Here is a 119,128-nt window from a genome sequence, read left to right on the forward strand (position 1 = left end):
TTATCTCTGGCCTGTGGGCTTGGAAGGCAGACATTGCTTTCACCCATCACTGCCTTTCATAGATACTATATCTGGCTATATTATATATATTGAGACTATATGCAGCTACAAGTTACCTGGTAATATTATTCCCCATCTCTTCTAACCTACTCGTTTCAAATTCATCCTCTTCTTGAATCACTTTCTTTTCAACTGTGGCTATATCCTGCCAATGGAATCCAGATCATTTCCAGTCTAACACCAATTTTATCACGTGAGAGGATGAGAAAGCATAATCACAAAACACCAAGTCCCTAAGTAAAATTCTTGTGCACTGAAAGAATAATAAAGCAGGGTACATGGAATGTTCCTGGAAAACCACTAGGTGAGCTGCAAGGATTTGAATCCAGTGATAGCTCCTTTTCATAGCAGTGACATTTGAAAAAAGTCTGTGATTAATTCCTTCTTTTAATCAATAATTTTTGAATACCTCCAGATGTAAAGGTCATATTTTAAGGCCATTTAAACACACACCAATACTTCAACACGGCATTATTTTCTTTATACTTATGTTTCAGTATTTTTATTAATAAAAATCTAACTGTATCTATTAAGATTGAGTTAATCCATAATTAACAACAACTACAACTATGAAAAATGACTTCAGGACTTAAACAAGCTGAGAGGTATATTTTTCTTGTGTAATAGGATGGCTGGAGGTAGGCAATCCAGGCTGGAGCAACTTCTCAAAGATGTCAGGAAATCAGGCTCAGTTTGTATTCATGTTCTGCCATTCATAGTCACATCCAAATGACCACAGCATGGCTACTGTGCACCCAGGAAAGAAGAAGTGGGGAAGGAAAACAGGATTTCTTTAACACAGTCTCTATTCCAGAAGGGACATCCTTCATAGAGACTTGTGCCTATATTTCATTGACCAGAACAGTATCACATGGCCTCCCCTAGCTGCAAGGGAGTCTGGGAAGGTAATTACTTTCCAACTTCTGTAATAGAGGCCAGCAAAGGAAAAGTGGGTAGGATTAGGTGTCCAATGAGAAAACCTACAATGCCTGATGTGGAGACTTCTCATATATATATATATATATATATATATATATATATATATATATATATATATATATATATATATAAAACAATGAATGCAACTTACAGCTGCATTATTTTCCTGCAGTCTGCTAGATGGCTTCACAATAATTTACAAAGATTATAAAAGCAAAATGTTTTCTAAATTATAAAATGCTTTGTGAATGTTATCTTGAGGTATATTCAAATGATTAATTGAATTTTCAACTTCAAAGGAATTTTATGAAAACATGGTTTATCTCTTACTTTGATTCCATACTTGGTATATCAAAAATATATACTCCTAACCAATACAATAGCATTATTTTCTCTTTTCTGTAGTCATTCTTAATAATTGTAGGCACTTGTTATGGGTCACCTTGGGTGAACGTTTCCCTTTCTATCTGTAGCTATTCTGTTGTCCTCACATTTATCTCTTTGTATCTGGGAGTAGGAGCTGTACCTGAATTATAAATAGGAGGGAACTGCCAATTCACCAGCTGGCTGTGTATTCTTCTTCCTTTATCTACTGCAAATTTTGTCCTAGTGCTGATTTATTGCATTGAGTAATTGCATCCAGACAGCTACATGCCAATCATGTGTACCCTGATTACTCATTATGAGCCTCAGGATACCATACAAACTCACTAATGAGCACATTATAATGTTGGCCAGAGCCAATTAGATGATAATCATGTGCACTGCTTTATTTACAGTCCATCCATTTAAATTAATTGGGCATTTAATTGAACACAGTGTGAAAGAAATTGGAATTGGGTTTCAAAGTTTGTTTAAGTTACTTTCATCTGCCATCTCTTATAGGTAGGTGAGATTATTCACTTGATCTGAAAATTTAAAGCAAATGCAAATAGATATAATACTTATTTTATAATGGCACACACGCACATGTAAATTTATCTCAAAATGTGTTTGGAAACAGCAACCTAATTTGCAAGTTTTTAATCTCTACTAACCTCCTTATGTGACCTAATTACAGAGAGATTCTAAATGCATAAGAAATATTAATAAATCCAACACTTAGTTGGAAATATGAGGTGGAATCCTAAACCAACATGATGAAAATATTCTGATACCTTCTTAGGGTAGGAAACTTACGTTGAATTCATGAATAAATATGTGGCAAACTATACCTAATTTTGATCCCATGTATTTTTCTCTTTCAGGACACAGTATCAAAATATTCCAGGATCTACATTTTTAAATGAGCATATAATTGCCAAAAACTATATGCATGAAAATATTACTAAATTCAAAGTGTCTTTTCATTGAAATTATTTCCTAAAAGCACATGTAGAGTAGACATCAAGTAACTATATGAAAAAGAATTTCTAAACGAAAGAATCTAGAAGCCAGCTTTTCTTTTTTTTTTTTTCCTCAAATAGTAGTAGCATTTCTGGTTTATGGGCATATCCTTCCATGCAATTTTGAGATGCACCAAATGACTGAAGTTCTCTTCTCAAAATAAGTTAGAAAATGTGCTATTCCAATAATTCATAAGAATTGTTTATAGAAGAAAACCATAAATGATTCTTATAAATTAATTGGAACTAAACTTACTTTGGAAAGAGGACCTCAGGGGAATTAGATAATATGACAGCTTTTAAAGTTACATTGTGTTACACTAAACAATCTTAGGTTTTTCCCTTCTGGCCACTCAACTCAACCAGGTGAATCAAATAAAATGAAAGACGTAAAGAATTTTAACCACTCTAATAAGGGCCAATATGATTCTATTTGTAACTTCTGACACCATGATATCTGATTCTACCCAGGTCTCTTATTAGTCCAAATGGGCACCATGATCTTTGCCTAAACAAGTTTTCCAAAGTTTCTGAGTATCGTATAGGGACACATTTGAAGATTCGAAGCATAAAGGAACTGAGGCTCAGACCAGGAAATGCGTGAACCCGGATACTCTAACCCTGTCTGTCTGAGAGAGCAGCCTCTAGTCACATGTGGCTACTGTGAACTTGATGTGTGGCTCGTCTGAATTAAGATATGCAGTAAGTATAAATACACATCAGTGTTTGAATGTTTAATATGAACAAGTAATTTAAAATATTATTTTATGTTGATCACATGTGGTGACAATATTTTGAATACATCGGGTTAAATAAAATATATTATTAACATTACTTTCACCTTTTTCTTTTCCTCTCTTTAGTGAAACTAGAAAATTTTAAATTACGTATGTGGCTCACATTAGTGGCTCATATTATATTTCAATCAGGAGGCACTGCTCTAGCCTAATGGGAAGAATGGATGTTTCCCACTTTGATTGTCTTGGGGCTGACAAATTATGGGTTCAAGAATGAAAAAAAGAACAAAACTCCTCTGCCCTTGACGAGTTCAAAGTCTCATTTACTCCAGCACTTCTTGCTAATTGCCATGTAGTAATGGGGACTGGGCCTTGCATGGAGAAAGCACTGAGTGGTGCCTAAGCAGCTGCTAGACATTGGCTTTTCACACACACTAGATCAGGTTTGCTTCATTTTCTATCTACAGACATTTAAAACTAAATTATTTTGAAGATCAATAGAAATTAGTTTGGATCCCAATGTATGACAATGTGTGTAAAAGTAAAATATCATCATTTCTCCTAAAAGGAAAAAACAAAATAACCCATGGCCCTCCTGTAATTGGTGCATCATCTGTTCATGAAGTTCTTGAATCAGGTCAACTGATGGGGGCTCCTGTGGTGACTAGTTTGTAGTAGGCTCCTTTCTGGGCCATCAATTCTTTATGGGTCCCCTTTTCAATCACTCTCCCCTGTGATACGACTGCAATGATATTTGAGTTTTGGATGGTGGACAGACGATGGGCAATGACAATGCAGGTCCGACCTTCTCTGGCTTTGTCCAAGGCAACCTGCACCGTCTGCAAAGAAAAGATGGGAAGTTGATGCAAAGACATATGCTTGTTCCCTGGCCCACCACTGCCAAGAGCTCTGTTTAATACCACCGGAGTAACACTGCTATACTCAGGGGTTAAACCCGAAGGCTTCACATGAAAGAAACAAATATTTGCTGAATGCAATGTATCAGTGGTTTGAATCGCAGTCCACAGGCTGAGAAATTTCAGTGAAGCAAGAACAAAGCAAACTATGAGGTCGTTATGCAATTTTAAAATACTTGATGGTCTGGTTTGCTAAAGTGAAACCAAGGCAAGGTAACAATCATTGGTCATTCCTGATCTTCTTCATTGAGGACATTGTCACTCTTTCCAAAATGGAATCCTGATTTTTAAGGAGTTAATAAATGATAAATATCATAATTGTGTTTTGCTCAGTTGCATTTCCTTTCATGCAAACTGCACATCAGATACCACCTCTTACTCTCTATTGCATGCTGCCCATCTGCTTTGCCACATATCTTTAGAATTTTAAAATATGAAATGCCCAACAAATGACCTGGGTTATTTTGCTCTACTTAAGAAAGCTAATTATTTGCCCTTGAAAAAAAATGTCACCAAGCCTAGAGAATCTTAAAAACAATTTTTATTTTAAAGTTATTTTTTTTAAGCAATCCTACTTTAAATCACTTTCTCCACATTATTGTTGTTTGGCTCCACAATGTGTTGGCAATTTCTACTGTTAATGAATCAGAAAATTGAAAATAGTGCCATTTTATAAGAATAAATACTACAGCAAAGGAGTCATTTATAATGATCTAAGACTTTGGAAAATCAATACATACCTTTTCACTTTCTGTATCTAAGGCAGAAGTAGCTTCATCCAGTAGCAAAATTTTAGGATCTCGTACGATGGCCCGGGCAATAGCAATACGTTGTTTCTCTCCTCGAGAGAGCTGAGACCCCTGGGACCCAACATTAGTTTCGTATTTCTGGAAAAAGTATAGTAAGTTTGAAAACCAGAAGGTCCTATGCTATATGGAGCCCACATCAACGACACCTCTGTGAATTTAAACAATTGGCTTAAATTTAATTGGGACTAGTGAATGAGTCCTTTTATATAGGATGTCAAATACATTTAAGAAAATATAAGAAAATAATATATATTTCTTATGTAAGAAATATAAGAAAAACATGGAGTTTGTGACCTTTTGCGTTGGGAAACAAGGAAACTTTATATCTTCTTTCCTGCATCTCTTTTAGGTTTGTATTTCAGATCTCTTTCTCCCTGTACATGAGATCCTCCCCGATTTCCAAACTCTTATGTGGAAGATCTTTCCAAGACAGAAAAATCCTGGGAATGAAAGGGTCTCTTGAGAGGTCTAGTCCAGTCCCCTGTTGGGGAGGCACCATTCCAGAACACAAGCCTGGATTTAGATCTCCACGCTGCTACTTAAGTACTAGCTCTGTCATCGTGGGCTAATTATTTAAATTTCTTTGAGGTACAAACCTGTCTGAAAGATGCAGATATTAATATGAGTTTTAGATGAAATTAGGAAGGACAATTCCTAGCTAGATGCCTGTCATGACTACATAAAAAATAGTTAACATTCCTGGAATATTTCCTATGTGTCAGGTATTGTGTCAACTATTCTAGTCAGATTATTATTTAATATTCACAGACATCATTCTCTCACTATTTTACAGATTACAAAACCTAGGCACAGACAGGTAAGAAAATTGTGTAAAGACAAATAAACAGCAGTGATGACAAAATCTAAATCCAGGTGTATCTGGTTTCTGAGCCCTTGCCATTAACCACTCCTCTGCCTGCCTTCCACAATGGGGTCTGCCTCTGTCTGCCTTACCTCCTGCAAACGCTCAGCCAAGCAAGTGAGACTCGTAATAGCCTACTTTGTCCTTGTGAAGAAAAAATGTTCAGTGAAAAGTATTACAGGTAAGTCTGTATGAGAAAGAGGCAATAAACCTACCCTAAGCCAGTGTCTCCCACAAAATGAGCAGGCGCTCAACAAAGATTTGTGGAAGAAAGGAATCTTCTAGGGGACAGACAAGCTTTGCTTTTCATTTAGGATACAGCAAACAGTAATGTCCACATGCTTGTGGCTTAGGCTACTAAGTTAGAATGAGACCAAGAGCCTAAGATTTAGGAGCCTTTGTGAAAAGAACAAAGAAAAAACAACAACAACAACAACAACACACAAACACCACAAAATTTATAAACGTAATCACTTACAAAGAAAAGCTATTTCCCAGTGGTATTTCAAAGAAAGAAGTGGGAAAGTTTAAATGTAGGATTTGGCTCTTAAAATTCAGTTTCCATGTGTTAATTTTTGAGGGGAATCAACTACCAAGAGAGACTCTTGGTAGATGGAAAAATTCAGAGTTGATACTGTGCTAAGTTCAAACTTGGTTCTGGAAAAGTGAGATACACTGAGACAGATGCAACTTTCCCTACTACCTATGGTATATGCTACCAAGTAATGAAATTGTGATGATGACAACAATAGGAGCAGCAGCTTTCTTTGTATGGCTATTATGTATATTCTTTCATTTTAATGTTAGTTTTTGCAAATGACCAAGTCTCAGAAAAGAAAAGTAATTGTCTCAAAGTTACACAGCTAGTAAGTGACAGAGCTTGGATTCAAACTGAGGCCTGCTCCAAATCTCAGCATTTTTTCACTATGCTAAGCTGGTGCTCAATGTACTACTGCTTTATGTATTACAAATTCTATAGCTTCCTTTGCATTGGATAATATAATACTTTCCAAAACTAAAGTGTATGGCTGTGCTTAAAAGACTGAGATAATCCGCCGGCACTGGGAAATAAATTGTATTGCTTTTGATGTTCTCCTTGAGCCCAAATCGTAATACTTTTTGGTCATTCTACCTTTCCCCATCCCTGTCTCACATAGGGAACCACTCTGACTTGGTACTCACCTCTGGGAGTGCCATGACAAAATCATGCAGCTGAGCCTGCTTTGCGGCTTTTATGACTTTTTCCATGGGAATTTCTTTGGCGTTGTCCCCATACTTGATATTGTCCATTATGCTACAGGCAAACAACACTGGTTCCTGGGAAACAATTCCAATGTTTGAGCGGAGAAACTCGACATTTACCTTTTTGCTGTCATGCCCATCTATCATCTGCAAACAGAGGTGACAACCAAGATGTCGTTTCAGAATTCCAGCAGCAAGGAAAATTCATATTCTATCATTAGTGTTATGCAGGGCATTTGCTTTGCTTAAGAGACAACAATCCCAGGACTCTTGGAAATAAATCATGTTGCCTTTGACCTCTGGAGGTGGTGTCTGTCAGAAATGGTGTCAAAGTTACGATCAAACTATGGTTTTGTGTGTTTGTTTTCCAAACTCTAGCTCCACGGGTGGTACAAATGAGAAAAGCACTCAGGACAGTAAGTAGTGAAAACAATTTTTTTTGCCCTTATACTTTGGTACAGCACATCCTCTACAAGTTTGCAGAATTGCTCAATTTTCAGGCTCCGCGGGTTACGAAATGGGTTTTTCTAGGTAAATATATTAGACAACATCAGAATTAACACTGTTTCCTTGATTTTACTGACACTGCCCTCTGAATAACTGAGATCACAGACTCAAGTAAGAAAGTACATTTATTCATTTAATTAATCAACAAACATATGGAATTACTTGCCACAAAGCACCATGGTAGGTAGTCTTTCGTCTACTACATAAAGAAAACATAATCTCTGTTTTCTAGGAACTCACAGCCTAGGTAGGCATTAAATACAGGAACTCATGTATCCACCATTTGAGCTGGTTCACTTAAAAGCCCGAGAATAATAAAGGTACAGTATGTCTAACATATTACTGTAAAGTATTTGGCCCTATAAGCTCACAAAAATATTATATTAAATAATGTGAGAGATTATATTTTAGATAATTTCTTGGCAATGAAAAAAGCATGTAAGAGAAACTATAATGCATTCCTCAAAATTAGCCTCTATCATCTTCCCCAACTCATTTTCCATAGTATTTACAGTCTGCAGAGCACAATTTAATACTTAAATACAAAGGTGTGAGTATTGTAAGCGCCTAGAAGACAGAAGATATGCTTCACACTCCTTAGAACCTCCCATGGGGCCCAGGGCAGTACTGCATATCATAGGTATCCAATTAGATATTGAAAAAGCTAAATGCCTGCATTTGGTAGCTTCCTTAAAAGCACAGAGGATTTTTTAAAATTGCATAAAAGGTTGCTGTTTTTTTTTTTCCTACTTAAAAATGTTTGTAGAAGTGTTTTACAAGGATATAACAAAATATAGTGTGTCTGTGAAATGAAAAGAATCATACTGATTTCTTCATGGACATTGCTTTCTGCCTCTGACCAGAACTTTCACTGAACACATTCAGAGAAATATACTTAATATATGTGTCAATATTAGAGAATCAAACATGAAGGATTCAGGTCTCTGTATGTCATGCCGTTCACAATTGACCTCGGTGATAGACATGGTAGATGTGATATTTTGGGAAACTGGACCCTCTCCTTTGCATAGAACAGACCCCAAGTGCAATATGCTTTCTGGGTTCATCAGTCACCTAATACTATCAAAAAATTAAAATCTTTATACCTAAAATTAATAACAGAAGTGATTATAAATTATAAAAAATCAACTCTTACTCCTTATTTTCATAATTTTCTGGATTCTACCAATATCTACTTATTTCCTTGCTTCACTTTATGCAAGGGAATCTTTAGCAGCCTCTTCTGAGTTTCTCTCAGTATTTCTCTTCATAATGTTGTCAATTCTCATTGCAATGAAGATTCTATTATTCAGGGAAATCAGAAAAGCCTTTTTCAAAATATTAATATTGAACAATCAGTGAAGTATAAAGAAGAATAAAACATTTTCAGAACCATGCCTCAATCATTTCCTAGAAAACTACTTGCATATGCACTCCAATATAATGAAAGTGAAAACCAAGAAAGAGGAAGATATGGGAATTAGGAAATAATGGATCTAATCTAAAAAAAATTGCTGGAAATTCACAGGGTGATCATTGTTCAGCAAGTACACTTCTAATGAGTTCAGGCAATGGCAGAAATGAGAGAAAGAAGCAGGTGCTCCAGTATAGGTAGCAGGATAGAGATATTGGAGTAACATAAGGATTTTATAAAGGCAAAGAATGCAAAAAAAAGATAGCCTTTCAGGAAAACAATCAAGAAAGAAAATGTAATGCTAATGTACCTCATTATTTGACTATTGAATAAACAATATTTGCCTAATTATAATAAAAGTTGTTAATTGATTTTCAAATTTTAAATCAGCATAGAGTGCAAGCATGAAAGATAACAAATGTTATAAACAGAATGTAAGCATTTTGTATGCTTGATCATATAAAAGTGTGGGTATTAGGACTTGATAGGTAAAAGGAGGGAGGAAGAGATGAAAATAAAAGAATTGCTAATAGTCCCATCTTACAAAGGGATAATTCTAGAGATGTTATCTACAGGTGATGGAAAAGAAACAGAAGCGTATTAGTTAAATTAACAAATAGAGGAACTTTTTAAAGTAATTTATCTATTAGGCTGGTGCAAAAGTAATTGTGGTTTAAAGGTTAAAAATAATTGCAAATACTGCAATTACTTTTGCACCAACTTAATATATTGGGTAAAAGTGGGTAGAAGGAGGGGGAGTGGGTAGGGTAAGCTAAATTTCCATCTCTTGAGAATAAGTCAACAGAGTCTAAATTTGTTAAATCATGAAACAGCAGCATAAGCATAATATTTAGAGACACTGATGTAATCACTGGGAAATCTAAACACATCAGTGGTTAAAAATAGTTGCCTTAGAGAAGAGAAATGGGGGGGTAGTGAAAAGGGTAAAATAAAAAGTTGCTTTTTATTACAAGTATTTCTTATTTTATTTTGTACTCCTCTACATATGTTATTTGGAAAGAAAAACAAGGAGAGAAAAGAGAAAGAAATGCTATTGAAAACAAGCAACAAGGCAATCTACCAATTTTTCAAATATCCTTGCAAAAGCTTTATAGCACATGACTATTAATTTGAGTTCTTTATATTATTTAGACGTAAGTGTCTTGAACCAGGATTGTCTCAGATTTTTTCAGACTAAATCCCATTTCTTGCTCATTTATCATTGTGTTCGTTATCACCCCAGCCTTTTCCATTCCCAGTCATTAGTCTCCTGATTAGTTTGTACTTTCTGCTCCATTTACAGGTAAGTGAATGTTTCTGTTAAACACACTCATCTCTAGCTTTGCAGTGTGCCCAATTTTCTTTGCCTAACTTGTCAGCAGGCCATCTGGAACTGGGAAGAATATGATATTAGAAATTGTGAGGTAGAATCAGGTCAACCAAGAAATGACCGGTACTTTCCATAGGAGTGAGTCTAAGGAAAGAGCTTTAGAGTGAGTCTGGCAAGGCACAATCTTGAAGACCACATTTTAGGGGTTGGAGATATTCTGCAGAAAGCAAAATTCTCAAAAGCATTTGCATTGCTTACCACTTTCCCTTGGTCAGGGTCATAGAAACGTTCCAACAGCTGAATACTGGTGCTTTTGCCACATCCACTACTTCCAACAAATGCCAGTGTTTGTCCTGGCCTAACCGACACTGAGAGACCATTTAGAACTTGTATATCAGGTCGAGAAGGATATGTAAATTTACAGTCAACAAAGTCAATCTGCCCCTGGAAGTTGTCCTATGGATGGAAAGGTTAGAATTATATATACTCCTACTAGAATCTAGAATATTGAAAATGCACCTACATCTGAAATTTAAATCCCTGCTTAAGACACCTTCAACTCCAATGTGGCCGAAGTGTGAAATATAAAGACAGCAACTTAATGAAATGGCATTCTATTCTCTATTTTAGCAGGTATAGAGAAAAGGGAGATTTAAGCAGTTGAATTAAAAATATTTGGTTTCTTATTCTCATTCTAACCTAAGGGGATTTACTTGTCATCCATTAATAGATGTTCTGGAAGAATGTCAAATGGAAGAGAATAGCTAGAAGATATGATTATAACACAGAAGCCAGTAACTCTCCAAACCCCTACAGATCTATTTCCCCAAAGATTAAAATAATAGCATTACACTTGAAATGACAGAGAGACAGTTACTTGAGCCCCGTATTGCAAAGGTGAATAACTTCAGTTGTACTATTCAAATTATGAATTCTAGAAATGGATATTTAATACACCACATAGAGACTTTACTTTTATTGAGCTGACAAAGAAACAGGTCATTTGACCAATTTAAAAAGATTTCTGAGTTTGGTTTATCTTTACTAATGTTTAGGTTTGTTTTGCTATCTTGAAAATACTCAGATATTAAAAATTAGGCAGGGAAGATTAAAAAACACCTGTGGGGACTTGCTCATTTATCATTTATCAGTTAGAAAAAAAGATATTTTATTATAATCAAATTAATTTTCTGGGAGTCCATATGAGCTAAAACTTGAACCCAGATAAACATGAATCAAATCAATATTATTGAACAGGAAGAACTGATTTTGCTACATTCCATGCCCGAACAACAATGGAACCCATGGTGGTTGGATAGCTTTATTACTCTGGAACTAAGTGTGTTTTATATTACACATAATGTAGCATTCACTGGATATCGTTCCCTTCTTCAAATGCCCACTTTATGAATAGTTTTTAATGCTAATTTACTTTATTTCTTTATATTTATAAATCTACTGCCCATTCTGAGTACATATAAATGAATCTATATACTACAGGAATTTAGAAGCTAAGTGGTGGTGTATGACCAGCCCCAGTAGCTGTTCTGTACACACACACACACACACACACACACACACACACAATCCTCCCCCACCGCCTCCATACCCCCATCTCAGTACTTACCCATTTTTCACCTGCACTACTGTATACATTGATTGGGGGTCGTCGATCCAACAGTTGAAAAAAGCGTGCAGCTGATATTTTAGCTTTGGCATAACTTGGGGTGTAAGAGTAGGCTCTTCCAAGAGCAGTTGCACTCAGTACAACTGAGGAGATCACCCTACAATTGAACAGACACTGTGGTTAGTGCAGTGACCTAAGAGGCAGGAGTTGGGGGGGCTAGCCCTGGTTCTCCTGGGAAAGAACTGAGCAGCCTTAGGCAGGTCACTTTAGACCTGTTCAGGAATGTGGGGTTGGAGATTTTAACAGTTTTTCAAATTGTGTTCTATGAAAAAAGGGTGAGAGGAGGACTGAACAAAATGGGGCTCAGACTTCCAAACCCTGTTTCAATTGTACTAGCTGAAGACTTCTTGTTGGGTGGGGGGGAAATGGGGCCTTGAAAAATCACCAGATTGTGTTGATATTTTTATAATGCCAACATTCTTTGAATCTATCATAAGTGAGTAAAAGAGAATGATTGTTGATATAAGCACCAATGTGTACCAAGCATGCATGTAATTAATTCATGCTTCTTAACAGTATGAGAAAGAGACAATTGCCTGTATCCTTCTACCTGGCCCAACTTCTAACTATATTCAATATGTGTGTAATTAATGAGCAAATGACTGAATGAATAAATGAATGACAAACATGGTGAGAGATAGCTCTGTCGTGTATAGACTATGATGCCAGGGGCCCCCTCCAAGTAGTCCACCTGCACTGCCAGGCACAGAGGGCCGGCCTTGGTGGTGGTGGTGGTGGTGGTGGCGGGGGGCAGTGTCTTTGTGTGTTTTACTGTTCAGTTCATAAGCAGGCATTGTTTTAGGCCAGGCTTGCAAACCCAAACATCTCCAGTCCAAAGCTTAAAGCCATGAAAAGCAACTGGAATAAAATGGGAAATGGTGGAAGGTGATCTTTCAGTTTTTAAAGAGAAGCCAGAAATTGAGAACTTTCTGTATTCTCTGAATTTTCACATGCTGGCAAATAATTCTTTAAAAATTGTACTTAAACTAAACAAATCAACAGTTTGTGATTTCTGATTTAAGTTAGTAGCTCTAAATGTGCAAAAATTTAGAAAAGACGTTTTCCTAGTTGGGACAGGTGTACTAGGGCAGGAGAAAAATTTTCTTCTATATTTCTGGGAGAAAGATCAAAGGTGAGAGAAGACCAAACTCACGACTTAAGTGAGAATGAACTCCCCAAAACAGATTTCTATTGGTATCATTTTTCCTAAAGCCCTCCAAGAACTTTCTCAGACCATCTCCTCTCACCCCTCCAATGTACTCCACCCCACCACCCCACCCCACCACACCCATCCATATACATGAACACCCAGTCCCTTGGTGCCCTGACACACTTAGGCTCTCACCTCTGGAAATGTGAGAAACTGAACTCAAAGTTAATCTTATTAGTACAGCAGATCTGGCTATAAGAAAGGAACATAATCCCCCTGAACTGGTCTTTGCTGTCTCTACTAGGAGAAGTCAGCTGGAAACATGCGTTCTTTGCAAGTAGAGTGCAAATAAGATAGTGAGCCACCTTGAATAGGCCTCTAGATTTTCTGAGCAGTAACCACTATGGTAAGTTGGTTAATCCATTACTCTGTATGCACCCTTTTGGTGTCTGTGATATTGTGCTTTATAATAAGAAACATTTATTTGGTCTTTGCCCAGTTCCTGGCACAGAGCTCCTAAACTCTTGAAATTTCCTAAATCTGGAGAGTGATCAAGGTCTTTGTTATGTTAATTAAGTGACTTTTGGAAAGCCCTTACTTAACTAAGGATGGGGGCTGGTTCCTAGGGGAAGCAACCATGTTATTAGAGGGGTGGAACTTTCAGTCTTATCCCGCCACTTCACCTCCAGTGAAAGGCAGGGTGCCTGAGGGACCTGGGCAGTCTTGTAGGACTGAGCAATTAAACTGTGGAATCTGACCCTATCTCCAGGCAGATGGTATCAGAATGAAGTTGAGTTGTAGGACATCCATCAAGTGTCAGAAGTGTGATGAGTGTGATAGTAGTGTGAGAGTAAAGGAGAAACACAGATTGGATCCGTTTATCAAAAAGTGGATTCCATTACTCTATTCTATGAATCTGGACGTGATTGTATGACTTTCTTTGGCCAAAGAGATGTTAGAAAATATGATGCAAGCAGAGACTTGAATGCACATTGGGGCTTGTTCTCATTTGTTGTGTTTGGAATTTTGAGACCGTAATGTGAAGAAAACAAGCTCACCTGCTAGAGAGGCCCCATGGAGACAGAAACCCACTCAGAAGCCTGACTAAGTTGGCCCAGTTAAAAAGAACCACCCCGACAATCCACCAAATCTTGAGAAATGATAAATCTCATCTACTTAAGACACCAAGTTTGGGATGGTTTGTTAAGTAGCAAAAGCTAACTGGTAGAACTAGGCTATTCTTCCCAGTGTTTATCTTTTATGACCTTGGCCAATAGTCCTCACCTGAAAACGTAGCTGAAATGGAGCCCCTCATTGGGGATTAAGTAACCTCCATATCTGTAGGAAGCAGAATTAGCAACAAACACTATGCATTGAGAAAAACCGAAGCACAATCCATAAACATTTGCTTTTCGAATGGCTGTCTTGAATGGCTTCTCCAGCTCCCTCTCAAATGCTTCAATAAACTGCCTCTCCTTCCCAATTCCAGCAACAGTGCGGATATTACTGAGGGCTTCATTTGTAATCTGAAGAATGAAAAAGAATCTTAGGAATAAAAGAACAGAAACAACTACTTTTCTGACATTTCAGCTGCTTCATGGATTAGATCTGGTGGAAATGGCAGAACGTGGTATAAGTCAGAGATGAAGGCATCATCTTGGAACACAAAGAAGTTTCTGGAGACTAACTCAACTGGACCATGAGACATGCTGTCAGGTAAACTCAAGTTCTACTTAATATTAGCATGGCTTTGGTGCCTCCACTTGCTGTGGAAGGGGGAAGCTTTTAGCTTCTTTCTTAATTTACTTAAAATGTCAAACATGGTACCTTTAGATGTCTTCTGAGACAGAAGATTATTTAATAATATAAATTTAAAATATTAGCTTCTATTTTCTTAAAAAATTAATCTGACCAAATGTTATTTAAGATAAATAAAAATTAAATATAAAGTTTATCTTTTAGTCTATACTATGAATTTGTATTTGTTTCAATCCATACTCTAGGGTGAATAATTACTGTTTCTGAATTAGGATCCTGTTCTAAAAAAGACATAAAGGTGGACTACTTTCGAACTTTGGCACACAAAATCCTTTTGGCTTCTGCCTACTTGGACAGTGTGCCCATTCCTTCTCTTAAAATATACGAAACCTAGATTATAGTGCATTGGTTAAAAGAGTAAGAATGTGTATATGTGTGTGTGAGTGATTTCTTATACCAGATAAATGTCTATGCCACAATTTCCTCATTTACCCCTGACAACCAGTGTTAATTAGAACATACTTTTGAAAGTGCATAGCTAAAACCTCAGTGTATTTGAAACCTACCTGTACCTCATGGTTCTATTTAGCAAAGACATTTACCACAAGTCTAGCAGACACTGAAGTGTGAAAATTAAAATTGTGTGCCATTAAAAAGATGAGCTCTCCTCTGTGTGTGGGCCGCATGCCCCCACTATTTGCCCACACCTCCTCAAACTCCCGCGGAGCTGTACTGTCACAGCCTTTGGGCAGAGGCACAGTTGAAAAAGGGCTAGGGGGAGCTTGTTAACCATGAATGTTTGTAGGCTAACAGCTTCCTTAAGTGTCTTTGTACTACAGACTCATTTTTCACAGTGTGTGTGACTGCCACTCAGTCATGAGCAGTCTGAAAATGGGTCTGTAAGATTACCTGTCCCTTGTGGCTGAGCTGCCCCCTCCACAACTAGATTGAAGGACAACGACTTGACTTGGAGCTTATGGGTCCTGGAGAAACACATTGTTTCCCAATATTCCCCAATTTTTAAAAAAAACAAAAAACAAAAAACAAAGCTCACCTGTCCCGCGACCTCCAGAGCCTCCTTGTCTTGAGAAGCAAATCCTGTCAACATTCGGGCCTGTGCGGCTCCCGACAAAGCCAAGAAAGGGAGGAAGCACACAATGACCAGGCTGAGCTTCCAGCTGAAGAGGAAGGCAATGATCATGGCCACTGTGATATTGGTGAAGGAATTGACCATCATCCCGATTTGAGAGCCAGCAGCCTGCGAACCAAAAGCAACCAACCAACCAACCTCAGACACACAATCTCTTTTACCAAATATCATTATGTAAAAAGACTATTTTATGCCAAAAAGATAGGTTTTTAAAAATTATTATGGTAAAATATATATCACAAAAGTTTATTATTTTAGCTGTTCACAAGTGTATAACTCAGTGGCATTAAATGCATTCACAGTGGTGTGTAACCATCACTACATTTATACCCAAAACCTTTTCATCACCCCCAACAAAAACTCTGTACCGACAAAATAATCCCCCTTCCTCCTTCTCCCCAGACCCTGATAGCTTCTATTCTACTTTCTGTTCTAGATACTTCTAACGTATCTATTCTAGATACTTCGTATAAGTAGAATCATACAGTTCTGGGTAGAGATAGTGGTGATGGTCACATAACAATGTGAATATACTTAATGCCACAGAATTGTACATAAAAATTATTAAAACAGTAAATTTTATGTTATGGATATTTTGCTACAATTTTTAAAAAGAACTTCTGGTTAGTAAAGACTATCAGGCATGATAGAGTATTTGAAAACAGCTGTGCGGTTTTTCTTTGGGATATTATGATTTTTTTTCCTTTTACATTTTATTCAATTGACACTTTAAACAATTAAAAAAGTAGTCATACAGCCTAAGACACTTTATATATATATATATATATATATATATATATATATATATATATATATATATAAAACAATATACATATATATTTATTTTTACAAAAAAGGGTCATACTCTACATATTACTTTGCACTTTGATTTTTTTTCACTTAGTATAACTTACCCACCCCTCCAGATCATTACACATAACACTTTGCAAAATAGCTGCCTAATATTTTTTGGTACAGATATATAATAATTTGCTCAACCGTTTTCCTACTGGTAGATATTCAGGTAGTTTCCAGGATATTTTATTAAGTTTTTGGTTAACATAAAAAATATCCTTGAATGCACATTGTCACACAATAGGAAAGAATTTACTCATATATGAATTTTGGTCAGAGGGTTTACCTACCTGATTACTCTCTAAAAAATGTTGAAAAAATTCATGCTGTGAACGATATTGTATAAGAGTGTCAGTTTCTCCTTATCTTCTCAAATATAGGAAGTTATCATTCGTGATAGTTTTTATTGAGCTGATAGAAAATGGTATCTCATTGTTTTATTAGCATTGCTCTATTAATAAATTTGAATAATTCTTCATTTGTTAATTTTTCTCTTACATTTCCTTTTTGGGGGGAGGGGTTGTCTGTGTATATACCCGTTTTTTAACCAGTTTTATTAGTTGATTTTTGTTCTCTTATCAAGTTTAAGAGTACTACACATGAGTTATTAGGTATATTAATCTTTGTTATAAATATTTTTTTCTAGTTTGCATTTGTTTACTCAAGAGTTAAAATTTTTTTTGTAGCCTGACAAGTGCACTTTATGCTTAACAGAATTTTGCTTAAGAGAATCTCCTCTACTCTCTCTTATTACTACTCTTGCTCAACAGTGTTTGAAAATTCTAGTAATGAAATGAAACAAGAAAACAAAATAATCGGTATAAATATTGAAAAAGAAAATAAGAGATAAAATTATCTTTTTGCATATAATTTGATCATATACCTAGAAAATCTGAGACTACATTAATTTTTTAAATTACAATTAATAGGAGAATTTGAAAAAGTGGATGGTTATAAGATAAATATACAAAAAGTAATAGTGTTCATCTCAACCTACATCATTTAAAAATAAAATTGAGCAAAATATCCTATTCAAAATAGTGAAAATATTAACAAGATAGATACAGGAATGTAGGCGTGAATCTTGCTAAAAACTAGAGTCTTGTTTGTATGTCTTTCTTGGGAACTTTTAGTATCTCTACAAATCAATCTGTGTGTGTGTGTGTGTGTGTGTGTGTGTGTGTGTGTGTGTATTTAATCAGAATAAAAATGAAATGTTTGAAGAAGTCAAGATAGCTTTAAAGTACATTTGAATAATTAATGTCCAGGAATAGATAAGGGGAAATTTTGAAAAAGAAAATAATTATTGTGCAGGGATCTGCTTTACCAGATAATAAAACTTATCATAAAGTTATAATAATTAAAACAGTAAGATTCTGGTACAGAATAAATAAAATTGATCAATGGAGGAGAATTAAGAATCCCCAAATAGTAGTTCTAAGTGTACATGGAAAGTTGATGTTCACAATGGGCAGAAGGATTCCAAAACAAGGGAAAATTGAATCTGTATTAAATATTTTTGGAATATTTTCTATCCAACTTGAAGGGGAGAAAAAGCCAAATTTCGACCTTCCACCAATATTAAAATAAATTTGACCTGGGCTAATAATCTCATTTTTAAATTAAGTATTAGAAAAACTCTAAGAAACCATTTTTTAAAAAGGGATAAGTAAAATTTTTGTGAAATGATTAGCTGCTACTCTGATTTCTAGTGAGAATGAATAACCTTTAAAAGTCCTTTGTAGATCGAAGGACACAAAAGTAGAAGAGAAAAGATTATGGTTCGTTTATTTAACCTAAGTTCACGAGTAAGGTGAACTAGACACTAGAATGCTCAGATGATGAGAGTGAAATTGGTACAGACTTTCTGTAAGCAGCAAGACAATGTATAAAAAACCTTTCAAAATGATTATAATAATCCAATGATTACACTTTGAGAAATAAAAAAAATAATGAAGGATGTGCCAAGCTTGATGTAAAATGATATAAATTGCTTATACGGGGGCAGGGGGGTATAGGGGGAAAATCTAAATAGGGAGTTCTTTAAGAAATGATGATACATTAAAATGATGAATTATGCAGTCACTAAAAACATATTGTAGCAGAATATATAATGACCACAAATATGCTCCTCTCGGATTGGTTTACAGGGAAAACAAAAGACTACAAATTAATATCTAGAGTGACCCAAAGTCTGTGGGAAACACATGTACTTGCTCGTATACATAGGAAAAGCCTAAAAGAATCAAAAGGAATTTTCGTCTGAGTAAGAGAATTCCATGTTCCTTTGAAATTCTCCCATATCATTGTCCATATTTTTGATTGAATTGTTGGGGAGTCAAGAAATACAGTACTGCACTATCAATCCAGGAAGTTTTTTCTTCCAAGAGCATTACAAACAAATCATGCTAAAAGCTTTTTCTTTTCATTTTCCATTCTCATAGAAAGTGAGTAGAGGTGTTGTGCAGCAAACTTGACTCTCTTCACTTTAATCCCTGGTTTTATAACAGTGTACTTGTACACATGTGTCACTTCCCTGAACAAGGCTGCAGGTTCTGGGGTTTAGAAACCACAGCTTAGCCTCCCTGTCAAATAGACAGCTCTTTGAAAGCTTCGGGATTCTAGGTAATGATCATTTATTTCTTTTCCTCATTTTCCTTACTGGGCTGCTCAAAAGCAGCTTCTCTTTTCCTAAGACTAACTGCACCCTGGGCAACTAGGTAAGGAGGTTTTTTTTATCACACACTCTTTGCTTCCACCCTTTGGGGGGTGTTATTAAGCCTTGTGGATCTGAACCCCTGGGCCTAAAAATGATGAGAAAGGAGTCTCAGGGAAGTTCTCAATTGCTAGACTCAGAGGAAATCCAAAACCCCGATGTACTTCGACTCATGCCATAAAACTGATTCTGGGCACTGCCCAGGAGACACTGCTTTTTAGCTGCTGTTTGTCAGCATTGGAAATGGGAAGACATGAGGCTCTGGTCTATCCCAATCCCAAGAGGTCCTATTCCATAGGAAATACACAGGTGATTATCTGAAGGCTCAAAAAAAAAAAAAAGAAAAAGAAAAAGAAAAGAAGAAACTATTCCAGTTACTTCAGCCCTAGTACACAAACCCCACAGCCCCACTACACCCCCACCCCGCCCATAGCTTACCCCTTGAACTTGGGAAGCATCTGTAGCAAGCCTTGTTGTCAGTGCTCCAGGGCTATTTCTGAGGTCATCAAACCAGCCAATGTTTTGTCCTAATATTGCTCTGAAACCAAATTTACGCAGCCTTTTTGTGAGGAGTTCTCCAGATTTAGCAAAAGCGTATCCCTAAAACATAAAGGCGGCTTTAGTGATATTTTAACATGGAAAGCAGGGAAACAGCTAAATCACTTATTTAAAAATGAAATTCCTTACCTGCAGAAATTGAGTGAAAAGGGATACACAGCCCATTGCTACAAACAGCAGGCACACACCATCGATCTGTGACCTTTGTTCTTCTTTATCAAGAAGTGAAAAAGTCTTTGCAAGACAGTAAGCAAAGAAATAACTTTATTACAAACAATAGAAAATAAAATCAAATACGTCCAAAAGAAATTCCTTTTAAGCATTAGATTAAAAACGGTTTCACTTTAAACATACTGGTAGTTAAACCAAAGTTAACTCTGAATATGTATACAATAATTGCCTGTGGGGAAGAAAGCCCAGAGAATGGAATCCAATGGTTATGATTTACAGAACTGTCTTTTGTTGTTGTTGTTGTTTTTAATTTAAACATTTTTTCAGTTATAGTTGACATGCAATATTATATTAGTTTCAGGTGTGCAATATAGTGACCAGACATTCATACAGAATTTTTGTCTTGTTTCTTTGCCTATTATAGGTAATTGTGTTGGCGTTCCTTTGACACAGAGAAAAATGTGATGAAATGCATCAAATTATTTATGTAATAAGGCAAAGAAGAAAAAGGAAGGAAGGAAGGAAGTTGAAAATATGAGAATGTTATCTGGGACAAAACTCAAAGTACTATGACCTCTGTCTTTCTCCAATAACAGGTGCAATAAAGATGATTTTCCCACTTAGGTACCTTCCCTGTTATTAGTTTTATAGAATAGAAATATACATATATATATACATGTATATAAATATACATATATAAACATACATATATATTTATGTATATATACATATACTTATGTATATATACGTATATTTATGTGTGTATATATACATATATTTATGTATGTATACATATAAATATATGTATATATACAAATAATATCATTAAAAAAGCAACTACCATGTTTCCCTGAAAATAAGATGTATCCCGAAAATAAGACCTACCCTGAAAATAAGCCCCAGTTAAGATCGTCAGCCAGACAGATGCATTCGTAATGACAATGTTCCAGAAAAAATAACATGACTGTATTTGAATAAATGTAGATTGTTATACATGAAAAAATAAGAACATCCCCTGAAAAATGTGCCCTAATGCGTCTTTTGGAGCAAAAATTAATATAAGACTCAGTCTTATTTTCAGGGAAATACGGTAGCTATTAAGGCACTGACTTAGGAGAGAAAAAAATTTCCATCCATCTGAGGCTGAGGTTGTTCCCTTTAAATTACCAGAAGCTGAAAACATTCCCCTCAAAAAACTATGGAAATTCTGAGTGGTTTTTTTTAGTCTATAATAAGTAGTAAACTATACTCATAAGTATATTCTGAACCTACAAACATATGCTCAAGTAACTGATTGGGGACCAAGCTGTTGCAGTAAGAAAACAGAACAGCTGCATAATCTAATGACATTGCCCTACAATGAAATGGATTTTAGGTAAAACAAAACCTTTCTAATTGAGACTAAATGAGGGAACTGTGAGAGTTCAGAAAAAAGCATATGTTATAGAGCTGCACAATACATCCTTATTTATTGTTCTGAGTTAATCTGGGTAACTAGAACAATGCCAACAAGCAGTTGCTCCAAGGAAACTATTTATTCAATAAATATTTATTGAGTGTCTGGTATATGCCAAATAAATCTCCTGAGAATAACATATACTACTCCATTAACAGGTCCTTTTTTTGCAAAGCAGAAGTAACCCATTGGAATTTTCACAAATGCCAAAGTGGGAGGGGTTCTAGATTAATGAGAGTTACTGTTTCTAAGACAGACTTTCTGTAGCCATTATGGTTCTTATATAGGTAAAAGTGTGTTCAGAAGTTACTTCAGGTATTATTCTCAGCATAGGATAACTCACATTTTTACTTTACAGAGTTTAAAAATTCAGGGATTTAAAGATATTTTTCAGTTTGGTTTTCAAAAGCACACTACAAATCCTCTGTAACCCCAAACTGTGATGCCACAGTTACCATTCCTCCCTAAGGTCATCTATTATAATATAATCACAGACAATAGAACTGCAGGTTAGCCCGTTTAACTTTTATAGATGGAAAACCAAAGCCCAAAACATCAAGTCTTGTCCAAGTTCATGTAGCTAGTGGTTATTAATTATTTAAAAGATTTCCAGCATAAAGATTTTACATAACTGGAAATTTAATTTACCAGATTCCCTGTGTTTCCAATTTTCTGTCTGAAAGAAACATGTTTTCCTCACTTACCACAGGGGCAGTATGATAATTGAAGCCTCACTGGGGCTCCCCCTATACAATTCACTTGGATTTTGTTTGTGGACTCTCCAGGTTTTTCTGTACAACTCATGCCTGTGGGGATATTTTTTTGGTCAGGACCTCTGGGAGATGAGAGAGGGCAGAGAAACTAAAACTTAGGACTCTTACTAAGCTCTGACAGTGTGGTGTGCCTGTAAATCCTTTAGGCTTAGACTTCAGAATGGCTGGATTCTAGTCCTGGCCCTACCGCCTGATACCTGTGTCACCCTGAACAAATTAATAAAGTTCTCTAGATGCTAGGTTTGCCTCCCTGTCGACCTCACAGAATGTGTGTGTGAATTTCAACTAAGAAAACTTAATAGTATTTTGATAAATAATTTTGCAATGATACGGTTTAGTAAGCACCTGACTCTAGTCACACTGTCTGGATTTGAATCCCAGATCCATGCCTTCCGAAGTTCTCTATGCCTTGGTTTGCTCTTTTGTAAAATGGGAAAAATAAAAATACCTACCCCAGATGGTTATTAGGAAAGTTTAGAGAGCTATTATATATAAAGTGCTTAGATAGAGTCTAATTCAAGTTTGCAGTTATTATTATTTATTATTGCAATGAAGTCAGATGGAGACTATCAAAACTCCTAGGAAGTAAAAAATTGAAAATAACATTATTTTTCCCATGCCTTATTTTACTTCTCTCTTCCTTTTCCATTTCTTCTTCACCTCCCCATTTCAATGGTGCAACCAGCAAGAGAGCAGAAAATTATGCAACATGCACTAACACCTGCTATTTTAAATCAAACTTTGTACCTCAGCTGTTTATCAAAACCAAAATAGCCCTAAACCCTTTTGTATTATTCAAAACACCTGCTTTCCACTCCGATTTGTTTTGCATATAGGCAAATTGCCCTCTTCTAACACTAAGTGTGCAGCCCTAGTGCAGTTTTCTCACAGACATGACAACTGTAGGAGTGTCCTGCTGGCCCAAATGGCCCTGCTCAGCTTTGCCTTCTTACCTTCTGTGTGATGGAGACTCGAGGCATGTTTAATCCTTTAGTGATGCGGGGAGAAAAGCTAAATACATTCAAATAAAGAGCCAACTGATCAAAAATCACAATATCTACTGACAGAAGAATAAAAGGTGAGAAAAATAAAGCTATCCTCCTGTTTGCTTACCCCAAGAATCTGGCTGAATAGAAAGGCATAGAGGGGTGTGACTGCCCCGTTCACAGCAGCACCCACAGCCCCCACCATCATGTAAGGCCATTCTGGAGCATTGAATTTCAGAATCCTTCTAACTGGAGCAGGTTCAATTTCTTCTTCCACAGGTATGTTCTTGTCCTTGAGACAATAGACAGTTATATTAATCATCCAAATACACACACAGAGACACTTTTGCATATACTATTTTTGCATACAGCAGACCCTTTGGCTTTCACACATGTAAGAATCCAGGTTTGATTGGTTATGAGTGACCTCAAAGATCTATGAAATGTGGTGATTAGTAATTTTGTGTGGAATGGTTTTGAATTTCTTGAGACCCTGTTATCACTGGAAGGGTGGAGCGTAGAGGGATTACCCATCTGAAAGCGAGCTTATAGTTCTCATTTCATGATTGCATATGTATTAACGCTTGAGAAGTAATAAATATGGTAGATTTTTGAGAAAAATAAACCCCTGATTTAATTAATCTTTTTGTGTTATAGTGGTATTTACATATTTGAGGACTTATGAAATTTTGAAGGTATGTTCTTCATAAATGACAAATTTCTATAATCTAGTAACTGGTCAAAACTCTAAGACAAGCCAGCGTACCTGAAATGAGACAAAAGCATTTTTAAAATTTTTAAGTGGTGTCGACAGTTATCATTTACATGTTTTCTGTAAGGTTTTCCTTAATTAGTGCCCTAAAGTAAATTGTACTCCATCTGGATTTCTAAATTCCACACTTTCTTCACAAGGAGTGAAAATTAATTCAATATTTCCCTATTTTGAACTTTTTATTTGCCATTAATGTATCAGAGATAGCAAATTTTTATCCTCATGAAGGCAAACATATTTAGAACCTCATCATTTTTCCTTTCTATAGATATTACTTGGGGCATAGTCTTAGGACCAGTTATTCAATAATTTGTTAAATTTATTATCCACTTTGTTTGAAAAAGGATTTTAGGTGGCTTATACAAATCTGAATTATTATTTTTTTTACTTTTTCTATTAAAATGTACTAAAAATATCTGTAGCAAATTGACTGCAAAACTATTATTTAGCATTCTCTTTCATTAATATGTAGTAATTCACCCTTTAGGTAGTTGAATGTCAGGTATATGCAACAGCAAGGAACTTCAAATACTTTCCTTTGCTTACGAAGTCAAAGACCACATTACCAATTCAATATAAATATAAGCCTGGTGTCATGTCTGTGTCATTATATTGGGAAGCCAAATAGGATGGAGGAAGGCAGCTCAGCTGGAGATGACTGTGTTATTGCCTCCATTTCAAGTTTTCTTTTGGCCTGCCCTCAACACCTGCACTGGCCATTACTATTCACTCATGCAGCAAACCCTTCTATTCAATGCTTTTATCTCTGACTGTTTACTAACTCGAGGGATCAATGCCAGAGAAGAAGAAAGAAACCTAGGAAAGCATAAGTGGAACAGGTGTAGAAAGGATGGGGCTCATGGATGAGCCCCACCCAGCCACCAATAGAATATATCACCAAACATTTTAGCTCTTTGGGTCTTAGTTACCTGGTTCTCAAAATGAGAGAATTGGGCTAAGTTGCTTTGGGGAGACAATTCTCTATGGGACTCTCGTGTTTCTTCACATCTTGTGAACAGAGGCATTAACTACCTTTGTTCAGACTATTTTGTCAAGGATGTTTATATAGAAAACAGCCTTGGAGAACACAGATGGTGTCTCCATTCCAAGAAAAGGCCAGATGTTCTTACCGCCCATCGTAAAAGAGTCAGGCTCCTCATGCCTGGGATTCCTCTCCTGCAATACATACCTCTTCATTTACTGGCATCATCTGGCCCTCTTTGCATCAATGTATAGGAAATGGGGGTTGGGTTGGGGAAACAGTGTAAATGCAATGCTATGCTATTACTATGGCTGTGAGCTACAAAGTCTTTTGTCTCTGAATCAGGGTTGTCATGGATTCTGCCAGCATCCCTGAAATTCTGTCAGGCAAACTTGATAACTTGTAACAGAGCAAAATATCAGATCTTTATACTTCTAGACAGTGGTTAGTGTCCAGATCTGGATGCATCCTAGATTTATGTGGGTCTATGATTAACAACTCAGCTGGGTTCCATCATCTAGAAATTATAATTTAGTGAGCTTAAGTGTGAATCTGTGTTTAAAAAAATACTCCTCAAGCAATTCTGGTGACAAAGCCCATTTTGTGAGATCCTCATCCATACTGTTTAGCTCTCCAAGATCCCTTCCAGCACTAAATATCTAGGATTCCATGATTATACATTTTGAAAGTGTCAGCTGTACCATCTAGGAGGACCATTAAACGTCAACATTTTCTGGAACTACTGCCCCACAGGAAGATCCACCCATGGACTTAATATGATGGAAAATTCCTTGGCCTTCTGATACCTGAACGTATCCCTAACCCTAAATAACAATACCTAAGACATTTAAAAGCAATGTAAATTTAACTTTTGTCTAGTAGCTCTCATTCTAAGGTAAACTAACAAGAAGCAAAATTTAATTAATTTGAATAATTTTCTTTTGCGTGTTTTTACTAAAAGTTTGACTTTAAAGGAAGCTCTTCCCTAACTATAAAAAAGATGTGTCTATAAAGACTGAATGATGCAAAAACTAGGAAATGCATCCCTGAGTAGACTTTTGATTGACTTTCATTTGATATAGCTAAAAGAACAGTGGAAGAATAAAAGAAAAAATATATAATTAAAGTCATTATGTACAAAACATTTTTCCCTCTGATTTTGCAAAGTTAAATACAAATGTATTCATCGAAGAAAAGCTAAAGATGAATTAAGATGAATAAAGATGAATAAATTCACAGCAAATCAGTAACTCAGAGAGATAAAATTATAAAAATTTACATGTATTTCTTCACTGTAGAGTTCCTGCCACTATTGTAGCAATGTAAAGTTGCACAGTGCTTATTTGTTTATCATACGTAAAAAAAATATCCTGCCAGCAGCTCCAGTCAATAGAGAAGGACAGTGTCTCTCATTCATCTTTGGATCTCTAACACAATACCTGGCACATAACAGGTATTCAATCAATGTTTATTAGATAAAAGAATAAATTAAGTTTTTAAGCCCATGGTGCATACATGCAGTAAAACATTTACTGTAAAAAGTACTAATTGCTTACCTACTATATAGATAGTTCAGTGCTAGACACTGGGTTTTCCCAGTTTCCTTCCTTCCATCTCCTTGTGTAGATTAGGTGAACATATAACTTCCTACTAAAATTTTGTGTCTTGCTTTCTAATTCTGTTACACCAGTCCCTGCATGTCAATCCACAGGGGTCTCCTGCCTTGATGATGACTTTAAGATTTGATGATAAGAAATGGTAACCATGACAAAAGAGCAGAGATTCTTCAAAAGAATAAATACTGATAGTCATTTTTATGGCTGCTATCTCTGTCCTTTTTTTTTTTTTTTTCCAATTGCCTAATCCTTATCTTATAAGTCAGCTATGGTGAAGTGATTGGTTTCTAATATTTGACATTTTAGTGAAGCAGGATTTTACCAGCCCAAAATATGTCTCTTTTGTATGAGGATTGTTTTAGGCTGATTATTTTTAATAAAAACAACAAGACTCAGGAGTGGCTTTTTATCTCCCCCTTAACTGCCTAAAAGAATTTATGTACAGGGAGTTATCACTAGACATAACTACAAAGAATATGAGCTAGGTGTGGTAGACTGGGGGAATTTAGCAAGGCCTGCTGATTCAAACTTCTCCCTGTGTCCCTTTGTCTCTCCATGGCATGGCAAACATCTGCTTTTCCCAACTTCCTGTAAATTGCTTTCCTGCCTTTTGAAGTCCCAGGCCCCTGTCCCTTTCCCCTTAGTTCTGTACAACATATAAGCCTCAATTGCCGGAATGTCTTTGGGCCTCATATTTTTATGGAGGCTCCATATGTATGAAATTAAATTTGATTTTCCCCTGCTAATCTGTCTCATGTCAATTGAATTCGTAGGCCAGCCTAAACAACCAAGAGAGGGGGGAAGAAATGTTCCCTCCCCAACAGTTGGTGTAGTTAGCGGAAACTTCACTGGCTGAAAACTGCTTGCTCCTGGGACTGCTACAGCTGAGAGATCCTGGGACCTTTGACAAGAGCCAGCAGAATATAAGCATTCTTACCACATCAGCCTCCAGGTCTTTGTTGTGACATCTGGAAGAAGTGAAAGGAATGAGTCCTTTTTCTTTGACCAGCCAAAAGTACCAACCTTGACTTGATTTTATACATAGATAGTCTACTTTGTTTTCTAGTTTCCCTGAAAGAGATGCCTAGATATCAGAGACTGAAACCTCTAGCCTGCAAGTTTTCCCTGATCCTAAACTGAATTTTATCAGCATTATTAGATCCCATTTGTAGGATCCAAAAGTGCAGCCCAGAGAATGAGAAGAAATGGGCTGTCACCAGCCAACTATGAGACCTTGAGTCAGATGTGCCACTTAAGAGTTTGGAAGCACAGACTTCTTATGAACCCATCTCTTCTAGTTTTCAGAGTCAAAACTCTGAGAGACCACAAGATGGAGATAACTCCTTTATGTAAATAAACCTTTTGCATTGCGACATAAGATGGAACATTTCCCAATGAACAGAAGGTAAGTCTAGAGCTTCTACCTTCTAGAAAAAAAGAACAATTTCACCAGTGCTTGGGCTTGCAAAATTTAGTTAAATACTAACTATTAAAATACTTCAAAATTAATATTAGAAATTCCATAAGTTAAAATTTATTAACCATAATTCTACTGTTTCTTTTTAAAAAATACTTCATTCTTTAAATCTAGAAGACTCTAATATAATTATCATACAAGCAAGCACTGTTAATACAAACATAAGATCTTTTCCTTTTGGAGCTTTAACAAAGCCATGCTGGCTTCCCTATCATTTTCTTCCTCCGTTTTCCTTTCTCTCCCTTAACTAGAAAGAGAATATAAATTGGCATCTTTATAAATTACACTGTTTAACATTTAATTAAGTTTAACTGTTCCATTCTAATTTACAAAGCTAATGATTGGAATATCATATGGAGCATTTGTATTTCTCTAAAACTAATCTCTATATTTCATTTAGGTTTCCTTTTATTTAAATGACTCCCTTCTAAGATTCCCCTGCATCACAAGAACTCCCTGGGAACCTGATCTCCAGATCTCTGGGAAATCTGTAACTGACCATCTACCGGTTACAACAATAACAACAAAATCAGATTTTCTTCCCTTTCTTCCTAACTCTCTTGATTTTATTATCAAATGTTTACCCAGAAACTAGAAAAAAAACCCTATAAAAATGCAAAAATTGAATATAATTGGTGCTGCTATATTTGAAATGTCAATGCAGTGTTTGGCTCTTTTTCCCTTGCAGCTCTATTAAACTCCTTACATATTGTTTCTTGTATTTAGTAGTGGCAGGATCATGAACATAAATGAAATACCTATTTCTAGAATTAAAAGAAGACTTGAGTCCTTACTGGCAAAAGCAGTAAGCAGTCATGCTTGCTAAATGTCTTCTCTCACTGTGATTCATCCTGCTGATCCTAAGAAAAAGTGTTCTTTTCACCTTAAATGACTGTATTAGATGGTAGGACCTCTATTTATTCATTATTAATACATTGAAATCAAAAGAGAGCCTTAATTATTCTTCTACCTTGGTCATAAGATCGTAAGTAGTACTTTATTCCAAATTTGTCATTGTGAACCAATATTTGTTATTACTTCCAAAATGGATTCTCATGTTGAAATTTTTTAAGACAATTTGAAATTACATTGTGCATAATAAATGTGCTTGTAATTAAAATATTCTCCGACTTATTTGCTTTGATAAATATTGTAGTTTAGACTTTATTGTATAAATTCAATTTTTCATACTAATTTTAAAATCTGATATTCTACTAGGTGCAGAACACTGGGCTAGGTGCCCAAGTTGATACAAACACAAATAATATATAGTCACTAACTTTAAGAAGCTTATAATTTATAAGGGTGTGAGACAATATGACCCCAAATACAGATCAATAAGAAAATTGTCATGAAAAGATTCAGGTGAAGAGTAATGGGGGAGGGAAAATGGGGTCAGATATATGGTGATGGAAGGAGAACTGACTCTTAGTGGTGAACACACAATGCAATATATAGATGATATATTACAGAAAATATACTTGAAACCTATATAATTTTACTAACCAGCGTCACCCCAATAAATTTAATAAAACTTTTTAAAAAAAAGAGTAATAGGGGATCAAAAGTAAGTATATCAGGGCTGAAGAATAAAGTGCAACGATTAAGAAATTGAGCTTTGAGGAAGAGGATGGTCACATGTGAAAGTTAAACTGTGCCCACAACAGCTTTGGATACTTGCATCCTGATGAAGAAATTTTGTATTGCTCTATGTGTTGATTCCTCTCCTACCTCTTTCATTGTTGTGTCGCTTTAAATTATGTTAAACTTAATAGTGTTGATTAGTTACCACAGATGGTAACTAGACTTATTGTAGAGATCATTTTGTAAGGTATATATATATATCAAATCACTGTTATGTACCTCAGAAAGTAATAGGCTGTTGAATGTCAATTATATGTCAATTTTTTAAAATTTGTGATTACTTATATAAGGCTAGCCTTATCAAATACCTTTTGTTGATCATACACTTTTGCCAAGGTTATTACAATTTAAGAAAGAGATTTAAAATTTGGGGAAAAATGTTTTCAGATATTCTTAAAAACTTTAAAAGGATACCTACAGAATCAAATAATCTGCTAAGGACATATAATTTGCCTGTGCTTATTAGAATGGTATATGTCTAAGAACTACTAATTAATGCCTAATAGTCCAGTTTGAGTTACTATCTATTCTTAGTAATTAATCTTTAAAAGTATTGTATAAAATTTAGAGTTTCCATCAAGTCCTAATATGTTCTTCCATTTAGTCTAATTTAGTGAAATATTACTAAATATAGGCCCTGAAAACTCATATTCTAGGTGTAACGAGCATACAATATTCCCCAGGAGAGACTTCTTCCATTCCCCTATGAGTGATTGGTGCCTGACCTTTCTGTCTTCTTCGTAAGTAGATTTATGATCTACAACAGCTAATGGAGGTTCATGTACCAGGTAAGAAAGCTGAGACTTGGAGCGTTGCCGGATGGAAGCTCTGTAAATAAACAAAAAGATGAAAGAGTCTGTAGATTGTGGGCAGGTTGGAACAGGACACAACTGGTATCCAAATTTATAACACATGTGTAAAATAAACAGAAATGTTCACCAGGTCACGTGGTAACCAGATAAGAGGGCTTCCTAGTTAGACTTTACAGAGCTAATCTTAAGGCAGAACTAATCGGCTTGGCTGCTCCGGTTCCCAGGCTATACTCTGGTTCAGAGTGTAGCCCAGGAGGGAGAAAGAGAAGAGGGGAAAAGTTGTCCCACTAGTTAAAAGATGTAAGACTCAAATCCATTCCAAACCCACATGGTTCTGGTAATTGCTATAATGGCAAACGTTCATTGTCTTTACCTCCCTTCTGGTTGTAGGTTGTAGTTTTGATCTCTCTCTCTCTCTCTTTCTCTCTCTCTCTCTCTCTCTCTCTCTCTCTCTCTCCCTCTCTCCCTATGTGATGTTTACTTTAACATCATGCTGTCTGGATACAGATGGGCTAGTAGAAGGAAATAGGGCCCCTAGTGAGATTTTCTTCATGCTATGTATTGCCCCTAAGGATGCATTTAGTCAACAAATATCTTATTGAAATATAATTTAGCTTGATGTACTCATTCATTCATTCATTCTTCAACAGAGGTTTATTGGGCACCTACAATACACAAACCAATGCCAGTTGCTACGGGGAATATAAAGACTGGCCAACTATAGACTTCTCCCTCAAGGAGCTTGAATACTATAGAAGAACAACATACCAGAGGTGCCAAAAAGTGTATACATATGACTTGTATTCATCTTTGTTATCGGTATATATTGAGTATTACACCTTTAATACAGTTTTTTCCTTTCTTAAAATGTGTATACATTTTGTTGGCACGTTCTGTCTGTACCCAATTCTGATTTAAGGAAGAATGTGCTAAAGGTCATAAGGCAGATTTGAATAAAAAGAGTATGGAAGTTTAAGGGGAAAAGAAATGTATGATGTGTGTTATCATGAAAGGCTTCGTGAAAGAGGTGGCTAAGGTAAGATTTAGGTTTTTCTAGGCCAGAGGGAAAAGCATTTCTAATTGAGAGAACAGTGCAAACGGAAGTATGGAGTGAGGAGAGAACCAGGAGCAATCACTACATATACTTAATATAAGTCAAATATAGGAAGTGATTGGTTCAGGTTGTTTTGTGTTGTTTTTCTGAGCTTTCTGGGAAGGAGACTCCTACTCTAGGTTAAACTTCAAAGTATGTAACACTGGGAGCTGCTGACAATTATGTTGAAACTCTTCAGGAAAGAAGCTTCTTGAAAAATGAAGCCAATACTAAAGAAAAAAAGTAGAACTGACAAGGGAAGAACAAGAAACTTGGACAAATCATTGAAGTCCCAGACTTGCCTGAAGCCAAATCCTCCTCCTCTGACTATTTAGTTATATAAATTGATTTCTCTCCCATTAAAGGTTAAACCAGGTTGAGTTAGGTTTTCATTTATTTGCAAATAGAGTCTGACATGATAAAGAGAATGCTGAAGACTTGAGAAAATTTACCTTATCAAGTACTTAATCTGAAATAATATGGTGTAAAAAGAGAGATGTTAAAGAGAGGAGACCTGCATCAACTATTTCAGTTCAATCTAGATGGAACCATTCAAAAGTCTCTCATCATTTGGATCCTGTTGAAATTAAACTAAAACAAATATCAGGGTGGTGACTGCCTACTATATACTTGTCTGCTCATCTAGCCTTCTTGAGAAGGCAGTAATACATCAACTTAATTACTGTAATTTGTTCCCCATTCTGTTAATGGTACCACTAGCCTCTTAGTCACCCAGGTTCAACAACGCACATTTATCGCAAGTACTTCCTCTTTCTTGCTTTTGCACAAAGTCTTGCCAAACCTCATTATGACCAAGCATGAAATCACTTCTCACACTTACTCCTTGCTAACCAAACTGGCCTCTGGGACACCCTAATTCCCTCCCACCTGGCCTGAAGCTGTACAGCAATAGAGTCATTTCTTTGGGTACTATGATCAAGCTGTCTTCTCCAGAAGGTGTGAGGACTAGCCATGTGTCACTTGGAGAGAGCAGAGTGTAGACAGGGCCAAGACTTAAGGTCATGGGGCTAAAATGAAACTCAGAGCATCGGAAGCCATAATAGAAGTTTGTGGAGAGGAGAAGGTGTCAGAATACTGACTACCTCTCAGTTCTGAGCATGGGAAGACCTATATCCTTGTCCCCCTCAGATTTCTACTATTTTAATCTAATATTTCTTAAGTCTCTATCTCTCTCTCTTCCTTCACCAAAGCATTCCACCTTTCTAGCACAGGCTGTCCCAGTGAGACAACTGGACACCCTATCTGCCACCCAGCTCCTTCTCTGGTCTACCATAAACAACAGAGTTAAAATTCTATCACATCCCTTTTCAGAAACCTACAACATCTGCCACTCCCTTTCTCAGAAGTTTTGTTACCACACCTCACTGCAAATAAAAAACAGTTAATTTGAGGGACAAATACTCTCTTGAGCTCTCTCTCAACATTATTATTTAGGAAATTAATTACTGTTATCCATTAAAATGATCTTGAACCTAAAATATATTACTAAAGAGGGACTTAGTCTTCAGAAAGACTGAAGCAAGGAAATAAGATACAAATTAACATGTCATTTAGTCATCTTTCAGAAAAAAAAAAAAATCTGTCATCATACACAATGAGATATTTTTAACCAGCCTTCTTATTCAACCTTATAAATATTTCTCTGTCGGAAGTTAATAGCGTCTTTCTGTGTATAGATTATATTTCTGGATTTCTCATTCTAATCACCAAAATGTAGAATTTGTTTGTGAGAACTAATAGTCAAATAGGAAATGTTTGTATTAAAAATGGTTACCTGGTCCTAATAGTAAACTTCAAGTAAACTACTTAGAATAGGTAGAATCTGATTTATCTGAAAAGTTAAGAAAATATTCATTTTCTTGTTGACATGACAATGAGATGCACCTCCTCTTTTCAACCTTTAACCTAGTGATCAAAATGGATGCCTACTCATTTTCTGTGTTTAAGAAGTTAGTAGCTTCAGGTTGCGATTCTAATGACCTTTATAATTTACTTTGTTCTCCCAAAAATTGCCTAATAATTTTGGCAATTTTTATAGCTTTTATTTTATAAAGTAACTTGAAGCTATTGTTTTATTTTCCAAATTTAATAAAACTAACAATTCATGAAATTTTTCTGAATAGTCTTGTTCTCAAAAGGAAAAATAAAAAACTCTAAGCGTAAACTTAGTGAACTATTCTTTGAATATTAAAAATAAATAAATATGTGTTTGAACAACTTGGAGTTGTTACCTGAATGTTTTGCTTTAAGCCTCTTTAATCATTTTTAAATAAACCATTAGCTATCTTGAATGAGCAAGTCCTATAACTGAGCCGTTGCGCAGAGCTCTACCCTGAATTAAATACCCTAGAAATGGTAGAGTCATGGCAGAGAGGCTGTGAGCCTATAGCCTACTAATAGTCTCCTAACTTAAGAAAAAAAAAATTGTTGAATAACATTTTCATAAATGTAGACAAATATTCCTGGGCAGAATTCTTCTTAATACACAGACTTTTAACTTTAAAGGAGCTATTTTATTAAAACTTTTAAACCAAGGTGATAAAATTTACAGTATTGCTAATAACATACTCCAAAAATATGTTTTGAAAGTGAACACCCATATAGTCATTCACAGAAAAATAAATAGCTGCTGTTTGGGAAAATCCTCTTTAAACATTAGAAAGTGCATTTCTTATTTCATCTAGTTAAGGCATGATTTGACTTCAGATGGATTACTCTGGAAGCAGAATATTTGAATTCAATTGCAATTCAGTAGGTTAAAGAGTGGAGCTAAAGGAATGAATTTGACCTCCATAAAAGATGGTACTTCACACTACAGTTAGTTTTGGAGGAAAAGACCAAACAGTGATTTTTAAATTCCCTTTCTAAACTCAATAAACAACATTTTAACTATAGAGCATCTCTATCATGACCCTGCCCCAATAAGATGAGAAGCCAAAGTTAAATAAAAAAGCCCCATGAATTGGAAACAGAAATGTCAATATAGCAACCAAGGATTCATTTGCACGTTCATATTACACAGACCTGGGGTTATGCTTAGGGCTGTTCTGGTAGCACCTGAGATATTGTCTAAGGACCAGAGGGCTTCTAAGAATATTTGAAAACCTTAAAATGTATCCCATGGCTTGAGCTTACCTTAAACTAGCCTGGTAGCTCCCTCTACTAAAGGTCTGTTTGCTCTCAAGTAAGGCATCTTCTGTTTCATCTTTTCCTATTCAACACAACATGAGGGATTCCTTAGTGTATACAATAAGTAGAATCATGTCAGAATAAAGGTATTTACTATGTTTGCCTAGCATATCATTACTATGTCTGATGTTAAAACATTCTATTAACTTTATTGTGATAAATAAAACAGCATTTGTCCAGTTCATTCTAACAAAAATTTCAAAACACTCAGCAAGTTTGTACTTTTTGAACTGTATGATAGAGTATGTGTTATCACCACACAAATAGATATCCTATCGCATGAATTACAAAAAATTTAGGGGAAGCCCATGAGAAGTGGAGAAAAAAATGATAGAGTCACCAATTTAAAAAAATAATCCTTTCAAAATAAGTCACATGTGTTAAATGTATACCATTATGAAGTTACACCTAGTCAGTTATAGACTATACGGTTATACCCAGTGGAGGGCAAAAATCAAGAAGTGATGTGGTAGTGAAAATTTGGAGTGGTTAATTAATACAGATTAGAATAAACCACCAAAGCTGAAAATTCAGATAGAAAAAGAGAAGGTGTCTCAAATATCTACACTCCCCCAGGCAAAAAAAAAAAAAAAAAAAAAAAAAAAAAATATATATATATATGTGAAAATAAACATAAAACATTTTAGTCATTGATTAATTCATTCAAGCAATAAGCATATAGTGTCCTGCACACAGCGGTCCTCTCCTATAGTGTCCTGCACACAGAAGTCCTTTCTCTAAAGTGTGAGGGAAAAGAGGGGGATGGAGTTGAAAGTTCTTCCACAGAAGATGTGGGTTTTAGCTCTATGACTTGAGCAAGTAATTGAACGTCCTTAGCTTCTGTTCTTTCCTTTATCATCTATCTATACAATGCCTCAAAGGGCTTTTAGGAGAACAAATAAGACAGTATATACTAAAATGCATATAAACACACAAACCCTATATACGTTAACTATTCAATGTAATGTATAAGCGTAATGAAAAAGGCACTTGCCCTTTATGTCCTCTTCATTAAGGGCTTTATCTCCTTGACTTTGCAAAGTCACTAGAGTGAAGTACACTCCTTTCCTTTCCAACAGTTCTTCATGAGTGCCTCTTTCCACTGCTGTACCATGTTCAAAACCAATAATGACATCTGCAGCTCTGACCGTGGATAGGCGATGAGCAACTGAAATGATTGTATGTCCGTGTTGAATCTGTAAGAATGTATAATGCACCATTAAATGAGACTGGAAGACAGAGCTGAACTCGATCTTTGGATCATCTCAGAATCTACAAGTAAGTCAGAGCCTCAGTCCCTGGGAAAACCATTAAATAGGCTGTGCAGACATTAGAAAAGGCCAGTACACTTTCTCACAGCCATAAACACCATCACATGTTGGTCCAGTTGCTGGTATTACTTAACAGCTAAAAACCAAAAGGAAAATTTTAAAAATCACATATTATGTTATACTTAAAAAGATTTAAAATTTCACACGTGTAACTTTTGGAAGTTAAAAAAAAAACAAACAGTAAAATATGTAACTGTTTTCTGTTCAATTGGAGGAACATAGTCAGCCAATATTTTCTAAGACTGGATACACTGACCTATGCAGTCTCTCTCTCTCTCTCTCTCCAAGCAGCCTTCCTACAGCAGTGCAGGCATTTCCACATAAAATTAACTTAGACTGTCCACAAACCTTGCTCAGTGCCTCTTGTACCATGGCTTCACTCTCATTGTCCAGCGCTGAGGTGGCCATGTCCAAAAGCAAGATCTTGGGGTTTCGGACAAGGGCTCTAGCAATGGCCACTCTTTGTTTCTGGCCGCCACTCATCTGGCCTCCTCCTTCTCCAACAAGAGTGTCAAATTGCTAGGAAGAGGAGGGGGGGTGATAGATGAGGGTAAAGGGGATCAAATATGTGGTGATGGAAAGAGAATTGACTCTGGGTGGTGAACACACAATGTGATTTATAGATGATGTAATACAGAAGTGTACACCTGAAACCTATGTAACTTTACTAACCATTGTCACCCCAATAAACTTTAATTAAAGAAAAAATTGGTAGGAAGAAAGTGACATCAGTAGGGAAGAGGAAGAATTTGATGAGTCCTGAAGGAGATCCCTCAGGAGGTCCTTTCTACCTTCCTCCTCAAGCATGAATTTTCATTGGTCCAACTTTTGCTGAAAAAAAAATACCCTTTCCTGAAATAGGTTATTGTCTCATCAATATTTGTATGCGAGATACATAAATTGATTTATTCTTTCATTCCCAGTTTCACTGGGCTGTGCAAATGTTTCTTTCTCTTTAGCTCAACTTCAAATAAAATGTTTCCACCAAAGTAAAAACTGATCAGTTCCCAAAAATCCATTTTAGAGGATTAAAGCACATATTAAATCCTTGTCTCTTTTCTCTATCTATACAACACAGAAAAACACAATGCTAAAGCTGTCTTTATATTGTGAATGAAAGACCAAACCAGCTTTAAAATCATTACGATCAACAGCAAATAGTTACTGAGCATCTTGCATTACATTGGAATCTCACAAGAAAGCATGATATCAGACTCTTATCTTGCTTATTATTGGCCAACATCTGCCATGTGTAAAGCATGGAGTTGAGCTCTTTACACATACCATCTCATTTAGTACTCACAGATGCCCCATGAGGTAGGTATTGCTCTTCTCAATTGATGGATAAGGAAATTCTGGGGTATGAGGGGAAAAGTGGCTTGCCCAGTTCATAAAGCTTGCAAGTGGAGAAGCTGGGCTTTGTATGGAGGCAGTCTGGTGCTAAAGCTTTATACTCTTTAACCACTAGGTTATATCATACTCAGGGCTGCAATCCTACTCATACAGGTAATTTAGAAGGCTGAATAGGAAGTGTTCTGGAGCACAGACTGCGGAGCCAGACAGCCTGGGTGTGAACCTTGTCTCTCCTGCCTTCAGCACGTTATTTGACCTCACAGAACCTCAGTTCTCCATCTGTAGACGGGGAGAATAATAGCAGCTGCCTGAAAGGATGATTGTGAGGGTTAAAGGACTTAATAGGTGTAAAGTGTTTAGAACATTGCCTGGTTTGTAGTAAGCCCTATATATGTGTTAATTAGTAATAATAACTCTTTGTTAACTTAGCTGAGTTACTGGCTAAAAAATCCATATAAGTATAATAATACAGAATTGGTTTTTGGTATTGTTTAAAATGAAGATACATGAGGAATTTTTTAATATGTTGGGTACAGTACTGAGGACACAATATTAGCTGCCTAAGCACAAGAAAATTAAAGAAAAATGACAATGGTAGATATCAAAAGAACATTATGCAAGTTACTGCCACATGACAAATTCACTATCTGGTTAGACAAATGCTTAATAGATGGAATAATTAAATTGTTTTTATGTCAAAGGGAGCTTTTAAAAGCAAGTTTCTCTGTTTGGTAGACTTTTAACATGTTAACAACTACATGTTTTCAGACAAAAGGAAAAACTCATGGTACATTTCAAGGTATTAAACTAAAACATATTAAGAATTTAATGACAGGATTCAAAGGAAAAAAAATGCATATTATCATATAACTTTTTTTCCTTCTACCACTTCTGGGTTTCCCCCTGGAATGAGTGGCTAGGGGTACCTGTGGCAGGTCCATGATGAAGTTGTAGGCGTTGGCTTCCTTAGCAGCTTGGACTATATCTTCCATTGTTGCATCTTCTCTGCCATAGCGAATATTGTCTGCAATGGTGGTGGAGAACAGAACGGGCTCTTGCTCCACTATCCCAATCTGAGATCTAAGCCACTGAATGTTAAGAGAGCGAATGTCATGGCCATCCAAAGTCACCTAGAGAACATGAGCACATCACATCTCTTGGAATCTTTTAGGGTTCTTAATCATAATACTATGTTGTCCTTAACATGGGAAGAAAAAATGGAGACCTATAACATTGTAACAGAAATAGTTCCTCTTATAATATGGTTGTTCATATAAGGATGACAATATATAATTGAAATCAAGTATACCTGTAGGACAATTCATTGTAGAAACACCAATGATGCAAAGGTCACTTGGTTTAATATGATTGGCCCAGGAATGGAAAAGTTTTAATTCCTTAATAAAGAGTAGAGTCAGTTATTCACAGCACTTTAAATATTTTTATTATATTTTGACTTGTGACCTAAAATGGACTTCAAAAAATATAATGAAAATAAGCAATGATCCCTATCGTGTGTATATGTTTGATAGTAAATCTTACTTTGTGGTCAGATCCACCATATAGCATTTTGCTGTTCAAAAGCTATTAAAACTGTTAGTGGGATGAAAAAATAAAAATTACTATTAACAAAACTGTAAAAATCTTACAGCAAGAAACCATGATTTGTATGTGTTCAGAGTATAGTTATGCTGGTATACAGGAAAAAAATACCCAGTCAGAAAATGAACTGTCTATGACAAAGGAAAATTCTGGAATGTTTGCCATGTTAGTGTAACAGTGCATGCATTACAGAGAACTCATTGCACTGAAGCCATTGAATATGTAGTCAAATGATTCTATATCAAGGCATCAAGGAGATGTTGGCAAGAATGATTCTGAGTGACAAAGGCATAGCTTTGGTACCCAGGAGACCTGGGTTCAAATCTGAGGCAAGTCTCAATCTCCCTGACACTTTTTGCCTCATTTGTCAAATGGGCATGTGTACCTTTGGCAATCATTGTGGAAACAAGTAATCATTTTTATAAAGTACTTGAATTATAATATGTGCTAAATACATAGCAATTAGTATATTTATTTTTTAGGTTCTGTCTACATTTATGAAAAATAAACAAAAGAAATAAAAGACTAACTAGATTGTCAAATTGTATAAATTTTTTTTAACCTAACTTCTTGAAGCAGTAATCAAAAGCTGTTCTCTGTTCATTCTGGTTGTGTACACTTTTCTATTCTTAGCGTCTGGAGAAACTCAGGAAAACAATAATGATGTTGTTACTATCAATACAAAGAAAGAAATGAAAACCTTAGTTCACTGAAGAGTCAGCAATATCATTTTGAATGTGTCTGCACATTCCGTTCCATTACTGAGCGAATGGACTGGTTATTCAGCAAATACAGTCACCATGTAGGCAACTGGTACAGTCAATTCAGTCAAAATCATTAAGTCAGCTATGAGTGTGTCACAATGGCCTCAGTGTATGCTAGGCCTTTGTGTTTGACCAATGTGTCACCATTTGCACCCTCCCATCCCCTATAGTGAGAAATCTCTGAAAGACACACACCATGCCTTCACTGGGATCGTAGAATCGCTGAATGAGCTGCAGGGCTGTACTTTTCCCAGCTCCACTGGATCCGACCATAGCTGTCATTTCCCCTGATTTAATGACCATGTTGAGGTTATTTAAAATCTGCAGAGAAAAGAGAAGAACAATGTTCAGATTGTCAGCAATTAGGCCACATGTTAGGATGCTTTGTGAAGATACAGTGCTGTGTTTACTTATGCTCCATAAGCAATCAACATCCATGACATCCATCAATAAGAACCCAATTCATAAACAATACCTAGGATGAGGTTTTAGCATTTAGCATATTACTTATTATTTAACTTGTAGCTGTGGCCAAAAAATAAAATGATGTGTGGTAACACTTGAAGTTGAACTAAATCAGCCAGGCCAACTTTTAAAAATATGTTCCAGAATCTAATTTAAAACATTTCTGACATACTGGCATACCTCAAGAAGACTGTCCCAATTAGTTAAGAGAAGAAAACCATAAAGTTAGAAATATAATTCTAATTTACTGATCACGGATTAATAATAAGCCAATTTGCAAAGTCTAAGCTGTCGTTGTATTGTGTGCGGACATGTTATTTGAATACCTTTACCTAACAAATATAGATGGTGTGTTTGCTAGGTACAAAGCTCTGTTCAAGGTAGAGACTGAATGCTAGGAAGCCTAGAAAGGGAAGAACAGAAAGCTAATTCAAAACCATCTGTTGGGTATTTTCACCAATTCAGTGGTGATTTTTGTACTTATTATGTAAAAGTGATTTTGGGTCCTCTGTGTGACAAAATCTCACGTGTCTTTCATTTCACACTAGAAAGTCAGGCTTGCATACATTTTCACTTACTGGACTGTATTAGACTATAATCTTCCCCCAAGGCAGGCAGGTATCCAATGTGCTTTCTTTTAAATCATTATCCCAGCACAATGTAGCACCCAGTAAGGCTAATTACATATGAGTGGTATGAATGAAGAATATTTACATGTCTAAGTAAGACAATTTTATTAAAATAAACTATTGGTATTGGTAATAGAAGATAAAACAAAAATGAAATAAATATCCTTCAATTCAACCAGTACTTGTTAAACAGTTATTATGAGCTGGTTCTGAACAGATATAAAGGAAGCTTTTAGTCACCCATTCAAAAATTTTTACAGAGTGAGCACTACCTTATGATTTATATTTCACAAAGTACTTTTACTAGGTATGACATTTAGTGTGTACATACATATGTAATACATAACATTAATTAAAAATATACTTCATAAATACAATCAGAATATATATGCACTTATGTTTTATATAAACATACAATGAATGTATGTATGTACTCGTGTGTGTGTATATATATTTATGTACATGTGGTATCAGAATTTAGTTGCATAGGATTTAGTTCTGTGGGAAAACAGAAATATTATTAAAAATGGGCGGCTAGAGATACTCTGTTAAAAATGAGGATTAAGTCTCTTTCAAAGCCAGTTCATTCAAGGTGAGTAGATTCTAATTTTCCTGTAGAGTAAATTGCCTTTAAAGATACTCAAGAGGTAAAGGAAAACTAAATTTTCTTCACCAAATGCCCTGGACAATCACTTAGTACAAGACCTATGAGCATATCACAAGATTACTTTCCTCCAAGGACTGATCTAGTGGCCCAGGTGAACTTACAGATAGGAAGTAAAAAACTGCAAAGACAGCGTCTTTCCTTTACCACTTGGTACCCTAGCCTCTTTGAGTGTCCCGCCTCTAAGGAGGTGGTACTTCTTAATTGTTCTGGTTGCCTTGCAATTTATCTAACTTAACGATTACAATGACAGGACCTGCCCCTCGTTTCTATAGAATATCATACAGTTGACCTAACCAGGATGTGCTGCTGGCCTGAGTTCCTACCAGAGGGATTTGCATATTATTGTTATCACAAAAGAATGTTGTCTGTTGCCTAAGAAATGACAGGACACCCAAGGACACTTCCAGAGAAACGTGCTTCTGTTGCGTATTCCTGGAAACTGAGTCATGCTTCAGTAAAACAAGTAATGTATGGCTCTGGAAATGAATCACCAAAGAAGAAAATGCTGTTGTTCCTGGGGGAAAAGACGGGCACATACCTTCACCTCTGGTCTGGAAGGGTAGTGGAAGGTTACATTATGGAATTCAATTTCACCCTTAATTCTATCCAGCTTGTAACCGTCTTCTGACATGCAGTCAATGACGGGTTTCTGGAGTGGAATACATGAGGGATACAGCAACAAGACGTGTTAGGTGCATTTACTATCCACCTCAGTTCACATTAACACATAAAATATAATAACAACCAGGTAAAACATTGCAGAGATATACTAAAGAGAAGTTGCTTCCACATTAAATATTTATTAATAATAGTAATAATACTACCTTTTATTCAGATATTAATATGAGATACTATATTACTATATATTAGTAATATTACTGTTATGTTACATATGTAATATATTAATATATAAGCAAACATACATTAATAACTAATATATAATTAATTTTAATTTATATAAAATATGATGTCAATTAAGATGTAATAGATATGTAATACCACATTAATTTAATTTTTAAAAATTCTTTCTTTCTTTTCAGTCACAGTGGACATTCAGTATTTTATATTAGTTTCAGTGTACAGTATAGTGGTTAGACATTTATACAATTTATGCAGTGATCCCCCAATTAGTCTAGTATCCCCCTGGCACTGTATATTGTTGTTGCAACATTATTGATTATATTCCCTATGCTATACTTTACATCCCAATGACTATTTTGTAACTACTAATTTGTATTTCTTAATCCCTTCACCTTTTTCACCCAACTTCCCAACCTCCTTCCCCTCTGGCCACCATCAGTTTGTTCTCTGTATCTATGAGTCTGTTTCTGTTATATTTGTTCTTGTTTTGTTGTTGTTCTTTAGATTCCACATATAAGTGAGATCACATGGTATTTGTCTTTCTCATCTGACTTATTTCACTTAGCATAACACCCTCTAGGTCCATCCATGTTGTCATAAATGGCAAGATTTCATTCTTTTGTTATGGCTGAGTAATACTCCATTGTATATATGTACCACCTATTCCTTATCCAATTATCTATTGATGGGCACTTAGGTTACTTCCATATCTTGGCTACTATAAATAGTTCTGCAGTGTACATAGGGGGGCATATATTTTTTTGAATTAGTGTTTTGGATTTATTTGGATAAATACCCAGAAGTAGGACTGCTGTGTCATAAGATAACTCTATTTTTAATTTTTTGAGGAACCTCCATACTGTTTTCCATAGTGGCTACACCAATTTGTAATCCCACCAACAGTACAGAGGGTCCCCTTGTCTCCTCGCCAACACTTGTTTGTTGATTTATTAATGATAGCCATTCTGACAGGTGTGAGGTGATAGCTCATTGTGGTTTTAATTTGCATTTCTCTGATGATTAGTGACATTAAGCATCTTTTCATATGCCTATTGGCCATCTGTATGGTCCTCTTGGAGAAAATGTCTATTCAGATTATTTATTGATATATTATTATGACATTATATAATAATATAATATATACTGCTGATTTATAATTAACATATTATATATAATATAATAATATTGTTATATTATTGAGATACCATGGCAGACAACCTACAGGTGTTTTAACATGCTTTCTTCATTTATGTAATTGTCACTACAATCTAACAAGACAGATGATATACTCATTTGCTCACTTGAGGAAGTAGGGGAGTCTCAGAGAGGTTAAGTATCTTGCCTAAGGCCACACAAATAGTCACCCTAGGCAGGGTCCAACAGTCCTCTACATCTGCATATCTATTATAGAGATGATGAATGTCCTCAAGTGGTGTCTTCATACTACCAACTTTCACTTGATATGCTGAATTTCACCTCTGTTGTTGTTAGTAGTGAGCCTAATCTAGAATTAAATCATTTCAATTAATCAGACAAGAGTGAGGACCATCTCCTGCTCCAGCACACTCCAGGGTCAGCTTTTTCCCTCTTCCACATTCATGAGAGAAATTCATCATGAAATCTCTATTTGGGGGTATAGTGTAATCTACTTTCTTCTTGGATCTCTAGTAAAGATAATAAACTAATTTTTAAATACCTTAAATTTTTGTAATCACTTCAGTGGGCTTTTAGATTCATCGTCTTACTTGAGCATATAACAACCCTAAGAATGAGGCAGAATTTGGATAGCTCAACATGTCTGTGTGATTTTCAACAATCTCTTTATATTGCGATATATGAAACTCCAAATATAAAACAGAAAAAGTGATGAGAAATTTTCTCAGGCAGTTTATATGCCTCATAAATAGTTATGATTTAGGGGACCCACGAAGCACCTCTGGATTTCCAGGGCTTCTGACTGCTTCGCCCAGGGCATTTTTTTTTTACAGAGGAAAAATAACATATTGCCCTCTTCCCCCTCCTGTTGTTAGATATTGACTGTTTTAGCTTGACCTCCAATGTCCTCCAATAGACTAACCAGGAAAATCCTAGCCAGATAACCAGGGCAGTTTTTCAAGATTTTTAGAGACTTTTTGTCACATTTAGGAGATAATCCAATCTTATGAACTTGGCCTTAAATTGCTGCATGATCTGGCCCCTTTCCATCCCTCTAGCCTCTCTCTATCCATTGCTGACAATGGTAGGTGACACTGACCTTGTTTTAGCTCCTTGCATTCACCACCCTTTTCCCACTTGGTGGTCTTCCTTCCATGAATACCCTCCCTGCTCTTATCTCCCATTCACTCCTCCCCCTCAGCCGACCATTGCATGGCTAACTCTCCTCCTTAGGTTCTCACCTCAAATACTACTTCCTCAGAGATGATGTCACAGTCACTCAATTTAAAGACACCTTCCCCTACCCCAATCACTGTCACATTGACCTATTTTACTTTCTTTAGTTTGTTTATCACTGTCTAATATTACCTTATCTTTGAATGTGCTTACTTAGTTATTGCCTGTTTCCCAGTATGATGTGAAAGCAGGAGCCTTATTGGTTCTATTTCACTCTTGCACTCCCAGTTCAGAATAGGGTCTGGCTCATGACAGCACTTATTATGTATTGCTGAATTAAGTCAGGGCATTGTGATAGTGCCTCAGAATTTTTAACACTGAGGGTAAATTCCTCAGGAGTTCATTCTTCTCCCCACCCCCAACCTATAAACGGCCATTACTTTTAGCGTTCACCTGGTCAATTGTCTCAAAAATGCTGGAGGCTGCTGCCCGCCCAGTTGCAAAGGCTTCCAAACAAGAAGATGCATTGCCAAGATTTAAAGCTCCTACTATGACACTGAGGAAAATCTGAAATGAGATAAACAGAGTTTTCATGTGTTTTTGTTAATTTGTAAATAGCACTATCTTTTAGGTTATCCATGTGAACTCAGAGACTTCAACCAACACAAAAAGGGTTAAAATAGTGACATAATAATTTGATTCAGTATATAAACAACCTGATAATTTTTGTTTTGTTAAAGGGTCCCTGAAACAATAAAGACACCACGATTAGCTTGATTGTCCTTGAGACTGGTACTGTTGCTACTACTCTATTACTGCTACTAGTATATGAGTTATTAGGATAACTACTGCTACTACTACTACTAGTACTCTACTACTACTAGCAATAATAACAATAATAATAAGGTATGTTTGTAAGTGCTTTACCTGTATTACTCCATTTAATCCTTACAACAGGAGGGGAAACAGAGGTATATGGAGGTTACCTAACTTACCTTATATCATAACACATATTAAGTGGTAGAGCAGTATCTGGACCCAGGTTATTGACTAACATTCTGTCTAGCTTCCAGGCTCGTTTGCTGGTGGCTGCATCATGCAGACTGGCCAGGTTCCTGTGCAGAGCTCTTCCCGTCCTTGGCTCACCAACCCAGCCATCTCATTAAGTTAGGTGGAGGCTACCTGATCATAACCAGATGTTCCTACAAAATAGCACTCTGTTTTTATCAGTGCTGTTCATAAAAAAGAAGCAATGAGGCAATTCCTTACATTGGCCTCTAGGAGCACAAGATTCCTTTGCTCCACCCTTTCAACCAAAGAATGATGGATTGCTCGTCACGTGGCTCACATGGAGGAGGTGGCCACCATTTACTGGAGACTGCAGTTATTCGCTGAGCTAACGCTTGACTCCTGCACATATGTAGTCTTTTTCAGGCAGTCAAATGATCCTAGTCTGTGGTGGTTTCCATGATCTGGATTCTTTCCGGAGTCCCTCCCCTCTTTCTTTCTTCCTTATGGCTGGACCACGGGATTTCTCAGAGCCTCCCACTGTGTCCCTCCCTCTCCAGTAAGTCCTCCATTCCACACATTTGAGAAAAAATCATACCAATCAGGCAGTGCCAAAACAAATTGTTAGAAGGGCTTCACTGATTGGAGCCAGGGGATAGATTTTATGAGGTGGAACAAAGCAAGGTAATCCTTTGATAGGCTGTAACTTAAGGCCAGCCCTCTCTTGGCTTCTCCCTGAATTCCCCACTCTGCCTGAGGACGAATATTCTTCATCTGTCCTTCTTGTTCCTTTTCCTTAATTATGTCAGGTAGTTCCTCCACGAGCAGATTACTTAATCTTTCAAGCCCCAATTTCTTTATCTGTAACACAGGGATAATGATAGTATATAGCTCATGGGATTGTTATGAGGATTAAGTGAGATAGTGCATGTAAAGGTGATTAATCCAGTTCAGACACATAAATAATAGTAATGTTGATGATGAAAGAAATGAAATTCTACACTTAGGAAGTGATAAGGTGAACAGACAAAACAGTAATTGTGTAATTTAGGTTAAGACCACCTTTATCCAAGGTCTTCCTACCTGAGCAAAGGAATCCTTCCACATGTCCTAGATTAGAAGCTGGCAAACATTTTCCGTAAAGGGCCAGATAGTAAATATTTTAGGCTTTTCAGGCCATATGGGCTCTGAAGCAATTACTGAACTCTTGCTATGTAGTACAAAAGCAGCCATAGATAATATCAAATGATTGTGGCTGCTTTCCAATAAAACTTTATTTATAAAACAGGCAGCAGGCTGGCTTTAGCTTGCAGGTCATAGTTTGCTAACCTCTGGTCTAGATTCTAGATTGACTCACTGGAGTCCTAACTGAGGTTTGGGGTCAAATCCTTGCTCAGCCAGGCTTTGCAAGCATTACTTAAACAAATGTCTCTCTCAGGGTCCTTAGGGAAAGAGTGAGTGAGACAGGACAGAGGCACGTACCTACTACCTCACAATAGCTAGCACACATTCCAACAGATCATCCCTTCTCACCCCAAATATCACTCTTTAGCCCAGTGGACACTAGTATGAGAAAAGAAAGGCGAGAGAACCACTGGGGAACAATCTACCTGTGTGTGTGCTGTGCTGGAGACAGGGGGATCTGTGGCTCCTTGGAAGACAAATGCAGGGCAGGAAAACAGTGGTTAATGGGTCAGCCTCCAGAGTCATAGAGACCTGAGTTCAAATCCCACTCTATGCCACTTGGAACACATTTCTCAACCTTATGGCTTCATTTCATTTTTAAGTGGTAGTATAATTACATCAATTACAAAATGAAGTTGTGAGTATTACATATGGTAATTTTAAATACTTCACTCAATGCTTCCCACTTTATACACAATGAATAGCATTACTCTCTAGTATTGCTATTATTTTTTATTATTGAGTCCTGAAACTTAAGAGGGGAGTGAAAAAGCAGCCTTCTGCACCATTCATTTCTCTTTCATCTTTTTTTCTAATACATCACAGAGTATGGTTTTTTTTGTCTATGTTCAAGTGATACTAATTACAGTCATTTATGTGAACTAGCTACCATTTATGGCAATTATCATGCGATTTTGTGTGTCACAAAATGTGTTAGATTAATCTAATTGTTAGTGTAGTGGATTAAAACACTCAACTCAGCTCACACATACTCAGCCTTTATAGTTTTGCTGCTCAGAAGTATGGCCAAAAAGGGCATGTACGTGAGAGAGAGAGAGAAAGAGAGAGAGAGAGAGAGAGAGAGAGAGAGAGAGAGAGAGAGAGAGAGAAACAATCAATGATTATACTCTTAAAGGTTGTCTCTCGCCTTCCCAAAGGAAAAATGTCAAGAGGGGGCTTGAAGGAAGAAGTTAGGAGTTATTGATGACTAAAATATTAGAGACATGTAGTATGTTGTGTCTGCATATAGTAAGTATTCAAGAAATATCAGTTGAAAGAATGAATTATTTACAGAAGGTCTAGAGTAGCCCACATTCCAAATGGCAGGAAACTTAAAGGTGAGAACTGTTAAATTAGTTAAACAAGGAGGCCATTAGACTGAGATGGCTTTAAATGCCTTAGTTGCCTATATAAGCAAAACAAACCCTGAAAGACTCTGGGTTAAGAAATCAAAACCTAAGGACAACCAATCATAAGCAGCTAATTAGGCTTTCCCAAATAAGGCAACAGCTTAAGGTACAGCCTATCAAAGAATTACCTTGCTTTGTTCCACCGCTATAAAATCTATCCCCTGGCTCCAATCAGTGAGGCCCTTCTAACAACTTATTTTGGCACTGCCTGATTGGTATGATTTTTTTCTCAAATAAACTAAAAATTTTGATATGCTTCAGTTTATCTTTTAACAGAATCATAAAATTGGATTCTTGCTCGAGAGAGTTACCAAGAAGTTTTTTTTAATTCAGTGTTTCTGGTTGAAACTGTGTATTATTTAATTTTCAATTTACCAATTCATTTTTCCCTGTAAACTATTATTTGTGTGCACCTCTGTCCTCTCCTTGCAGGCATGGAATGAAAGGAAGAATATCTTTTCTTAATGCATGTCCTTCTGCAGATGAGCAGATATAAACAGCTCAAGTCAACTACAGGCATCTCCAGTTTGGTAAATGTTGAAAGTTCTTAAGAGACATTAGATCAATAAAGACAAAGGACTATAGAGTCAGATTTTATAGTCAGATTTCAGACCTGCAATACTTACACAGGCTTTTTAAGTGTGCAAAACTATATTAAAATTAAGAAAGTGGGTAAATTATGATAATAGTAACACTTTCCATCTACACCATCCCTTTAAGGTTTATAAAACACTTTAACATGTATTATCATATTTAATCTTTTAAACAAAGTTCAAGTGATGCCAATTGTTGATCTTACCAAAAAAAACTGAATTTTAAAAACTCACTCTTAGTGTATTATGCTTTTCATGAAATAAAGTCAGTGGCTAGAATGATTATATGTTGACTTCTAACAATCATTTCTATTTGCAAATAAGATTCCCATTCCACTTTCCCTAGAAATATATTTATATTAAAGCAGTAAATCTCAAATTGCAGGCTTTCAGCTAGCAAATTTCTGGTACACAAGATTTTGGGTTTTTTTAATTATTTAATTGGTGTTTGTCCTACCTAGAATCTGGAACCAAAATATTTTATTTAAGAATCATATATAAAACTACTTCCCATCTCCATGCTTTTAAAATTAATATATGTAATTAAATAATTAATCGGCGAAATGAAACATATGTTTCATGTTTTACCTCCCTGACCCCATGGAGCTTACTGTGTAAGGATGGGAACAAATGTTAATAAAGACAAACATTCAATTTCATTCAAGGGCTCTGAAGAAAACTTTCAGCAAACTACACAGGAGAATAAAAGATTAGATGAGCATGGAAGGCCTGGCTGTGGGAATGCCATTCAGCCGAGAATCGAACAAGGACAAGAGTCCACCTTTAACAGGAGGGGCCCTAAGCTAAAGAGGAAAGGCCTTGGAAGAGTGAGCAGGAGAAAGAGCTTTGCCTGACCCCAACCTTACCTGGTTACCCTGCTGTTCACTGTCAAGGTTCCCTGTCCTCTGTAGCACGTTTCCATTTGTCATTATGCATTTATGTGATTATTTAGCTATTGTTTATCTTCATCACTAAACTATAAATTCCAACAGGGCAAAGATCACATTTGTTTTGCTCACTATTGAATCCCCTGAACTTTGTATGGGTCTGGTATATAATAGATGCTCAGTAACTAATTCTTGAAAAAATAACTGAAAGGATACTGAAAATGAAAGTAGCGATGTCATTAGCTATGGCATGGCTATAGCACAAGCGAGCAATAAAATGTGGTTGTATTACCCCTTCAGTTGGGGATATTATTGGACTGGTATTTTAGTAACTCATTATGTTTCACAAATACATCCATTAGCACATATCTGGTACTTTTATTAAGCTCAACTACATGAGCTGTTAATTTTTAGCTCAGACATCACTGGCTTTCAATATTCATGGCACGTTATCTTTTGGACTCAGTCAGAAAACCATTGCTTTACAGCTATAAAATCTTCATTTAATTGAAAATCATTAAATCCCTGTTCTTGACCATTCAAACGCTCTGCATCCTTTTATAATAAAATGTGTATTGCTTGTTTCTGCATCTGGATTCCATCGAATCATTGATGCTTTCCTGCCTCAGACACTGAAGGAATAAACAAAATGCTTTAACTGAGAGGTTTTTTCAGATTCCAGCAGGAAATATTACGTGTAGGTCATCAAACTCTAAGTACCTGAACAAGGGTTCCTGCTGTATATTCTCCATCATCCAGGACGAGTTTGGAGCCATACCAGAAAGCCAATGCGTAACACAAGAAGATGAGACACCACATGAATCCTGTAAAGAATCCCATCACTATCCCTTTCCTAATTCCCCAGTGCTGGGCAAACACAAGATTTTTCTCATACCTGTGAAGAGAAAACATTTGAGTCTATTTGAGCAGCAGCAGTAACAGCTCAAGTTAGAATGTTTAAAACAGACTACAATGCAGTGGCTTTCCTCAGTGATTATAAAATCACCCAAACACAGAGCAGCTTTAGGGGGGAAAAAAAACAGTAACTTCTGTGTAGTTATTTAAGGTTTGTTTCAACCTGGGAATGAAATATGTTGAAGGGATGATGCTTAACATAGCCTCCTAGTTGATTACTTCTTGGATGAGTAGTAGAGTGGGGTAACCTTGGCCCCCAAGATAAAAGAATTTTAAGCACAAATGTCTAGACAGGAAGGATCCAGTACTATTTGTGCTTGAATTGTTTTATTAAGTCACATGACATACTTTCTATCAGAAAATGATGCAACTGTTTTCCCTCAGGCTTGAAACTAGTGTTTACACCAACTCATCTACATATATTCACCCATCGTCTCTGTGACCAAAAATGCTATGCTATAACCAGACTGGTCAGGTTCACAGCCAGAGAACATGAGTAACTATGTGGAAATTCAATCCAAGCACTAAGCTTCAGTAATTCTATGATCTAGCCATTAATAGTGGACATTGTCTTAAAGTTCAGGCATTCTGTAACTGATTTCCTACCCCTCAAAAAATAAATTGACAACTTTTAACATTTTATAAGACAAAACTGAAGGTATAACTTATGTTTGTTAACCATTTTTAAAACATTTACAACTGCTTGTTTATTATTAACAGTAATAGAAAACATCATAGTGGTGGAAATACGCTACTGAATTTTTTAATGAGAAATAAGGTAACTTTATTCCACAAACCAAAAGAAGCAAAAGAAAAAAAACCAGGAAAATGGGGTAATTGGAGATTATAAATTCTATTCGCTTTTTTATTTGGTGAATTTGCTAACAATTGAGAATGACATCATCATACTGGATCTATATATAACATGTGAAATAAGAGTTTAATTAAGTTGGTGGCTATTTTATAAAGCCAGTACCTGGCACGTGGTAATCACTCAATAAATACTAGATAACGAAAGAATAAACAAAATCAATTTTTGACAACTGTGTTGTTTTGGTCATTTAGGTTTTTGTTTTCATTAAGAATTATGATGGTCTGTAATATATCAATGCTGAATTTTGTTTGATTAAATCAAAATGTTATCAGACTTAACAAAGAGTGTGTAGTACAGTAGCTGATTAAAATACATTGAATAAAAAAGTATTCAGGGCTGTCCCGTTGGCTCAGGCGGTTAGAGCTCCGTGCTCCTAACTCTGAAGACTGCTGGTTCGATTCCCACATGGGCCAGTGGGCTCTCAACCACAAGGTTGCCGTTCGACTCCTCGACTCCCGCAAGGGATGGTGGGCTGCGCCCCCTGTAACTAGCAACGGCAACTGGAATTAGAGCTGAGCTGCGCCCTCCACAACTAAGACTGAAAGGACAACTTGACTTGGAAAAAAGTTCTAGAAGTACACACTGTTTCCCAATAAAGTCCTGTTCCCCTAAAAAAAAAAGTATTCAATAAAAACATGTGGAAGTGCATTTTAGATGCTGTAGGCTTTTCCTCATTGGCACCAAATAGTGTTATAGACTGGCATGCAGTCTATAGCGTGTGTACATATACCCCATGAGACTTTGAAACAAATATCTAATCTAAGATGGCTTTCTAAAAATCATCAATTACAACATCTTCAAAAACACACAGCTAAAGGCTTAGGAGTCCTTGTAGTGCTTTGATCAATCTAATTACTCTGCTTGAACAAAATCTCCCTGAGGGTACGATAATCCAAGATGAATTTGTACAAAGTGGGGAAGCGTCAGGGTAATATGCAGATCAACAACATTCAGGAAAGTGGCAGACATTTCAATTAACCAACCTTTCAACCTCTCTTTTTTCACCACCAAAAGCAGCCACTGTTCGAATGGATGAAATGACTTCATCAGCTACTGACCCTGCTTTGGCATAGGCCTTCAGTTCACGGTCAGTAAACTTGGAAACACTCTAAAATCCAAAAGAAGAAAATAAAATGTGAAGACCAGGTAATTCGGTTAAGTCAGTCTGTCACTCAGTGATACAGTTAGGAGAGGAAACAAGTGGCATGGTTTCATGCAAGACTAGATTCTCGCTGTAACAGCATTCACTGAAGACAGAATTTGGTCCAAGTTTGATCCATGTTAAGCTTCATCCATGGGTATTTGATTGTTGACATATCAAAATGACTACATTAAAAGTCAGCCTCAAAAACCCTCTCACAGAGTAAGTCCCAACCAGGGTATTCTGTGAGACCACAGTGTTTCACTCATTACAGTAATGAAATTTTCAAGTCAAACCATATCTCACTTCATTGCTACTGGTCAAAGGCCATTGCATATTTCACAGACAAACATCAGAGGCAAAGACCAGAGGACAGTGCAGGCATCATATTGGGTAGAACGCAGGATGAGAGAGAGGTATCAATTAAAACATCTTCAAAAACACACAGCTAAAGGCTTAGGAGTCTTGGTAGTGCTTTGATCAATCTAATTACTCTGCTTGAACAAAATCTCCATGCAAAGGCCTGATGCTGCAGAGGGAACTCCATAGGAGAAAGCTTCAGATAAACATTATACTATGTTAACTCAACTATAAGGGCTCAACTACTACCTTTGCTTTTCACAAAAGGATATAAAAAGACATTGTACTTAATAATAAACAAGTTACTTTTTCTAAAAATGGACTAGGATAGAGTCCTAGTTAGAATTAACCAGCAAAAAAATCCCTGGCACAGATGAAGAAACAAGAAGGCGGAAAAAAGCAAATATTGTGGAAAATAAACTCACTCAGAAACTTACAAAATATGTAATACTTAGACTAAGAGAATTTATCTTCCAAGTTTTTCCAAACATTTAGCTGCAAAACTCTTATCAAAATGTTAAAAAGAATTCTAAGACATAAAATAAGTACAAGTAGTATTTTATTACAACATATTTATTTCATAGGTGGTCTACATTTTATAAAATGTTTGTGAATTGAAAAGGGAACAGCAAGAAAAGTGAGCCATTTTCACCAACATTAACATTTGAGTGTTATGAATGACACTGCAGTTTTTACCGCAATTCTTTTCTGATTCATTTCAGAAATATGTGCTGGCAGTACAGTAATGAGAAAATTAAGTAGTTTCGAATGTTATCAGTTTTATGATAATGGCACATTAAATAATCTCAAGATACTTCAAATTAAACTGATATAGGAGCTTAAAAGATGTAGACTGGGAAATGTCTAACAATGGCTCGTTTGTCAACGTAAGCATGAAAGACAGTCAAAGGCAAATAAAATTCCTAATAACTTCCAATATGCCATATATCTCCCCTCCTTTTTTTTCTTCTGCTTTTGAATCGAACCTAGTGAAGATGCTTTTATCGTTTTATACAAACATACACAGACTTGAATTCAAGAAGGAACCAGTGCAGAGCTACCACATTCCAAATCAGTGACGCATTTACAAGAATTTGAAATATGGGCACTGACACAAGAAAACCGTGCTCTATGCCTATTTCAAACCAAGTTAACCAGGCTATGTTGTTGGTCTCCAACATGTTAAAACGCGACACATGATCCATTTGAATGTATTACTCTATCCTGGGTTTTGAAAAAAACAGATTAAATGTATTTGGAGGAGAAAAAGCTGAATCAAATGTTTGCAGAATCCCAGAAAACCCTCTGTGGAAATTGAGGCTTCCCTGGAGGGCAACTGGAAAGCAGTCAGTAGGAAAGACTGTTGTAAAGCTTGCGTGATACAGTGGATTGGAAAACAATAAAAGCTAACATCTCTTAGAAATGAATTCTGTGCCAGATGTCGTGCTCAGTGCAAACATGGATTATGCCTTGAATCATCACAATGACGTTAAGAGGTGTTACCCTTATTTTTAAGACGAGGAAACTGAAGTTTTGACAGGTTTAAACGTACTTTTCTTGAGCCAGGTGGAAGAACCAGGTGGTGACCTAGTTAAGTGGAGTGAGCTCTTTTGCTATTGTCACCTTGTATTACCTGGGAAAACGTTGAGTAGTATAGCGAGTGGTTTGTAGAGACTATTTTGCTAGAAAAACAATCATCATGGAGATTGGTACCTGTTGCTCGTGGATATAAGCTTCCCACTTGAATGCTACTCTCATTTACAGCAAATTATTAGTGTGCCTGATCCCATGAACTGCTATCTACTATGTTTCCCCGAAAGGAAGACCTAGCCAGACAATCCGCTCTAACGCATCTTTTGGAGCAAAAATTAATATAAGATCCGGTTTTATATTACATTATATTATGTAAGACCCGGTTTTGTATTATAATAAAATAAGATCGGGTCTTATATTAATTTTTGCTCCAAAAGATGCATTAGAGCTGATTGTCCAGCTCGGTAATATGGCTGCTCCAAAAGATATAATAATTTCTCAATCCTTCAGATTGAGTTTTGTAACTTGGGTGACCCAAAATCCCTACTCCTACACTTTTTCTTGGCCTACATACCTGGAGAATGGAGACTTGACTAGGAAACTGCTTAGAATGGGACAGGTAGCCTCCCTCTGACACTGATCAATGGACTGGAGAACACAGCTGTGATTGCAGAAATCTCTTTTACGTGCTCATTACTGACCTGGATATATTTGTTGGGCCTTTCTGAGGGGAGCATCTGAGCTGGGGAGACCATGGGAAGCAATAAGCATACTGGAGAGTGGGTGGAAATTTGGAGTCAGGCTCCCCTGAATTTGATCCTGTTCTGTCACTCACTATCTGTGCAGCCTCAGACAAGTTCCTTTACCTCTCTGAACCTCTGGTTCTTTTATTTAAAATCACATTAATACTTTATAAGATTGTCATAAAAGTTAGAGATAATGTATATTAAGCATATAATGTATATGCCTCAGAGTGCCTGGCAAAATAGTAAATACTCAATACATGTAGTTGTCATTATTTGTTTTCAATTACAGTTGACAGTGAATATTATTTTATATTAGTTTCAGGTGTACAGCATAGTGGCTAGATATTTATATAATTTATGCAGTGATTTCCCCCCGATTAGTCTAGTACCCACCCGGCACTATAAATAGTTGTTGCAACATTATTGACTATATTTGCCATGCTGTACTTAACATCCCTGTGACTATTTTGTAACTACCAATTTCTATTTCTTAATCCCTTCACCTTTTTCACCAAGCTCCCCAACACCCTTCCCTTCTGACAACCATCAGTTTTTTCTCTGTATCTACGAGTCTATTTCTGTTTTGTTTGTTCACTTATTTTGTTCTTTGGATTCTACATATAAGTAAGATCATATGGTATTTGTCTTTCTCAGTCTGACTTATTTCACTTAGCATGATACCCTTTAGGTTCAACCATGGTTGTTATTATTAATACAATAATATTTGTGTTAATACATCATTAATCCCTAATCTATCAAATGTCATTTGATACTGAGGAATAATCAATCCATATATTGATACAGATATTGACTGAACACGCTGAAGACAAGGGACTCAAGCTTACATTTTTGGCTGTTTCTCAGAGCAAATGTCTTCTCATGGAGAGAAGTGAGAAGACATTCTTACCAGACCAATGATGGCTGCTCCAATCCCAATGAGAGGGCTGACAGAGATAATAACCAAGGTCAGTTTCCAACCCTGATAAAATCCCAGCAGGAACCCACCGATGCTCGTGGTCATGCGCTGAATGAAAATGGCCATTTGGTCGGCAATGGCATCATTGATTTTATTAATATCACTAGAAATAAGAGAGGCTTTGATCACTAAAACAGAATTCGGTCAATTCAAATGTCTTACTGAGAAATCTCAGTTTTTCCCTTTTAAACACTCCCATCTCTGTATGCCATCACCCTTGGGAAACATAATTGACTCTCACATCTTGGGAAATTTGCTGCAGCTTGGGAGACCATCAAGTCTGTCCTCTCATAGCCAAGTAAGTTTGTCTTTAACCCACTTCTCCCAACTAGTGTCCATTAAACATTGGCAAAGGCTTTTGGAAATCATCCTATTTGTCTCTTTCTTTTTTATAAGCAATAGCTTTGGTCTGTCCTGACGAGCCCTTCTTGCCTTCTTTATACCTGCTAAGTCCTTTCAGCCTCAAGATTCTACTCACACACCACGTAATTCATAAAAACTTGTATAATTCCCCAAGAAGTAATATTGTCCTCCCTGTGTTTCCAGAGCAATGTAATCAGTCTGTATATGGGTGTGTGTATAGGCAATTATTGCATTCTGCTTATAGAAAGTAGGGAATAGTGGTTAAGAGCACAGACTTCAGAGCCAGATTCTGAATTTAAACACCAGCTTTTCTTGGGCAAGTTCTTTAACCTTTTGTGCCTCCGTTTCCTCATCTGTAAAGTGGGTATAATGATAGACTCTACCTCAAATGGTAGTAATGAGGATTAGCTAATAATATATAAAACAGTGCCCAGGATATAGGAAGCAATCAATATGTGTCTGTTCTGATTATTTGCTTGTACCTTTTATTCTCCTACTAAGCTGTAAATTCCTTGAGATTAGGAGTTTTGTGGTTTCTCTTTATGCCTTGCAGACGCTAAGTGCTCCAGAATATTGGTTAAATATAGTTACATTAAATTCACATTCCTGGGAACATCTCTATAGTGTCTTGTCCAGATGGAACAAACTGGGTTTAGGACTTGATAGAAAAAAAGGACATTACCCAGAGATTAGAGAATTGTATTCTAGGAAAGTTATGTATCTGTCCAAGGTCACAGTAATAATAGGCAGGATGAGTGCTGGAATCTAAGGGTCCCAACATTCAGTCTGCTTTCATTTTCACTACACTACACACTCTCTTTCATCAGACTTCAAAGTTCAATTCAATAGGGTTCAACTAGTTCTAATTACTCAGGACTCACTCAGAATTACTGAGGGGGCTGTTAATGACCCAAACTAAAATTTAGGTGTAAAGTGGATTTAAATCCAGTTTTTTTAGTTTGACTCTTTCTCAAACTATTATAGATTTTTTTCTTTTTGTGTTTATGTGCAGAAATTACCTCAACAGACGAAGCACAATAATTTGTTCTAATTGTATTGTTTTTCTAATAGATACCTACATTGTGACATTCCTTCAATTTCTCTTTTTGGGGCCAAATAACCCTACTTTCTTTTAAACTCTGTTTATAATACTTCATTTCTAATATTTGAATCAAGGGCTTACTAACCATATTGTAGTATTCTGGCTTTCAGTTTACAATGATCATATTTGATAAAGCATTACCTATGAAAAAGCCATGCCACCTATAAAAGCCCAATGTAAAAGACCAAAAAAAATTTTAAAAATAACTGAAAATGTTTCCAATGCTTATTTAACTTAGAAACAAGACTTTTATTACCCCCAAAAATCACACATACATTAAAATGTTCTACCAGCCACTTACTCAGAAAATCTTGTATTTAGCTCTCCCACTGAATTGCAGTCGAACCATCCTATTTCCATTCTCATTATTTTCCTAAAGTAAAATTTTCTCATCTTCTGTACCTGACGAGCTGAGGCAATTACCCAAAAGCATATCTGTAAATGAAGCAAGGAATGTTTAGTTTTCAAATATTAAAAATAGCCATTAATTCCTTCTCTTTTCAGAAGAAAATACATTCACTACAACAGTTGAGGAAAAGAGGAAAGTAATTCACAAAAAGCGTCTTCCTAGGAGTTAAGGTGTGAGTGCTGGCATCTGCTCCTCCAAGTGGAGGTGAGCAGAGTAACTGCGAACAGGGAAGCAGAAGATTTGGATCTGAATCCAGCTCTGCTATTTTCAGACTTAACCTTATTGAGCTTCACTTTCCTTGTGTGTGAAATAAGGCTCACAGTGCCAAAAAGTAAGTTATTGCTCTTAAATCTCTATTTCTGCAGGCCAATTCTGAATGAATTATTCCCCCAAAAGCCTGCCAACAAGCATTTACGCTTTGTTTTCAAGCTGTTGGCCAATGATTATCAGAGGAAGTAAGACACAAACTATGTCATAAACAGGGACTCTTCTGAGAGTTCCCCCCAATCAAATAAAATAAGCCTGTCATTAAAATTCCCAGTGCCAGAATGGGAAAAATTGATGCAATTCCTTCTTTGTGGAATTCTTGAATGAATGGGAGGTGGATACATTAATTTTTTTCTATAGAAGGCAAAAGACGAAATATTTTTCTTCCTTAATAAACGTTAAGTAACTCAAGGCCCTTCCACGGCTTAAATCTAGAATATGCTCTAGATTCAGTCTACAGAATTTGGGTTGGAATTCAGTTTGGTGAGACTTTAGGAATGAAAGAGAAAAAGAAAATGAAATTTGCTTTCCTCCAACTCCCCATGCCCAGCTTTCTCCAAACCACTCATGTTCCCTCTACAAATACACCCATCCTGTCTATTTCTCAGTTTAAAAGAGAGGGTAAAGTGGGGAGTGCAGGGAAGAACTGGACATTGAAACTAAAAGTTTATTCTCCATCTCTCCATCAATCGTAACTGCTTGTATTCTCCTCCACAATTGAGAGAAAGAATCCTTCCTATTCTCTCATTTCCCACAAAATAAGTCTGAGGTCTTTAGGACTTCTGAATAACTTAAAAGTTAAAGAGTACACTTTGCATTTCTTTGAATGTCTTTGAACACAAATGTTGATCAAGAAATAAAGTAGAGGTGCTACTAACTTGAAAATATCCTGTGATAAGTACTGCGAAAGCGGTTCCAGCATAGTAACTGGCAAATTTGATCATTTCACTTTCAATGTCCAGCAACCTTCAAAAGAAGGGAAAAAGTGTTAAGATTCACAAGGGATCAAGCTTCCAAGAATCACATTTGTGGGTACAGAGGAATTTAAAATATATGTATATGTTTCTGTTAAATATGGGTAAGGTATTTTATCTGTGTAGAATTATAATCAATCCAACCAAATCCCTAAATAGATCTCATGGTACCAGTCACAGAAAAGAGGCCCACCCCCTTCATTTTTACAGGCAGAGATGCTATGGATGTGAAACAATCAATTGTCAGTTGCTGGAACCCAGAGGACCCTAGATGGTAACACAAGGCTCTGTTTACTGAGTTCCCTTCACTCATGCTCGTTATACGTTTTGTTTTATTGCCATCTTGCACTATTATTTAATATCTTTATTGAATATATTTATATTGAATATATTACATATAAATATATATTACATATACTTATTTTTTTTGTTTGTCTTGCTAGTAAATTAAGCTGCTTGCTCACACTGCCTGAAGCCTGGTATAATAACTTCCACAGGTATTCAATAAATGTTTCTGGAATTTGCTTTGACTTTCAAAATACCAATGAGGAAGAGAAATAACTGCCTTGGTCAACCCTCTGACAATCTCCAAACCAGCTAATATGTCTGTGTTCAGCACATTCCCAGTGTTTCGTGATGATTTAAGGGAACCCTAAGAATGAACATCATCAACTTATATATATAGATAGATATATACACATATATATATAGATATATACACATATCTATATATATATACACACATATATAGAGATAGATATATACACATATATCTATATATGTGTATATATCTATCTCTATATATCTATATATATATATATATATAGATATAGATATACATATGTATATATGTGTATATTCACAATTAGAGGCTTTTACAAAAACTAAGTATCTTTGTATACAGTGTATAATCTAGTATTACGAGTAAAGCTACCTAATGTATAAATGAGTCCATACTCTTAGTTTTCTATTTGTGAAATGAAATTTGGGTCCCCCAAAACAAATCTATGAGCATTTGTCAAAAAGATTTTCCTAGACTTCCTGTGGAACATTAGTTCTACAGTCAAAGCAGAGGTAGTAAATCACCTGTCATGAAAAACACAGCTGCCAGTTATAAACAAACTCATGTGGGTTGAGAGCCCTGAGCACTGAGCCAGCCCCAGGATTTACCAGAGCAAAGTTCAGGAGAATTATGTCACTGCTGGGTGGTGTGGAAAGACATGTGTAGTTTATGATTCTTTTCATTCCTGAGGCACCCCAAACATAAATGTTTAGCTCATTTCTATTTTATTCTTGAGAAGACTACTTGAGACTGTTTCTGGAACAACAGGGCAAACCTATCAGAAAAACAGAGAGGAAGGAATAGAGCAGGCTGGCTGCAGGCTGGCTTAGCTCCTTTGACTGCACATCAAACTCTTCATTATCTGTGGGGCGGAAAGCTCTTGTGATTAGAAAATCCTGCAAAGGATTCTATAGTGTGCAGGTGATTTGGACCACAGAATGGGCCCAGCAAAATTGACATACCATACATCCGCTTGAATAAATTAAGATTCCCCTGACTCATTTGTTGAAAAACAACGAGGGAACAAGATGGCAATTAGAGGGAAAGGAAAGAGATATCTTACAAATTATTAATATATAAGGATTCTTACCTTGCTTTTTATTTAAAAAATAAAATAAATGCATCATAAAATTGAGTCACTCAATTTACACCCCAAGGTTTCCAATTTACTAAAGCCATAGGTTTTTCATTTGAAATACCTAGGAGATCTGCATGGCAAGGGGCATTGCTTACGAAGGAGTTTTCCTTGCAGTGGTTGCCATGCACGGTAATGGTAGTACTGACACTAGAGGGAACGTCAGCGCCCACTCTAAAGTGACTGTCAACAAATGATGCTGGAACAACTGTCTATCCCTGTGGGAAAAGTTGGTTCCCTACCTCACACCATATTCAAAAGTTTACTCAAAATGGAGCATAGGCCTAAATATAAGAGCAAAACTCTTAAAAATCTTACATAAAACATAGGTATGAATCTTCATGTCCTTGGATAGGGCATTGGTTTCTTAGATGTGACACCAAAATCACAAGCAACAAAAGAAAATATAGATAAACTGTACAACAACAAAATTACAAACTTTAGTACTTCAAAAATCATCATGAAGAGAGTGAAAAGTCAACCAAAGAATGAGAGACAAAATTTTGCAAGCCATATATTTGATGAGACTTATGTTTAGAATACATAAGAACACTTATAACTCAATAATAAACAGACATGTAACCGAATTTTTAACTGAGCAAATGATATGAATAGATATTTCTTCAAAGAAAATGTACAAATGGCCAATAACCACCTGAAAAGATACTCAACACCAGTAGCCATCACCATTAGCCATGCATATCAAAACCAAAATGAGATACCACTCTGCACTCACTAGTACAGCTATTGTATTAGTTTCCTTTGACTGCTGGAACAAATTACCACAAAATTGGTGTCTTAAGACAAGAGAAATTTATTTTCTCATATTTCATGAGGCCAGAAGTGTAAAATCAGCTTCACTGGGCCAAAATTAAGGTGCTGACAAGGTTGTGCTACCTCTAAAAACTCTAGTGCAGAATCTGCTTCTTGCCTCTTCCAGCTTCTGTTAGCTGCTGATATTCTTTGGCTTCTGACATCACTTCAATCTTTTCCTTTACACTCATTTTGCCTCTCCTCTCTATAGTTAAATCTCCCTCTGCCTCCCTTTTAGTAACTTTAGGACACTTGTGATTGCTTTTAGAGCCCATCCCAAGATCTTTAACTTAATCACATCTGCACAGACTCTTTTTCTCACATAAGGTAATATTTATAGATTCCAAGTATTAGGACCTAGATATTTTCGGGGGCCATTATTCAGCCTGCTAGAGCTACAATCAAAATATAGATAACAACAAGTGTTGGTTAGGATGTGAAGATACTATATCTCCCATACACTGTTAGAGAGAATGTAAAATGGTACAGTCCCTTTGAAAAACAGTCTGGCAGTTCCTTAAATGATTAAACATATAGTTACCATATGACCCAGCAATTCTACTCCTAGCAATTCTTAGGTATATACTCAAGAGAAATAAAAACACAGGTCCACACAAAACCTTATGAAAAAATGGTTATAGCACCATCATTTGTAATAACCAAAATATGGAAACAGTTTAAATGTCCATCAAATGATAAATGAATAAATAAAATGTAGTACATCCATTCAAAGAAATATTATTCAGCAATAAAAAAGAAGTGAATTACTAATTCATTATACAACATGGATGAGCCTTGAAAATGTTACACTAAGTTAAATAAGGTAGTCAAAAAGGACCACATACTGTATGATTCCATTTATATGAAATATTCAGAATAGGCAATTCTACAGTGACATAAAATGGATTAGTAGTTGTCTAGGGCTGAGGGCAATGGGGAATTATAGAATGACAGCTAAAGTGGATAGGGTTTCTTTTTTGTGGTAATGAAAATGCTCTAAAATTAATTGTGGTGATGAATGTACAACTCTGTGAATATAATAGAAACCACTGATCTGTACGCATTAAATGGATGAATTATATGGTATGTGAATTGTATCTCAATAAAGTTATTTTTTTTAAGTGTGTGGTCTTAAAGTGTCTTAAGTGTCTTACTTCAAAAAAGAGTCCTTGAATGCATAAGCTCCATGTACATTGCTAAGAAAATAGACTGAAATCTGAGAGAAAGTACAGGCTCAGATATCTACCTTGATGCATCCCTATGTGGTACAAGTAAAAACGTGAGCTTCCCAATGGCTGTGGTAGTCAGCCTCCAAGGAGCCCCTAATGATTCTTGTCTCCTGGTATTCATACTCTTGTGTAGTCCCCTCCCAAATTGTACCAGGGCTGGTCTGTGTAACCAACAGAATACGGCAGAAATGATGGTATGTCACAAGACTGCGGCTTCCATTTGAGTGTTTACACTTTAACTGGATAAAAGTAAACTGCCTTGTGGTATTTGCACTTCCTCTTCTTTCATCGTCTTTCATTCTTTTACCCTATCCTTTGACTATTCTGAGCAAATAAATTCTGATCAGCTAATCAAGAGGCCTAATGTCCTGTAATCCTTTTCAGTATTATTCACTAAGAGCCATTTGAAAGGCTTTTTCTTATAAATTCCGTCCAATGGATTACAACTGATGTGTGGAAACCAGTATTATGAAAGAGAAAACCCAGCTCTTACCACTACACATGCATGCTTATGTTGATAAAATCATTGAGTTGCCCTGCATAGTCCAAAACTAACACACATATTATAATGAGTGGAGAAATTGTACTTTTAGTGATTTTTTTTTTTCAAGAACGAAAGTTGTGAAAGAGTTGGGTAATTTGGGAGGTATATTAACTACTTACAGGTAGAAAAATGTCCTCTCCTTTTTCCTCTGTCCCACCCAAGTCCATTTTCACAGCGATGTTACTACATAAAAACTAAACAACCAGTAACTCAGGAGTGTAACAGTATCACATCAATGACCATAATAGCAATTAAATTACTGAACTCATCAAAGAAATTCCTGGTAAAGAAATAGCCTAAGAAAGGTGTTGTCTACATAATTTCAGTTATTGTATGAGATTTGTTTTTAAAAAAGGGCAAATGTCCACTGACATGCTTGGTACCGTGTGGATTCAGTCAAAGCCTATGAACTTCTGAAAGTCCTTACTTGTTTTGCACTATTTGTTCACCTTCAAGTATATGGCTCAGAAAGGTGCGAGTAAGGTGTAGCCACAGTTAATTCCTTTCTAATGACTGCTAGTGATGCAGACATTAAAGGTAGATTCATTCTTTAATTCATCTAATAAATATTTATGAGCACATCATATGATGGATGTGTCTCTAATTTTTGCCCCTCTAACGGTTATTTCCAAATTTTAAGACATAACAGAATAATAATAATAATAATAATAATAAGTTATAACAGGATATACTTTCAGGAATTTTCCCTTGAAAAAATTTATCTTCCTGAGTGTCATTAATATTTTTGGATCAATTTACACCATACAGAAGTCTGAATGCATTTCTTTTCAAATGGGGAAGTGATTAACTTTACATTTTGTAGTCATATCACTGTATAAAAAGCAGTTCATTATTGCCCTCCAACATAAATGAAAGACTCAAAAGACTGTCATTGAAAAGAGTCTCTCTTTTGTGCAAACTGTTCTGAGTCCTATTTCCAAATTTAGAAAAGAAGCTTACATATTTAGACATTAAGAAATGTATTTCTCTGGGACAGCCGGTTAGCTCAGTTGGTGAGAGCGCGGTGCTCTTAACAACAAGGTTGCCGGTTTGACCCCCACATGGGCCACTGTGAGCTGCACCCTCCACAACTAGATTGAAACAACTACTTGACTTGGAGCTGATGGGTCCTGGAAAAACACACTTAAAATAAATAAAAGTTTACAAAAGACAAAAAAAAAATTTATTTCTCAGGAGTAGTCTTAGTATTTTTTAAAGTGTAATTCTGCACCTTTATGTTATCCTGTACTTTTCTCCCAAGCACTAACCAGTTTGCAACCACATATTTATCTGAATGATCATTGGTTTGATGATGGTTTCGCTGACTAGACCTAAGCTCCATGAAGATAAGGACCATGACTCTTAAGATAACCACTGTATCCTTGACACACAAGTGCCTGGTACATGGCTGGTGTACAAAAATTTTGGTTGAATGAGTGAGTGAATGAAAGATTCTAAGAGGAGATAATATTATGCAAGTGTCAGTGATTTAAAAGGATTTGTTCATGATCTGGAATCAAGCCTGTAGACATTTTTAAAAATGAAAGTGACAAAATATCAATTCATTTGAGGGAACTGTTCCAAGTATCTATCTAGCCAGGATGTGCCCAGCCTTTGATTCTCAAACCTGAGTGTGTGGGTTCAAACATGCCAATCAGCTTGTTCTGGCCCTCGAGAAATTCATGTTTCTGTTCGCTCTGTTAGATGTCATTCCAGCTCAGTCAATGGAATTACAAGTTTTGAATTACAACTTAAGATACGAACTAAAAAAGTAAAAAATGAAAAATAGCAGCCTACCCACAGCGCAGTCCATTTGTCCCGTTCTGGGGCAGGGAACCGTTGGTCCACACTATGGTGTTATTCACACATGCTTTTCCAGGGATCTGGAGTTCTTGCAATTCAGTGTCATAGTCAATAAAAACATCTGTCATGGTGCCAAAAATGAGTAGCACGCCTGGATGGGCTAATCCATGGAGAAATGCGCATAAACTTCCCACCGACATCAGCCAAATGTCAGTCGTTGAAGAAAATCGAAACTTGAAAAACAAAGGATTCAGAGATCATCTATGGGTGAAAAGCAGGAGAGGTAGGAGGACTATTTAATTTTAGTGACTAGATTCTGATAAATAGTATTCAACACCAAGTTCTGTGGGATCATCTTAACTGAACAACAGATTTCTCACTAGTTATATCAAAATCAATAGTATATCAATTATCTAAAACATCACACTCTTACATTATTAGTCTGTGTTATTTCTTTCCTAGTCTCTAAACTCAGTCTCTTTATCTTAAAAGCTGACTTTAGTCTTAGCCATATATCCACAACTTAAGGGGGAAATAGTCATGGGCACTGATGCCATTGCCATGTATATATACTCTCTGGGGCATTCAGCAATAGCATAAATTGGTTCCCAGAACTGATATTGACAGTAAAGATGCCTATGTGTGCCTAATAATGCCTCTACCCTGAGCAAATCTGGAAAAAAATACCTATACAATGGAATTTCTAAACACTTGTCATAAGAATACATATAGATGATATGATTACTGTGATGATTTTCTTTACTAAAATGATAATTATGGGCTTAGTGATTGTTTCCCAGGACAATTTTTGATGTGCCAAATAGAAATCGTGTGTTTAATCAGTAATATATTTCTAATTACCAGTCAGCATGTTATCACAGAGACAAAGTTGATGACTGAAAAAGTAATCACTGTAGTTAAAAACCTGCCAATATGACTAAAGATTTAACACCTCCTCCATGATCTGAACAATTCACAGTTGCAAAACGTATGTCATAAATCAGCACAGTTTTATTACCAATTGAAAGAAGCCAACTTGACTGCTGTCACCTTTCTTCTTATTTTGTAACCTGTGGAGAAAAATATAGGGATTTACTTGACCATCCTTTCCAAACAATAAGAAATTCTCACTTGGTGGTGATTTTATGAGTCATTCTTTAGAAAGAAAACAAAAACAAAAACAAAAACAATAAAAGGAGCCCACTGGCTGAGAAATTCTTGCAAAACCTGTTATCTTAAAAACAAGCTTCTATTCTTCAGATTTACCTCTTCTAGAGATTTCAGTGTAGCTAATCTCATGTTCAGTAGAGATTCATTGAGGTTTCTCTGAGAGAAAATAAAAAAGTACTCTGCACTCCAATAAATAATTATTGGCGCTCAAACTTGACCCTTGACCTATTTCTACCTACATTTTCTTGTGGGTAAGTTGAGGTGGTTGGATTAGCTGATTTAAAACTCCTTCTATCATTTAAAAAGATTTATAACTATATTAAACAAAGTTGATATGATGAAAAATTCCAAAAACCCTCCCATACTTTCCGATAGAATCATATTTCCTTAGTATTTCTTGTTCATTTCATTTCTCATAAATTTCTTATTCATTTCATTTCATTCATTTCATTTCTCATTCTTATACTTAACCTGCCTTTGCCTTCTCAACTCCAGGGATCTCTACTTCACCTGAGTCATGCATTCCTGGATACACCCTGACCTTGTTTTCATCAGGAACAACTCTACTCCATCGCAGGCTGGGACTATCCTGGCATCTTGTTTTCTCACTTCCTTCCTCCTTCCACACCTATTTGTCACTTCAGTGGAGACCTGCAGTCCCTTATACCCTTCATTTAGTATAATTGCTAAAACCCATCATGATTTTGCTTCCTTCCCCATGCATTCCAGGTGAATCACACTCTCATCTTCATCCTCAATTATTTTCCTCAAATCCTTCCTTGGAAACTCATCTCTGCATCTGTCCAGCTGTTTGCCCTCTCCTCCTGAAGCTAGGCTCTGGTCCTACTGGAGGCAGCCTCTCCACCATGTGAACTGATGTCAACATATGCCGTGCCTTGCACTTGGTTGCCCTCCCTAATATTTCTTTCCAGGTCAGAGTAGAAGCCAAAATCCTTGCCAAGACGCCCAAGGCCCACCATGATCTGGCTAATAGGCTCTCTGACCTTGTCTCCTCAAACTAACCTCCAGTTCTCACCACCTGAGCCACCTGGTCTCTTTGCTTACCTTCGTTCATACCAAATTTGTTCCCACCTCTGGGCATTTGAACTTGCTATTTTCTATCACCAGTACTCTCTTCAGATAACTGCATGGCCAATTCCCTCACTTCCTTCAGATCTTCCCTCAAAAGTCATTTTCTCAATGGTGCCTTCCCTGACCAAAGTCTAAAATTTCAACTTTCCCTGCACATCATTTCATATCTCCATTCCATGTTTACTTTTTTATTTGTAGAAAGAAAGTGATAATCACTAGCTACCATACTATATATCTTATTTATTTACAGTGTTTATTATGCCTCCATCACTAAAATGTAAGCTCCTCAAAGGCAGAGATTTTTACCTATTTTGTTCTTTTCTGTATCTTCAGCACCTAATTTTAGTGCCTGACACCTTAAGTAGGCACTCAATTAATATTTGTGAAATGGATGAATGAATGAATATGATCTGCAGCCTTAGCACAACCCACAACATTGTACTTCATCCCTCTAGAGATTGTTTCCATTACCCTCAGCATCTTTTTCAAACTTTTTTCTGATCGTCTCATTCTACATTACCACATCTATTATCTATTAGGAGATTGATTCATCTCCTGCTAATGTTACCACACCTAACACTTCCCTCTGCCATGAATTAAAATTTCTTAAATACCTTCAACCGCTCCCTTTCCACCACCTCTGTTTCAGAAACTTGCCGGGTGCCTCTCTTCTGTCTTCTAAACTAGACTCCATCTAATCCTGCCCTCATGCCAAAGTATGATTAAATGTTTTATATGAGAATTTAAACTCTTAAACAAAAATGTCTAACAATTAAATTTTAGGTTTCTACTATTTGCCTGTGGGAAGAATTTTGGATTTGGGGACCTTCCCGGTGCCCACGGAATCATGCGTGTCCAACTTTACCTCTGTCCACTTCAGTCGAAAATTCTGTGGTTTTCCTAGATACACAGGGGAGATTTGGGCCTAGTCCCGAAGGATTTTCCAAACGGTTTTTCAAATCCAATTATAGCAATGTTTTAAAGAGAAAAAGAATTGATTATCTATACTATTTTACAGGAAGTGCAATGTGCATAAAAATATCTTTTTTTTTGTGCCATTTGTAGGAATATTATGGAGTTAGACTAGAAAAGATGCACTGTTGAAATAATCACTTACCGTGAATTCTTGTCATTGTTATCTGTCAGAATAAGAACAATGCATAAAGCAATTAATAATAACAAAATGCAAGAGTCATTAACAATTTTACTCTGGGAAACATTGCTATAAATTACTTTTATTCATGGAATATTGCAAAATGGTTATTTGTTTTTCTCCTTTCTTCCATTCTCTCTCTCTCTCTCTCTCTCTCTCTCTCTCTCCATATATATATATATATATATATATATATATATATATACACACACACACACACACACACACACACACACACTGATTCCCCTGGAATTTTAATTTAATTTAATTTGATTAATAAATCAATAAAGACACATTATAGTATATGTGGAGATTAATATCTTGGGTTTTGTAATCAGATAGAACTGGATTAGGACTATGGCTCCATTCATTATTAGTTATGTGATCTTTGCCATGTTTTAAAAAATTTATCCAAGTCTCACTTTCTTCTTCTGTAAAATGTAAAATCATAAGATTTGTTTTAAAAAAATAAGAATTGCTTAGTATCATCTGTACTCACTACTGGTACTAGTGCTACAGGCCCCTTTCACATTTTTTCATTCTGACCAACACAGTCTTGGTACAGTTCCTCTCAGGGAACAACACTCACAAAATAATTACTACTATAATTAATTATAGCAATATATGAGTAAAGGTAGTAATAATAGCCAATGTTGGAAACAATCCTACTCTACTCTGCCTAGAAAAAAAGATATTTATAGATGAGATACTTTCATTCACCCATACTTCATGCATTTTTACCTTAGCATTTTCAGACATTCCATTACATGCATTCTAGGAAGAACCACCCATTCGTGTGTAAGGAACACATCCAGTAACAGTTCTAAATAGTACTGATAATTTTTCTCGGCCCCTTGAAACTTCACTACCTTATTCCACTTTTGTTCTAAACTTTCGTTGTACAAGAAATAGTGAGAGAAAAAGGCCACATACCTGGTTCATCTGACTCAAAACCACGATTCTCCTCTCCAAATTTCTTCACACTGCGAAGAATTACTGGGTCAGACATAGTAATTGCAATCTGCAGCCAGTCACCCTATAAAATAAAATAAAAGAATCATTGCAATTATTGCTTTCCTCTTCTTTAACAACTTAGCCAAATGAAAGGAAAACTTGGTTCAAGAAATAGCCTTCACTATCAATCTTAGACAAAAACAGGTTTTTTAAGTTGTTAGTAACTCCATGAAAGAGTCTAATGATTAAGAAAGATAAACCCAAACCATCGATTATGATTTTTTCTTGCTGATGAATGGATAGTTACTTTTTATTTATTTGTTCTTTCTGCTTATCTGTTCATTCTTTTTCTTTCTTTTTTTTCTTCCTTTCTTCCTTAATCTCTCTCTTTTCTTTTCTTTTTTACAGTAAAAATAAAATAAAATAAAAAACACTAGAAGGGCACAGCCAACTGGAGACATTCTTGAGTCAGTATAGCTAACAAAAGATACTCAAATACTAGTGGGTAGCCTTTAATGCTCCTTTGTGAAAGATCCAGGATACAGTAAGTCCAGTGTGGACCAGAAGAACTGCCACTCAACTTATTTTATAAAACATGTATAACTTTGACATCAAAACAAACAAGAATGTTATAAAAAAAATTAAAGCTATTTTCCAAATAGATTTAAAACCACTAAATGAGATATGCTAAGTATAATTCATCAGTTTATGAAAGCACATAAGGAACAATGTTGAACCCAGGAATATCGTGATTGTTCAATATAAAAAAAAAAAAAAAAAGAAGATCATTTTGATAAATGCAGAAAAAGTATTCAATAAAGATCTGTATGTATTCCTGATTCTTAAAATCCTATAAAATTAAAAGAATTATTATTTTGCAATGAATAAATTTTAGGAAATGATCAGCAATGAGTATTAAAACCATTAATTGAAATACTGGCAAAGATTGAACATCCAATAGTACAAAGTGTTGTGAAGATGTAGAAGAAAGACATTATATTAAGTCATCATATTCCCTTAACATCCTCTTGCCTATGACAATTTCTCATAATTCGCTTATTTTTAATGATTTTGACTGTTTTGAGGAGTATTGAACAGTTATTTTGTGGAATGTCCCTTGAAATGGGATTCATATGATATTTTTCTCATAATTAAACTGGGAGTCTGTATTTTGGGGAGGAAGACCACAGAGGTAAAGTACCCTTCTCATGACATCATTTCAAAGGTACTATGAACACGATAGTATCTACCAACATGCTTTAATAAAAATTAAAATTTTAAAAATAAATTCAATATTAAGAAGCAGAGTGAAAAACATGATTTAATTAAGTAGCTTATGAGGCCAGTACATATAAAAAAATTAAATGAACCACATTCAAAATTATTTTATTCAACAAAATTTGTTCAGTATAGCAGTATTACATTCAGAGACTGCAATTTTAAAATAAGACATTTTTTAAAAATTCAGTCTCCAATTACATATTCCCTGGCTTAGTTCTTCATTTAAAAAGGTGTAAATATTTGACAGTATTTAGCAGCCACTGGCATAGTGTCTTGCCTGTGAACTTCAGAGTCTCACAGATCCTATGGCTTCACTCTATGTTACCAGATATGTTTTTTAACATATTTCCAGGCCCTAATTTCTCTGTCTTTCGAGTGAGGGACTGGTGGTGATGGTGGTAAATCCCACTGTGCAAGACTCATGTGAAAATGAAGTAAAACTGTTTCTGTACATTAACTGGCACAAAGGGAGAAGGTAAGCTAATGTTCCCTTTGCCTTCCAAGCTTAGAGATCCAGTACCCCATCCCACCTCCTGTTCCCTCCTTCTAGTGTCATTTGTAGTAATGTATGCTCTGTTAATGAGGAGAATGCTGATCAACCAGCATACTCTTTTTGGTTTCACTCTCTGTCCTCTCAGCAATTCTGTACATTAGGTCTCACATTAGATTTGCTTACTTTTTTCTTCTTTCTGAATGCAATGACTTTTGTGATCTCTATTTTGCTATTAAAAAGTAGTATTCTCAAAGACAAAAATTCATGCATAGCATGGATTTCTATATGCATAGCAATGTCATGCCCTTCAACTAAAGACCACCAGGAATATACCTGTACCTGAGCAATCTGGATTTATTACTCATTGCAGCAAAAGAAAACATACTGTGGAGGACCGTGCATTTCTCAGAAAGAGGGTGTTAGGAAGAACATATTATAAGACTTGGGTTTTAGTTAGGTGATTTGGGAAAGGATCCAAGGAAGTGGAGGTATGCTCCAGATTGGATGCTGTCCAAAAGCCAGAGTAATTTTAGGGTTAGGTAAAGAAACAGCAGGAACTCATTTAGCAAGAGAGGGGATGTTTGGTATTTTGTAGGCTGCTCAGTGACTTTGTTTTGTCCTGTACATTGGACAAAATTATGAACTGGGCTTACTTTTTCTCATTTTATCCTGGTCTTAGAGTGACATTGTCTGAGGTTGGTGAGATGTTTAATTTTATGTGTGAATTTGAGTGAGGTAAGGGATGCCCATATAGCTGGTGAAACATTATTTCTGGGTGTGTCTGTGAGTATGTTTCCAGAGGAGATTATCGTTTGAATCAGCAGAAGATCACCGTCACCAATATAGATGGACATCATTCATTCAATCCTTTGAGGGCCTGAACAGAACAGAAAGGCAGGGAAACTGGGGGTGGAAGAACTGAATAGACGTTTTTCAAAAAAAACATCCAAATGGCCAACAGGTATATGAAAAGATGCTCAACACTCATCACCAGGGAAATGCTCATCAAAACCACTATCAGACATCATCTCACACCTGTTAGAATGGCTACCATCAAGAAGACAACAGACAACAGGGTTGGCGAGGATGTGGAGAAAGGGGACTCTTTTGTACTGTTGGTGGGTATATTAGTTCTGCCACTATGGAAGAGTATGGAGGTTCCTCAAAAAATTAAAAATACAACTACCACATGATCCAGCATGTGGGTAAAATAACAAATACAATAACAGAAAGAACACACTCAAAGGAATTACCAGCAGAAGAAGCAGAGGACTGAATCAACAACATAGAAGACAAGATAGCAGAAATCACCCAACTGGAAAAACAGAAAGAAAAATAGAATAAAAGCTATGAAAGTAGCTTAAGAGACACGTGGAATAACATCAAGCACAACAACATGTGCATAAGAGGAATACCAGAAGGAGAAGAGAGGGAGCAAGGGATTGAGAATATATTTGAAGAAATAATGATCAAAAACTTCCTGAACCTGGTGAAGGAAATTGACATACAAGCCCAGGAAGTGCAGAGAGTTCCAACCAAGATGAACCCAAACAGGCCCACACCAAGACACATTATATTTATAGTTAAAATGGTAAAGATTAAAGACAAAGAGAGAATCCTAAAAGCAGCAAGAGACAGACAGCAAGTTACTTACAAGAGAGCTCCCATAAGACTATCAGCTGACTTTTCTACAGAAACTTTGAAGGCCAGAGGAAGTGGCAGGAGACATTCATAGTGATGAAAAACAAAGGCCTACAACCTAGATTGCTTTACCCAGCAAGGCTATCATTTAAAATTGAAGGAGATATAATGAGCTTCCCAGAAAAAAATAAACTCAAGGAATTCATTACCACCAAGCCAGCATTGCAGGAAATGTTAACAGGGCTTCTTTAAGCAGAAGAAAGATGAAAACAATCTAACTAATGAAGACCAGAAATACAAATAACAAAATAGCAATAACTATGCACCTATCAATAATCACTTTAAGTGTAAATGGATTAAATGTTCCAATCAAAAGACATAGGGTGGCTGAGTGGATAAGAATACAAGACCTATGCATATGCTGTATACCAGAGACTCACCTCAGATCAAAAGACACACACGGTAAAGACACACACACAGTGAAAGTAAAAGGATGGAGTAAGCTATTTCATGAAAATGGAAATGAGAAAAAACTAGAGTAACAATACTTATATCAGACAAAATAGACTTTAAAATGAAGAACATAATAAAGACAAAGAAGGATACTACATAATAAAGGGATTGATAAACAAGAGGACATAATCCTAGTAAACATCTATGCAGCCAACATAGGAGCACCTAAATATATAAAACAGATATTGACTGACATAAAGAGATCAACAGTAACACTATCATAATAAGGGACTTCAACACACCATTGACACCAAGGGACAGTTCCTCCAGACAGAAAATCAATATGGAAACTGTAGCCTTAAATGACACATTAGACCAGTTGGATTTAATCAGTATTTTTAGAGCATTTCACCCCAAAGCTGCAGAATATACATTCTTCTCGAATGCACATGGAACATTTTCCAAGATAGACCACATGTTAGGCCACAAAACAAGTCTCAATAAATTTAAGAAAATTGAAATCATATCAAGTGTCTTCTCGGATCACAGTGCTCTGAAATTAGAAATCAATTACAAGAAAAAACTGGAAAACACACAAATACATGGAGGCTGAATAACATGTTGCTAAATAATGAATGGGTCAACAATGAGATCAAGGAAGAAATCAAATGATACCTCAAAAAAAATGAAAATGAAAACACAATGACCCAAAATCTATGGGATGCAGTGAAAGCAGTCCTAAGAGGGAAATTCATAGTAAGGCAGTACTACCTAAAGAAACAAGAAAAATCTCAAATCAACAGTCTATCCTTATACCTAAGGGAACTGGAAAAAGAACAACAAAATAAGCCCAAAGGAAGTACAAGGAAAGAATTAATAAAGATCAGAGCAGAAATAAATGAAATTGAGACCAAAAAAAAAAAAAAAATACAAAAGATCAATGAAACCAAGAGCTGTTTTTTTTAAAAGATAAACAAAATTGACAAATTTTTAGCCAGACTCATCAAAAAAAGACAGAGAGGACCCAAATTAATAATATCAGAAATGAAAGAGAAGTGACAACAGACACCACAGAAATACAAAAACTTTAAGAAAATACTATGAGCAGCTATACACCAATAAATCAGACAACCTGGAAGAAATGGATATTTTTCTAGAAGCATACAAACTTCCAAACCTAACTCAAGAAGAAATGGAAAATCTGGATAGACTGATTACTACTAGTGAAATTGAATCAGTAATCAACAAGCTCCCAACAAACAAAAGCCCTGGACCAGATGGCTTTACAGGTGAATTTTACGAACTATTCCAAAAAGAATTATCACCTATTCTCTTCAAACTATTCCAAAACACCCAGAGGGAGGGAAGGCTTCCAAACTCTTTTTATGAGGCCACTATCACCCTGGTCCCAAAATCAGACAAAGACATTACAAAAAAAAGAAAACTACAGGACAATATCCCTAATGAACATAGAAGCAAAAATCCTCAACAAAATAGTAGCAAAAAGAATTCAGCAATACATTAAAAAGATCATACACTACGATCAAGTGGGATTCATTCCTGGTATGCAAGGTTGGTTCAATATCTGCAAATCAATTAATGTGATACACCACATTAACAAAATGAAAAATAAAAATCATATTGTCGTATTAAGAAATGCAGAAAAAGCTTTTGACAAAATCCAGCAGCCATTTATGATAACAACTCTTACCAAAGTGGGAATAGAGGGATCATATCTCAACATAATAAAGGCCATATATGATAAACCCACATACTCAATAGGGAAAACTAAAACCATTCCCCTTAAGATTAGGAACAAGGCAAGGTTGCCCATTTTCTCCACTTTTATTCAACATAGTTCTGGAAATTCTAGCCACAGCAATCAGACAAGAAAAAGAAATAAAAGGCATCCAAATTGGAAAGGAGGAAGTAAAATTGTCATTATTTGCAGATGACATGACTCCACCAAAGACTCCACCAAAAAATTATTAGAATGGATAAATGAATTTAGGAAAGTAGCAGGATACAAAATTAATATTCAGAAATCAGTTGTATCTGTGTATACCAATAATAAACTATCAGAAGGAGAAATTAAGAGGACAGCCCCATTTACAATTGCTTCAAAAACTGTAAAATATTTAGGAATAAATTTAACCAAAGTAAAGGACCTGTACTCAGAAAATTATAAGACACTGAAGAGAGAAATTAAAGAGATACAAATAAATGGAAACACATACCATGCTCATGGATAGGAAGAATTAGTATAGTTTAAATGTCCATACTACCTAAGGCAATATAAAGATTCAACGCAATTCCTACCAAACTACCAATGACATTTTTCGCAGAAATAGAATATATAATCCTAAAATTTGTAGGGAACCATAAAAGACCCCGAATAGCCACGGCAATCTTGAGAAACAACAAAGTGGGAGGTATCACGATACCTGACATCAAATCATACTACAAGGCTATAATAATCAAAACAGCATGGTACTGGCATAAAAACAGACACATAGATTAATGGAACAGAATAGAGAGCCCAGAAACAAATCCATACCTGTATGGTCATTTAATCTACTACAATGGGAGCAAGAATTTACATTAAGGTAAAGACAGTCTTTTCAATAAATGGTGCTGGGAAATCTGGACAGACGCATGCAAAAAAATGAAGCTGGACCACCTCCTTACACCATATATAAGAATAAATTCAGAATGGATTAAAGACTTAAATGTAAAATCTGAAACCATAAAACTCCTAGAAGAAAATATAGTAAGTAAATTTGTAGACATTATCCTTAGTAATATTTTTACTGATATATCCCCTCAGGCAAAAGATGTAAGAGAAAAAATAAACATATGGGATTACATCAAACTAAAAAGTTTTTTTCACAGCAAAGGAAACCATCAATAAACAAAAAGGCATCCTACCAAATGGGAGATGATATTTGTCAATGATACATCTGATAAGGGGTTAATATCCAAAATTTATTAAAAAAAACTCATTCAACTCAATACCAAAAAACAAACAACCCAATTGAAAAATGGGAAAAATACATGAAGCGACATTTCTCTAAGGACATACAGATGGCCAATAGACATATGAAAAATGTTCAACCTCACTAATCATTAGAGAAATGCAAGTAAAAACCACAATGAGGTACCACCTCACTCCAATCAGAATGGCTATCATCAATAAATCAACAAACATCAAGTGCAGGCAAGGATGTGGACAAAAGGGAACCCTCATGCACTGTTGGTGGGATTGCAAATTGGTGCAGCCACTATGGAAAACAGTATGGAGGTATCTCAAAAACTGGAACTGGAACTACCTTATGACCCAGCAATTCCACTCCTAGGTATCTATCCAGAGAAATACTAAATGCTAATTCGAAATAATACATGCACTCCTATGTTTATTGCAGTGCTGTTCACAATAGCCAAGATACAGAAACAACCAAAATGCCCATCAGTAGATGAATGGATTAAGAAACTGTGGTACATTTATACAATGGAGTATTGCTCAGCCATAAAGAAGAATGAAATCTTACCATTTGCAATGATATGGATGGACCTAGAGAACAATATGCTAAGTGAAATAAGTCAGATGGAGAAAGACAAATACCATATGATCTCATTTATATGTGGAATCTAAAGAATAGAATAAATGAACAAACTAATCAGAAAGTCTCAGATATAGAGTAAAAACTGAGGGTTGCTAGATGGGAGGGGCATTGGGATGAGGGAGAAGGTGAGGGGATTAGAAAGCACACATTGATAACCACAAGATTGCCCCAGGGATACCAAAGACAGTTTGGGGAATATAATCAATAAAGTTGTAAAGATTTTATAGAGTGTCCAATGGACACTTATCTTATTAAGGAGACCACTTTATGGATGGTATAGATACCTGACCACTGCAGTGTACACCTGAAGTTGAAGCTGAATAATAGTGTATGTGAACTATAATTTTATACATAAAGTTATAAAATTTTATATATAATTTTATATATATGTAGTCACAGGATGTGGAGCACAGCATACAGAATAGAGTCAATGAAACTGTAACAGCTATATACAATGTCAGAGGGGTAGTAGATTGAGGGAGGGGGGTTCTCACTTTGTGAGGGGTGTAAATGTTTTGCACACCTGAAAGAAATTTAAAAAAAAAGAGAAATGATAATTATGTGACTTGATAGAGGTATTAGCTAAAGCTATGGTGGTAATCATATTGCAATATATAAGCGTGTCAAATCAATATGTTGTACACAATGTTGAATCTCAATTATATTTCAATAAACATTAATTATTACTTTTTAAAGCTGAGGGAGGGTATACTTGCTCTTTTGCTATAGCTGGGACATCTATCTTTTCCTGCCCTTGGACATCGGAGCTCCTGGTTCTCAGGCCTTCAGACTCAGACTGAGATTCACACCTTTGATTCCCCTGGTTCCCAGGCCTTTGGCTCACCAGCTTCCCTGGGATTCCAGCTTGCAGATTGTGGAACTTATCTGCCTCCATAATCATGCAAATCAATCCTTCATAAAAAATTTCTTTCTTTTTCTATCTATCTATCATCTATCTATCTGTCTGTCTGTCTGTCTGTCTGTCTGTCTGTCTATCTATCCTATTGGTCCTATTTCTCTGGAGAACTCGGTGAGATTGTTTATTTCTAAATAGAGCATAACATGGCTTAGGTGTGAATGCTACCCCAGCTACCAAATATCTGGGGCTGCACTTTTGTTTGTTTGTTTTCTTCCTCAGCATTCAGTGCATCACTCTGAACTTTGGTCGTCCACGGATCCCTTTTGCTATACCAAGGAGCTCTCCTTGGAAAGATGAATACTCTCCAGTGCTACAGGGCATGCGTTGTATAGTATCTGACTGTTACTGAGTCAGAAATGGAAGTTAGTTGCCTTATCTCCGGCCAGTTTAGAAATGGCAGTGATGACTTTTGAAGGCCATTGTGTTAAAAATGTTAATTACTTGCATGCACCCACAAAGACAGTGGCAATTTTATAACACTAAGTTTGGGAAAGTGTAATGAGATACCAAAGTTACTAGAAAGAATAAACGAAGGCCTTGCAATGTTTCCAAGAGTTGGTGTTAAATCAATTGCTTCATATCATTATAAGTGTTGAATGAAACTCTGATATACCATTAGTTTTCTCCCACTGGTTAATTCCCTTTTTATTAGATAAGATCCTGGGAACATCATATAGTATATGCCGGAGAATATCTCTGCTAATCTCTAAAATCCTGGAAATAACAGTGGGAATCTGGTTTCCAGTGATAAACAGATTTGTTTTACAGGGTTATGAGTATTTGCTCCTCACTTGGTGCACTCTATGATTTAAGAGTGCTATGATATTTCATCACATTGTTTTTCCCCATTACTACAAGCAGATGTAATGCTGTCTAATTCTATTCTCTCTGCACTGAAGATGACAATCTGTTTTTCAGCTTCCTAAAGCACGTGAAAAGTGCTTGGGTGTCATACTTTGCAGGAAGCTTAAATTAGGCTTTCTTAACAATTTACAACAACAAAATTTTACTTTAACCAACACAAAACTCAGAGTTAAAAATAAGGTACCATACTATTTCCTTTTCACTCTGCATTTTTATATAGTAAATTATTTTAATCTCCAAAAAAATCTCTTTGGGAACTAATTTTTCAGGTTCTTGCAGAAAAACGTATCTTTCAACAAACGAGAATCTAGGCATTAATAGTAGGAAATCAAGATTTCTAAGCACTGGTTGGCCGACTTTGACCACCTAATCATGGGATCTCCCATGAATTCTTAATTGTCCATGCTAACACCAGTGTCCCTCTTTACTAAGTGGCATATACTCTATAACCTGTGTTCTACATATGCTTCAGTTTAACTATTCAGGGTTGAAGTTTTCTTTTCTTTGATAATGTGTAATCTTATCAACATAGAAACCCATATTAAAGAACCGTTTCTGACCTTTACTGGTAAACATATCAAAGATTTTTCTACCTTAGAACATTAGCAACTATATTCTGTAAGAATAGTACTGGAGGGAGAGGGGCGGGGATGAGAGCAGCATGGAGTTGTCACCTGAGAGAACCTGGGACATTGAAAGACCTCAGAAAGAGGGCTTTGTGAGCAGTGCCTCAGGGGCATGAGGCTGCCCAAACTGGAGGAGTTACAGGGTCCTACAAGCCATGCCAGGAACAAATCAAAAATCCTAGGAGTACAAAACGTCAGTGCCCACCATGGGCCATCACACCAAGGTTGCTAGTGTGACTTCAAGAGACCAGCCTGGAGCAACAAACGAGTGAGCTAACCTTCACCAAAGACTGGGAGTGACACTAGGAACTCGCTACTGATATTGAAGGAGAACTGAAAAGGTGAAGATGAAGCTGTGACAGCCTATACCCCACCTCTATGCCTAAAAACAGGTACTTTCTAGCTCTTTACAGGACATGTTTGCTAACTCGTGTACCATAAGGTCAGTTCAGGACAGCCTAAAGCCCAGGGATAAATCTTCATGAACTCGATTGACCCATCTGAAAAACTGTGTGATGCTCCAGCCCTCCGACCAGCCCTACTTTTGTGGAGCTTATCGTATGGCAGGAAAGACAGATGACGCATAAGACATTACAAACATGGTGACTGAATAAAGGGGAAGCCTGGGCATCTCCTAGACCCTCAAGCAGAGGCCCTTCCTTTCTCTGGAGAGTGAGGGAAGTCTCTGGAACCAGCGCATTTAGGAAGAGAACTTGAAGATGATGGGAAGTTAGCCAAGGGAAGAAGAGAGAGAAGAGTGTTGCAGGCAGGAAACAGCACGTGCAAAAGCCCAGACCTAAGAGACAGTACAGTAGATTTAAGGACTGAAGGAGGCCCAGTGAGTCTGGGGCTAAGTGCATGTGGCAGCCGTGGAGGATTCCTTGGGGCCTGGTAATCCTTAACACTGAGGACTTGGGACCTTATCCCAAGGGCAATGGGAACTAATAAAGGCTTTCAGACAAAAGAAGGATATGATCATGTTTATGTTTTTTAAAAAACCCCAACTTTGATAAGGCTTGGGACTTGGGAGCCAACACCCAGAGAGAGAGACTAAGAAGTCATATTGGGAAGGACAGAAATCTCCCCAAGACGAAGCAGCAGCTCAACCTCGTTTACTAAAGTCGGGAACATATAGAGTTCATTTCACTCCCAGGCAGATAGGCCTTAGGTGATCAAAGGAAACAGACTGTGTGATGTGACACAGCCAAGCCAACGGTGCCCAGGCTCTTGTCACTTTAGGAGATGGCTTCTTGACTCGGTCAGCGTTTGGGGTTTTGAATATTTACTGGGGAGATTTGTTCTGCTTTCCTATCTCATTTTCTCCCAAATACTATTTTTAAAACATGCTGGTCTTGTCTAGACTGAATTTAGGCGGTAGAGGCTGAGGTTTTCCCCATCCAGGCTAAGATGGTAAGGAGGATCTAAATGCTCTAACAGAGATTGAGGAGCTAAAGGGACAGCACAGCGCCAGGCTCAGGAGTGTAGCGGCCTTCCCTCAACCCCACATCATCCTGTGAATATTCTCCTTGGCTTTTCGCTTGTGAAGTCGTCCCCTCTGTGAAAACTTTGCAACGCTGCCAGCTCCACAATTTCCCTTCCCTGCACTGCTAAGAGACAAAAGCAGAACTGCTCCTGCTCCTCTTGAGTTTGAAAGCCGTTTTCCAAGCCACAAATTCCGATTTTTCTCAAAAGCCCTTAAAATGTCTTTCACGGCTGACATTTAGGGATGTAAGTAGGGCCCTTTTGTTATCATCAAATCCAGCATATGATTTCTTTTCCCCAAAGATAGAGGAGGAAAGAAATAATAGGAAGCTAGAAAAACATTATCTTGCAGGTTTTGGGCCGATGTGTATCAACAATGGGGGAGACATTGCCAAGGAATAGGATGAACATGGAGCCCTTTCAGCCCTGAAGGGAAAGAAATACACAGGGATCCTCATGGTCCACACAAATATCCTTTCTGCACAGAGTCACGATTGAGATGGAGGACTAAGGAATTGCTCTTGAAGGAAATAGAATTTAAACTCAAAGTTCCTCCCAGCTCTCCTTTGTCTCTCCATGCACGCATAGTTCTTTCAATTTCAGAAAGTAACACATAACTCCAATACTTGATTCCTGCAATGAATGGAACTTGGACATTTATTATTATTATTATTATTATTATTATTTTTTAGCAATTTTGGTGTCTTTTAAAACCACAGAGTGCACAATATTTTTCCTGAATTACTTCCTAATCCAATTCCAGGATTCATCAGCAAATATTTGTTGCCATTACTCTTAGTAGTAAGACACACAAGTTATTCAAGGGGCTTACAATCAAATGGGGTGAGGGGTGTGTAAACAGTTACTCCTAGGCAGGAAAACAGAGGCTTCAAACAGACAATTACAGAATGTTACAGAGCAGAGCATAATGGTAACTGAGATTGGAATTGTAAGGGAGGTGTGGTGACAGGGTGGGGGGGGGTGACAGGGTGGTGACGGGGGGTGGGGGGAAGAATTTTATTAAAGAAGAGCCTATAAATAAGTCAATACTTTGAAAGTTTGATAATAACTACTATTAGATCCCAATAATAAGCAGCTTAGGTACAATCCTTATAATTTGTCTCTAACATGCCTAGAAAGCGACTCCTCCTTCAGAACCTTTAGAAACACTGCACTTTATTCCCAGTCTTAAATGTGAATATTTGATCTGCGTGTTCAAATCATCAGCAACATGTGATTTCTACTGGTGAGGGAAACCTAAAAATTGAGATTAGAGTCTATAAACCAACTTTTCCCCTCTATCCAGAGCTCATATTTTTTAGTGTCTAAATTATTGAAAACTGGGAGAATGAGAAAAGTAGCATGCCATTGGGGAAAAGATAAGTTGGTATAGTTCTATATTAAACCAGCACCAACTTTCTGGGGAAGGATTTTTTGTTATCAATGCAAACAGAATTATGCTTTCATAAAGCCAAGTTAAGAAAGTTCTCTGGCATTTTTACTTTTGACAGATTATTCAATCTACTCACCCATTTGTACCACATACCCCATACATCATGGATTCTCAAAACAATTAATGTATGAAATAGGCTTGCTACCGTGTTTCCCCGAAAATAAGACCTAGCCAGACAATCAGCTCTAATGCATCTTTTGGAGCAAAAATTAATATAAGGGTCTTATTTTACTATAATATAAGACTGGACCTTATAACATAATGTAATGTAATGTCATGTCATGTCATGTCATGTAGTATAATATAATATATGCCGGGTCTTATATTAATTTTTCTCCAAAAGATGCATTACAGCTGATTGTCTGGGTAGGTCTTATTTTTGGGGAAACGGTATAAACGAGACAGCAACTAAGAGTCATCTGTATTGTATAATATTATGAAACCATTCATGTATTCTGCAAGTTCCTATCCAGTCATTGTCACCTTATTTATCACATGACAAGAGGCCACCGTATAGTAAATTAGAAACACATCTCCCACAAAGTAAGCCTTAGAGGGGATGGCCTTGCCGAACATAGTCCTCAAATGCTGTAGACAGTATAAGTCACTTACCTGTGAAAGTGAACTTGCGGAAGCCAGGAGAAACAATGAACTCCACTGTAGAGAGTCAAAGGGTTTTACACCCTTTTCTAACTTTGGTTTTCATCATTATAAAGCATTGAACAGAATTCAAGCTTTTTCGAGAACATTATCTATTTACTTATGGGTCAATGCCCTGTAGGCCAGCCTAAGCACAGTTCAGTGACATCTGAGGAAAGGTTGAACATGCTCAAAGTAATAACCCCAAACACAGAGTATACTGGGGAAGCCCTCTGAAGGGTCAGCAGGCTCTGGAAACTGCTGACTCGCCTTGGAAGGACAGGTGAGACATGGGTGGTGGGCCAGTAAGAGCCCTGGGATTCTGGCTATGTCCAGCTCTTCTTTTTATAGGCCCTTACTTTTGAAAAGTTACTTAAAACATAACAAGGTTAAAAAGAAATATCTTTAAAGTTTTCCCAACAATTTGAAAGATTACTCTTGGAAAAACCCTTAGGTTGCATGCCCCTGAGGTTCCTGACCTAGCCCCAGAGTTTCTAGAGACAGATGACTTAAAAGAACAACTAAAACAGCCTTTTGTTCAAAACTCTGAGTGCTCTGATGACCTTTGCACCCTGGCTTGAACAGTCAATAACCCCAGGCTCTACCCACCAGAGGAAGCCGTGTGTAAGTACAGATTAACGATTTTTAAAAAGGTTCAAATTAACAAGACTCCAAGTCCAATAAACACCTATCATTTCTCCAATGGTTTTGTGGTGCCCATATCTGTTGCTCTTCCTTTTTTTAATCCTTCCATTTTCTCAAAATGCTCTTATTTTTTGTCTCTCTCACTGCATGAGCTAACCCTTTTGTAAGCGTGCCTTACTATGGCCTGCCATGAACAACTAACAGTGGCCAAATGCTTGTTGAGGGCCTGGCTCAGTTGAAGAGTTTTGTTTGTACCAACCTCATTTTGGCTTCTCGATAACCCTGGAATTTACATGCTATCATCATTATTCCTGTTTTATAGTTGAGGAAACAGAAGCACAGAAAGGTTAAATAATCTACCCAAAATCTTACAACTAACAGGTGCAGAGCGTATGCTCCTGACCATGCTATGCCAACCTTCTTCCTTCCCATGCTCTGAAAAGCAGTCAATGCGCCATTACTTCTCAGTTTACAGAAAATAAGATCAAGTTAAATAAGATCAAATTTTCCCAATTTAAAATTTTTCTTCTGTAAATTTTTCTTTAAAACTCAGCATCTACTACTATTTGTCTCTACTGGAATCTAGATATAAGGTGGTTTATGATTTAACCCCAAATTTTGTATTTTTTTATTATATTTATATGTTAAAATCTCAATATATCAAGGTCAGCCAAAAAAGAAAATTTCCTAGATATTCCCCTATCTAAACTGGTTTGAGTAACTCTGAGATGGGTTGACTTCCGAGACAATGCAAATGTAATAATATTTGGTTTGGCACCAAGTAGGACCAGGAAAAAGAACTTTACACAAAACCAAAAAAGCAGCTTTGATTGGGAAAAGATTCTCAATAGAATTTTGCCACCTTTGTTGTGGCAAAGTTATTGACAACAGCTGAAGGTTAAGAATGCTCAGGAGGGGGGAGATCCAAAGTGGTGGAATAGATAAACACTGTGCGTGCTTTCTTCCATGAACACATTAAAGTTACAACTAAATTACAGAACAATCAACCAGAGAACCATCTGAAGTCTAGCTGAACAGAAGTTTTAAAACTAAAAATATAAAGAAAAAGCCAATTGAAACCGGTAGGAGCAGTGGAGACACGAAATGGGCTGGCTCCAAACTTCTGTGTGGAGGTTGAGAATCAGGATGAATATCTCAGCCATGGAGGTTTCCCCAGTACAAGCAAGGTACTGCAGTCCAAAACCAGGCTCCCCAGCCCAGAGTCCTGGGAAGAGGAGCCCCCACGACATCTGGCTGTGAAAAACAGTGGGGATCTGACCATCCGAGTGGGATGGAAGGCTGAGGGAAACCCAGATGTTTTCTTACATGGCCCGCTCACAGATTCTCTCACTCCCAGGCACTCACCCTGGGCTCTGGCAGAGGTACAGTAACTTAGGGAGGTGGGGTGTTAGAGGCATATGGAGGCAGGCTGAGGTGTGTGACTGATGCAAGGACTGTAGGACAGTTGCTGTTTTCCCTGTATGGGGTCCTTCTCCTGTACAGCCAGCAGGTAGGCACCATCTTTCCTGTGTTGAGCCCTCCCCCTCCACTGCCAAATCTGAATCTGATTGACCTTGTGAGCTCTACTGGGATCCTACCCCACCTAACTCCCCCAATGCTGGAGGCACTTTCTCCCAAGCAGCCAGCCCCACCCACATTGCACTCCATAGGCCAAAGGCAGGCAGCGGCTTCCTTGGTGTGCTCTGAGATTTGCTGAGTAGCTCCAGGCTCAGCACTAGCACCAAACCAGAGTCTACATTAACTCTTCCCATTCTAGTGACTCGGTGAGACCCTGCCTCACCCAACTCATATAATACATGAGTTATCAGTGGCTGGGCTTTAAGGGAGCCAGCAAATGGTAGCAGGCCTCGAGGTGTCATTGCTTTTTGCAGAGCTACCCCAGGCCCAGTACTGGTGGCAACCATCCTCGGTTCACAGTGTGGTCCACATGCATCCAACTTTAGTACAGGCAGTAAACAACCATGATCACTTTATAGCTCCTACTAGGTAGTCCCCAGCTGGTCACAGGCAGTGGGTGACCTGGGCCTGTACTGGAGCCTCTCCCAAGAAGCCCGAGAACCAACATATTTGGAAGTTGGCTTCGGACCACAGCAGAACACTGCTCAATTAGCTCCACAAGTGGCACACACAAGGGGCAGTCTCAACTAGCACCAGAACCAACTGGGGTGAACTCTACACAGTGGGGTAAGACCCATGCACAGCAGTCTCGAAGCTGTGGATGGGGCCAAACCACATAGCCAGTCAGCCTAAGGATCAATCCCACCTACTGACATGCCAGTAGCAATCAAGGCTCACCTATAACAGGAAAGCACACACAACCCACACAAAGGACACTCCCAGAGCACCTAGTGCAGGTGACCAGGAGGACTGTGCTAGAGCCCCAAAGAGCTCCTAGTACATACGGCCACCCAGCCAGGACTGAGAGACATAGCAGATCTACCTAACACATAGAAACAAACACAGAGAAGCAGCCAAAATGAGGAAATAAAGAAAACATCCCAAATGAAAGAAAAGGAGAAAACTCCAAAAAAAGAACTAAATGAAATGGAGGCAAGCAACCTATCAGAGATGGAGCTCAAAACAATGCTTATAAGGATACAGAAGGAACTTAGTGAGAACTTCAACAAAGAGATAGCAAGCATTTACAAGGACATAGAAATCATAAAAAAGAACCAGTCAGAAGTGAAGAACACAATAACTGAAATGAAGAATGCACTAGAAAGAATTACCAGCAGACTAGCTGAAGCAGAAAATCAAATCAATGATTTGGAAGACAAGGTAGCAGAAAACACTTAATCAAAAAAGAAAAAAGAACCCCCCAAAATGACAATAGTTTAAGAGGTCTCTGGGACATCAAGCATAACATTCACATCATAGGGGTACAAGAAGGAGAAGAGAGAAAGCAGGGATTGAAAATTTATTTGGAGAAATAATGACTGAAAACTTTCCTCACCTGGCAAAAAAATTAGACATACAAGCCTAGGAAGTGCAGAGTCCCAAACAAGATGAACCTAAACAGGCCCACACCAAGACCCATTATAATTAAAATGGCAGTTTAAAGACAAAGAGAGAATCCTAAAAGCAGCAAGAGAAAGGTAACTAGTAACTTATAAGGGAGCCTCCATAAGATTGTCAGCTGATTTCTCAACAGAAACTTTGCAGGCCAGAAGGGATTGACACAAAATATTCAATGTGATAAAAAGTAAGGACCTACAAACAACGTGACTCTACCCAGCAAGATTTAAAATCGAAAGACAGATAAAGAGCTTCCCAGACAAGAAAAAGCTAAAGGAGTACATCTCCACCAAACCAGTATTACAAGGAATGTTAGAGGGACTTCTTTAAGGAAGAAAAAAATAAATAAATAAAAATTATGAATAATAAAATGGCAATAGCTACATATCTATCAACAATTATTTTCAATGCAAATGGATTAAATGTTCAATTAAAAGACAAAGAAGGGCTGAATGGATAAGAAAACAAAACCCTTACATATGCTGCCTCCAAGAGACTCACTTCAGATTGAAAAACACACACAAATGGAAAGTAAAGGGATGGAAAAAGTTATTTCATGAAAATGGAAATGAAAAAAACAAAAGCTGGGGTAGCAATACATATACCAGACAAAATAAACTTTAAAACAAAGGCTGTAACAAGAGACAAAGAAGGACCCAGTAATCCCAGTTCTGCATAATTATCTGAAGAAAACCAAACGCTATTTCAAGGGGACATGTGCATCCATATGTTCATTGCAGGATTGTTCACAATAGCTAAAATGTGGAGGCAGCCTGGGTATCAGTTGATGGATGAATGGATAAAGAGGAGGTGGTACATATATACAGTGGACTATTGCTAGGCCATAGAAGGGAATGGGTTCTTGCCATCTGCAGTGGCATAGGTGAACCTAGAGTGAAATGCCAGACAGTGAAAAACAGATGCAATGTGATTTCGGTCATATGTGGAATCTAAAGAACAGAATGAATGAACAAACAACACAGAAACAGACTCATAGATACAGACAACAGTATGATATTTGCCAGACTGGAGGGGGTTTAGGAGTGTGCATAAAGAAAGGGGAAGGGATTAAGAAGTACAAATTGGTTGTTAAAAAGTAGTTATGGGGATATAGGGTATAGCATAAGGAATATTGTAATAACTATGTATGGTGTCAGATGTGTATGAGATTTATTGGGGTGATAGATGGGAGGGAGTTGGAGGGCAGTGTAAAAAAAGTGAAGGGATTAAGAAGTACAAATTGGCAGTTACAAAATAGTCATAGGAATGTAGATACAGCATAGGGGATATAGTCAATGATATGACAATAACTATGTATAGTGCCAGGCGATCTAGTCAGGGGGATCACTTCTTAAACTATATAAATGTCTAATTACTAGGCTGTACCCCTGAAATTAATGGAAAGTAATATTGAATGTCAACTGTAATTGAAAAATTTAAAAAGGGGGGAAAATGGGAAAGGGAATAAGAGGTTCAAATTTCTAGGTATAAAACAAGTTAATCATGGGGATGTAATACACAGCATGGGGAATGTAGTCAATATTATTGTGATAGAACAGGATGATGTCAGGTGGTTGCTGGACTTATCATGGTGATCACTTCTTTAGGAATATAAATGTTGAATAACTATGGTGTACCCCTGAAACTAATATAATATTGTATGTTAGCTATATTTTTAATAAAAATCTTAAAAAGACAAATATATGGTGATGGAAGGAGAACTGCCTCTGGGTGGTGAGCACATAATGTATATATAATGATGTATTACAGAATTGTAAACTTGAAACCTATGTAACTTTAGTAACCATTGTCACCCCGATAAATTTTAATTAAAAAAAAAAATCTTAAAAAAAAGAAAAGAAAATGCTCGGGAGGAAACTGTCACCTCAGGACCAGAGCAGAACGGCTCACTGGTCCTAGTGTCCTCAGACTTCCCTCTGTACGGCATGGAGACCTAGGGGAAGAGAAAAGCATAGAGTTTTAGAGCTGGAAACAACATTGCAGATACAGTAAGCCTTCATTTAATGTCATAGATAGGTTCTTGGAAACTGTGACTTTAAGCGAAGCAACATATAACAACATCAATTTTACCACAGGTTAATTGATACCAACAAGAGTTAAGTTCCTATGGCATATTTTTGGTCATAAGGACATCACCAAACTTCTAAATAAAGACGCAAAATACGTTTACCATTAAACATTGAAATAATGTGAGTTACACATAAATTTAAGAAAGATTAATAAAACCAAGTATGATCATTATATTCCAGTCTGCTTATGCCAGTTCAGGGTCATAGGTGGCCAGAACCTATCCCAGCAGCTCAGGGTGCCAGGTGGGACCCACCCTGAATAGAAAACCCTTTTATACGCACACACACCCAGCCTCACTCAGACCGGGACAATGTAGTCACACCAATTCACCTCACGTGCACAGCTTTGGGATGTGGGAGGAAACTGGAGTGCCTGGAGAAAATCCATGCAGATATGGGGAGAACAAACTCCAACAGACAGTGGCCCTGGCCAGGAATAGATTTTTTTTTTTTCCTATCAACGTTGTAATGAAATGACATGGGAAAAAACGATGTTGTTATTCAAGGACCATCAGCATTTCATCTCCTACCACCTCGTCTTGCAGATTAGAAAAGTGAAGACAAAGTGGCCACCTATCCCCAGCCCCATTATCAGAGGGTTAATGGTGCCTTCCCCTGCTCCATCAGTCAGGCCCCTTGACAGGCCTGGGCAAAGAGAGTACAGAGTTCATTGTTTCTAATTTATTTCAGCAATGGGTGGGTTTTCTTTATGGTTTATGGTCTGAAAACAGGTAGTGCTGTGGTTCCTGCTGTCTTCCAGTTAAAACAACGACTTTTTTAGTGAGTACTATGTGCCAAAACTGCTTTAACCTCTGGGATTCAGGAAAAAGCAAAACAGATGAGAATCCTTACCCTCAGGAATTTACATACTAGAGAGGGAATGGGTACGCAATAAACAAATAAGTAAAACATATATGTCAGATGGTGATAAATGCTATGGAGAAAAACATTTCAGGAAAAGGATATGATAGGAAGTGTGTATGAATGTGTATGAGTGTGTGTTAGTGCAGAGGTATCGCTATTTTAAATCAGGTGGTTAGGGAAGGACTCACTGAGAAGGTGACATATGAGGAAGCAGGTGAGGGAGCAAGTACATAAGTACCGGGGGAAGAGCAAATACAAAAGCCCTAGGTGGGGCAGGGGAATGCCTGGTTGTTTAAGGGACGACGCAGAAGTCAGTGCTGCTGGAAGAGAGTAAGAAAGCAGTAGTAGACAAGTGTCAGTGCTGTAACATAAGATAGAGGCTCTCAAAGTGTGATTACTAGGCCAGCAGCATCAGCATTTCCTGTTAGAGATGCAAATTCTGGGGCCTGCCCCAGACTTACAGAATCAGACACTCTGGAGCTGGGCCCAGCATGCTCAAGCTTGAGAATCACTATTGCAGAGCCTTGGAGGTCACTATAGATCAATTTGGACCATGTTTCAAAATCATGGCCAAAAATAACTCAGGGAGGGCCCTAAATGATGAAGATAGAATTTAGCCAATTGTTGGTTTTAAAACTGTGTTGGGGATCATTCTAGGTACTACAGAAGAAAGAAAAGAAGTTACTTCATTCCTTGAATTATTTAAAAAAAAAAAAAAGTTTACTGAGTACCTTCTATTTGCAAGACACCATGTCAGGTGTTATGCCAGTTGCCAACTGGCACACATTACAGTTAGTATCCTTGAGAAAGTTTAAAATATAAAGGGAAGATAAAGTTTAACATAAAAAGCAATTAAGAAAAAAAAAAACCACAGAACATCAAATGTTAACAATGTAGATCTTAGGTGTTTAAAAAGTGCCATAGCAGTTGGGGACAGGAATAATCAGGGAATGATTCTCAGAGGCAGGGGGATTTGAGTTAAGACTCCAAGTATGAGATGGACCAGGTCAGAAATATAGCATGAGCAAGTTCATAGAACACACACAGGTAGCGTTGAAAAGAACCAGAGGCCTACTGAGATTAGAGGCTAGAAAACGGTGTTTGTTTTGCTGGCAAGGAAACATAGGCAAGGAAAGGTTTGCAATGCCAGTAGAACGAGTTGCGGACAGCCTAACACTAGAACTTCAGTCCAGTCCAGGGAAAGTCTTGCATACGTACACCAATGACAGACTCTTTTGCTTGGTTATTACCACCCTGAAAGTCAATGTAAGTTGTGAAAAGCCAGGTTGACACAATATAATTGGTTGTACTTTTGTGGCACAGAGACTAGCAGAGAAAATAAAAAAGTCTAAATTAAAGCTTCCTTGAGTAGTTGTGTGTTTTTAAAGCAAGATGTGTGGAAGAATATGATTTCTGTAGTTTAGTTTACTGCAGATGGAGGCAGAATGGTACAGTGAAAAGAGCACAGGATCCCCTTTGTTCTGTGTATAGTCTGTCCCAACCCTATTTCAGAGCTGGCCCTGGCTCCTGGAACTCCTCCAGGCCCCACTTTCTTGGCCAATTAGAGTAAAACACTTACTACATATTACACTTCATCATAGTCTCCAAATCATGCTTCCTTTAAGATGGTGGTGGGGATAAAAGTTAAAAGTAGTGAGTTGAGTAACCTCAGTATATATTTTAGATGTTTTGTGCTCCCTCTATAGAATTAACAACACCAAACAAGACCATTTAATCACACTCTTATCATGTTGTAATTTACAATTATCTAAATGAAATGCATACATTGATTTCCACAGCTACTTATCTTCTTCAGCACTCAATACTTGGTCAGAATTTCTATTTTTGTTCACATCTCTAGTGAGGAAAACTGGCACAAAAATATAGACTTCACTCAAGCCAATCTTTTCTCACATTTTTGAGTGTATAGTTCTTGTCTGTCCCTACAGTTTCATCACTGCTTATATCATGTCAAATACAAAAAATAATTATAAGGGAACATCAGTAATTGGAGAAGGGAGAGAAATAGGTGAAAGAAATAAAGAAGAAAATCATCAAAGAGAATTCTGCTACAAAACAAAATTAATTAATAAGTAGTTTTGTCTATGGTATTGAGCAGACATTTGAACTGTGAAATGAACTCATGTCTTACTGGAGAACAGCAAGCCTGCCTGAGCCTTTGGGTAGATTGAGTTTTCATGTCTTAGCTTCACTCAGGACACCTCCCTTCTTAAACTGATGTATCAGTTTTGGAAATCTTTACTTTGTTGAGGTGGAAGAGGAGATAGGAAGGAATGGGTGGTGGTTTGTTTTTTTCCAACACAATGTACACAATGGAATACTATTCTGCCATAAGAAAAGATGAAATAGTGCCATTTGCAACTACATGGATGGATCTTGAGATTATTATGCTAAGCGAAATAAGTCTTACAGAAAAAGTTGAGAACCGTATGATTTCACTGATATGTGGGATATAAAGCTGAAAGCAACAGAGGAAAAAGACAAACAAAGAAATAAAAACTGATCAACATAAACAATAGTTTAGTGGTTACCAGAGGGTGAGGGGAGGGGGGAATGGTAGATGAGGGTAAATGGGATTAAATATATGGTGATCGAAGAACTGACTCTGGGTGGTGAACACACAATGTGATATATAGATAATGTATTACAGAATTGCACACTTGAATCCTATGTAACTTTACTGACCATTTGTCACCCCAATAAACTTTAATTAAAAAAAAAAGAAATGGGTGGTTGTTATAGTCAAACATAGGTTTAGTGATCCACACCAAGTGTTTATAAATAAGATGTGAGTGATATCTACTACTTCTTTGCTTAAAGCAAGACAATTCATTCTTAATACAACACACCTTTGCAACAAAGAACCAGTTTTACCAAATTAGTCAGTCGTGTCTTTGGACAACAATTCAATAGCCTCATAAAACCAAGATCTACTTATCTATGTAAGCTTTTTAATCCAGGTGGATGTTGATATTTTTAGAGTCGAGGGGGAATAAAATGAAGGCAGACACATTATTTTTATTGCTATGTTGCAAATGGCTGTTTAGAGCTCCCCAGTTCCACTCGTAGTAACTCTGGGTGACTCCATAGTGAAGCAGAAAACATAGCTCGTGAAACCTACTCTAAGGCAGTGAGCTATCTAGACCTAAGTCACTAATTCATTGTTGCTCAATGACGCTTGTCTAGGCACACATTTGAGAATGTCACAATTTTAAATCACAATGATTAAGAATGATTAACTAGGGGACCCTGGTCATGTGCATTAAACCTCAAACTCAGGTAGGATAAAATAAAGGACTTGCAGTGAGTTCCAACCTGCATCTGACTGATAGAAATGTCATGGTTGCCGCCATAACACTAGGGACTCTCTTCCGGTTCAGCCCTGGGACTTCAGCAGACCTCATGTCAGAGTCCGCACTTACTGCGCTCAGCATGCAGTCAGGCATCCTTATCTTTAGACCACAGCCCATCCCAAAGTAGCTGATTTGCCTCACCCTTATTTCCGTATTGGGTGTGGAAGGCTGGTTGCCTGAATTCTCAGGAATTCATTTCAGACCATCACATGTTACATAGGAGCATGTTACTAATGACAGTCACTAGTTCTTTTTTGTTCTTCTGGAATGTTGAATATGTCTTTCTTTGTAGTAAAAATGAATGAGTGTGAGTGTCTGTGTGTGTGTGTGTGTGTGTGTGTGTGTGTGTCTGCCAAGCAGAAGCAAACTTACAATGTATCATATTCTAAGTTATAGTATTTCTCTCTAAGTCAAAATTTAAGAAATTATATCTGGTGACCATAAGGTGACATACCAAAAAATGAAGAGTCACATGCTGAAGATGGCAGGGTGGAGAGATAGAAAGAGCCTAGGCCTTGATGATATGATTGAGCCACTGAACCAACCCTGAAACAAAATGCCTCCAATTTTATATAATGTGAAATGATTGCCTTTATTACTTACGCCACCATTACCAGGATAGTCTTTCCTATGAAACTAGATATATGCTAACTGATATTCCTTAGCATTCCTAGATAGCTCCAGAAACTAAATTGCATCATTACATTTCAAAGAGGTACAGGAAAACACACACACACACACACACACACTTTTATACATTCTAAAGATTTGATTATAAAGAATTCAGAAAATGGCATGAGAAAATGAGCAAGAAAGAGAAAGAGGCAGAAATAGTCCAATTAAATGACTCTTCAATAATTCATCGCAAATCTTTATTCCAATGACTTCTTATGGATTTTCCTAGTGATTCTCCATCTCAGTGATAATTGACTTCCCTCTTCTCCCTCATCCTGATTCCTGATGTGTCACTGCTAATTGAAATCCACTGTTAAAACATTAAACTTTTCTCTCCTCTACATCTCTACTTCCTGGGTCCCTTTCTTATTATTAGTCTTGTAAAATATCTGTAGTTATTTCAGTCAGCCATTCGTGGTGACAAACTTTCCATCCTAGAACCATAGTCAACCACTGAGAAGGCTCTGGGGTTGGTAATGTTGCCGTGATTTACTCAAATCCTGAATTAGCCACATTTTGCCATGACCTTAAGGTTGAACTGGTTCCTTCAACCCCTGCTGCGATTCCTACAGATAATTAGAGCATGAAGAAATAATAATAATAATAAAGAGTGCTCAAACCAGTAGCTGCAAACAGCTCACAGTTAAGGAAGCTGTGCTGAATGGTTTGGTGGCCACTGAGGTGTGGTGTGTTTTTATATCAGTGAGATCACAGGCAAGCGTGACATCATTGGCTATAACACACCAATCTTTAAATCTGTTTATATTTGGTTTCTTATTTTAATGTTCTTGGACCATGTGTGATCAGACTAGTATCTGATTAAAATAAGATAATGAGCGACAGAAAACAAACAAACATTCTTTCTTCATGCATGAAACCCCATTTATCACTTCTGATAACTCCTACTATATACTAAATTCTAAAACATTTGCATTTAAATTTTATAATAGGGGTAAAATTCACAGCAATGCTAAGTATACACATCCTCAAAATTTCCAGTGTTGCTTCTCAATCATCACCTGTAAATCTCTAAGCCCTAAGCTACTTATAACTCCCAGCTCTGAGAAACTACTTCCTCTTTTCTTCATATTCCCACAGGATTCACATTTTTTTATTTCCCCTTGTAGGTGTCTGTAGCTGTGAGTTTTTTACACCGCTGTTAGATTTGATCTTAACTCCAGTGTCCTTTGCTCTCATTTTTATTTCATTTATATCATCATAACATTTCTGATAAATCCCTTATAAACCCATGACCTTTTGAACTTCTGAAACAACCCAACAGTGTTAGTGTTTCTCCTTCTTCTTGGTAATTCCTCCTTCATTGTGACTGTAAAGAAGAAGACTTCTCCCTTGCCATTCGCTCATCTTGGCATTCATTTCCTCCATCCCAGAGTAAAGCATTTGAACAAAGCAGATGACATTCCTGACACATTTAAGGGGGAGAAGAACAAGGGAAAGTAGGGGTTCACTCTCAAAAAAAATGTATACACATTTTAAGAGATGTTATATATGTATTATTTTTCAAAGTTGAGTTGAATGGTAGCAATATGTAGTATGACACTCGCTCAAAAATGGCATTAAATAAATGCTAGTATCACCATGTGACAGGCAGGGCAGTCAAAGAAACAGGTGGTAGCATGGTTGTCATTGGAGGAGCACAAGACCATTTTGAAGTGGTATTTGAAATTCGAGAATGTTGTAGAAGTACAACAACAACATGGAGGTGTGAGTATGCAACAGAACCTCCAACACCTAACAATTGCATGCATTTGTGATAAGTTTGAGATGCATGGTACTGTGTGAAGAAATTGAAACGGATTGCAGAGCTATACAAGTGGACACTTTGGTCAACATTGCTCAAGCAGTAGCTTCCTGTAATCAGAAGTATCTGGATGTTGATGGTAACCAATTTGAGCACCTCTTGTAATTGCAGAAGTCAAATGTGACTTGTATTCATCTTTTGTTATCAGTATATATTGAGTATTACAATTTTAATACATTTTTCTTTCTTAAAATATGTATACATTGTTTTGACACCCTATGTATGTATGTATGTGTGTATATATATATATATATATATATATATATATATATTTTTTTTTTTTTTTATATGATATGTTATTGTTTATTATTAAAATAGATTTGTGGGTCAGGAGGGATGGAAAGTCAAGGATCACTCCAAAATTCCTAGAATAAATGACTAGATGGAAGTGTCACTTAGCAATATGGAAAAAAAGTAGGAAGAAAAATAATTGCAAGAGTAAGAACTAAGTGTACAGTTTTTAACATGCTTATTTTGACATATTGTGAGACATTAAGGAGAAATGTCTAGTAGCAGTTGGGTCTGGAATTCAACAAGTGACTCTAGACTAGAAATATTAATTTTGGAGCCATTGTAGTACCTGTAAGTATTTTTATGAGCTTGGGAAAACATAAAATCCCCTAGGAGAGTAAAAAATGGAAAGAAATCCTACAATTGATCCTGAAGGACTCCGTCATTTAGAGTAGGGCCAAGAAGGGGTGGGTCAGCAAAGGAGATTAAAAATCAACTTCTACAAATTTAGATTAAAAACCAGAAAAGTGTCTAGTAGAGGATTCTAGAAACTAAGTTTTTCAGATAGTCCATCTTTTCAGCATATCAGAGAGTCAGACATTAAGCAGGAAGAAAATAAATCCTGTCATTATCTTCCACAATTGTCAAAGAACAAAGCATGCTAGACAATAGAAGTTAAATTAGTAGTATTTGGATCAATCTTCTATTCAACTGAAGAGAATCAAAAGAGATTCAAACATTATTCAAATGGATTGGTAACATCAGTGAAGATGGCAGAATAGGAATGTAAGGATCTTGTCTCTTCCCATGAATTCCTAAAAAATCTGTCAAAAACTGCAAGGATCAACTTTATTGCAACTCCTGAAGATAGGCAACAGTTTACAACAACCAAGTGAACATTCAAGCAGGAGAAACTCTGCTAGAACATAGTAAGAGAACTCTATGACACTTTAACTTACACATACCCCACCCCCATCCTATTCTCCAGCACGATATGGGTCTTCAAGATGGCAGCTTGAATCCCCAGTATGACTACATGGTACTGGAGAGAGTAGAGAGGACCTTGTTCCCAAAGAATCATGTTTGTTTCGATTTGTCTGTGGGTTTTCTGAAGAAGTAACACAAGGAGCCTTTGTTTCACCTAACTTGGAATTCTCTCAGGGTGGATGATGTTCCTCAAAAATATTGACAGGCAAATGAACAAGCTTCTGCCTACTGGGACAAAAATCAACAGTTGAAGCAAACACTAGACAGGAAAAAAGCCAAGAACAAAAAGCTGGGGAGTGAGACGCTCTGTGGTATAAGGGCTTTGAAAAGCTCCTGAGTATATCAGGTAACCTAGAAAGCCATCTGCCTGTCTTCAATCTAGAAAGCATCATGCATGCTCAGGAAAAAAAAAACACACACACAAAAAAAAACCAAAGAAAAACTAGAGAACACTGAAAGCTTTCACTCCTAGCTGATCTTTAGGCTCAGTATAAGTGAAGGCTAAGTCAGAGTTGTAAATGGCCTAGTTAAAAGTTGAGGAGTGGCCCAACATGGAACCAATCGGCAAAAATCTGGAGACAATATTTTTCTCTTTTTTTCTTTTCTTTTCTTTGCTCTAGCCATTTAAGGAAACCACTATCAAACAACTAGCTGACTACTAAGCTAAGAAATAGAGACCTCAGAGATCAACAAAAAACACACTCTTTACAAAAATAGCTTAGAAAAGTCATCCAACAAACTACAACCCACAGCAAGGAACAACAACAGATTCTAGAAAGAAGAGAATGGTTTTCAGTTTTCAGTGGAGAAGGAATAGTCTTTTCAACAAAGGGTGTTGGAACAACTGGACATCCACATACTTCAACTTCAACTTCAACTTAGTTTTCAGAGCTTCTCCTATGTCTGCAGTTGTTTTAAAAACACTAACCAGCCTACAATAATACTAAGCCAGAGGAGACATATTGGGGTGGCAAATTCCACTCGCCTACACTTACATGTTTGGTGGTTTGATGCTGGCAGATGGCTGTGCCACAGGACTCCAGCTACCTAGCCCAAACTTAATATGGTGGCAGCATTACAAAAGGGCAGGAGCCGATGTGCTCGTTTTTTTAAGCCTGTCCTTGCATCACTTCTGATGATGTGCCATTGTCCGAAACAAGCCCTTTGGCCAAACCCAAAGTTATTATGGGAAGAGACTACACACGAGGGCATGGATAGGGGCACGTTATTATTGAAACAATCTAACACAAATGGCAATCATATAAACCTGTTTAAGTAGTGTAAATCTTAAGAATTTATTCTAAGTAAACAACAAGATGTGTACAAAGACATTCATTTAAACATGTTCTTCAAAGCATTATAAATAATGAAAAATTAGAAGCAATCAAAAGGCCAATTATAGGAGGTAAGCCAAGCAAACCCATATGATGGAATACAACTATTAAAAAACAAATCACTGAACAAAAGAATATATGTTAATATCAGAAAATGTTTGAGATAAATTTATGGTAAACTTTTCAGAAAGCTGCCAGCCAGGAAGTACTCCTGGTACATTGTAAATATAAGGCACAAAGTTCGTCTGGGACACTGACTTAGCAAATATTTGGCATCCCACTGGAGGGCCACTGACAGCTGGGAAGTTAGCCTGTATTAGGCCAGATCTACTTCACCACAAGACATTACCTGTGTCTACAGCCAACCAACTTCCACAGGGGATTATAACAATGTATCCTTTATTTTTGGTAGGTTTCATTAACAACATCCCCATTCCCGGGATGTGATATTTTGCACTCAAATTAGTTTTAGGCAGTTTGCTTTCAAACTAATAATTCACATTTTATATATAAGTAACAAAGAGTGGTTATATCATGGTTTAAACTTTTTATAATAGAATATCTCAAACATACGTATAAGTAGGTTAGTATCTGGAACTCCCATGTACCCATCACCAGCTCCATCATAAACCCATGGCTCATGCTGACCCAGCCATACCTACATCCAGAGCTCCCACTCCTACAGTATTTTGAAACAATTTCTAGACATCATATTAACTAATCCATTAATATTTCAGTAATTAACCTAAATAACAAGGGCTCATTTTTAATAACATAATACCATCCCCAATCTGAAACACTGATAACTAATATAATCAACTATTCATTGTTTACATTTCCAATTGTCTCATAGAAATTGTCATAAATGAATTTATTGTTATTTTATAGGATATTCCTTTGCATCCGTATCCAAATAAAATTTGTGTATTATAATTGGCTATTGCATCTTTTAAGTGTCCTTTAAGCAATAGATTACCTCTTCATTTTTTATATGACTTACTTTTATTAAATAAATTAAGTTGTTTGTCCTTAGAATACCTTCTTGGTTTGCTGATTAGACTCCCAGGGAATCTTAACTTTTTTCCTTTATTCTCTGCTTTTCCTATAAATTGGTAAATGGATGTAAAGGCTCTCTTAGATTCAAGTGTTTTTTTTTTGGTGCGTTTGAGGGAGGAGGAGAAAAGCAGCAGGACTTGTTCCTAGCTGGCATTGTGTTGGATCATATTATTTTCAGTGCAGTTTTAAAAAAATTTCTTTTCTCTTTTCTCTTACCTCTTCCTCTCCTTGTTTTATCTACACCACCTATGTACAAGTGACCAGTATTTACAAGCCACTGCATATCCCTCCATATTTTCTCCACGTTCACTTAAATATCTTTATGCCTATTCACAGAGATTCTCTGTTTGCTTTAAAAAAACGAAGTCATGGAGAGCCTTCCAAGCCAAGTAGTAGAGCTCTCGTTTGTTCTATTTAATGGCTGAAAAATAATATTCCATGTGCACATCTACCACGATTTACTCAGCCATCCCACTTGAAGTGGCAATAACTGTTTCTGATTCTTATTGACACATCTTGTTCACCTATACATGTATACTGGCTTTTGTTTTTAGATGACGAATTGCCAGGAGTGGGATTGCTGGGTCAAAAAGTAATACGTATTTTTTTAATTTTAATAGATGTTTCCAAATAGCTTTCAAAAAATGTGTAGAGGTTCATATACGTCCCAGCTAAGAATGAGATCACCCTTTCCCACATAATCTAACACAGTCTCAAGGAGAAGGAAAATAGTCACAAATGAGTCACATGGGAGTGGGACTCATTCAAGGAGAGGAAAATCTCCATGGGATTCCTTAATCAGCAATTAATGAGCTAATGAATGGTTTCTCTATAGAAAAGGACCTATCTAGTCAACTTTGTATCTCATGAGTCTAACACAGGCCTGGCACAGAACAAACAATTCGAATACCTACAAACAGGGTCAGAAGACAGTTATTTCTATCTGCTCTCCATATTATGGATCCCAGTGCGTTCTTTCCTACTGGATAGTGCTTGCATATTACACAATTGGATGTATCTAACATCGACACTTAATTTCATTTGATTCTTTATTCATTTCAGTTAAGATTCTGGGGAAAGTTGTTTTTGGATTAGAAGAAACCAGGAAAGTTAGCAAGAGGATCATTCTTGATCCAGGGAACACTGCTGTTTTTTTTTTGTTTTGTTTTGTTTTGTTTTTTGAACACTGCTGTTTTAATGCTCTACATGTGATGGTCACACCAAAAGGAGTATCTACCTCCTCCCGAATGTGCGAGTCACATTTTTCTTATTAAATCTCCACTCTTATTTCTTGCAAGTCTCCCTGTTGCCAGGAATCCCTAGTGCTTCTAGTCCGTTACCTCTGTTCTCACCCATCTTCTCTCTTGCTCCTTTTGCCTTTTCAGGACAATGCTCCCCAATAATACTCCCCACCCTACCTTTCAAATCAAGACTTCTTGTTTGAGTAAGCTAAAATGATGTGTGCTCTGCAAATAAGAAAAATCTTTCTTCAAAGAATCTACTAAGCAGTCCCATGACTCAGTCCCTAATAGTACATCTGAGGACCTTACACTATAGGGGAACAAAAGATTAGCCCAGCTTCATCTTACAATTGGGAGCGTCAGGAAATGCCAAATGAGTAACAAAGCTCCTAGTTTTGACTAAGCCCAGCTATGCATTTATGGGCAGCATTTGCAAATAAGCTGCTTGCATGTCAAAGTCATTGTTGGTGTAGCTAGGGAGAACTTTACAGAGGAAATAAGAGAGCTGTCTGTTGACAAAGGGAGGAAGTAGAAATTACAAAGTACACTTTTAAAAACATAAAGTCATAATATCAATTCATGGTTATTAATATTAAGAGATATGCATTCCACTACGGGTGACTGAGGAGAGAGGATTATATTATTATGCCAGGAAAGAGGAGGTCAACAGGTACACTCCATACCCTCCGTAAACAGCCTTGACCCTTGGTCAAGCTTACAAGAGTGACACCAGCCACAGTCCAGGAGTTGGATGCACTACGCCTTGCATCCAGCTGGGGTAAGTGTTTTTTTCTCCATCTGACTCCCATTTCAGGATTATCTGTGGCATAGACCACCCCCAGCAATGTGCAGTTACTAAGAAGCCCAATGTATGTTGCCTGAGACAGCCTTGAATCAGGATATTCTCTCTGTGTTTTGGTGTCTGGAAAAGAGTGGAGAAGGCACCCTCAGGCAAAAACTGGAGACAAATATAGGGACATATGGAATTAGAAGAAAAAGGAGAGTCACTTGTTTAGTTTTTTGTCTGTGGCAATATTTAGCCTTACCCCTATATAATTACAGTCTAATTGTCAACATTGATATTTACATTTGAATGAACTCCACAGTGCAATCTTCTGTTTTAAAAAGGAATTAGGGGGTAAAATAGAATGGCAATTTAGTTCTGGATTTTTTACATCACTTTTGATGACCAGAAATCTAATGTAGGGAGAGTTCTGAACAAAGTAGCACTTTCTTGGGTTATCTTATTAAGGAATGGAATGAAAGAAAATTTAGCACTTAAGACGTGAATTTGAATGCAGATATAGTTACAGTCTGGAAAAACTGCTGCTGACAAATGATTCCATTAACTGAACACCTAAATGGGACCATTTGATAAGGGGAGCAAGTGTTCCAACCCTGGTGCCAGGACTATTGAAACTGAACTCTTAAAAATTGGGTCCACTAGAATTGAGGGATCCAGACACAGCAAGAATTCTAGCTCTCAATATATAAATTAGCCAAAACATCTGACTTTTTAAAAAGTCTGTTTGGTGTCAATGTAAGAAATGTCTAAACCTGTAGAGAACTTTTATGAGTTTATGTGAGCCAAATTGCTGGGAAGCAAAATCTCAATGAATTGAGAAAATGCTCCAGAGAATGGCAGTTTTGAAACTTATTTTATACATTAGAATCAAAGGAGGAGATGTAAGGAGGGTTCCATGAAATCCATTGGTGGTAGATTAAGGGGGAGGGAGAAAGCAAAGCAGGGAAATCTCTGGGATTGGATAAAAAGTAAAACATACTTCTTTTACATTGGTGGGTATAGGATAGTTAACGTTTGCAGCACATAGAGATGGTATTTGGAGGGGTTCTGTGTATTTAGAGATGGTATCAATGAGGGATTCTGTGGTCTCCTGTTCTGGTGCAGCTGTTGTGCCTTGAGGGGTCTGGAAAAGATTACTGTGATATTACACAGGTATGTTATCTTAGATGCAAAAAGAAAATAGACAGGCTCACTTAAGGTAAAGATTGACTTTTGTCAAGGAAGCTACAGGCCCAGGATGTGACTACTCACTATGATCCACTTTTGGTTAGGAATTTGTATGTGCGGACCATCTTATGTGGTTACTTTTGGTTTCTGAGTTTGCAGGCCCTGCCAGGCTGGCCTCCCCTGAGCTTGTCAGGTTTAGAATGTGGCCTCTTTTTTGCCCACATTGGGAAGTTTTTAAAACAGGGTTGCACTAGATGAGAGTATTGAATCAGCAAAACGTACTAATGTTATAGCCTTTTCTTTGCCATTTTCCCTTCTCTATTCCACAACCACCCAAGTGCCTGCAGATCTCTCCACCTCTCAGTGACAAAAGTTGCTCACAGGAGGGGTCTAATATTAATCATTTACCCCCTTTCTTCATGTGGATTTGAGTCAACGTATTATTTCTCTAACAGGTTTTCTATTTAAGCCTTACGTTGACTTGCAGGGTGTTAAAGGGGAAGAGGTATATTTGGCATATTTTTGGTACTCTAAATCTTTACCTGAGGAAATTGCAGTCTACCTTTTTTTTTTTTCCTTTTGGAGAAAAAAAGCCCCCATTTAATTTATAGGGTGATAGCAGTGTCTAGACCCTAGCTAGACAGATATGTCTATTCATCCACTCATCCCAGCTAAACCATAATAAACTGCATTTGTAAAAGGAGGGAAATCTGAGATATAATAGCAATAATTTGGTATATATTAGAAACTGAAACTACACAACCAGTGGACTTTGTACCGGTCTATCAGCCTGTCTGTCTGAGGGGGAGGTGGTCGGCTGGAGGGGAAGGGGTGCATATTAACACCATGTCTTCTCATCACCTTAATGCCTTACACTTTCCATCACAGCCCAGGATATGCCAGGTCAATTGTGCTAAACTCTGAAACCGACCAACTGTGGGAAGGGATGGGGGCATCCTTTCCTATTCTCAGTGATCTCAGTTCCAGAGACCACTTCAGTAAGATTTTCATCATACCATAAAACACAAATTAAGTCTCATAAATAAGTCCCAAATCTTGTTTCAGTCTTGTTTTGATCTCCTTGTTCACTAATGGTTTTTAAAAAGAAAGAAGAAAAGTGGTAAAAATAATCATCAGAGACTCATTTCCCATACCTACTCTCTTAGGAGGAAAGGGTGCTAAATCAGTAAAGGCATGTTAATAGGAAGAAAAAACCACAGAGATCATGAACAATAATCATAATTCAAACATTAAATGACCAAAACAATGCACCAGGCAGCTTACAAAATGCTTCCATGTTACAGTATTTCAGCTGCTGAATTTGGCCAAGGGATTGTACTCACAGTTAAAGGAATGCTACTGATCATTTTTAAGATCCTTCTGAAAGTTGCTAAATTTAATTTACTAAAGATACTGCAGAGTACTTTGGAAACACATGACCCACAGCTTCTTGGCTTCCTTCATCCATAGTAGAGTTGATTTAGTCATCACCCAGTGTCACAATGAGGGTGACTCACAGAGTGAGAAGGGAACTTGAGGGCGCCTCACACATATAGGTACTCAGTCCTTGACGGAAGCCCAGGCACCTCCACCTCAACAGGCTCAGCGAGGTCAGGGTGACACCACTCTTCCCTCCCAGCACCACGGACAGATCTCAATCAGCCCAGCAAGTCCACAACAGCTTCTGCATCCCGACTTGTCCTCAGAAAGGTAACCAACGATGGAGTTTTGTTATTTATTCCTTCCTTTCTCACATCAGTCTTCAAACTTTCTGATTTTCTTCCCTCTTACAGAATGAATCAAGTTGTGTTTCATGCTATGGTCAACTGTTGCTATTTAAAGAAAGTAACATGTTGGAAGGCAGTGATGGGCACTGGTTTCATCTCGCCATAGAAGTGAGGTCCGTGTCACTGGGACCTTGACTTGAACTCCCCCAGGTCTCTGTTTGAATGTTCTTTAGCACCCTAGAGTTACAATTAAATTTACATCTAGTTATTCTATCTGTGACTATTCAACACCATCTGTAAATCTCATAATTAATTGGAAACAGGAGTGAGGAGGTGCTCCAAAAAAGAGTAGGAATTTTAGCTGAGTTTCTTACTGGAACAACAGATTTGCTTCCAGCTGTAGGGCTGATCTTGTCTACCTGTTCTACCAATATTATCAGATGTCAATTTAGGTAAATGCTCACACACACAGAGACACACACACACACATCAAACTGAATGAGAAAAAAATGCCTGCTAGGTGAGAAAGACATGGAAAAATTCCTCACAGTGAACATTTGATTCCTGGCTACTGGGATGATAGCAATAGACCTGTTTTTGATATTTAGTTTCCATTTTATGACCCTGTGGTTGGTATTTTACTTGAAGTGCATTGGGCCGAGGGCCTAATCAAAGTCTGCTTTCACTTTGACCCTCAATTTACAATGGGAAAGGGAGAAAGTCAGGTTAGGGCTTTGCTGCCACTTAGGATTTAAATGGTGCTCTCTGTGATGTTCTCTCTCAATGGGTTGATTTTTAGCAGTTGGTGAAAAAGTTTAAATAAAACACGTTTTTAAATTAAAAAATCAATTTAGGGTTGTACAAATAGTTCTGAAATGTCCTGCTATACTATTTGCTCAATGGTAAGGACTGTGCTTTATTTATCTTAGTATCCCTTAGCAATATTAGGTGCTCTAAAAAATATTCTTGGCTAGTTACTGCATAAAATGAAATCGAAATGTTGTATCATCTTTGTATTGTATTTTTGAGATTTGAAAAGTGTGCCCGGTTTTTAGAACAAACTTCACTGTTTAAATACCAGAAAAAAATTGTCACGTATATTTCAAATGAGAAAAATGGGAATTGGTCTTAAAACTCTTGTAACAAATGTCACTTTCTTAAGGTACCATCTTTAATAGCTCAGATCTTTTCTTGTGCTCAAAGATAATGCAATTGAAAGTAATATACTGAAGATTTGAACACATTTTCTGCATCTATACATAAAATTCTCTCTACATTCTAAGCTTTCTTTGAAGCCTTATAACTATAAGCCATAATCATATACAATATGTATTCTCTCCCAGTGAGCAATATTTATTCAGTGACCATAAATAGAGTAACCACGGCTGTAACAATAATTCTTAACCTGCTAATACTGTCAGGAGGCATATTGGCAAAATAATAAACCTAGGAGGGATGGCTGGGAATAATTAATTAATTAATAACTATGAATGTTATGTAAATTATAATTAAAAGTTTGGAGAGAAGGCAAAAGAAAATCAGAAATGTTTTTATCCTTACAACTAAAAATGCCAAACGTAAATCCATCACCTTCCCTACGTTAAGAGCAACTGGCGCACCTCTGCTAGGTGACTGTGTGAATGAGTCTGCAGAGGAGGCATGCATTTCTCCGTGTCTCGCTGTCCTGCCACCCAAACCAAAGGGCACTCGGGGTACTGTGAGCAGGTTCTCTCCTGCAGGATGCAGGAGTCAAGGGAACTGCACCTGATGGAGGAGCTTCTTTATCCCATTGACTGAGGCAACCTACATTCCATGATGACGAATACCACCTCAACTATATCACAAGCAGCATCATAATCATTATTAGCTATTTTAACCAGACCCTCAATGGAGCATGTTTTGCTTAATGTAAGCACATTCCATGTTGTCTCCATCTTAAATTTTTTCTTTGTATTTCTGGATGCCCAACTTAAACATTTTTTTCACAGAAACATATTTTATTAGTCATAATTAAGTTTGTGTCATAAGGCCCAAATGTTTGTTTTTCTTAAAGAAAAGTACAGCAGAAATCTACAAAAGGCCATTTGGGTTTTTTTTAAAAAAAAAGAATTTCTTACTCCAATGAAAAGGTAAAAATAAAAATGAATTCGGTGTCAGTTAACCAGGGTTACAATATTTAAATGTACAAAGGACTTACATGTCAGTATTACATTACATGTCAGACCGCTGTCGGTATTACTTATGTTAGACAGCTGTCAGTTTTAGGAAGCTTGTGAAAGAAAACCTCAAAGAGATAATATTTTAAAAAACTATTGCTAAATGCTCTCTATTTAATGCAGATAAGTAACTTAGTTGTTTCAACTTAGTTGTTTCAACTTAATTTGTCGCATGATTGCGACAAATTAAAAGTAAATAAAGATTCTATAAATTCCAATCAGTGTGGTTGATTAGTCTTAGTATTGCTTTCTAAAACAAAGATTTTCATGGCGTTAATGTGAAAATGAAATCAAGTGGTGTGGGAGGAAGTATCTAGAAAGAACTCTGTTTTGTACAAAAAATATAACTCACAGTGACATTGAGTCTTTGTTTGCTGCTCCTTTTTCTTTAAACTGTCATTTATTTTTAAAGGGCAGAAGGATATGAATTAGAGAACTGAAATTACAGGACCTAACGTTAGACTTTTTACTAGGAAAAGAAACCCAAGAAGAGAAAGTTAAAAGGAGCGGAAGTGAGCAAGGACAGCAATTGAGTTACAATATTTTCCTGTAGCTGCGGTCAGGTGGTTACTCTTTCTCATGAAAGAAAAATTAGTTCTTTCTTAGTTCCTTTTCAATCTTTGTGACATGGTAGAGCATTTTGGTAAAATATTTTTGTTCCTCTTATTGACTTATAATGTGTGCATCTCTTTGCAGTTCTCGTTTTGCGCAGTTTAAGAGTTCAGAAATCAAAGTTTTAGTTCTAGCCACTCTCTGGCTAATGACTTTATGTATGATATCTACCCTACTTAGCTGACAAAAATATTTTGAAACTTAAATGAGATAAAGATTGCCTGAACACTTTTCAAAAAGTGTTGAAGTTCTTTGATTGCAAGTGTGGTGACGATGCTGATGATGATGATGGTGATGGTGATTTTTGCCCTGAGGATTGAGAGGACCCAAAGTCTAATCCAATTATCGCCAGAACCCTGGGGTTAGAGTAAAAACCTCTTTCATCTCTTCCTCTCTTCCTCCTTTCCTTCCACATCATGTATTTACTTAATGCCAAGTATTACAAAAGGCAGTGGTGGTGTGGAGAAAGGTACACATAGCCCAGACTCCCAGCGTTAACGGGAATCAGGTAGCAGGAGAGCAGAGGATTAAATCATGATGGTGGAATACAGTGACCTAGGTGTCTTGAGCCAATTAATCTGCATTTCTAAATTTGTTTCCTCATATATAAAATGGAGATAATTTTATCCTAAGGTTTCAATTAGGTAAATATTTATAGATCCTAGCAGAGGGCCTAAGACATGGTAAGCACTCAATAAACCACAGCCATTACCATCATTCCTACCTGACTTGGTCATCTGAAAATCCCAAGAACCATGGGTTTCCTAGGAGCATATTCTGAATTCTATAGAGTCCCCTGCCCACCCGTCTGCAGGGAACCCCAGAGGAGTCTATAGTGGTGCAAACTCAAAAGTCTTAGCTGGAATTTAGGCCTCACAAATGCTATAGGTGCTAATTTAGCAATTTCTAAATTCACAAATGGTGTCACACATTAGTTTAGCTTTGTTCACTGCCTCCTATCCTGCTGGTGACAAAAAGTCTTTCTTTTTAAATCATAGAAACTAATGCTTGTAGCAACAGGATATGAGTACCGTTTATACATAACAAAACTTTTCTAGTAAGGCCATAAAAAATAACACTCATCAATATGTCATCACCAAGGAATCAATGACTAAGTTTCCAAAAAAATAGTTCTGGTTGCTATGAAGTTCTGGACCCAGAAGACAAGGAAGTTCTAGACCAGTGGTTCTCAACTAGGGGAATTTTTGACCCACAGGGGACAGTTGGCATTGTCTGGAGATATTTTTCATTGTCACAACTGGGGAGGGAAGCTACTGGCATCTAAGGGGTAGAGGCTAGGGGTGCTGCATAACATCCTGCGATACACTGTCAAATCATTATCCTGGGCAAAATATCAAAGTACTGAGGTTGAGAAAGCCATGCCCAGATATGAGCAGTACATACAGCAGACCCTCACAAAGTAAAAGCTATTGATCTTGCCGTCATGATAAGGTTTTTCAAGTGAGCAGGCATTTAGTCATTTTATCTTACCAGGTATTCTCCATGGTAGATATTATCTCTATTGTACAGATAGGAAAATAGAGTCTCAGAAATGATCATTTGCCCAGAGGCCTTCTGAGGATAGAGGTACATGGATGGGACCTCTGTCTGCCTGATTCTGAGGCCTGAACTCCTAATCCTGCTCTAGTGCATGTGTGGTCACGTGCACGCATGTACACGTGTGTTGTCATAATCCTTGCTGCCTAGATTTTTACTAGCAAAGTGGCTAGTGTTTATTTTGGCTTAAGAAAAATCTCATGGCCAGCACAGTGGCTGTGTATTTAGAACTGCACCTGTCCTCATGCCCTGCGGCTTGGGGGCTGCAGATCTGCTTTCCTTGCTCCATGCTCATCCTTGAGGAGCACCTGGGCTCACAGACACTGGATGCTAAGAGGACTGTTACAGACCAAGGCACTTCTCACCTTGAGCCAAGAGATTTGTGCCTCTGCTAAGCAGTTTGTTGTGAGATAAACTGGAAGACACAACAGATAAGCAAACAATCCAAGCAACTAAGGTCAGTGTCCTGAGTCTCTAAATTGTGGGGATCAGGGAGCCATGTGGAGGTGACCACAGGGCAGAGTATGGTTGAGGCAGCCTTGTTAGTTGCAGTTATTCATTTACTTCTCAGTGGTCAATGAACCAATTAGTCATCAATCAGCTTCTGTGTACAGGTCATGTTCCCAATGACTGACCAAGGGATATTTCTCAGAGGTAGCATCTTGGCTAAAATACTATTAGAGATCAAAGTTATCTGTTGGTTTGTGGCTGACTTGGTCCAATGACCTAGAGGAATGTGAACCTTAGGGACTGAGGAAGAACAAGTATTTTTGGACAATAATATTTGGGGCAATGGCTTTGCAAAAACTCTAGGTCAAGGTTGGCAGTCCCTTGAATTCAGGCTGAAGGCTGGGACACCAGCATCTGAAGTGACGCTCAGCCCAGAGGTGTACCTCATGAGGACAATACAATTTAATAGGAGCCCATCCTTAACAATCAAAAAGCTCCTCTCTCTTTACTTGTCACCAGGTAAAATTGGGTTTCGCTAATGAAGGAGATTGAGGGGGAGATGGAAAAGATGAGGAGAGAAGAGGGAGTCTGACTGCTTTGTTTTGAGTTTTTGTTTTTCTCCAATAGTTGTGGAGGCGAACTTACGAAAAAGTAGAAGGCAGAATACTTGGTGTCGAAAGTCAGTAGACTCTGAAGGCCTAGGATTCTTACCTATTTTGTGCATGAGACCAGAGCAATCCAATGAAGCCATTTTTCAGGGGGAAAAAAAAGGTTTACTTTCCCCTGTCACGTCAAATCTCCAACTTTTTATTTTGAAATAATTTAGAACTTACGGAAAAGTTGAGAGAATAGTACAACACAGATTTCCCAAATATTAACACTTTACCACATTCATATTCTCGTTCTCTTTACACATATATATGTATGCGTGTGTTTAATGTTTATTTATTTATATACATATTCTTATTATTTCCTGAACTGTTTGAGAGTAGATAATAAGTTGAAGATACTGTGCTACTTAATCTTTAAATTTTTCAGTGTTTATTTCCTAAAAAGCAGGACATTTTCAACATAATCATAGTAAGTTACCAAAATTGAAAATTAATATTAATGCAGTATTATTTATCAGATCCACAGATGTTACTCAAATTTCACTAGTTGGTTCTTCCTGGCAAAAAGGGAAAAAAATGATTTTCTGATCCAGGCTCACATGTTGCATCAGGTTATCACATCTCTTTAGTGTCCATTAACCTTTAACAATCCTCAGTCTTTTTTTCCTTCATATCTTTGACATTTTTAAAGAATATGTACATGACCTTGGTTTGCCCCATAATTAGTGGTATTAATTTGTATCACTTGGTTCAGGTGGCATCTGTCAGATTTTTCCACTGTGAAATTACTATTTTTCTTTTTTAAATTAGTATATATCTTATGGAGAGATACTATAATTATTGTTTCTTGTTAGAATTTCAACCACTGGTTTTACATCCATTGATCATTCTTGCCTAAAAAATTGTTACCATGGCAGTTGCCAAATGGTGGTTTTCTAATTCCATCATTTCTTTTACATTTATTAGTTAGAATGTTAATTCTTCTGTAAAATGAGGCAAATAATGTGTCCTCTCTAACTCAAAAGGCTGTTGAGAGGATCAAGTGAAACTTATAAGTAAAAGTATAGTGTATAAAACTTCACAAATAGAAGCCATTGTTTTACTGTTACTCCCCTATGCTTGCCCCAGCCGAACAAGACAATACAGAAAGTCCTCTCTGCTCTAGGACACATTAAACCCCAGGGGTATTTGCCTTCTTCAAATAATTCTTGTGGGAGTTTGAATTGCAATGAGGGCTACCAGGAATCCATTCAGGGAATTTATCCAACATTTAGTTATTCAATAATTATTTATCAAGGCCAGACTTGAGCAAAATATTACACTAGTTGAATTTACAAATATAAAATTGCCTTAAAATGTCTAATTATGTAATTTTGCAAGAGCTAGCTACACCCACCCAAAAAACCTATATATTTTTCATGTATTTATATATTTGAGAAGGGGGAATCCTGCTACATGGGCATTGATTTACAACAAGTCAGTAACTCTGACACAGGAAAGTTTAGATAAACTATACCAAATTATTAAGCCCCGATAGTCTAAAACCTCGACTGTTTTAGAAATAGTCATAGCCATACCACAAGAATCAATTAGTTTACCCAAACCTACCACATTTTAATATTTACCTTTGACTTATTTTTATCAATTGATCATTCTTTTACCCTTTCTTTAACTATAGATCTTTTTGGGGGGAAAATGTGAAAGTAGAGCCCAAAATTTATTTGAGAAATGAAGAAGATATATTACATTGAGCTATTTTTTACCTGAAATAATATGTTCCTTATAAAGCAGTAGAAATAAAATTGTGTGTGTGTGTGTGTATATATATATATATATATATATATATATATATATATATACACATATATATGTATATATATATATGTATGTGTGTGTGTGTGCGCATGTGTAATTCTATCTGTATGTATATTTATATTACATATTAGGGGGAAGATATTGATTTGCACAGGGAAAGAACTGGAAAAAATGTACTAAAATATTAAGAGTCGAATGGGACAATCATTACTTCCTTTTTAAATTTTTTCCATATTTGCTAAAACTTTTTTTTACCACGAGCACAAGCCATTTTTTTTTAATTCTAACCTTTGTGTTTTACAATCCTCACAGTTTTGTTTTGTTTTGTTTAACTTTTATTTTATTTATTTTAAGTGTGTTTTTCCAGGACTCATCAGCTCCAAGTCAAGTATTTGTTTCAATCTAGTTGTGGAGGCTACAGCTCACACTGGCCCATACGAGGATCAAACCGGCAACCCTGGTGTTAAGAGCACTGTGTTCTAACCAGCTGAGCTAACCGGCCACCCCGTACAAGTTATTTTTACAAACAGAGAAAAAACGAGCAATTTTAAGAAATGGATCAAAGGAAAAGCCAGGAAATCATCGTTGTTAAAAAAAGAAAGTCCAACCAAAGTTTGTAAAATTGCTTGGCCTTGCTAGTACTTTTTGAACACGGTGTCCATGAACGGCCATGATTCCAGAGGCATCCATGAGGCCCGAGCATCAGTCTGGGCCTATCTATCCATTGTCTTCTATGAGGCACTCAAGGCCTCTCTTGATTCCAGATCAAGAACAGAGATATGATGAGGACCTAGGCAAAGCGAGGAAACTTTCTGAGGCATCAGAGAAGGAAATAAGGCCTTTCCCACATGTGATGTTCTCTGTGGCCTCTCTTCCCTCCACAGGCAAAGAAAGCCAATATGGGCCCAGGGCTGCTCCTATGTGACATGGGACCTGATAATCTCCTTCCGTTGGGTTTGCCCGATGGCTGTGAGTTAGGAGGCCTGGGCTGCCAGGATGCTCAGACCTGAGAGAAGCAGGCAAATGTCCTACAGTTCTTGTTCACTTCCTACCGGATGGCTTGTTCTTCCCCAGCTATCATAACCAGAGTAAAAGTAATAGTGTTGGCTGCCTTTGTAAATAATAAGCATTGTATTATAGATGGAATCTTTCCCTGTGATACTTTTGATATTACACATCCAAATTAATATTACACTTATTTTCAATCATAGAATTGTCTAATTCATCTACAACTGTTATTTTGTATCCTGTGTAATAATTAATGGAACTTTCAACGTGGCATATACATTTAGATGGTCAAGACTATAAAATTAATATAGTATTTTTTAACATTTATTTTTAAGCCAAAAATAATTGTGATGTTTCTAAATTGCTGCAGTAAACATACAACAAAAATAAAATTTCCTTAAAAAAATATAAAAAAATGAGTGATACATGCTAAGGGGAGATGCAGGTACGTGCTGCTGAGGAGAAGGTTAAGGACGCCCTCTGCCTGTTTGATTTTAGGCCCTAAGTTGTCTCTAGCCCTGACAAAATTAGTTTTCCATGTCATTCAGCTGCACTTATGGTCAAATCCACACAGTTTTAAAGTATGAATTTGCTTTACTTTGTCCTCTATACATGTGATTTTTTCCTCACAGGAACTTGGTATCCAGGAAGGATGGAATCTGAGGATTATAGAGTCTCATTTGGGATTTTGTGCCTTTGGCCATCATGTCTCTTTCAGTCTCTTCCCATTCATCTCACCCTCTCTCAGTGAACCTTACTCATTGGTGGCCTCATACTTTAATATTCCCTGCCTTGAGTTGTAATGGCCTCAGAGTTGGGTGGAAGGATGACATTAACCCACTAAAATAAGAAAATGGATACCACTTGCAAAATTTTTTGTTGTGGCAACACCAAACACTCTACTTTTCTCAACAGTCTGAAAAAAATTAAGAATCTCACAAATCAATTAAAACTGAACAATGTTTTCTAATAGAATTTTTCTATTCTAATCTTGAATTTCATGAAGTAGAAAGAGATAAGATTTTACCCTTCAGATAGATGAATTCACACATGAGATTAATGTCACATCAATCCAATGACCTGTGTCAGCTTTGCCGTGGCTCCTCTCTCTTTCTCTCTTCTTTCTTCCTTTCTCTCTCTCTCTCTCTCTCTCTCTCTCTGTCTCTCTCTCTTTTTCTCTCTCCCTCTCTCCCTCCCTCCATCCCTCCCTCCCTCTTCCATTTCCTTTTTCTGACTATTACTTGGTTAGTTTTTGCATTACTTTAGAGAAGTGGTTTAGCACTTAAATGGTCATCTTCCCAAACAAATAAGAGTTATTTTTTAAACTATCTATCTACTATGTATTTATCTGTATTCAAATATCTCAAGTTCATCAGTCCTGGATTATAATGTCTTGATGGTTCTAATTTGAATTTTCTTTCTAATTTTGCATACTCAGGACAACATCTTCTTTTATTGTTCAAGAACGAAGTGTCGCTGTCATATAAAGGGGAAAAAATGTTCTTTTGTGTGTTAGCCCTCCTAATCCTCTGTGCTATTCTATGGAATTATAAAGGACAACTAAAGATTTCAGACATCAGTGATAAGTATATTTTCATTACTGGGTGTGACACGGGCTTTGGAAACTTGGCTGCCAGAACTTTTGATAAGAAGGGATTTCATGTCTTTGCTGCCTGTCTGACTGAATCAGGATCAACAGCTTTAAAGGCAAACACCTCCGAGAGGCTTCACACTGTGCTTCTGGATGTAACTGACCCAGAGAACGTCAAGAGGACTGCCCAGTGGGTGAAAAACCAAGTTGGGGAAAAAGGTGAGTGATGTGATGATGGTGGGGAGAGGTGTTGCAAAGTAACTAGTGTTAAATAAAATGTGTTCAGATTTTCAATGGCCTTTCAAGAAAATGTCTTCTAAATACCAGCTGTACACTGGAGAAGCTTGGAATAATCTTAGGATAGCCCCTGAGTAGTTCCAAGTTGCAAGCTCTCTGTGTGCATGAGAGACACAGCCCAAGTTATCCTCAGTCTTAAATCCAGTGGGTGAATTTAAAACTGAAACAGAGGTATTGACTTCTCCTGGTCTTCTCCCATGAAGTGCTACTCTAGCCACAAACACAGCAAAGGAACTTGAGGCTAAAATCTATAGGAGAATATGGGAACAATCCCCAAATTGTCATCTGGATACCCAGGCCCTTCTTCTCACTACAAAATGCTTCCAGAACTTATACATTTTTAATGGGAAAAGTAGAAAGTGGTTGAGAACCTGAATAGAGGAATCTGAGATAGTCATGGTAGCGTAGTAAGCCATTGGACTTCATTCTGCTTTAGATGGCAGCATTCTGAGCTAGAAGACTTTTATTGGCTTGAATGAAGTTTGAAATATTCTCATAGGTGAAGATATTTGGGTCCACAAAAAAAAAAGCAAATGTTTTTCTCTATCACATCTTCATAATAGATTAATAGTTGAGAGTCTGAACCTTAGAACCAATGGTTGGATAAAGCTCCAGATAAGTTTTAAAACTTGAATTCCAAACACCTTTGCACATACTAATTATTTCCCATCATAAATAGGCTAAGTAAATGATGGATTTTTTTTTACCAAAAATAAACATGAAGTAGATTGATATTGCTCTTTGTCCATATAGAACAGTTTGTAAATATTCTCTGGCTTTGCCATCTAGCAAGGAAGAAAAATAGATGAATTTCCTCTACATCTGAGATTCAAAAAGTCTCACTGAGACAGTATCAGTATTTGACATTCAGAACAAGAAATGGAGTAACTGTGAGATTAGCTTCTGATAACAGAAGTTCAGCTATTTCAGTTTAGCCTCCTACCTTTTTCTGCAATCACTTCCCAAAACGGCAAAGTATTTCAAAGCAGTAGTATGACTACGGGAAGAAATGGCACCATTGTGTAAATCAGGGGCTGTATTTTCATTAAGGATGCTCTACCACACCTCCTTTCCTTCCTCCCTGTTCTAGGTCTCTGGGGTCTGATCAACAATGCTGGCGTTCTCGGCGTGTTGGCTCCCACTGACTGGCTGACAGTGGAGTACTACCGAGAACCTGTAGAAGTGAACCTGTTTGGACTCATCAATGTGACATTAAATATGCTTCCCTTGGTCAAAAAAGCTCAAGGGAGGGTTATCAATGTCTCCAGCATTGGAGGCCGGCTTGCATTTAGCGGAGGGGGCTATGTTCCATCCAAATATGCAGTAGAAGGCTTCAATGACAGCTTAAGGTAAAGCAAACACTGACATATTAGGAAATAATAACTGTTAACATTTATTGAATGTTTATTATGTACCAGACACTATTGTTAGTGCTTTAAATTATTCCCAATTTATGGATGATCCCACTGAAACTAAGAAGGTCATTCCAAGATCATCTAACTATGAGCTTAACCTAAGTCTATGTTTATAGAACTGAGATTTGAATGTCAGTCTTTTTTACTTTTTGCTTTAATGCATGATGCTGATAGAGGTAGTGAATTTATATTTAAAAGGTCAATTTGTTAAACAGTTTGGGAATCATATACAGAGGCTGAATCAGGGTAGGTCTCTCCATTGGTGTAACTGTCAGTGGTAGACACAACAGTATCATCTTATTTAAACCTTCAGTAGAAAATTATCTGGTAAAGTGAATGTAATTATCACAAAGTAAAGACTCAGCTATGCAGCTTTTTTTTTTTTTTTTTACCCTGTTGCAAGTTCTGGACACAAATCTCCATACATTTCATACACAATAGCTAAATGGATGACAATCTCTCCACCCCAGCACCAAAGACAAGAAAGATAGCTTTCTTCTGATGCTTCCATTTTTAAATAAAACTCAGAGCAGGAGTTTACTAATCAGAGGTGAAGATTTTGCATGAGAAAGCCATTGACCACAACTTTTTGCTGTGTGCTATCAAGAAATGCCAGAGCTCAAAACAAAGGACCAAGGTAGCAAATAAACGCTCCAACTCAGTGCCCCCAAGCATGGATTTCTCTGGGTTTATAATGTTTGAGGTTCACTGGGCTGCTTGAATCTGTAGGTTTGTGTCTTTTGCCTGAGTTGGGGAGTTTTCAGCCATCATCACCTCAAACATTTTTTTTCTGCAATCCACTCTCTCTTCTCCTTGAGACACTATAACACAAATGGTAGAACTTTTGGTTTTCTCCCACAGATCCATTGGGTTCTTTTCACTTTTTCAATCATTTTTCTCTCTGCTGTTCAGACTGGATAATTTCTAATGATCTATCTTCAAATTCATTGACTTCCCTTCATTTCCATTCTGCTATTGAGTCCAACCTATAAATATTTTATTTTCATTATTGTATTTTTTCAAGTGGTACTTCAAAATCTGGTCTTCCATACCTTATCTACTAACATTTTCATTTTTGAGTTCTTAAATAGCTGCTCTATGCAGGTTTTGTAGCTTCATTCAGTGGGAGAGACAGGGGAAGGGGGCAGTGCTTAATCTCTCTTACCTGGAACCAGAACTAATCACTGTCAGTTCAAAGTTCCTAAATTGCAAATGGTTGTACCAGTCAAGGTTCTGGTAAGAAATGGAGGCACATTAAAATTGGGTAAATGGAGCAGAGTTTACTTTAAGAACTATTGGCAAACATGGGAGTTGTGTAGGGTAATCCCAAAGAATGGTGTAGTATCTAGGGAATAATGACAGCAGGGTCATCTCTATCCACAGGACTGGAAAGAGGAGACAGCGCAGTTTCCAGAACCTGGATGCACAGAGGCTATCACCTTCAGTTGAGGATGAAATTAACCAGTTGCAATATCAGAGTAGGAATAACTGTCCCAACCTCTTCCTCTGCTCTCCCTCTGTACCTGACTGTACCTGACAGAAGCCAAAATATAGTTAATACAGGCAGGCTTCCCAGGGTGTAGTACTGGCAGAAGGGTGGAGGCGACTAGAGGAACAAATGGAAGGTATCTAGCTGCGTGCGCCGTGACAGGCAAGAGAAAAGACACAAATACAGTCTTTTCTTCAATTCATCCACTCATTTATTGAACTAGTGTTTGTTGAACACACATTTTAGAGTTATAAACTATACCATGGATCTAGTTTTAGCTTACTAATAAAAGGTTAGATTATTCTACTGAAATTAATAGAGCTAGAGCAACTTTATTTTGCCATTTGATCAGGGTACCAGGTTTGATTCTCCCAGGAAATAAAAACAATGTCAGAATGCTTCTTTAAAAGAAAAAAAGATTTTGTAGTGAATCTAGCTAACATACAATGTTATGTTAGTTTCAGGTACACACCATAATTATTCAACATTTATATTCCTAAAGAAGTGATCACCATGATAAGTCCAGCAACCATCTGACACTGTACCACGCTATCACAGTATTATTGACTATATTCCCCATGCTGTACATTACATCCCCGTGACTTATTTGTTTTATACCTGGAAATTTGAATCACTTATCATAGTAACTATGTATAGTGCTAGGGATGGACTAGTCAGGGGAATTACTTCATAATTATATAAATGTCTAACCACTATGCTTACCCCTGAAACTAATACAAAATAATATTGAATGTCAACTGTAATTGTAAAAAAATTTTAAAAGGGAAAATAGATGAAGGAGAACAATGCTTCTTAAACCTTAATGCGCATATGAATCACCTTAATCTCTTCAAAATGCAGATTCTGATTCAATGAGTCTGGGGTGGGTCCTGAGTTTCTGCATTTATAACAAGCACCCAAATGCTGCTCATCATTCAGGGATCACACGTTGAGTAGCAAGGTCATGGAGAACCTCCATTAGTCTCCTTTTAGAGATTTACTCACTTTTAAAAAGAGATTTCAACTGAAAGGTTTGTGGGATTGCAATGCAGGTATGCCTTGTCTGAAATTAACCAATACGAAGTGTTTATTTCTTTCTCAGTCGTGGAACCGGTACTGGAAATAGTACTGTGCATTCAGGCCACAGTCCAGTACGAGCTCCAGAGTTTCTATATGGAGGAGGGTTACGGGCAGCAGTCCAGTTGGAAGAGGGTTGGGGCTCTTTAAAGCTGTATTTGCCCAGCAAGCATACTGGTTTCATACTTGCTTTA

At 36.9% G+C, this 119,128-nt stretch overlaps 2 protein-coding genes across 4 annotated transcripts in view; one reads left to right on the forward strand and one right to left on the reverse strand.

The window, feature by feature from the left end:
• Window positions 1–3,103: 3,103 nt before the first annotated feature.
• Window positions 3,104–83,844, reverse strand: ABCB11 (ATP binding cassette subfamily B member 11). Of its 3 annotated transcripts, XM_019727371.2 has the most exons (28): window positions 83,716–83,844; window positions 70,248–70,350; window positions 69,279–69,300; window positions 66,918–66,969; window positions 65,894–66,132; window positions 59,718–59,805; window positions 58,465–58,598; window positions 56,630–56,801; window positions 52,926–53,050; window positions 50,874–51,048; window positions 45,525–45,638; window positions 42,418–42,528; window positions 40,314–40,439; window positions 38,679–38,882; window positions 36,748–36,918; window positions 36,063–36,264; window positions 35,015–35,090; window positions 30,679–30,781; window positions 23,590–23,754; window positions 20,206–20,310; window positions 19,957–20,118; window positions 15,852–16,055; window positions 14,324–14,565; window positions 11,830–11,986; window positions 10,461–10,658; window positions 6,892–7,098; window positions 4,779–4,925; window positions 3,104–3,960 (listed from the first exon to the last, which is right to left on the reverse strand). In XM_019727371.2, exons 2-28 carry the CDS (start codon window positions 70,321–70,323, stop codon window positions 3,760–3,762), a joined length of 3,978 nt encoding a protein of 1,325 aa, XP_019582930.2. In that variant the 5' UTR covers window positions 70,324–70,350; window positions 83,716–83,844; the 3' UTR covers window positions 3,104–3,759. The 3 variants fall into 3 exon arrangements, with proteins under 3 accessions (XP_019582930.2, XP_074193682.1, XP_074193674.1); XM_074337581.1 differs by lacking the exon at window positions 10,461–10,658 and having other exon boundaries at window positions 3,615–3,960; XM_074337573.1 differs by lacking the exons at window positions 69,279–69,300; window positions 70,248–70,350; window positions 83,716–83,844 and having other exon boundaries at window positions 3,615–3,960; window positions 65,894–66,160.
• A 20,812-nt stretch (window positions 83,845–104,656) lies between these two features.
• DHRS9 (dehydrogenase/reductase 9) overlaps window positions 104,657–119,128 on the forward strand; it is a 19,587-nt gene continuing 5,115 nt past the window's right edge. Inside the window, exons 1-3 of the mRNA XM_019727493.2 lie at window positions 104,657–104,779; window positions 114,504–114,875; window positions 116,044–116,302. Coding sequence (XP_019583052.2) covers window positions 114,563–114,875; window positions 116,044–116,302 — 572 coding nt within the window. The 5' untranslated portion in view covers window positions 104,657–104,779; window positions 114,504–114,562. The remainder of the gene's footprint in view (window positions 104,780–114,503; window positions 114,876–116,043; window positions 116,303–119,128) is intronic.

Source organism: Rhinolophus sinicus, linkage group LG01 (genome assembly GCF_036562045.2).
Source record: "Rhinolophus sinicus isolate RSC01 linkage group LG01, ASM3656204v1, whole genome shotgun sequence".
Classification (NCBI taxonomy): domain Eukaryota; kingdom Metazoa; phylum Chordata; class Mammalia; order Chiroptera; family Rhinolophidae; genus Rhinolophus; species Rhinolophus sinicus.

Bases quoted from the DNA above. Each gene is read 5' to 3' on its own strand.
- ABCB11 (XM_019727371.2), bottom strand. From the start codon at position 70,323: ATGTCTGACCCAGTAATTCTTCGCAGTGTGAAGAAATTTGGAGAGGAG. The intron at 56,802-58,464 runs GTAAGTGGCTGG...TCTTATTTCTAG, and splicing joins CTAAATACAAGATTTTCTGA to TGATATTAATAAAATCAATG. The intron at 45,639-50,873 runs GTACTTAGAGTT...ATCTCATTTCAG, and splicing joins CAGCAGGAACCCTTGTTCAG to ATTTTCCTCAGTGTCATAGT.